At 41.2% G+C, this 144,179-nt stretch overlaps 4 protein-coding genes across 8 annotated transcripts in view; 1 reads left to right on the top strand and 3 right to left on the bottom strand.

Moving 5' to 3' along the window:
* baz1b (bromodomain adjacent to zinc finger domain, 1B) overlaps positions 1–7,352 on the bottom strand; it is an 18,384-nt gene extending 11,032 nt beyond the window's left edge. Inside the window, exons 1-9 of one of the 2 annotated variants that reach the window (XM_047391834.1) lie at positions 7,112–7,352; positions 5,263–5,379; positions 4,498–4,642; positions 3,938–4,130; positions 3,747–3,868; positions 3,380–3,577; positions 2,577–2,765; positions 633–1,947; positions 385–546 (exon numbers count right to left, since the gene is read on the bottom strand). In XM_047391834.1, the coding sequence (XP_047247790.1) occupies positions 385–546; positions 633–1,947; positions 2,577–2,765; positions 3,380–3,577; positions 3,747–3,868; positions 3,938–4,130; positions 4,498–4,642; positions 5,263–5,379; positions 7,112–7,230 (2,560 nt within the window). In that variant the 5' untranslated portion in view covers positions 7,231–7,352. Of the gene's footprint in view, positions 1–384; positions 547–632; positions 1,948–2,576; positions 2,766–3,379; positions 3,578–3,746; positions 3,869–3,937; positions 4,131–4,497; positions 4,643–5,262; positions 5,391–6,701; positions 6,750–7,111 lie in introns of those variants that run through there. The other variant, XM_047391835.1, reaches the window with a different exon arrangement.
* Positions 7,353–9,159: 1,807 nt separating this feature from the next.
* On the bottom strand, positions 9,160–14,380 carry bcl7bb (BAF chromatin remodeling complex subunit BCL7B b). 2 transcript variants are annotated; one of them, XM_047392049.1, is made up of 6 exons: positions 14,216–14,380; positions 13,675–13,750; positions 10,477–10,564; positions 10,195–10,353; positions 9,980–10,094; positions 9,160–9,855 (listed from the first exon to the last, which is right to left on the bottom strand). In XM_047392049.1, the coding sequence occupies exons 1-6, from the start codon at positions 14,326–14,328 to the stop codon at positions 9,822–9,824; spliced, it is 585 nt and encodes a 194-aa protein (XP_047248005.1). In that variant the 5' UTR covers positions 14,329–14,380; the 3' UTR covers positions 9,160–9,821. The 2 variants fall into 2 exon arrangements, with proteins under 2 accessions (XP_047248005.1, XP_047248004.1); XM_047392048.1 differs by having other exon boundaries at positions 9,991–10,094; positions 14,216–14,378.
* A 10,274-nt stretch (positions 14,381–24,654) lies between these two features.
* Positions 24,655–93,271, top strand: hip1 (huntingtin interacting protein 1). The gene is made up of 31 exons (XM_047390708.1): positions 24,655–24,997; positions 58,028–58,091; positions 59,973–60,115; positions 60,240–60,296; positions 61,683–61,763; positions 63,050–63,126; positions 64,847–64,908; positions 66,147–66,287; positions 70,612–70,669; positions 70,749–70,824; positions 71,068–71,211; positions 71,426–71,523; positions 73,377–73,449; positions 73,532–73,715; positions 75,212–75,300; positions 75,394–75,510; positions 75,632–75,733; positions 77,540–77,734; positions 77,833–77,980; positions 78,080–78,166; positions 78,662–78,769; positions 86,221–86,357; positions 86,456–86,566; positions 86,697–86,755; positions 88,338–88,431; positions 89,277–89,377; positions 89,630–89,735; positions 89,857–89,980; positions 90,130–90,191; positions 91,033–91,150; positions 91,255–93,271. The coding sequence occupies exons 1-31, from the start codon at positions 24,866–24,868 to the stop codon at positions 91,263–91,265; spliced, it is 3,159 nt and encodes a 1,052-aa protein (XP_047246664.1). The 5' UTR covers positions 24,655–24,865; the 3' UTR covers positions 91,266–93,271.
* A 45,801-nt stretch (positions 93,272–139,072) lies between these two features.
* gdpd1 (glycerophosphodiester phosphodiesterase domain containing 1) overlaps positions 139,073–144,179 on the bottom strand; it is a 14,978-nt gene continuing 9,871 nt past the window's right edge. For 2 of the 3 annotated variants that reach the window (XM_047391806.1, XM_047391804.1), the window contains exons 10-11: positions 142,541–142,592; positions 139,073–142,100 (exon numbers count right to left, since the gene is read on the bottom strand). In XM_047391806.1, coding sequence (XP_047247762.1) covers positions 141,966–142,100; positions 142,541–142,592 — 187 coding nt within the window. In that variant the 3' untranslated portion in view covers positions 139,073–141,965. Of the gene's footprint in view, positions 142,101–142,540; positions 142,634–144,179 lie in introns of all 3 variants that reach the window. The other variant, XM_047391805.1, reaches the window with a different exon arrangement.

Consider the following 144,179-nt stretch of genomic DNA (forward strand, 5'->3'; position numbering starts at 1 on the left):
TAAAAAAAACAAAAAAAACTGGGGTTGGGGTTTTCTTATTTGTATGTTCTGTAAACTTGGAAGCAACAAATCAGAGGTTTGGCAAAAGGCTCCATTTTATGCAGTTATTGCTACACTAAAGACACATTTTTATAGCAGTTTGTAATAGTTGGTCACATAGATAAAACAGACCCTCAATATATTCAAATTTCTGCACCTGTCTTGTTTTTAAAAATTGAATTTGAAAAAAATTAAAATAAGAACAGTTCAATATTTTATTTGAAAGTCAAAAATGAACCACCTCCATGCCCACGGCGGGCGCATCTAAACCTTTCATCTGCACCTAAACCAAACTTCTTTATTTTTTTTAGAGAAGACAAATGAATGAAGAGTTGCCAAGTTCACCTTTGTTCTGTCTGTCCAACTCCTCCTTCTCCTTCTTAGCCTGCATGGCCATCAGCCGCCGGCTCTTCACTAAGCTGATCAAGTCCTCAGGTTCTGGCTCAGGCTCCACCTTCACTTCTTTCTTGCTCTCCTTTTTAACACCCCCTTCTTTTTTCTTCTCACCTTTAAAGCAGGAAAATGTGAAATCTGGTAAATATCTGAAGTCGATGTGTCAGATGTTAACACGATCCAACCCGTCAAGAGCCTACCTTTGCTCTCCATCTCCTTTCGCATCTTTTTCTCAGCCTTCTTGCGGTCGTTGACCTCCTTCAGCATTGCCAGACGCTCCTTCCAGAGCTCTGCAGACCGCTGCTGCATTGCATCGACATGGTCCTCCACCGAGTAAGTCATAAGGATGCGATGACACAGAGCTACCAACAAGTCCACTTTCTCCTCAGGGCTAAGCTCAAACACCTCCACCGTTTCAAGCTTCTCCAGGAACTCGCTGCTCACCACGTCGTCGTAGCCGCCCATGGCACCGGAATCCTCCGATCCCTGGCCGCTCTCCTCGTGAGCGTCGCACGGCCTCAGGCACAGCCGCGTGAGCTCTGACGCAGAGTGCATGGTGAGGGGGATCTCAGACAAGGACATGTCCAGCTCGCTGTAGCCCTCGGCCAGCTCGTCCTGCAGCAACGTCTGCAGCAGGACCACCAGCACGCGGTTCAGGTAGTGGAACCCGGACCGATCCCCAGCCAGTGCTTCCATAAGAGCCACTGCTGTGATTGGATACTGATCATCTGGCATTAGCAGCCCTGCGTAGCAGTGGAGGAAGTCCACAACCATGGCTACGCTGCCAAACAGGGTGTTGGGCAAGCCTTCGGGCATGTCCACGAGTTTGAACGTCGGCAGCGCTTTGCCGTCTTCAATCTCCTGGTCCTCGTATCTCCGCGATTGTTCTTGGCGGACCAACATCTCCTGCTTGCGTTTCTCCTTGGCCTTCTCTCTTAGTTTCTCTTTAAGTTCTGCACGCCTCCTCTTCATCTCCTCGTTCCTCTCTTCTTCACTCATGGCAGCCCATCTCTTTTTCTGCTCCAGCAGCTCCCAGCGCTTTTGTACGAGCTCCTTCAGTTCGTCCGGTAGACGCCCACGGTCTTCGGCAGTCAACGTCTTTGCAGCTTTAGATACGAGGGAGGAGAGGGATGTCTTTTTATCCTCTTTTCCCTTGTGCTCCTTGTAGTAACGAATGAGGTGCAAAGCCATGGGGTGCAGCGGCTTCCCAAGTTTAGGAGTACCCAAGCTGGTGCTACGCGCTCTCTTCTTAGGACTCCCTGAAGGGGTTCCTTTAGCCAGCTGTAACAGAGTCATCTGCTTCATTTTTGGTGTCTTGTCACCAGCTTTCCCGTCTTTTTTAGAAGATTTCAGAACATTGTGCTTCTTATCTCCACTCTTTCCGCTTTTCTTGCCATCTTTTTTGTCTCCCGTCTTCTTGCCAGACTTTGGAGTTGAGGGAACCGAGCCTTTTCCGTCTCCTTTCTTAGGAGTTCCAGAGCTTTTTACCTTGAGGGGGGAACCATTCATTTTCATCTGACAAAAAAAATAAATAAAAATAAATTTAAATAATAGTTTAGAAAAGCTTTTATACAAATTTAAAATGACACCTGAACACAAGCCGGAAGCATCAGAACAGATCTGTGGATTTTCGCCAAATGCAGTTATCCAATTGTGCCAGCAGGTGGCACAATTGGAAGAAACTAATATACCGGTACATAAAATGTTCACTGTGTACAAATATTAGCTTAGCATTTCTCACCAGAGATCCATCTCCAGGTAATATCTTCTAGCCATGTTTCTTACGGTGACGAGATTATGGGGCATAAATACGTTTTTCAACCTCAAAAAAAATTTTTTATGTTTCACACGTGCACGATTTTTCCACCACAAATGGTGCTGAAATACAACGGTAAAAGAAGAACTACCAAAGCACCGCAGAACGATAACGGTTATGGGAGACAAGAGGCAGTGGTATTTGAATTCATCTTTTATTTTGTAGCGTAGCCGCTCCTGAATAGTACAGGTTCAAATAGGACCATTGCCTCGGAGTGTTGGCCGAGGACCAGACACAGCTGGTGTGCGTTGCCCTTAAGAGTAACAAGATAAGATCCTTTAAAAAAAATGCAGTTAACGCTTTATAATGTGGAAACCCATCAACTAACCTGCATGTGACCCCATATGGTGGGACTGAGGGGTAAACCTTGAGAATCTTTCTTCTTTTTCTTTTTCTTCTCTCCCTTCTCATTTCCTGAATCCTCTCCAGGAGTGTCATCGGTCTTAACCTTCTTGCTAGGTTTGCCTTCGGAAGAGGTCAAGCTTTTTCGCTTTGTGGAGGGGTTTTCCGCTAGAAACTGTCGACAAAGAAAAGGAGTGAGGAAACTGGAAAAGCAACTCTAATGGTATCAAAATGCAGCGCTTTGAAAACGTATTCGTACACCTTGAGCTTTTCTTTCCATTTTTCTGTCACGTTTCAGCCACAAGCTTCAATGAAGCTCTGGAGGATTGTATGTGACTGATCAACAAAAAGTGGCTCAGAATTGTAAAGTGAAAGGAAATGATACATGAGTTTGCAACTCATAGTCGTCCTCTCAGCAGATTTAAACGTCTCCTCGACTTTCTCCCTGACCTGCCTGCTGTGTTCCTTGGTCTACATGATGCCGTTGGTTCACCAATGTTCTCCAACAACCCTCTGAGGCCTTCACAGAACATCTGGATTTGTACTGAGATTAATTACTAATTAGCTGACCTGTTGAGACAATTGCTTGGCATTTTGTAAAGTTTTAGTTAATAAAAAAAAAAGTCTAAACCATGTATCCATTTCCTTCCACTTTCTGATAATACAGAACTCTGCAGGTCTGCCACATAAAATCTCAGTAAAATTAGTTTCAGTTTTTGGTTATGGTGTGAAAAAATACTACGAATACTTAAGCAAAGCATTGTGAACAAGAGAAGGTGTATTTATTACCTTTTGCGGATCAAGAAGGAAGTCGCTGAATTTACTGGGCAGGTTGTATTTTTTCACCAGATCGTCTTCAACCACCCAGGGGGCGCTTTCTCCTTTCCCCAGCCTCAGAGCATAGTGTCTGATGAAGTAGCGCATGATCTCCTTGGTTGGAGGTCGCTCTGTTCTATAAAGACTGTCTGCTGGGACATTGCTGATCACCTGTTATAGAAGATTATGGGAAAGCAGAGTCAGTTTCAGCAAGAACTACGTAAAATAACTCAAAAAAACTTTGACCACTGATGACTGCATCTAATCTGGAAAAATAAACACAGGACCAAAAGCTGCACAGCAAATTATTACATTCATTTATCACTCATGGTCTACAAACCTTATCCTCATTGATGAGCTTCACGTCGTACTTATGAGGAAGAAATTTGGGCATGACCCATCTCTTCTTCTCCTCTTTTGTGGCAGTGGCAGATTTCCTCGGAGAGCGCCGCGCTCTGTCACCTAAAAGCACACACAACATCTTAGCAAACAGGGTGAGGCCTTAAAATACAGCGCTGGTAGAAGACGTACTCAGACTCTCCCTCCTGTTTTCCTCCTCTCGAGATGGAAGCTCCTTCCTCTGGTTCTCCTGGCTTGTGTTCTCCTTATCGCTGGATGGTGAGTCGCAGGCCCCTTCAAGCTTCTTCTCACCCGACTCACCCTCAGGGGTTTCCAAGGGATGAATCTTGATCACTTTTACTCGTAAACTTTGGTCTTTTCCCACCTAGAATTAGAAGAAAAACACAAAAACGCTTGAACGTCAAACTACATGAGATCTACATTCAGACATGTAGAAGTGATGAGGATGGTGTTTTATAGACCGTTAAGCAACTTATTACAACTTAAAAGTTTAATCATCATGCCTCTAATACATAATAAAATACAATCTCTTAACTTAAGTGACCCTTATTTTTCCATCAAGGATAAAACATCAATGCGTTGACAAAAGTAAATGAAAATTAATAAAAATATGTTGGATCTGTTGACAGAAGCCAAAGGGATTTGAATCAAATACGGCCAGAACAAAAATACCATTGTGAGAATAAAATCTGTGTAATACAACAAACAAGCTTTTAGAGGTCAAAACTAACCAGGAAGTCACACTCTTCATCCACAGCATACTTGGTGAGTATTTCCACCCAGGCCATCTCGACCAGTTTGTCTAAGGAGACAGTGTTGTGGTGGACCATCTCAAGGACTGGCTTCTCAAACCACAGCGGATACTCCTCCTGAAGCCTAAAAACAAACAACATGCTTAGTGTCACACTGAAAATATACAAATCCTTTTAACACTGTATTTTTTACTAATATAATGTAATTCACATGTTCTTAATGGTGTCTGAATATTTGTGGGGATGCTGAAAAAACCCCAACAGTGACCAGTAGGGGGAGTAAACCCTCAGGTGATATAATTAGAGTTTAAATACAGCTTATGGCCCTGAGGGATCTGAGCACCTCTTGATCTGGTCTGTAATACCACATCTTCCTAAGGTCGTGTCATTAGAAAGACGAGGATAAGGGAACCGTCATCATACTGTAATAGATTAAAGAATAACGAATGAAGACATTGAATAAGTAGAATTAGACGAGGCACTCGATATTTATCCAACTGTCACAAATTAGTAAACCGTGTGACCTTCGCTGGGACAAAAAATATCCCTATCACACATTTCAGCTACCACATAAATGGCAGAGTGCATCTAAATGGTTTGCAATTATTTATAAAACCAGATCCATGAGAAATTTAAAATTTTCTCTAGATGCCACGATAAAGTAGACAAAAAACATTTTCCTCTTATCATCACAAACCAGTTGCTGCAGTCAGCTAAGATTAGATTAAAGCTTCTTGCACTTACAGCTCTGTGACTTCTTGTTCTTCCTCCCAGGCCTCTTTGTGAGTAAGCTGGAGGCTTCCTGTGCTCTTGCATGTCCAGATGCGTTCATTGTACCTTTGCAGGCGTGCCTCATACTCCCTGTACACACTCTGTCAAGGACAATGCGATATTTAAACGTGGAGTCATCGGCTTTCTATCGAAAAGCCAGATGCAAACCTGTCAGTGATAATTACAATGCACTCCTCAACGCGATGGCTGAGGAGTGACTGTGTGGATGAGAAAACAAATAAAGCCTTTAGAACAGCTATCAACGTCTGCCATGAAAATGCGAATCTCAGAGGAAGTTTGTGATAAGCGAAAAAAAAGCTATGAGCAGAAACGTTGGCCTTTTAATACTCTTCATCATTTGAGGTCCCTGTCGAGAGACATTACATACAGACCATGCGTGACTATCAAACTTGAACATAGACACTAAACTCGCACTTTACCATTAGATGATTTAACTTCTGATCAATTTTCTGTGTTCTGCTTATGGTCCATTGTAAGGAAACATGCTTATGTAACTGCAATAATCAGCATCTACCAGCAGGAGGTCACTTCAGACTTATTATGGTTTGCTCATATGATCTCAGTAAGTAGACCGACCCAAACGGGAATCAGAATATCTCTGAAATATTCCTGCAATATTTCACAAATTATTTATGTTCCGATTATCCATCGATCCATTGTCTACACTGGTGCGCTTTTCCAGTGGTAAATGGGCAAGAGGTGGCGTTCTTCCTGATCATATGGACTCTGAAATCACATGAATATTTCTAAAGATGCACCAATCAATTGTCTTAAGGTGGCAATCACCCAGCTTTTCTTTAATCGTTTCTAAGCAGTGATCAGCAGGTCAAGAGCTGAAAAACAAACATCTGAATGTGATTTCGTCCTTTTCATTAAATGCATCACCGCTCCCACAACTCCGTCTTTGAATGCCTCAAACACCAGCAGGTTACTGTGGCACACTTTGTTCGACTTAACTGAAGTAGGAAAACAGAAGAGGCAGAGAGTGGGTATGACCTGACCCGATGCCTTTTCTTTTGGCAGACCAGAAACTATTTACAGCAGCTGAACATCACAGCAGTGTAAATGTTCAAAACAGACCTCTACTTATAACAATGAATGTTGGGGAAGATTCCCTTTACCCCAAGCTGACAACGAGCTACGTAACCTAACTGCCAGTTAAGCGCTAATTTAACACAAACAAGATGCTACAGCTGCACCACCAATAACCCAAAGAGCAAATATAACGTCGAGTCCGTTTGTTCCAGCGCACCGCTGTCCTTCCAACACATACTGAGGTGTTATAAGGTTGTTATGCGCTAACAGGACCGGCTAACCCCTGCCAGCAGAGCCGCTGCTGCTTTGCCCCACGGAGGCAGGCCAGCAGCGCTGTGACATAATAGGATACCTACCGTTAGCAGCGAGCTAACTAGCCCTGCTAGCATCGACAGTCGTCAGCAGACCCGTGGAAGCTGAAAGTGAAAGACTCTCGTCCGCATTTCACGAAGCATTAAAGCTAACCGTAGCTCCGTATTTTCATGCCAACTTGTTTCAACAGCTAACGAATAGCTGCAATGTATCAGTTAGAGCATGTGGGATGTGGTTGGCTAGGAAGCATTTCATCCAGTCTAAATCGTGTACATGTAATTGAGACAGTGAGGGATAGAAAGGGCAGGTAATGTCAAATTCATTAAACACCTTATCAGGCCTGCGAATAAAAAATGATGGAAGCATCCATTTGGCTAACCAGACAAATAAAAGACAGACCACCAACACACGATTGGCTTGATTGATCGATTCAGAGCATGATGTGAAAGGATACTCTTTGTTCCTGAAGGCCTCCTTGGTATGCTCGATGATGTAGACCTCTTCTCCCGGGCCTGATGGCTCGGCTAACGGCTTAGCCAGCGGGTACGGTTTCCGGCCCAGAAGCGGTGCCATGGCAGATCCAAAGACGGCCAGAGGTTTAACTTGACTTTCTGGCAACAAACTAGCACAATATCACCCCGTGGTCGTTCTTACCATGTATCCAGGCGTCCGTAGTATCTGTACTGAGCGATTACTGCCGGCAGGCCCCGGCTCTCAGCGTGCGGGAGCTAGCTGATCAGCTAGCAGCTTGAATCGCTATCTCGTTGCAAAACAATAACAGTGCGCTTCTCACCACTGGCCTCATCGCAACATTCTCCGCTTCTGTAGCAGCGGAGACACGCTGGCTTCAATAAGGGGTCCGCGGTGTAAAGACGTTACAGCTTTGCCCCGACAGATTAGTTAGTAAACTTTTCGTTCCTTCAGATGAAGACGAAAGGATGAGAGCCACACCGAAATCAAACCCGCGGCAACAGCCAGAGTTCAATTAGACTGCAGATCAATGTAGCTTTACAGTCCCAATAAAGTACTTTTAAACTAGATCTGATCTGTTTTCGCTGATGAGCCGTGCTGTCGAAGTTTCGTTTTATCTGAAAATAAGAACCGCAAGTGTCACAGGAAAGTATCCCCAATCAAACAAGAGGTTAATTCCCTGACGAAATGGCGGGAGTTTCTAGTCCACCGGCAAGAGAACCCTCAACCCGTTTCCCCGGCAGCAAGCGGCGCCGCGCCTACAGACCCGCCTCCTCTCAAAGTTCATTGGCTGCCTATGCTTAGCGTCCTAATTGAATTGCTAAAGTAAGCTCTCATTGGCTAATAGAGCCTGTCTGTCCATCGTCTGTCAGTAGCAATCTTTAATAAACCGCGCTTATATTGAACATAAATGTCAAGCATGAAGATAACATTTCAAACAAAACACAACAAAAAAGCAAATTTAAAACAAATGTGGAGTACATCCACGATTATTTCTTTCAACAAAATTATGAATTTGTCTGTGATCCGTTTTAATCAGACCTTTCAGTGCCAGTGGCAGTTTTTATATTTCACTACAATATGTATACATAATTATAATGTATGCCATATTGGATATCTGACTCAGTTCAGTATGTTTATATAACCGAATATCACAATACAATCCAGTAATAAAGATATGTGCAAATTCAGCTTCATAATCCAATCTTAGTTAAAACAATGCCTTCAAATATGGTTTACAATTTCAATTGGGAAAACTTTCTTTAAGAAATCGTAGCCAATTACATTGGGTCAGAGACTTTTTAGCAATTCTTCATCCCGTGCAAGCTTGTGCCCACAGTGGAAATAAAAATCTCTTTTTACAGGAATAAACTGTCAGCAGAACCAGGATCAAAATGAGAAGCCATCTGCCATGATCGCTTTAAGCTTGAAAAGAAGAGACAGGAACAAACAAATGCAGTGGTTCAGGAGTACTTTCTACGATACAGAAACATTTCTTTTACTGAGACTTTGACGCTGCCGTCTGGGGTTCAATTTCCATCTATGGGAATTTCTTTACCTGCCTCTTTCCTGTCTGGTTACTGTGACTAAAGGCCGGCAGTGTAACAAAATCTAAAATCTTAACAGAGGTAATCCCAACTGACAAAAGAACAGAAATTTCAATTTTTTTTTTGAAAAAACTAGAATACTCCTTTTTGTTGCATTTTTTTTTTGATTTTCCAAAAAATGTTTATTCAGTTAAAGCTGTTTTAAAGAATCTGTAATCAATGTCGTACAACAGTCCTGATATGACCAGTCTTAATATTGCAATTTCCAAGTTTTTCTGAATCTAAGGTTCACCTGATGCCATACAAATGATGCCATGTTCTTTTTGTCTTATATAAATTATATAAATAAAAGTTTCATGAATCTCAAACTGTATTTAAAAAAAATCTCAGTTCAGTGTGGAATAATCCAGTTTAAGTTTTATCCGTCTAAGTATTTTACATTTTGAACTAGAGATGGAAAAAAAAAAGACTCCAGAAGCCTAGAAAAATAGCGAAATCGTCTTTTAGTTTATCATCATGCTTAGGGTCATCGACTTTATCTACCACCTACTGGATATGCATATAACAAATTGAAAAAACTTACAAGTGAGATGTGTTTTTTTTTTTTTTCTTTTGGAGCGCCAGTGGCGCCCACAAAGGAATTAAACATTTTTTTAAAAAGCACTTTATTTAAGCCATTTATCACAGGAAATATCAAATTAAAAACAAAAAGTAACATCTAAACATCAATCTGCATAAAGCTACACATGAAAAACATTTTTTTTAAGATGGCCAGTATGTTCATAAAAATAGCTATAGACACATGCAAAAGTCTAACTAAAGTAGAACTTAGAAAATTTTATGTTGAGAGCATCTGAAATGAAATGCCTAAAGAGCCTTGTACATATAAAATTTAGAAAACGGTCTTCGGTCTATTAAAAACAAATCACCTCAAGCAACAAAACACTAAAGACTAAAACAGAAAGAAGGCTAAAACATTTTTCCCTATTAGCTGAAATGTAATATCTGCTTTTAAAGAGAACCAGAATTATTCGGAAAGCTTTGCTATTCTTACAACAACCAAGAACAGGTAATTTGTGCATTTGGATAGAACAGGTTGGAAAAAAAGCTATCTCAAGGCAGTATTTTCCCCTGTGCAAATCTTCTTTAAAGGTGGCGCTCCCGATTCATCAAATTCATCCTGTTAAGAGAAAAAGGATCAGGTTACAACAAATGTTTTAAATTTACATCACGCAGCTGACACTTGATATGTAAAATGTATTTAATTAGGAGCAATATTTGCAATCTCTCTAGAAATAGTTTACATGTAGGAAACCTGAGTGTCTGAGGTTCTCCGTTTGGCAGTTCCTGATGAAAGCGGGTCCTCTTTGATGAGCGTTGGCGGCTCGTCTGCACCCTCCCGACCTGAATGTACTGGTTCTGGAGTATTTTGTTTGCAACATAAATGCAGGGATTGTTAAAAGTGACGGGTGTACTGTTTGAAAATGAGCGCCTGTTGATCAAACAGAAACCTGCATACCGTCTACGCTCTCCTGTCCTAGCATTGGTGGCTGAGAGTCTTCAGCCCGCAGACTGTAGGTGTGGGGTGGGCTGACCTGCTGCGAGCTGGACGTGCTGCTGCTGTTGTCAAGTTTTGGCTGATAAACGTCTGACAGAAAGCTCTGGTTGCTGTTTTCATCTAATAACACATCACATGACTTCTTCAACTCTTGCAACAAGCTTATTTTTGTGGAAAAATCATATTCCAGTTATAAGAAAATGACTTTATTATTACCCTCATTAGGCCCAGCACAAAACCTACCAGTGAAATCCAGCATTGAATTAGTGTTTTCAATGACCACATCTTTAAGGCCCCTGACCTCTCCACCATTGGATTTGGTGCGGAATATCTAATAGAAGAAAGTAGAACAAAATCATTGGATGGAGACAAGTATACATGACCTATGGCAAAACTATTCTCATATGACACCAGGTATATCTTATTGAATTAAACATTTTTCTGATGGTCAAATTACTTCATTTTGTAAGCTTTCAACTCCTGAAATCTAACAGTTCATTATAACAATCTAGAATATAGATGATGAGAAAAGTGACCTTAGCCTGTGGAGGATTGGTGCTTAAGAAAACCTTAATTCTGGGTAAAAGTAAAACACTTGAAAGATCTTTGATTAATCTTTGATTAGGACAAGTTAGTTGTGGATTCTCACTAAACTTTTCCTCACTAATCCATTTGATGTCATACAGTGCCTTGCGAAAGTACTCGGCCCCCTTGAACAGATCAACCTCTTGCCACATTTCAGGCTTCAAACATAAAGATATAAAATTCAAATTTTTTGTAAAGAATCAACAACAAGTGGGACACAATCGTGAAGTGGAATGAAATTTGTTGGATGTGTCAAACTTTTTTAACAAATAAAAAACTGAAAAGTGGGGCCTGTAATATTATTTGGCCCCTTTACGTTCAGTGCAGCAAACTCACTCCAGAAGTTCAGTGAGGATCTCTGAATGATCCAATGTTGTCCCAAATGACTGATGATGATAAATAGAATCCACCTGTGTGTAATCAAGTCTCCGTATTAATGCACCTGCTCTGTGATAGTCTCAGGGTTCTGTTCAAAGCGTAGAAAGCATCATGAAGACCAAGGAACACACCAGGCAGGTCCAAGATAATGTTGTGGAGAAGTTTAAAGCCGGATTTGGATACAAAAAGATTTCCCAAGCTTTAAACATCCCAAGGAGAACTGTGCAAGCAATCATATTGAAATGGAAGGAGTATCAGACCACTGCAAATCTACCAAGACCCGGCCGTCCCTCTAAACTTTCATCCCGAACAAGGAGAAGACTGATCAGAGATGCAGCCAAGAGGCCCATGATCACTCTGGATGAACTGCAGAGATCTACAGCTGATGTGGGAGAGTCTGTCCATAGGACAACAATCCGTCGTACACTGCACAAATCTGGCCTTTATGGAAGAATGGCAAGAAGAAAGCCATTTCTCAAAGATATCCATAAAAAGTCTCCTTTAAAGTTTGCCACAAGCCACCTGGGAGACACACCAAACATGTGGAAGAAGGTGCTCTGGTCAGATGAAACCAAAATCCAACTGTTTGGCCACAATGCAAAACGATATGTTTGGCGTAAAAGCAACACAGCTCATCACCCTGAACACACCATCCCCACTGTCAAACATGGTGGTGGCAGCATCATGGTTTGGGCCTGCTTTTCTTCAGCAGGGACAGGGAAGATGGTTCAAATTGATGGGAAGATGGATGGGGCCAAATACAGGACCATTCTGGAAGAAAACCTGATGGAGTCTGCAAGAGACCTGAGACTGGGACGGAGATTTATCTTCCAACAAGACAATGATCCAAAACATAAAGCCAAGTCTACAATGGAATAGTTCACAAATAAACGTATCCAGGTGTTGGAATGGCCAAGTCAAAGTCCAGACCTGAATCCAATCGAGAATCTGTGGAAAGAGCTGAAGACTGCTGTTCACGAACGCTCTCCATCCAACCTCACTGAGCTCCAGCTGTTTTGCAAGGAAGGATGGGCAAGAATTTAAATCTCTCGATGTGCAAAACTGATAGAGACAAACCCCAAGAGACTTGCAGCTGTAATTGCAGCAAAGGGTGGCGCTACAAAGTATTAACGCAAGGGGGCCGAATAATATTGCACGCCCCACTTTTCAGTTTTTTATTTGTTAAAAAAGTTTGACACATCCAATAAATTTCACTCCACTTCACGATTGTGTCCCACTTGTTGTTGATTCTTCACAAAAAATAAAAATTTTATATCTTCATGTTTGAAGCCTGAAATGTGGCAAGAGGTTGACCAGTTCAAGGGGGAAGAGTAGTTTCGCAAGGCACTGTACATACAATCATTTTTTTTAATACAATCTTAGTTGTGGATAGCCTGAAACATTAAAATATCCTTTCTAGTTCTGCAAAAGTAAACTATTTTACTTCATCTTCAAACAGAATAGTATATACCAATCAAGTATAGCATTATGCCTAATATTGGACTACATTAGACCACTGCAAGTGTGCTCTGGTATCTGGCACCAAGATCTTAGCAAGAGAACATTTTAGTCCTATAGATAAGAAGCTGGGGTCTTCGTGGATTGGACTTGTTTTATTCCAGTGCATCCCACAGATGCTCGATTGGGTTGAGATCTGGAGAATTAGAAGGCCAACCCAACACCTTAAGTTATTTATTGTGCCCCTCAAAACATTCCTGACCCGTCTTTGCTTAGTGGCTGGAGGCAGTATTCCAGTGAAAGGTGCCAGAGCCATCATGAAATACAGTTTCTATGAATGGGAGTACACAGTCTGCAACCATGCTTAGCCAGGTGGTACTTCTCAAACTAACACCTAGATGGATGGCAGTAACCAAGGTGTACAAGCAGAACATTCCTCAAACCATCAAAAGTGCCTCCATCAGCTCGCCTTCTTCCCACAGTGCATCCTGGTGTGTGTCCAGGCTATCCATGTGACTGTAAAAGAAAACTTGATTCCTGAGACCAAGCCAGCTTCTTCCATTGCTCTGCAGTCCATTCTGATCCTGGCGTCTCCATTGTTGGCACTTCTGTCAGTGGACAGGTTTCAGCACGAGTACACTGACTGATCTGCGGCTACAGTATGTAGTCCACGACATCCCCACAAGAGCTGCAGTTTGGCAGATGCTATGACCAAGTTATCTTGCCATCACAGTCTTTCTCAAACCCAAATCCCTACATTTGAAAATGTTTCCTGATTTTGTTCTTTTATGTTCTTTTGCTAACAAACATATCCCACCCACCAACAGATGTCATTAATGAAGATATAATCAGTGTTGATCACATTACCGGCCATGCATCAAAATGCTGTCACTGTAACTATGGGCGCTGCCATTTCTGACATCTAAAGTGATCAGGACAAGGTCTGTGGGTTCACTATATGTAATGACAGCTTGCCATACCCCATTCGGAGCGGTAACTGTTTATCACGGAGGCCCACACCTGCTTTGTCTCCGTCACTGGAACCCACTTGAATATGCGTAAGGACGTGTCTCCAACTGTCACCCATTTCTTCTCCCTGTGGATGAAATTAATTTGATTATTATCAGATCAGGGTTCAGTATGCGTCCAGCCTTCGTGACTGCTCGACGGATCTCAATCTGTGATAACATATTCTGAGCTCGTCCTCTCTGTCCATATCAGATATAACAGAACCTAATATGCTTACTAACAGTATTAGCTACAGGTCACAATTCGTCATCTTTTCGGTGGTGTTTATTATTGGCATTATTCTGAGACTAACGGGGCAGTTAGATGGATTAAATCCCGCCGCATGTGAAGCCGCTGGAGCCATATTGACAGCTCTCAGCGGAAAAACTCAACAGGCCCCGCCTCCCCTGCCAACCAGAGGCGCTGATTGGCCTGAAGCCCCATCAGTCATCTAACTTTTCCGACTGAAGTTTGTTGAGCGACGCAGCAAGATAGCAGGCTGCGGTCCACTAAAACATTCCCCTCCATATTGTCCTTTACATAGCCCACATACCATTTGCGCACTTTCTCGATGGCTGCCAGGACCTTTTTAATGTCGTCTTTAGCCCGACTTCGGGTCTCAGCTCGGCCTGATCGTCCCGACATCTTGGTGCTGTTATGATTCATCTACAGATGCATCTGAAAACTTCAAGACCAAACCCCAGTCTTCTGTAATATTGGTAATCTCGCGAGACTTAATTAAAAGAGTTTCACCCTCTCTCCTTTTATGGCTGTGCCTATAAATCAATAAACTGTAATGACAGGGCAGACTTTTTTGCTATTTAACCAGGATTTATTTATTTATTGCAGACTACTAAAAGGAAAATGCAAAAAAACTAAATTATTGCAATACCCTGACTAATATGTATAATCAATAAATATTCAGTTGTGTCATGTTATGGTTTCATAATATAAATTTTAATATGTGATGAATTTTCAAAACATAAATTTTGCATTAAATACAACAAAAAATTTATGTTTTTTATGTGTTAAATGTTGATACATCACAAAGGTCAAATGAAAAGTATTTAGAATATTTCTATTTTTTAACAAAAAAACACCATCGGATTTTTTTCAAGAAGGGTTATTCCCTGTATTAATATAAATCGGTGAATGTCTCAAAAATGTCTTACACGAACAAAGTAAATGTCTTCCAAAAATATTCACACCCCTTGTATTTTTGTCATGTTACAACGACAAACCCCAGTGTGAAGTGACAGGATGGGGATATATGGTTTTAGAAATTTAAAATCTTGGTGTAAATTTAAAAATTTTATTTTACACTGATACTACAAAATAAAATCAAGTGTAACTAATTACCTTCAAAGGGTCACCCTAATTTGTAACTATAGTCCACCTGTAAGTAATTAATTGTCAGTAACAATCCAGGTGTTCTGTAAAGGCCTCAGAGGTTTATTAGTGAACATTAGTGAACAAACAGCACCATGAACCAAGTAACACAGCAGACAAGTCAAGGTTTAAGCTGTGGAGACATTTAAAGCTAAGACGTAATAAAACAAAATCGAAAGCTTTAAGTATCTCACTGAGGACTGTTCAATCTATTGTCCAAAAATGGAAATAGTGTGGCGCAACTGCAAACCCACCAAGATAAGGCAGTCTACCTGAAGTAACAGGTCAGGCAAGTAAGAGAAGCAGCAAAGGAGACCCACAGTAACTGTTGAGGACTTGCAGAGATCCACCGGTCAGCTAGGAGAATCTAACCATGCATTCTAGGAAGCTGACCTTTACAGGAAAAGCTGTTGTTGAAAAGTCAGAAGAAGTCCTGTTGGCAGTTTGCTACAATCTATGTAGGTGACCAGATCTGATCTTCTTGGAAACTCCCCTCATTAAAGTCCCGACGTAAATCCAGCTAAGAATCTGTTTTGTGACCAGAAAGATGATGTTCATAGATTCTCTCCATCAATCTGACTGAGCTTGAGCTATTTTGCAAAGACAAAATGAACCAAAGACTCACTCTATAGATTTGCCAAAGCTGGTTGAGACAGCAGAAGGTGGTTCTTCAAAGTATTTACTTGGGGGAGCTGAACATAAATACATGTCACATGTTTTACTTCCACTTCACAATTATGAGCTACTTTTTGTTGCCCTGTGACGTAAAATCACAATAAAATGGAGTTTATTGGAGTAAAATAACAATATGTGAAAAATTTCAAGATGTTGGAATATCTGTTTTTTTGGCAAGGCACTGCAAACAGTATGAAATACTTCAGTATGATATTATATATATTGTAAAAATATGTTGTGTTTTACTATATATTTTTACACCTGCGGCTCTTGTACATTAAAGTTCATCCTACAACCTTTTTATGTCTTTGATTTTTAGAAGCAACTAAACAGTTTTTCCCTTGATAATAAAAACAAATTAACTTTATTGCTATTTCTGATTTTGACCAGCAGAGGACAGCATTCAGTCAAGGAAACCAAGCATGCTTTTGTTTGGTACCAATCGGAGACTGAGAACAAAGGTTGACAAAATACTTGCCACTCCTGCCATGCCACAAAAATTAAGACTTTGTGGAAATGTTTAGATTAATAACTTTTTGTTGTATACCCAAACTGTTTTTGGCATTACCTTTGGTGAATTGCTGTGACACTTTGCGAAACCCTAAAAAACAAGTAATTAAGTTTTGAAACTTTTGAAATTTTTGGAAAGAGCTGGTGTATATTCACACCCTTTATTCAAGTTAAAACATAAATACTACAGTATAATGTTACAATATTTCTGAAATTCAAGTATTTAAGTTCTGCCTTAGAAAGATAAAGCATTCACAACATCCTCCCTGCAAAATATACAAGTGCTCCCTCTTTAGCTGTTACACGATGATTAAATGATCTTTATCACTGCCACAAATTACATATGGAGCCCAAACAGGTAAGAAATGGGCAAGAAAACAGGCCAAGGACGAGACTGTCCACAGGTTACAAGAAAGCCTGCACTATTTGGATGCAGAACAACTCTAAAACGAGGGACAATGGGATCTTGGATTTGATGCACCATTTGAAATAATTTGATGCACCATTTGAAATAATTTCCATAATTTGCAAATGAGACCCAGGACCTACAAAGATCGCCCAGCTGGTTTAGCAGGTATAGGTTGTATTTAGTCAACCCAGGTGGATTCCACACAAATACCAATTATTAGCCCTGACTCAACCTACTGGGAAAATCCATATGGGGCCCACATTTATCCAGTTCTGTAGTGTTGGAATGGGTGGAGGGGAATCTCATAACTGACTTTGTGATGAAGTTTGAGCACTATATAGCAAGAACCACATCAACACCAGTCCTGTCTAATATGCAGCTGAGCTGAATTCTCTAGAGCACAGTGCTCTATGGCAAAGTGAAGGAACTTTGTTTGGAATTTTTCACACAGCCTATTTTTTAAAGCAGCTCAGCAATTACGTCCTCAAGATTTTTGGGTTTGTATGTATAGGTAGAGATAGTCTCAGTAAGTAGACATAGTCTCAGTAGATTTTGACTTGCATTTAACTCAAGACTCTGGTTGGGCCACTTGAGAAGATTCATAGACTGCTCCTTAAACCACTCACTTTTTATCTTAGCCGAGTTGTGGCCTTATTTTGAGGTCTAGAGCACCCTGTAGCAGGTTTTCTAGGAGAATCTCTCTACAGTTGGTTACCATCATCTCACCTACTATGCTGACTAGCTGCCAGGTTCTGCAGACATCCCCACAACATGATGCTACCACCACCATTCATAGGTGAGATGGTGAGATGAGGTTATGAGCCATGCCTGTTTTTCTCCAACAAGTTCTAGCGGGGTTTCATAAGAGTTGATCATTTAGTTTATCCTGGTCTGACAATCTCTAAGATGCTTTTTGTAAAAATTCTACTTCTTTTGGCTGCCTTGTCCATCTGGGTACTCTACCATAACAGCCTGATTGGTGGATGCATTAGCAATTATTGGTCTTGAGGGTGGTTCCCCTTATCTCCACAAGGCAAAATTGGAGATCCAGCTTAGTAACTAGTGGGTTCATGGTCACCTAAAATACAAAGGTTGTTCTCCTATCACTCTTTCAAAGTGCTGCCAGAACTCAAAAGGGTCCTGGTGGTTCCAAACCTTCACCATTTCCAAATAATGTTAACCATGATTTTCAATGATGTTCAACACTGATGCTTTTATCCTGCATTCTTCCCCACATTTATGTTTCGACACACTGTAGTCTCAGAGGCCTACTGACAATTCCCTTAACTTCTTTGCCTGCTCTGTTATGGACTGTCAACTGTGGGAGATTAAACAGATAACTGTGTTCATTACCAAATCATGTTCAGTCAATTACTATAACCAAAGGTAGACAGCTGCTGACAGGAGAGCCAGGTCTGTTGTCCCGGGGCTCAGGCAAGGCTATCAGCTGTCAAATCAAATCAAGCTGGGCAGAAGAAACAAGATGCACCTGAACTCAATTCTGAGCATCATGAGAAAGGATGAGAATATTTACACATTTGTTTATTCTTCTGTCCTTCTATAAATTTGCAAATATCTCAAGCAAATATTTTCATGTTTCATGTTATGTAGTATTTTATTTAGTTTTTAAGGGACAAATACAATCCATTTTTGAACAAAAATGTAACCAAAAATGTAGAAAAGGTGAAGCCTGGTGAATACCTTGCAGATACACTGCTGTACAACTCAGATGCTGCATATGCTTTGAAAATGTAGCAGATGGAAGAGTAGAAAGTATGGACAGAAACAATTTGGAGCAAGAAACATTTAAGAGCTTATTCAGTCTTTTTAGGACTGGTAACCTTACAAATGGGTGAAGTCTTTACTGATAAGCAAAAATTGATATCAACAGATTCACTGAAGTTGACCAGACAAAACATGAAGAAAAACAAAATCTGGCCAAATATGAGAGGCACTGTGACTTTCCCCTGTAATGTTATTTGCTTCACTTCTTCTGATTTGTAGTGATATGTTTTTCTACAGGATGCTCTGGGTCAAACAAATTTTTCAGAAGACATGTCAGATAATTAAAAAAATATTTGTCCAGCAGAGCAAAAAAAGTCAAATGACAGCGTTCTACATTACATGGAATAAAGAAACTCGCTAAGTCAGTAAGGTAGTACTTACAGGTTCATGAACCCTAAAAATGATACACAACCTAAAACCATTCATTTTTAAAAGAACATCTGTAAAATAAAGATAGATCACCAAATTACGTAAACAAGACAAATGTTGTATTTATTTGTGATAAGTGAAAATTTCAAGCTGCGGAAACATCTATGCATCTAGAGTCCAGTTAGTTAATTTCTCTCCTTTTTTTATCTGTATTTAGTAAAACAACAATTTTTCTAAGGGTGAAGTGTTGCTTGACAGGAACAAACCGTGACACTGTCTACACCAAGTCTCACATATGTGCTTTCTGATTAAATATAATGTTTTACCTCATATAGAAACAAGGCCTTTCTATTTCTAAATCAAACTAATTAAATAGCCCTGCTCTCAAAACTTTAAGAAAGGTTTTGTCTGTCTTAGTGTCTGATTTGATTCAAATAATATACTGTCAGGTGTTTTCCCCCCAGCTCTTAAAAACAAGAATTATCAAACCAATGTTAAAAAATTATAACTTGGACAAGTTGCTATTGCAAAATTACGGGCCCATCCCAAATCTCCCATTTAACAGTAAGGTTATTGAAAAAGCTGAGTTTCAGCAGTTAAATACCCTCCTAACAATGACCTTTGAGGTCTTCCAGTGAGGTTTCTGTACTCACCTCAATACCAAGACTGCTCTTATCAAGGTGTTCAATGACATCTGCATAAAGTGCTGGTATTATTGGACCTCGGTGCAGCATTCGACACTGTTGATCATGGTATATTACTAGAGCAACTGGAGAACTGGGTCGGCCTCTCTGGTACAGCACTTGGGTGGTATGAGTCTTATTTGAAGGACAGGTACATTTTTGCGTCAATGGGCGACTTTACATTGGAGCTGAGAAAAAAATCACAAACAGGGTTCCCCAAGGTTCCATCCTGGGACCCCTCCTATTCAATATCTACATGCCTCCCCTAGCCGAGATCATAATAATCAACAAGATAAGTTACCATAACTGTGCAGATGAAACACAGCTCTACATTACAATGTCAGCAGGGGACTATGAACCTATTCAAGCACTGGCTAGATGCATGGAAAAAATGAATGCGTGGATGTGCTACAAAGTTCTTGAGTTGAATGAAAACAAAACTGAAGTAATTCATTTTGGACCAAGGTCATCAAAAGTCAGCACCAAGCTTTAGTTACTACAGCTATGAACCACTGATCAGGCCCAAAATTTAGTGATGGACTCAGACCTCAGCCTTTAGAGGCACAGAGGCAATCACAAAGTCAGCCCTCTATCACCTGAAGAACATTTCCAGAATTAAAGAGACTAATGTCCCAGCAAGATCTTTAAAAACTCATCCATGTGCTTACTTTTATTCAAATTAATTACAACAGTGTCTTTACAGGTCTGCCTAAAAAGTCGATCAGACAGCTGCAGCTGATCCAGAATGCTACTGCCCATGTCCTCACTAAAACTAAGAAAGTAGATCACATAACCCGAGCTCCTAATCTGGCTCCCTGCATATCAGATAATAGACTTTAAAATATTCCTGTTAGTTTATGTGTCACTGAATGCCTCAGCACCAAATACATTAAAGATTTGCTGTCATTGTATGAACCACTCAGACCACTCAAGTCTTCAGGTTCAAGTCTACTCTGCATCCCCAGAATCAGAACCAAACATGGAGAAGCAGCATTTGGTTCTTATGCTCTAATAATCTGAAACAAACTTCCAGAAAATAGAAAAAAAGAAAAAGCTGAAACCCTGAGTTATTTTAAATCGAGGTTAAAAACACATATTTACCTGTCTTTGCTATGTCACTGCAATCTATTTTTTTCTTTTTACTTTTCTTATGTTTTATTCATGTAAAGCACTTTGAATTGTCTTGCTGAAATGTTATACAAATAAATTGCCTTGCCTCAAACCTAAACAGCCTCTTAATTAAAAACGCACCAAAACTATTAAACAACCTGTTAACTTTTGAGGTTCGTGTAAAGTTTTGCTATTTGTCTCTTTTCCTAATGCAAATGTAATCTAGCTGTTTTCATTTTTTGTCTACAGTATTTCTCAATTTTCCTTAAATCTGATATCTCCATTGGTACCTGAACTCAACATTGGTTAGGGTCTGCCTTGTATTTGAGCTCCTAATTAAATAAAACATGTTCTAGATGATAATTCTGCAGTGTGAGCAAATGTTTAAACCAAAATCCCAGAGTAGCTTCGCAGTAGAAATGTTGCCTCTAAACCATATTACACTCTGAATTATTGTACTTAATGTTTACTACGTTACTGAAAAAATGTTTTCATGATCAGCTTCCTGGCAGTGTGTTTTGTCCAGGTTGGAGTTTCTCTGATGCTGTGGGCGGATCCTGCTGGGGCTGCAGCCACTGGCTGGAAACTCTGGGAGGAGTCAGTAACCGTTGCCAGAGAAAATATCCAAATAAGAGCGACGCTCATTCCTCATGCTGCTGGGAGATGTCAGGGCACCTTCACTGCTGGCCTGCTGGTTCCTGTGAGGAATCTGTGCCTAAAAGGTGATATCTCAGAAACTTTTACTTCAAAGATATGAAACATAAAATCTGTCCAGGACAGGGTGTACCCCTGTCACCCTGCAAGCAGGGAGAGAAAACTAATGAAAAAAATAATAATATAAAAATAATATAAATGCATTTTTACCGAGGGTGTTGAAAGGTTTAACAGAGGTTTTGTCATTATTTAACAGCCTAATTGGATGAGGGCATAGAGACTGGCTAAGATGTTTTCATCTCCTGTAATATACAGTGTCTTTGAAAAGTAATCACTCCTCTTAAACTTTTTCATATCAGCACCACAAACCTTAATAGCTTATTGCTATTTCATGTGACAGAGCAACATAAAGTCATGCATCAGTGTAAAGTGGACGTTAAAGTAGACTTTTTTTAGTTTTTGTAAATAATTCAGTTGTATTCAGCCGCCATTACAGGGATACCTCTAAATAAAAAACTAGTCCCACAAATTTTCTTCAGAGGTCATCAGCAGTAAATAGAGTTTGCCTGTGTGTAATTTATAACATTATGAATCTAGAACATTAGTGAACATTAGTGAATAAATATGAAGAGCTAGACAAATCATGAAGACCAAACAACAGAACAAATAGGTCAGTGATAAAATTGTGAAAATAATTAAAGCCATGTCCATGCTGAAACATGATAGTGGCAGCATCATACTGTGGGGACATTTTCCTTCAGCAGGGACAAGAAAGTTGGTCAGAGTTGATGGGAAGACTGATGGAGCTAAATACAGGGCAATTCTGAGAAGAAGTCCATCAGAGGCTATAACAGAGTTTGACCATAGGGCAGAGATTGAACATATCTACAAGGAATGGTTTAGATCAAAGCATTTTCATGTGTTAGACATGGACAGTCAAAGTCCAGGCCTAAAAAGGAATGAAAGTCCATGTCAAGGCGTAAGGCTTGATTCACTGATTCATTCAATCTGACTGAGTTTGAGCTACTTCACTGATATGAATCAGTTGTGGAAAGCTGCCAGAGACATATCTGAAAAGAGCTGTAGCAAAAGATGGTTCTATGAAGTATTGACTCAGGGAGGCTGAATATAAATGTATGTTACATTTTCAGATATTCATTTGTAAAAAAATGTAAAACAATATATTGTGTCCTTTTCACCTGCCAGTTATGTGCTACTTTGTGTTAGGGCATCACTGAATACCTCAGTAAAATATATCAAAATGTGGGCCCGTAATGTTTCACAATATAGGAAATGCAAAACAATACATTTGCTTTGGCAATAGTTTTTAAATTTAATTTGATTAATCACAGCCTAGTGTTGCAGCGAAGAACATCTCATGCAAGACCATGTCAATACTGAGACCAGACAAGACCAGTACTTTGACACTAACTTAACTCACATTCTGTCATTTCCTTGTGTGTGTTTTACAGTCAGACTTGCACTGATGTTTCTCCCTCTTGTTTTACTCATCTTCTCATCCTCTGCATGTAGGGACACAGACGGAGCGTGGGAATTCTCAAAGTCAGATCAAGATCAAGACTTTGAAAATGTGGTCTCCAAACTGGCCTTGGGGCAGGAACCATTACTGGTTGAGTACTACAACACTATCAAGTCCCAAATAAGAGTCTGTTAAAGCTACCTCTGTTAAAAATTAAAAAACATATTTTTCTGTCATATTTATTTTTAAATATTTATTTAGATATTTTAAAGTCTACTCATAATACACTGCTCAAAAAAATAAAGGGAGCACTTTATAACACAATATAACTCCAAGTAAATCAAACTTCTGTGAAATCAAACTGTCCACTTAGGAAGCAACACTGATTGACAATCAATTTCACTGCTGTTGTTCAATTAGAATAGACAACAGGGGGAAATCTTTGGTGATTAGCAAGACACTCAATAAAGGAGTGGTTCTGCAGGTGGGGACCACAGACCACTTCTCAGTACCGATGCTTTCTGGCTGATGTTTTGGTCACTTTTGAATGTTGGTGGTGCTTTCACACTCATGGTAGCATGAGATGGACTCTACAACCCACACAAGTGGCTCAGGTAGTGCAGCTCATCCAGGATGGCACATCAATGCGAGCTGTGGCAAGAAGGTTTGCTGTGTCTGTCAGCGTAGTGTCCAGAGCCTGGAGGCGCTACCAGGAGACAGGCCAGTAGACCAGGAGACGTGGAGGGGGTCGTAGGAACAACCCAGCAGCAGGACCGCTACCTCCACCTTTGTGGAAGGAGGAACAGGAGGAGCACTGCCAGAGCCCTGCAAAATGACCTCCAGCAGGCCACAAATGTGCATGTGTCTGCACAAACGGTTAGAAACCGACTCCATGAGGATGGTATGAGGGCCCGACGTCCACAAATGGGGGTTGTGCTCACAGCCCAACACCGTGCAGGACGCTTGGCATTTGCCAGAGAACACCAGGATTGGCAAATTTGCCACTGGCGCCCTGAGCTCTTCACAGATGAAAGCAGGTTCACACTGAGCACATGTGACAGACGTGACAGAGTCTGGAGACACCGTGGAGAACAATCTGCTGCCTGCGACATCCTTCAGCATGACCGGTTTGGCAGTGGGTCAGTAATGGTGTGGGGTGGGATTACTTTGGAGGGGCGCATGGCGTGACTGCTATTAGATACCGAGATGAGATCCTCAGACCCCTTGTGAGACCATATGCTGGTGCGGTTGGCCCTGAGTTCCTCCTGATGCAGGATAATGTTAGACCTCATGTGGCTGGAGTGTGTCAGCAGTTCCTGCAAGATGAAGACATTGAAGCTATGGACTGGCCCGCCCGTTCCCCAGACCTGAATCCAATGGAGCACATCTGGGACATCATGTCTCGATCCATCCACCAACATCACGTTGCACCACAGACTGTCCAGGAGTTGGTGGATGCTTTAGTCCAGGTCTGGGAGGAGATCCCTCAGGAGACCATCCACTGTCTCATCAGGAGCATGTCCAGGCGTTGTAGGGAGGTCATACAGACACATGGAGGTCACACACAATACTGAGCCTCATTTTGACTTGTTTTAAGGACATTACATCAAAGTTGGATCAGCCTGTAGTGTATTTTTCCACTTTAATTTTGAATGTGACTCCAAATCCAGGCCTCCATTGATTAATAAATTTGATTTTCATTGATGATTTATGTGTGAGTTTGTTGTCAGAACAAAGTATTCAATGAGAATATTTCATTCATTCAGATCTAGGATGTGTTATTTGAGTGTTCCCTTTATTTTTTTTGAGCAGTGTCTTTAATTCCTTGATTTAAGGAATTGATTTAATTCCTTTGTTTGGGTTAGTTTGGGTTCTTATTTTGAAATATAAAAACCGGAAGCAGCGTCCCGCTGCAAGCCCGGACGCTTTGCTGTGCTGCGGGCCTCGGTGCTGCTGTCATTGACTGAAAGGCAGAAAGTGGTCCAGTGAAAACGGGACGGGGAGTCCTCCACAGCGGCATGGACGGCTGCCCGCCATAGTTGCTGCTGCTCGGGTTGTAGTTCACCCATCTTGGACCGTTAGTCGGCGGAGAGTTTTATTTTATTTTTCCGCTTTTCAACCTGTGCGTGCGTGTTTTTCATGTTGCAACCCGCAATGGATCGAGTGAAAAGCTCCATGCAGCAAGTCCCTAACGCTATCCCCAAAGTGATCCGACGGACCGGAGGGGCCAACAGCCTGGAGCTGGAGAGAGAAAACTTTGAGAGAGGGCAGGTAGGAGGAAGCACAGACACGGGGGTGGGAAGTGGAGCTGAACGCGTGGGAAGCGTGGATGGATGCATGGAGCAGATCCCATCTGGGAGCCGCTTTATGTGTGCTGTTCCTGGGAGGAGGGTTAATTATAACAGTCATGTCGCGCTGTCAGCGTAGTAAATAAACCTGGCTGAAATGGTGAAAAGAAAAATTACTCCCACTCGTGTTGAGTCCGTTGACCACACCGTCTGTGTTTGAGTCTTCGTTGTTTTTCCCAACTGAGTGTGTGTGAGTGTGTGTTTTTTAAGGCAGACCCAAATGGATGCACTGTACAACAAAAGAGCTGTTGAAATGTGGGTCAAATGGCCTTTTGAATTCAGATAACGGTACTTTGGAGCTTATCTGGTGTTTTTAGTAGGAACAGGAAGGCGAGGTGGTAATACGTTTGATAGGCCTAGCAATCAAGGAAGGACCTCTGATGTTCATGCTACAGTGAGAAATGTGAGCATTGCTGCATTGCTTTAAAGCAAATCAGAATGAATTAAAGACTACTTTTGTTTATTTTGATTTCATGAGATCTACTTTGCCTGAACTGCTCTCCAAGGGAGCTGTGAAAACTCCCTCAGATTATTTCTGCAATTGCACCAAAAACAACCAGAGCAGTCTCTAAAGGGTGATATCATTCATTAAGAAAAAAAGATTATAAATAAAACTCATCACTGCAGCTCCATCACTGCATACAGTCGAAGCACAACGAACACAGAAACTGCTCTTAAAATAATACACACAGACTTCTTGAGCACACCAGTTACATAAAGTAGTGCAATTGTACCATTCTTCAGCAAATAATATTTAAATCGAAGCTTATTTTCAAATAGTAACAATCCCAACCATACAGTTTGTTTTACCGGCTTTGCAAACGACCTCATTAGTGTTAATTAAGATAAATCACAATTCTTTTCACAGTAACATTTTTTTAATTGCCGTCCCTATTTCATGTTTTCTCACTCTATAGATAATAGCTATCAATGTGTTTTGCTCGAGTCCCAAAAGCCTTAGAAGTGGCTTAGTAACCCTGATGCCAATGACTTTGTTTTTCATCTTTAGTTTCTTCAGATCAGGCCATGATGTTACTTTCTGAGATCTTTTAGCTTACTTCATGTTGTCACGGAGGTTCTGTTCAAGTGATTTCTTGATTCTCCAAGTCTTTCAGTAATCAGGCATGCCGCAATTTACCTCAGCTTTCCAAAAAAATGTGGGTAACACAAAAATGAATCCCTGATTATCGAGTGGGTGTAGTTACCTTTTCAGACGGGGCCAAGTTGGCTTAGACACCTTTGTTCACTTAATGGATGAAATAATCATTGTAAAACCGTTTTACAAGGTAATCCTTGTCTGATATTTATCTAAAACTGGTAATCTAACACAAAAAGCAAAAAACAAGAAATCTATAGGGGGGGCGGGTGCGCAATTACTTTTTTACAGCACTGTGTATGCAAGGCCTCCCCTTCCTCTCTCCAGACTAGGCGTCTTGGTTGGGGAGAAAGTAGGTCAGATGAATCCATGGAGCCAAACTGCAATACCAGTGCTGCAACATGCTTCTCCTACCCAGTCCTGTCAGAGCTTCCTGAATGTGTTTCAGCAGGTATTTATTTTGGCAACCGCAGACATGTATGATTGCAATCGATTTGCAACGCCAGCCCTCTCCTAAAAGTTCGTCTCCTGTCCCCGCACCCGATGTGATGGAAGCTGCATGGATTACAAGTGAGGAGGGAGAGCAGGCTTGGCTTTAAGTGTCCTGAGCAAAGCTTGTGTCAGTAGGTCACTTGCTAAGCTCCTGAGATCACACTGTGTGGATGTGTGATGAGCTCATCAACTTTTTTCTAGCATGTTGAACATATTCTGGCCAGAGAGCCAAACCAGATCTCCTGAAAGTTGGTTATTTCTCACATTTTATTCCTTTTTATTTATTTATTGTTAGACTAATGGTCTTAGTTTTCTCCTCTCCAAGTCTTTAAAAGTTAGGATTTGTATTCTCTTGTATGCCTCTTAAAGAGGAACTTTGTTTGTGGTTAATATCTAACTGAGGATCCACAGCAGTGCTAGGAGGTGGAGGAATCAATGAATCTGCTGTTTGCTCTAGCGTGGATCAGTGAGACATAATCTCATGTGATCTGTTGTGCTCCAAAGCTGCCTAAATCTGCTGGGAGGCTGGCTTTCATCTACATTACACAGAGCCTTTTACACCTATCCACACCCTTCAACTGTTTGACTTTTTGTCACGTCACAATTACAACCTTCAATCTGATGTATTAAGATTAAGAGAAGCAGCTGACGTTTTCTGGTGGAAATGGAAAAGGTTGCAGATGCGTTTCTACTGTTTGAAAAAAAAAACAAAAAAACGCACAAAAGCCCAAAGTATAAACAATAACAATGGTAGATTGCAGAGTCCTTTCTTGTCCTGCTGACTCTTTTGAAGCTAATGACGGTTCTCCAGCCAAGTGCTCATTTTCTACCTCATTTTGTAAGCAGGATTTGTTTGAGCATGTTGTTGAGTTTCAAAGAACATACCGCCAACTAGTGTTGTGGCGGGGGATTTACGCCATCTTCACGTCTGCACTGTTGCCGTGTGAACAGCGGTTGTAGTTAAACTGTTGTTGTGCGTTTAAAGAAATGCATAAAAACAAATCTGTTTTCAGTGGATAGTTGTCATGTAAACAGGGTCTAAAATGAGTAAATTGTCCTGAAAACATTATTCTTAAGGTGAAATATGGTGTTGGCAACATCATGGTGTGGGGCTGTATTTCTTCAGCAGGAACAGTGACGTGATGGTAAGATGGCTGGAGCCAGAAACACTTGTGAAAAGGAAACCTGGTTGAAAAGACAGAAGTTCGTTTTTAAATCGAGGGGGATGAGTACATATAAAAGACACACTTTTCAGATTTATTCTTCTTAAAAAAAAAGTATAGAAATTTAAAAGTCATGCCTTCTTTTACTACTCTACTTTGTCCTAATAAAATAAATGAAAATTTCTGACCGTAATGTAACAAAAATGAACGGCTGATGCCTTTTGTGAAGCACTGTGAAAAAAATGCCTTGCAGGTTTTCCTATCATCACCTCTGGTTAATTAAGTAATAATATGGATCTTTTTGTATCTGTTATACAACTCATGTTTCTGTCTGTAAAATAGTTGAATATGAAGTGAAAGAAGACAGTGAACCCTGACTAGCCTTTAAACCCATAGCTGTGTAAAACACCCATTCTGAGAAATGCACGCCTATCTCTCAGCAGAGTTGGGTAAACAACCATGGCGTGTCTGAAATCCTCTTTGTCCTTGAGTCCACGCCGGGTTATAAAAAGCAGGAACCAGGGAAGCCAGATAGCACTCACTTGCTTTTAATGATAGGTTTAGCCCAGTAATAGCAGCTGCCTCTCTAATTTACAAGTTTAAAGGATATTTAATGTTTAATGTCATTGCATGTTTTGATTTTGCTTCAGATTTTATTCCCCCGGAGAAGCACAAATGACAAGCTGGTCCTGGTTTTTATTTTACAACCTTTATCTCTCAGCTACAGAACGTGAGGGACGCCAGCTCCCAGACTGCCTGCAAGTTGTTAGGAGGCTTTTCATTGGAAAGCCTGGGTAGGCGGTAATCTCTGGAATGATACGAACCATAATTAGTGCTTGTGGGAAAACTTCTGGGGCACCATTTAGGCTATGGAGTGTGAGCCGCTGAGTGACACCATATTGTGTGTTACGTAATTAAGGCTTTAAATTTAGATTTTCTTCCCATAATGGCTAGCCGTACTGAGGGCACACATCCCGCTTTAGAGTCTAGTGTGTTTGTTTGTGTACAGATAAGTCTCCTGATTTCATTAAATTGCCAACAATCTGTTTCATTTACACTTTCTGTCGTGTTTTCTGTCACAAGTACATGGAATATCTGAAACAGAAAATTTCAGCTGTTTATCACCAAGTTAACTTTTTAACCTGTTATCCAACTGTTCTGCAATCTGATTAAGTTCTGTTTGGTCATCTAGCAGCATTGTTATCCATGTAAGGAGCACTTCCACAGGATCCAGATGCAATCTGCACTGAGACTTGTGTTTTTTTTAATCACCCTGTCCCCTCCACCTCAACTCCCATCTATGTCCCTCATTGTCTCGAATCCTCTTCGCATCCTTCTCCACATCCTGCAATTCACAACACCGGGAGGCTATGGAGGAATTTCCGCATACGCGAGGCGCACGCTCGGACAAACGTGAGAGGGGACCTGAAAAGCGAGGCCTCTAAAAGCACTGAGGCAGCACAAACAGCAGGTGGTTGGTTTGTGGCCTCCCGGTGCTGGCTGTGTGTGAAATGATTAAGCTGGACGTGAGTGACAGGTTCGTAAGCGGAACAAAGTGCGTCGATGAGTCCCCAGCAGCACAAACAATGGCTTTGATTAACAAATTAATTATTTTTGGGCTCCTCTGTTGTTTTTTTTACTGCACCGTAAAGCGGAAAAGGAGCAAGACAGTGATGGAGTGTGATTCTATTGTTAGGCTTGTAGCGCTGGTCAAACATTAGACTCAGACCTTCTTATTGTGTGTAAGCATGTGGTATGCAAATCAGTTGGCTTCAACTCAAATGGCCTCATTATAAACAATATAACATGGCTTTTAGCTGAGAGAATCAATGAATTCAGCCTTCAGAAAAGAGTCTGGGTGTGGAGAGTTTCATGGAAAAAAATCAAAATGATGGAATGTGAAGAGTTTGCTCTGCATAGCATATACTAAATATGGTACGATTTGTTTAACAGTAAATAGTAAATTGCCACAGTTTATATTGTTGCCTAATCTACAGCACCTCAGATTGAAAACGAAAGCTTGTTTATGACTTAAATAAGGCAAAGGTCTTCTGAAAATGTGTGGTCTGCCCGATGTTTGTGCTGGCTTCATAGAGCATACTTCCTTTACAGCTATATATATATATATATATATAGGAACTTTAATATTGCATCAGTCATTAAGCATTACCTTCGGTATCCGCGTACATGTTCATTCATGTGTTTTTTATATGTGCTGTTCCCTCTCAGCCAAATGCTTACACACAGCAAACTCAAACAAAATGGTAAACCAATGGGTTGATTGAGTTTGGATGCGACACAATTGTCAATTGATTTAAACCATTTTTTCAGATGTTTTTAGTCAACCAACCAGCCATCCGATTCCAACAAACCGTCCGACTATTTAATTCCAACCCACCAACCATTTATCCACTTCCAAGAAACCAATCAATCATCCACATCAAACCAGTCATTCATCTGTCTCTCCAATTCCAACCAACTAATCATCCATCCAATTAACCGACTATTTATCCACTTGTAACTAACTAACTAGCTAACCCAGTTTCGACCAACTGAACATCCAACAAATTCACCCACGAATTATCCTGCACTGGGTTTTTACCTTCCTCCAGCAGTCAATAGGCAAGAGACAGGCTCCAACCTGGACAGGCTGCTGGTCCATTGCAGGGGCGACCCTTGAGAAAACCCGTGCATACACAAGAAGAATTAGCAAAGTACACAAAGAACAGTTAATGATCTCAAGTGAGATTTGATTTAATTTATTTCCTACTGTGGGGCAACAGCAAAACCTAGAGCAACAATGCTCTTTTAGGTGAATGTTGCATTCTGAGACCTGAGGAAAGTGTGACAAATGGTAAATAAAACCATAGGTGTCTGAAAATGTCCTGGGTTTACTGAAAATACAACACTAGCTTATTGTCATGAGCTTTATTTAAAAAAAATGTAGGATAAAGTAGATACTGGATAGTAACTACACTATGTCTTATATGATCTATTGTATTTTGACAACAATGACACAACACTTGGTCTTACTGGGTTGAGCTTTTACTTTACTGTAAATAGTTAAGGTTAGGTTAAGTAATTTTTGTGTAAAATAAGCTCTTGTAGCCATGGTATACATTTGTTTGTATAACTTTTAGTTTTTTCTTCTTCACTAAAACGAGAAAAGTACTTTACAGTTGAAGACATGTTTGAGGACCAAACATAGTAAGACATTAGCCTGAGGTTTGTTCCAGGCGGGTGAGAAGGACTGAGAATGAGAAGCCAGACAGAGTGGGACAGCTGTATGTGAGAAATGCTCAGCAGTCGGTGAAGGGCCCACGTCGTACCAGGAAGTGAGGAGACTCGGCAGAAAATAGTTGGCATTGTTTGGAAGCACACTGCTGAGAGGCCACGGGGTATAATGTGTAGCCCCAGCAGCCTAATGAGAAACCCATTGATTATGGTGGCTGGCCTGGGCTCAGATGGTCAGTTGTTGTTTGGTGATTACACGGAAGAGGCAGGTCCTGTTTTTAAAAATGGATCTCAGTGGCTTATTGTTTTTTGGCTTTAAGCTGCCTCAGCGTCTTCTGTCTGTCTGTGTAATCCAAGAACCCCAGACTTGGTGAGGTCAGAGCTCTGTGGATGCCAGACCAAAGTGATGCGCATGATAATGGATATTTAGAATGATGTAATTAAATTAGATCTTGTTGATTTCCTCCTAAATATCAGAATGTTTCCCTTATGTTTTGCCCTCTAATGTTAAAGTAGCAACAAAATAGTCAACCCCAAATACCATTTGTACTGGATTGCATTAGATTTTGCAGGTCAAGTGATATAATCAATTTCTGTCAAAAAGTCTATTTTATTGTAATGAGCTTAATTTATTGGTGTAGATTGCAAAATGCAGCTAGATTTTGGTTTCACATACAAAACTATTTAGAATTTGAAAAAGATACACATACTTAAGATCAACATAAGACAACACAGAACAAGTTCAAACCTGAAATATTAGAAAACTGTTGGCCAAGAGAACACAGCAATAATATAAGTAGATATATATATATGTGAACTAAAGTAATGTCTTGACATGTTGTGGAAAATACCTTCTCCTTCTCCGTGCTTCTTTTGAGTTACTTTTTCAAAACCTCGCTGAAACTGAAAATAGCTAAAGAGTTTTGTTGTCAGCACAGCCTGGTAGTGTTTAGGTACGGTGCATTCCCTTATCAGAAAGAGATCAGATTATTATCTGTCGACGTTAAAAACAGCTTTTTCTGGGCACCAGCTAATTTCTCAGTCCATCTCTATCGAGGTGTCTTTCAAACCAACTTAACCCACTCAAGACTGTGGAGATGATGTTGGGCTTTCTGAAAACACCATCCTCAACAACACTGTCTGCTGTAGACCACTTCTGGTTCCTAGAAACCAAAGAGGTTCCTAGAGGCCTGAGATGTTCCTCACACATAGACAATGTTCAGAGGAAGGCCCAGCAGAGACTGTACTTCCTGAGGCAACTCAAGAAGTTCAACCTTCCAAAGGAGCTGCTGGTCATCTTCTACACTTCTATGCCATAATTAAGTCTTTCCTGTCTTTGTCCATCTCAGTGTGGTTTGGCTCATCCACAAAACAGGGCAGGTCCAGACTGCAACGAATAATCAGGTCTGGAAAGAGAATCATCAGGGCTGAATTTCCCTCTATCCAGGACTTATACAAGTCTAAGGTCAGGAAAAGGGCAGCTAAAATCTCTGCAGACCCCACACACCCTGCACATAATCTGTTTAGGCTTTTATCTTCAGGTGGCGCTACAGAGCACTGTCTGCTAAAACCAGTCGCCACAGAGACCGTTTTTCCCCGGGCTGTTTCTCTGATGAACACTTGGCAGTCAGAGTTCCAGAACAACACCATGCATACTTGGACTGATCTCATATTATATTCTACTGTAAAGTCACTTGTGTATATATGTACATCTAAAAGATATTTATTTCCATTTATATTAAAAAATCTTAACTGAGAGCAAAGTGTACCAGAGTCAAATTCCTAGTTTGTGTCACAAACTTGGCAATAAAGCTGATTCTGATTCTGAAACTGTGCAAAACTGTCTGTGTTGGGGAAATGTGTTAAATGCACTCAATGCAAATCTACACCTAAACTTAGTGGTAATATATGACTGGTAATATATGACTAATGAATGAAATTGTTCTCAAAATAAAAATGATTCTATTTTCCTATTTTTCTGGGGTTTGCAGGAGTACTGTAAGTAATACTGGGCTTTCCCAGCTCAGTAACAGTCCCTGCAGACTAATCCTGCTATTAAAGGGTGTTTAACAAGGGCCGACGTTATCAGCTTTGTTCAGAATTAAGTAAAACCGAGCAAAGTGCCTGTGAGCTAACATACTGAGCTTATCCATGATAAATTATTATGTACTTGATCTCATGTTCTACTGTGTTGTCCAGCTTTTTGTTTGACCTTTTCCTCCAACTCTATTTATTGAACATTTTTTATGGACATACAGTAGTTGTAGAGCACAGAAAAGAAGGGAGCATGTTAGGGAAAAACACTATTGTATGCAAACTTCCCGGATCACCCACCCCGCCTCCCTAACAAGCCACCCTGTCCAAATGGACCGGCATGGTCAATTCCACACAACCACCCAAAAGCCCATACACACAAAATAAAGTTAGATTTTTAAAAAAGTGGTCTGGAAATGAGTAAATGAAATAGAAGAAATTAAAAAGAGAGGGAGAAGGAAACTCTCTACTTGTCGATACCCCCTATCAGAGGAATAGACAAGACACTGTGCCTGCCTTAGGAAGGGGTCCTACATGGTGTTGAATGATTCCACTGTGCCACTGAGGCAGAATCTAAGCTTCTTAAGCTTGAGATTGTAGAGCACTTCCCAGACCAACCGGAAGTATGAATGGGGACATGCCTGCTTCCAATTAAGCAGAATTAACCTGCGGCCATCGGGGTTGTAAAAGAAATCACATGTTTTAATGTCTTGGGCAAGTCTGTTTTGGGGGGTGTGCAGATGTAGGTAGAAACGCTCTGAAACAGGTGGACACAAATATTTGGGGACACAGTAAAGTTACATTGCCTGCTGATTAATCAGCCCAAATAAGGCTGGAGCTTATCAACGTTTTCACTATCCAATGCACCGATATTTTCAGTCAAAGAAAATTTGCCATGACAAACTTTGCAAACTTAAAAAGAATGTTAGACTGATTAAACCACGAACAAATATGCTTTTGTTAAAAGATCCACAGTATTGATTAAAAAATATATAAAATAGGAAATTTGCAGACAGACATTTGGCATGCAACACAATAATAATGAAACATGACAGATCTAGTTCTTCATTAACGTCAATCCTGAATGCCTCTCTACGATATAAGACGATGTTGATGTCGCCTTTTGAAGAGGTGGCCGGGAGTTTTCTACTCTTTATCCTCCAACGTGCTGCAAAACTATGGTTCCCCTGTAGTGAATGCTGAGCAATCGCACAGTCCATATTTAGTGTAGGACAGTCTGACACTGAGTTATCAGACAGGCTTTTTGTGCGTCGTACTTAAACTAGGCCTTTCGGTCATTTTAGTGTATATATGTACTGCTCCTGCAAATTGATGAGTGACCCTGCATCTATTTGTTGATGGGCCTTTAAAAAATCGTAATAAACCTCTTTGTGTCTAAAGTCAAACAATTAAAGTAAGCACATGTAATTAAAGACTGCTTGATGCTGATGTAGTTCAAAGATAGACGGCTCTTGAGGAGTTGTCTTTGTTTTAAAATAATGGCCTTTATCTGTGAATAGTGAAACTTCTATAGGAAAAAATATTGTGAGCAGAAGCAGTTTTCCAAGTTTTTATAAGGTGTGATTCTTTCTCTGGATGCAAAGCTCTCTGATATTCAGGGTTACGACAGATGCTGGATAACATCTGCCAATACCACTCAGAAAGTGGAACAGTGCTGCCATTTCTGCTCTTTAAGTTGTGACCATCTCAGTTTGACCAGATGGGGGCATCACTTACCCAGAATCGCTCTCTTGGTGCAAGTTGAGCTTTACCCTCTGTTGTTTTTTTGTTTTTTTTTGTGTGTTTGTGTGTTTGTTTTCACCTTTGACAGTTGCTCTTTTAAAGCCCTATTATCTCTGGTTTACATCATGAGTGGGCAAAAAGTTTTTCCAAAGGTCTGCATGGGTTTTAACGATTGTTGTTACGGGCCAAATCATTGGCTAAAGTCAGTTATTCCAAAATATATATTTAATAATCTCCAAATATGATTTTTATCTGCTGCTGATGACAAATAATTCAAACTGAATATCGTCATACTGACAACTGAAATTATCATTTAGAAAAAAAACTGTCAAACTTTCCCTCAATGTTCATTCTAATAATGTTAATTCAAGCCGTGATCACTGAGAAAAGAGGTTTGCCCTCCACAAACAGAGCTACTTTACCTTTGACTTCAGGAAATAAATGCTTAAGAATAGGGCTGCACAATACTGGCACATTGGACTGTGATATTATTGCTTCCAATAATCTCTATGACCTTATCATCTTGATCACTGCACCCAGTGTCAGGTTGGAACCTCTGCTGCAGTGAAACTCCATCCAAGGGGCTGAATATCATAGAGGCATGCAAATACAAGTAACAACCATCAAAGTATTCCGAAAAGCAATATTATTATTAGTCCACGCACTGATTTTATAATGATAGTGAGTCTTAAAGAGTACATACCGGGGTTGTCTATGTAAAAAAAAAAACAATAAATGAATGGGAACATTTCAAAGCTTTTTTCCATCTTTAATGCGACGTTTATCGTTCACAATTAAACTGAACAACACATTTGTTACGGTGAATAATTTAACAAACAGAAAAGCTTGGATGCATAACTGTATGCACCCTTAAACTAATATTTCAGTTCAGACCAACACTTTATTTTCATCCGCCTAAAACCAGTCTGTTGTTAATGTGGACTCGGTGTGATGCTGAAGAATAAAGCTAATTGACACCTGAGGGTTTTCTACCAAAACTGATTTATATTTAACACTGTTCATGATGCCATCCACCTTCACTAAAATTGTATTCATCTGAAGACAGTAACCCCACTGCATGATCCTGCCACCACCATGTTGTGCTGTGGGTATGGTGTTCTTTAGGTGATGTACAGTGTTTTTTTTCTATTAAACATACAGTTTAGAACTGTGGCCAAAACGTTATATTTGGGTTTCATCGGGGCAGGCCTGGTTGTTTTCTTTGGAGGAAAAAGCTTTGGCTTGCAGGCCTATAGCAATATTCTAGAAATGTGGAGAATATGTAGTACACAACCAGCACTTGTTGGATGTGTGTAAAGCTCTTTCAGTGTTGTTGTCCTCTGGGTAACCTCGCTCTCCCGTTTCAGTCTTGTCTCTTCATCGGTTTTGGAGAAACGCTCTGTTTTATCAGTGGAATATTGTTGGACCCTCTTTCTGACTGATACCTTGTAAGATGGGATTCTTTTGCAAACTCTTTGCAAACTAGCTTTAGCCAAAGGACGCAAATGCCAGAAAAATTCAAATTCACTGAATTGTTGCCAGGGGTTAGCTCATGAAGTCTTAAATATCAATGCTTTAATGTTTTAGCTTAACATTGTGCACACTCATTCAACCAGGTTATTGCAGCTTAATTTTTTTCTGCTTTGTTTTTTTATTTTTTATTTCCACACTAACTGATTTACTTGTTATTCAGAGGAATGGCCTCATTTCTTTACACTACAAAAACCTGACATTTTAATAGGATCCACTGGTTTAACGTGTATCCCTGAAAAGTCAATTTATTGGTTAAAACTATTTCTTTTAGCATATGGTCAGCAAACAGAGAAACGCATTGCAGCCCCATTCAAAATAAAAGTGGCCTTTTCAAAATGAATGCAGCCTCTTTAGTTTTGTCTGAAACTTAGCACCTGATGCATGTTTAAATGTGGAAGTTCTGTTGAGCACCGTGGACCAGTCCAGGACATATAAGGTCTCTGTTTTTCTTTTATAGATTTTAGGAAAAGGCTTCAGTGTCGGACATAATCATCCCTATGAGGGTGATGATTGTTTTTAACTTCAGTGGAAGATGATCATGCTGTTTTGCTCCAGAGTTAGGTATGATTACACAGCACTGTGTGGAGCTTGGGCTCATTTCCTGAACTCTAACTCCACCCATCCTCCCCCTTCCTTAAGCCGTACCCCCTCGGTGGTCCCCGGACCCCATCTTGGGAACCCTCCAGGACTGGGCCATCCCACTCCACAGGCTCCATGCTACTATAGTCTCATCAGAAAGCGGGCTATTTGCAAAATAAAAGCAGCCTCCTGTCTCGGTGTTGGCCGATCCCCGGTGAGCCGCTGCCGGGTTTTACTGTGAGGCAGAGCGGACAGCATCAGCGACAGTCCTCCGCTGGTTCCTCCCACCCCCCGCACAGCCTCGGCTTCTCGGCGGTCGGATGCTGGAAGTCTTCGCCGACCAGGGAGCGCGTCTGGCCCGGAGAGAGAGGGGAGAAGGGACGCGGAAGAGAAAGGGGTGGGAGGGAGCACAGGATACAGGGACATTTTTTTAAATACCAAATCAGGACACATGTTGAGCTAACTGCCCGCTCCACCTCCCTCTTCTCCTCCCAAAAGCATTTGCTTGCCTCAGTCGCTTTCCCGTTACTAATTACTCCGGATTTTAAAACGAGAAGAAAAGGGAAGCCAGCGGGTCTCCTTACTCGGCTTCAAAGATCCCGGCTCACCGCTTGGTCGGACTACCATGGATCTGAGCAAAATAGTAAGTTCTCAATGAGAAGGGTTTTATTTAAAGGGAAACAGCCCTGTGATGATTTAAAAAAATGTATGTTGTTTTTTTTTTGTTTTTTTCCTCGGGGTGAGGAGGTGGTATCCAAGAAAGAAGTCCTGCTGCACACATGGACGATCAGGGCTGGTTGCATGCGAGAGTTCGGTCTCTCTGCAAGCTGGGGCTTGTTCTCTGCTGATGATTTGTAGCTGAATGTGGCCGTGGGAAGTTTGGCTTTTTTGTTGTGTAGGACAAATGCTTTGAACCCATATAGGGTCTATGGTAAAAGGTGGGAGTGTTGACTTTAATCGAAAGGTGGAGGGTGGTGGTGGTGACTTGAATCACAAGCTTCTTATTACAGGGTGTAGAAGCTTTAAATCTGCGCCTTTTTAAATGTGCTGCTTAATACAATTAAGATTTTTCTTGTTGCGCTGAACTCTAGCTTCTGTACTTAATAAATGCAGTCCGCTACGTTTATTACACATCAACATTAAAAGTAAAGTTATCTACTGGATTTTTACAGAAATTCTGAATGTTCTGTTAATATTAAGTCCTTTCTTGTTCCACATTTAAGCAACCTGAATGCTGCAGAAGATGCAGTCTCTTGGAAAAGTATTCATACCCTGTGATTTTCAGATTTGGTCACATTGTAACCACAAACCTCACTGTATGTATTTATAATATGAATTTATTATCTTTGTTATACACCAAAACAAAGCAACACATAATAGGGGAGTAGAAGGAAAATTAGAGATGGTTTTTAAAAATGTTTTCAATGGGAAAAAAATTGAAAAGTGTGGTGTGCATTTGAATTTAGTGCCCCTGAGTCTGTAGTTTGAAGAACCACGATTCTCCACCAGTGTTGGACATCTAGAGACTGACATTTTTGCCCGTTTTCCTTTGCAATAGTTGAAACTCAAGTCTTGTCGCAGCTCCTAAATGGGTTTGGACTTTCCCTGGGCCATTCTAGCTCATAAATATACTTTGATGTAAACCATTGTAGCTCTGGCTGCATGTTTAGGGTAGTTGTTCTGCTGGAAGGTGAACCTCTGCCCCAGACTCTAGTCTCTAGTAACCTCCAACATGTTTTTTTTTTTTACAGGATTGTCCTGTCTTTATCACCATCCACCGTCCCTCTAACTCTGACCAGTTTCCTTTATCCTCCTGATGAAAATCATCCCCCTAGCATGATGCTGCCACCACCATTTTATCCCAAGGGGATAGTATCTTCATGGTCATATCCAATGTTAACCTTTGTTCACACACAGTGATTTGCATGTAGGCCCAAAAAAATAAATTTTCTTCCACCTGTTTGTTGTGTCCCTACATGGCTTGCTGCAAACTGAAAACTAGACCTCTTGTGGTTTGATGTCAATAATAGCTTTTTTTTCTTATCACTCTCTCGTAAAGGCCACATTTGTGAAATGCATGACTTTTAGTAGTCTTGTCAACAGACATTCCCTGCGATGTATCTCTTTGAAGCTCCCCCCGAGTTACCAAGGACCTCTCTGCTGCTTCTATTCAATGTTCTTTCTGTCAGTTTCTGTAGTCAGCAATGTGGGTTTCAGTTTAGGCATATGTCTTTCCATTTTCAGATAATGGATTGAACCGTATTATTTTAGGAAATCATGTTATAACCGAACCCTGCTTCACAACTTTTTAGGCTCTTTTTACTAATTAGGCAACTTCTAAGGGACTTGTTTTATTTAGGGGTTTCAGAGTACAATTGTGTTTGTCTGTCATATAAAATAAACTGAAGCTTGTGGTTGGATACATTTGCAAGTTGCTGAAGACTGGCCAAATGCTAAGAGCGCATAGCTGGAGCAGGTGCACGCAAGCCCAAGGCAACAAGACGGGCCTTTCACTGCCCAACATGGATGGATGGGTTTTCTTTTAGCCCTCGTGTAGATGTGGGATGAGGTTAAAAGCAAAGTCACCCACCTGTAGGCCTGTAATTCCCAACCGGGGGGAAGCACAGAAGAGATCTTAAAAGAAACGGCACACTCAAATGAAGTTGGACTCGGAAAAATGGTTCTCTTGGCTGTGAGTTGAAACTAAGCTGCCCACATGAAAAAGCCAGGACATGTAGCTCAGACATGACGTAGGTGTAGAGATGGTGTCTCGTTTAGTAAATCTCCATTCAGATACAGTCGGCCTGCTGGGCTCAGATAAAATTCTCTATCAGAGAAAAGCAGTTCAGCTGTGCGAGTCTATCAGCTTTGCCAAGGCTGTCCTGTGAGCTCTACTGCTCCTTTTTTTTTTTTCTGCCAGTGTTTTGACTTTTTTTGCATGTGGTGAGACGCAGTGGTATGGAACGGCTCACATTCCTATAATGCATTTAGGTTGTTAAATCAGCGTGGGATTACAACCTGGGAAAGGTTGTGAGGGACGTTTTGGCTGCTGGACTGATGCAAATGATGCCAGTGTTCAGGAAAACTTCAACATGAGGAGATGCACACATTTTTATAGAGGTGAATGAACGTTCGTTCACATTTCTGACATTTAGAAGATTATTCGGAGACATGTATGAATGAAATATATCCTTCCTCTGTGGCAGAGGCCTGGAACCTGGTGGTTTTCATTTTGTTTCAGAGTGTTAACGCTTGTGTTCCTTACCAAAGGAGCTCTGTCTGCTTTTCGAGCTTTAAAAGTAGAAAAACAGAAAGTCTGCATCTTCAAAACGCCCTTAAGGTTTGTTAGAATAAAACCTTTCCATGGACTTTTTAGTGATTTAAGTTTTAAAGCGTAGCCACTGGTTTAATGCTGTCTCGACGGGAATCTCTCTCTCACGCACACTTAATTGGCCTGAACAATACGTTGATCAACGCAGCTGCTGTGGGTTGAGTTACCTGCTCGGCTTCTGTGGGTCTGATTTACATGTATGACCTTGTTTTAACCACCACAGTGGAAACACACAGGAAGTGGTTGGGTAAATTTATGACGTTTTCAGGTAAAACGTTTCCAGGTGATAATGTTCTAGTTCTCATAATGGAAAAGCACCTTTAGGTAAACTATGCTATCACATAATGTTAAATGCTTTAAGCTTAACATCTTGTTGCATCAATGTTAGAGACTCTTATTTTGAAGTTGGAAAGGAAGCGGTCCTTGAGTTGTTGCTTGAGGATTTTATGTTGGACTGATGATGCTCCGTCACATAAGTGACACTTTGAAACTGTTTGCATTTTTGATTAGTGTCTACAAAAAACACTTAGTGGCGAACAGGATTCACGCAGTTTGTAAACCAGAACTGGCTGTCCAATGATGCTAAACTTAGCATCTGCTGCCCAAATCAAGTTTATTTGTTGTGTTAACGATAAAAGTCAAGTTAAAAACTGCTCCAAAACTCATCAGCCGATTTGTTGACACCCCTGTCATAGTCAGAGCCCCATAAGCACCAATACAACTATAAAAATAAAACTTACACCATCATATAGGGTAGGCTTTGCAACTGTTTCAGCACACAGTAGTCATACTCAGTCATATTTCCAAATATATATCAATGCTGCAATCTCAATTATACATTCCCATATTTGGTGTTAAAACAAAATCAGTTAGTTTTTCTTTAACATGATAAATCTGTTGGTCTGATTGTGATTATCAGTTTTTTGCCGATAACGTTAAACAGTATGATGATTGCCAATCCCTGGACTGAATTATTTTACATTGTTTGAAGCATATACACATGATATCAAAAATAGATTTCCCCAAAATATTCTTAAATGTTTTTCTCATAAACCAAATTTTTTGCCATTACGGTAACATTTTCTAAGAGTATAAGATGAAAGTATTTGGAAAATGAACTTAATGTTTAAAGAAATACTTACTCTTCTGGATCAGCTATTTTTTAAGACGTTGTGGATTCATATAGGGCCAAGGAAGATTTTCTCACCTTCACATATCTTCAAGAAAAGTCCTGAAGAAGAGATGCATCAAAACATTTCTTGAACAGACCTAACAAACTGGGCTGGCAGTTCTCAGCCTGGTTTTGCCTAAATAACAGTCAGTCTGCTCCAGAAATGTTTTTAATGGTTGTCAGACCAATTCACAGGTTTTTTTGGGCTCTGCAGGAGAATTTGGACTCCAACACACACAGATGAACCCTGTGATGTTTTTAGCAATGAGGAAGTTGTGGACTGAGTAAATCTTCACAGATGTCCCCTTTATGATGTTTCTTTATGTCCCCCGTCCTGCAGAAGATGGAACTTTGTAGCTACACTCTTTCCGTCTCCTTCACACTCGCCTGCAGAGAGCTGTCCTGTTAGAAAAGGCATGTAAACTGCCACGGTGGGGGGCTGAGCCCCTACTTTAGCATATGGCTGTGTGTCTTTGACCAGCTGTGGCCCTCCACCTCTGCCCTTAGCAACAGCAGCCCAGTGCGCTGAGGTTACACCCACCAAACAGCCTGGGGTTCTGTCCTTTCAAGCTTTTCTTACTAGGCTCTTAGCAGACGTCATTATCCCACTGGGCTTATCTAAATCACAGAACGCTGATATTAATGGGCCAGAGGATGCTCGATGGAAAGCAAGGAGCTCCTTTTGTTGGGCTCAGAAGCTAGGCAGCTGAATATTTCCGGAGTGACTGGTGGTTTTAACATCCTGAAAGGATGGCAAAACTAAATGCATCCCAATTTGTGTTGATGATGATATTAAACACACAGACTTGGACATTTTCTGAATTTACTCCCTTGCCAAGATGATCCTCGAAAGTATTTACATTTTTACCCCCAGGTGTGGTCTGTCCTTGTCCATGTGAGCACACAGGGAAAATGGTACTATAGGAAAATATGAAAGACGCAACTTTTCAGGAAAGTGATCTTTGTCAGATGCAACATGTAGAATTTTTCTTTACAGAGCTGCACAATATATCGTCATTGCATTATCAATCTGCGTACAATCACAAGGGACTGCTTGATGCAGTGAAATATTTGGTGAGATTGTGGCTAAAATATTTTGGGTGCCATTTATTAGAACTGCTGGTAGAGAAATTGAAGGGTAATCACAGTCGATATATCATCATGTTGATGTTAAACAATATGACAATCACAACTTCTTGCGGCCCTAGTAGTTAATAAGCGAAATACCTGTACTAAGACATCAGATCTCGGTAAAAAAGTTTCTATTTATACATTTTTTTGTATCGGGCTTCAGGCTTTTTTCGTGTGTTGTATCCTGTTTTGATGAGGGCTCTGTGTTTGTGTGCAGAGTTTCACTGTGTGGTGATTATTTTTGGCTGTGTGATCAACTGTGTCGGCGTCGCTGGTATGTTTTCATAGAAATGAATGTGTATTTGTAGGCAATGAAATCTCCTATTATGCCGGTGGTTCTCAGACTTTTAAAATGGGCTATGCCCACCTTCAGATGAAGGAAATGAATAATGGCAATAAACTGCATAAGAACAATCGCAGGTCTTTGGTAGGAATATACAGAACAACTGTTGCCAACTGAGCCGGTGTCCTGCATGTTTTAGATGTACCTCTGGTTCAACACTCCTGAGTCTAATGAATGGTTCATTATGAAGCCTCTGCAGAACCTGACGACACAGTGAGGAGGTAATTCAGCTGTGTTTGAGCTGGTAAAACATGCAAAACACGGACCCCTGGTCTGCCCTGAGCTACAACCTTGCTCTGAGCATTCTAATTTCTAATGTTTAATTATCTCTCTATGCCATGAAGGCTCTTTATCACTTCAGCATGAGCCAGTCACCTGAATTAAAGTTGTAAAGGTTAAGGTTTCTACAGCTTGGAGTCCCTTTTCATGAGATGCCAGAGAAAGTGCTGAAGGGGAAGAAGTTGTATGGATAGCAATGCAGCCCTGATCCTCCCCCACCTGTTGCTGCACACAGCGGTTCAGCAGGCTGAAAGGAATATACTATACTTTTCCCTTGCTTTTTTAGCAGTTTGAAAATATTCACAATCTCAAAAACCACAGACAGTCAAGGTGAGGGCATGGAAAGCCAAGGTTCGCCACCTATCACTCCAATTAAGGTGACGTTGTTTTAAAACTAAAGTTGACAGGTTATGACTGGAAGAGTCGAACATGAAATGTGACAGAGTGAAGGGTTCGGTCTCAGCTGCTGCCTGTCGGGATTGACTGAGCAAGCCTTTTAGCAAAGGGGGGTTAACGGGTTAGTGCGGCGTTGCATTGACGTTTTCAGCAGGCAGAAAATTGGCAGTGCAGGGTGTGCCAAGACAGGAAGCCTGATTGAGTACTTGTACCTTCCTTTCACAATCCACCTTCAGCCACTCCACCCCTCTGAGACTTCGTCACATTGACCATGCCTCAGTATTACAGTGCTGCTGCATTCACACATCGCCTCATGTTTCCTGTTTTCCTTCCTCCCAGCCTCCTTTTACTTGTCACCTTGCACAGGGCAGCAGCTGGTTAGATCTCACTGAGAGCTTCTCCCCTCTGCCATGCAGCACCCGAAAGAGAAGCTGGATTTATTCTTTAACAGATGTGACATTTAGGAGAAAATCCCACCTATTCTTAAACCCTGCTAGGATTGGTCAGTTTGCAAAATCATCAGTAAGAAGGGAGTAGGGCTGCATCGCTGTTGAATAGTATGATAATGATATTGGTTGTGATTAACCCTTATTTTCCTCTCTTTCTGTTTTCTGTCTTATGATGTCCAAACTGCTCTCTATAAGCTAGGGCTCCCACCAAAATCTAGATCTTGTGTGGGTTTCAAGGACTGTGTAAATCCATTTTTGAAATACCCGTGTGTTTTGCATCCAAGCAGTTCTTTTGGACTGTAAGAAAAAAAGTATTTGGAAGGATAACAGGCAGTGAAATCAGTGAACTGGATGTACATTTATACAGTCCAGGTTCTCTGCGTGATAGAGGAACATTGAGAAGTGGAGGGGACTGTCCCACCCTACAAATGCAGATTTATTGGAAACACACTTTAAACAAGTGAAGCATGGATGAGATGCACCCGACAAGAAACTCACAAATCAAAGTATTTTCTGAGTTGGTAATATTTCACAACAGGAAAGAAACCTAGAAAGCCTTATCAGTCATTTGTGTTAGGTTTGGTACAGTTGTCAGTACTTATTGACAGTCATAAAAATACGTATGATTGGTATCCGTGGCAATACCAGCTAACAGTGCCAAAGCTAGGCATCGGGCAATAGGAGATTTTTATGGTATGTTGACCAAAAACGTATACCCTGCTCTGATTGATGCTATTTATAACAGGAAAGCAATAATTACACAACTGCTGTAAAAATAAAATAACCTGTCGAATATTACAGTAATAATATATACCCTTTTCTTATTTGTTTTATGCACAGACTTAAGCAAAATTAGGGTTGGGAATCGTTTGAATTTAAGCAACTCCAGTTTCGAGTCTTAATTTTTTTCTCGATTCCGATTCTTTTAAGAGGCGGCATCAAAAAAGTTTACAAGGATTAAATGAGCTAGTTAACCAGGGTTCTTTACCTTGATTCTATGGTATCGCAGAGTCTGGTTAACTGCCTTGTTAATGTTAGCAACTTCCGGTTGTTTGTCTATGAAAAAACACATGGGCCAACATTAGCTGGGTATTTGAGTTGACCCACTGTTTTAGGTCAATTATAACTTATTTGCTGCTTCAATGCTGTTATAAAATGCATTTTATTGATTTACGTAGCTGATTCTGGCTGCAGTGCTAAGCTGAGTGTCCGAGCCGCAGGAAGGCTGGCGCAGCGTATTAAAGACAAGGCTCTTTCCTATTTCTACGGCATGAACCCAGACGTGTTTAATCATGTTGGTCGTGTACCCAGTGCCGCATAGATAGAGAGTGACAACACTCTTTGAACTAGCCAACCCGCGGTCACGTGGTTCATGTAGCCTTCAATAGTTCCAAACATCTCAGCGCTGTCAGAAAGTTTGAGCTGATTCCGGCGAGACAGAACGCAAAAAAAAAAAGCAGTATTTTCATTTCCCCTGTGATTCTTGGTAATTATTGATCAATAATGTACACTGATGATCTTACTGACTATGCATTTTTATCAAATAATTTTATGAAGAGTGGCAGCGAAATGTATCGCTGTTCTAAATTTTAGAGGGAAACGAGATTGCACACAGATCATAGAAAACATTTAGGCAACAGATATTTATTGAGTTATATAAGTGTTTATACAATATTCTGACCAGTATAAGCATGTCCTTATAATAATGTTATGCATATAAAGTAAACCAAACAGGAGTAATACTATCCATTTTGAAGGTCTTTCTGATGTTCTCTGAATGCTAGCATGGGAACACTATACCTTGTCCTCCTATACCCTTAAAGATGCCCTGTGGTTAAGAGCTGTGCTCCAGCTTACCTTCAGATCTACATTATCTGACAAAGCCTGCGATATTATTGTTTCCAGGTTTACTCGTATATTCCCAAACCACCCCATGTGTAGATGTCATTCAATCGCTTCTCGCTGACGGGTATCAGATGGAAAATGAGCTGAATGGCAGAGCTGATTGAAATTATTTTAAAGTTTTAAATGACTTGGAGGAAATATGTATCTATAACCCAGCTGATTGTGCATCTAGCCTGACAACTATTGTAAATTGATTGATTGATAATTGATTAAAATGTTGATTTAAATAGAATTGTTTCTGGTTAAATCCATGACAAAATAAGTGTGTGTCAAATGTGCAAAAAAACCCAAACATTTTATTATGCAATATTATGTAAAATGTAAACAAGCTTTAATAAAGAAGTACTTTTACTACAATTTATACTGTTTAGTCGTTATATCCACGCCAATATCTGATCAAATTTGGACAACGTGCTGAAGTCCTAATGAGGGTTCATCCTCGGCATCATTGACAGCAGTAACCACCACATTTGTTGACCTCCCTGAAAACCACAAAAGCACCAGTTCAGATGCCTCAGAAACAATCTGTCACAGCTGCAGTACTGAATACTGAAAAAAGTGATAAAATGTAAATAAAAAGGAAATAATAGAAAGAAAATTAAAAATGCTAATTAAGATGTTGAGGGTATAACAAGAGAAAGTTTTACAGTGTAATTATACATATCAATATATTTTTGGTTTTATACAAGTTTTTATATGTTTAAAAATGTATTTTTAAATAAACCCTTTATAGGTATTTGGATTCATCAATCGGTCTGAGAAATGGATCAGAATGTATGGCTTCCCTAAAAAACTAAACTGTGGCAGGCTTTTGGAGTGGGCCACAACAAAACATATGTCCATCCCCAGTAAGACCAGACAAAAGGCTGTACTTGATGCCAGATGTCTCACATCTGGTGAAGAATTTGAAGAGTGCCCTTGTTCGTGGACAGACATGTACAATTTCATCTGAGATAGTAGAAAAAGAGAAACTCCCACACAATGAAGTTTCAAGTGGTCCCTTGAAAGATTTGGTAGATTTTTAAGGAAGGACTGCCATTAAAAATTGCTCCAAACCTGCCACAAAAAAACCCTTCAGCTCAGTCATTTTGACAAAATGAAGGTGGGGCCCGCAATGAATGTTTTTAGCAAGTCAGCAAGTGCAGGTTTGAAATACATGGAGCAGCGACCTACCTCTAACCTGACAACAGCCTGGTTTCTGGAGCAGGTGGACCACTGGTTCGATCTCATATCATCTCGCCACCCTGTGATGCCACTAAGCAGGCACAAGATGGAAGAGTACAGCAAAGCCATTCAATTAATCTAAGACATGATTACACTCTTCTGTGGACTTAAGATAGGTCAAACAGGTAGCTGGAAACCATTGCCTGCAGTGTTACCTCTAATAGTTGAATGATTATTGTTGCTGACATTATATTGTTAATAATACTTCTTTTCTGGTTCTGTCTTGATATAGAGATTCTAATTTCAACTTGACTGCATGATTACAAATGCTAAATGAATGATATAAAACAAATACAAGCCGTCATGTAGTAAACACCAGCTTTGTGAAGGTTATAGTTCTTATGCTCTACTTATTATTTTTTGCAGGACCTGAAAATGCCATCTTGTTTCCTTGTGTATGAAACATGCTTCAGCAGTTCAGTGAAATAGCACTGTTGCCTTGCAGCAAGAAGGTCCTGGGTTCGATTCCCAGCCGGGGGTCTTTCTGCATGGAGTTTGCATGTTCTCCCCGTGCATGCGTGGGTTCTCACTGGGTACTCCGGCTTCCTCCCACAGTTCAAAGACATGCCTGTTTGGTTAATTGGTCAATCTAAATTGCCCTTAGGTGTATGAATGAGTGTATGCATGGTTGTTTGTGTTGCCCCGCAATGGACTGGCGACCTGTCCAGGTTGTACCCTGCCTCTCACCCATAGACTGCTGGAGATAGGTACCAGCTCCCCCGCGACCCACTATGGAATAAGCGGTAGAAAATGACTGACTGACTGACTATTTCAAACAGTGCTGAATATTTTAAAAAGCTGAATTAGACAGTCTGAAATAGACCTGTTTAAACCCGTCAAGACCCATCATGCTATTAAGCTAGGTGCAGTTAAAATAAAACTAGCTAGTTAACACGATTAATTAACTAAAACTGGCTCTATGAAACATCACTGTTAAATTATTTGGTTCGGAGTCAGCTAACACTTCACAATGGCAAAAAATGCTTAATCAACTTACCCGAGAAAATAATTCAGAAACACAGAGAATGATTTGCGTTCAATGATTGAACTGCTGTGGCACTGTTTGGAACCATCTGCAGCTGCATGACCCACGTGACTTCCACATCCCATTCTTTCTATAGAAGTCTATGGGAGTGTCGCCACTCTCTATTGTAACACTCTTAGTGCACCCTCCTTTGCATATTATTTATTTGCAAGTGTATCAAAAAAAAAGGAATCAAAAATTGTCTCGAGAATCGATGCCCAATCCTAAGCAAAACTGAATTAACTCCTGCTAATTTGAGACATTTTCAAGTACTTTTATCTTTTTGCCTTCCTGCTCCTTGTAGAGTAACACAAGTACTTTAGGAAAGTTTATTTTATTACAGCAAATAACTGTGTGGTTTGTTAGAGCCTGCAGTCTGCAGCTTAAGACATTGCTGCTTGTATATATTTATGTCAGCAGAAGAAGAGAGGTTTACAGGAAGTACAGTCGTAAGAAACACAAACAAATATAGCATGTAACTAATTACATGCAGCCAATGTTAAATTTGCTGTGGTTTTTAATAGCATATCTTTTTTTTGGATATCCGTGTACACCCAAGGACTTAAAATCAGTGGCAAAGTTGATGCAATTAATCTCTAAGACTCTGGGAAATGGCAGTTCTGCTCTGAATCCTCCATCTGTTGAAGAAGATATGTCATATCAGTACATTTAAAGCAAGCTGTAATTTGACCGAAGTTAGTGAACCTAATGACTGTGGACACCATAAGGACTGAGTCGCCTCTTTGTCATGCATTATTAAGGATCTTGAGACTAACACTTTGACATCTCCAACCTTAGTATTACAATTGGACTCAAATTACGACATTTAGTAAGAATGAACTAACTGCACTATCCATTATTAGTGCGAAACTCTTTACTCAGCGCTTCTCACTGATGATCAGAGTTCTATTTTTACGATGTTTCACTTCCCTACAACAGAACATTATCCGGATCTCTCAGGAGGCCGCCCCCACCCCTTTGTGAATTGAAATCTATGCAAATGTGTGTCAGTGTTGGCTCTTCCTTTTCTCGTTTCTATCTATGAAGTATTTTCTCCTGATTGGGACATTAGGGGTCACTCCTTATTGTTGAAATAAACTGTGCCACAGCAGTGTCAGAAAGATAACTGGACCTTAGCATGATGTATATTTACAGTAATGGAACAGATTACTTTCTGTTTTTGCTTTTTTGTCTCATTTTAAAATCAGAAAAAAATAACCTGTTTTAAATAAATAAAAAATGCAGTTTTTCATATGAGGATTTCAGTTTGTAAGGAGAAAAGCTATTCAAACCAACCTGGTTCTATGTGGAAAACTAATTGTCCCCTCACACCTAATAACTGGCCACCCATGGTGCCAACAACTGTCATGAAGTGATTGCAATAACTTATATAGCTTTGCAGAATTGTTTTAGTTCAGGTAAAGTTTTTAGAGCACCTCCTGGTGGACTGTTCTCCTGCTACATAACTCAAATGTGCCTCTGAATGGCTCAGAAAAACGACAGGAAGGTTTTGGAGTGGTCTAGTCAAAGTGCAGAAAAAAATCCAACTAAGATCTCACTAAAGCCTTCATTTAGTGTTTTTGGGACATTCTTCCTAACTCAAAGGCACTTGAGCATCAGGTCAGAAACTGATGGCTGGATTTTCAGCTTCAGGATTTTCTGGCAGAGAGAAAAATGTAGTGTTCAATCAATTACAGCAAGTCATTCAGGTCCTGAAGTAGCAAAGCTGCCCCATCACACTACCACCACTATGTTTGACCATCCATAAGATCTTCTTTTTCTGAAATACTATTTTAGATACACCAGATGCACACCTTTTGAAAGAGTTTCCCTTTTTGTCTTCTTAGTTGTCAGAATATGTTCCCAAAAGTCTTGGAAATCCACAATATCAAGTTGTTTTTTAACTGGTGAGAAGTGGGCCTTATTGTTCGTTTTGATCAGCTGTGCTTTTTCGCTAAAAGCTCTCCCATGGACGCCATTTTTGCCCTGTCTGTCTCTTATTAAATTATTAACACTGAGCTTAACTGAACCAAGTGAGGTCTGCAGCACTTTAGATGTTGTCCTGGGTTCCTTTGTGACCTCCTGGATGAGTTTTTGATGCACTCTTAAAGTAATTTTGGTAAGCCAGCCCTTCCCTAGAAGGTTCACCGCGGTTCCATGTTTTCTGCATTTATAGATAAAGGCTCTTATTGTGGTTAATTGTAGCCCAGAGGCCTTAGTGAATTTGTCACCCTTTAAAAACTGATAGACATCAAAAAGTTTGTTTCTCTTTTCTTAAATTTCTACAGACTGGGACTTGATGTGTTGCTCTTTGCGTTCTTTTAGCCAACTTCATGCTGTCAGATGGGCGCTATTTATTTGCTTTTGTGATTCTATAGGTATGAATGTAGTCAGGCCTGGGAGTGGCTAGTGAAATGAATTATCCCCTGCTTTAACAATAGCTTCTTCTCATTGGGCCAGGTTGGTTTGGATAGCTTTTCCACTTTTAATAAATGCAATTATTGTTAAAAACTACATTTTGTATTTTCTCAGATTATCTTTATCTGGTAATATAAACTGATCATCTGAAACATTTAAGTGTGACAAAAAAAAAGCCAAAGCAGAAGAATTCTGAAATGGGGAAAATGCTTTTTAACTGTGCTGTATGTAGGACTAACGTGGAAAATCACATTTCCACAAAGGAATGCTTTTGTCGATAGAGCGAAGCGGTGGATGGGGACGTGAGTCAACAAGTGAAGGCTGTTTGATTTTGCAGGCAAAGGATGCTTCCTCTTTCCTCTGAGCGCGGGCCTTTCAGTGGACACGGTCAGGCTGCGATCAACATATCAATGCAGGCTCTTTTTTTCTGATCCAATAGAGGGCTCGGGCAAACTTAACATGCTTTCAGCACTGTATCAATAACACTTTGTTGGAGAGCAAAGCTGTGTCAAAAGATGTTTCTAGATACTGAGAGGCAACAAGGTTTTCTGTGCTCAGCTGGCGAGGAATGGATTGAAAGCTGATTAGAAATGCAGAGGTAAATAAAGAGGTGTAAAGGGAAGAAACATCCTTCTTGTGGATACGATGACGTAGATACAGGTCCACAGTTATCTTCTTATAGACCCTACAAATCGAACCTCTGGTTTAATTTCACATCATTGAACCTAATCGGCTGCTGTGTGCGGCTGCACCACTGGTAGCTTAGAGGCCATTGATGCCAGGGAGTCAGCTCATCCAACGCCAGGAGTCTCGAGCAGCTGGCACTCCCATTCAACCCAAACACCAAGTACAGAGTCTCACTGTGGGCTAATTGGGTCATTCTCTTGTGGGAACGATTTGCACTGGTGTTTGCTCAATCATCCCTTGGTTTGTTTGGTGTGTGGGTGACAGAAGGAACAAATGGAAGAAAAGTGAATTTATTAAAGCAGCATCAAAAAATATAAATGTAGACATTTATTCTGGAATGTGAGCCGCTTGAAAGTAGAAAATTCAGGCTCAACATTATTGACCCCCTTCAGTACAGTGACCGTTGTACAAGTGACAGCATAAAATATGGTCCCTCTTTACAGGAAATGACATACAACTAACTTCCTTCATTGAGAGAGCAAAGGAAATGTGGCCACAGTGTGAATGAAACGACAGGTCTTCATGCCAATGTGCAAAATAAAGAGAACCAGTCATGGTTTTAAAACTAATAATATGTAAGATGTTTAAATAGAGATGAATAAGTTGGTTTTCTTGGCAAATTTCAATTTCTTATCACACATGACAATTAAAATGCATACATTGTACTGACAAGTGCTGCAAAACTGCATTGTCAAGCATAATAAATAAAAAATAGAAAGAAAACATCACAGGGAAGGACTGCCTTTTATTTTGCTAGTTTGGGGTAAGGATAGAACTAGGACTGGTTATGTTGATGCCCTATGTTTTACTTTTGGCTTTATTTTTCATATCTTATGACATGTAACAGCCAATGCTCTTCGCTCAGTCAAAACTTCTGCACTGAAGATGAGCTATTAGTAGCAGCTTTTCTGTTGTGTGCATTCATACAAACGTGGTAGTCACATAGGTCAGTCTCTGGTCATGCTGTTGAATATTGCCTGGTTTTAGCCACCTGGGGCCTCTCGTATGAAAGAGTGCTCAGTGTTCATAATAAAAGTTGGTGGTAGGGAGAAATTCTGAAACTTGTTTCGCACAAAACAAAAATTCAGATGTACAAAACACTTGAACCGCCCAGTGTCCACCAATAAATACATATTCAAAGTAGTATATATAGCTGGAAGGGACCTACCACGTGCCCAAATAACCATGGCAACGGGGGCTGTCAGTAAGGCAAGAAAGAGGAGATTCACTGAATATGAAGTATAGATCTCAGTGTCCGAGATGGAGGCAAAAAGTTCAAATTCATTTGGCAGTATTTCCCCCAGTATAAGTAATACCGGGAGGGTAGGCATTAAGGAAAAAGTTATATTAATTAACTACATTACTGTCATTCAAATGCAACATATGTTGGCTCCAAGTTCCTAGAAAGCATGTGCAAGAGGTACACTGGTTGATCCGGCCGGAGCAAGACGGACCGGAATGGAACAGAAAATTGGAGTTGTTCTGTAATTTGACGGAGAACGACGGAGAGTGGGTCTGTCGACGGTGACGTTCGGAGTAGTCACAGAGAAACCAGCAAATTGCAATATGTTTACCATTTTAGCCGCAATTTAAAGGAATTTAATATATATCTGAGCAACATACGGATGAGGCTAATAATGATATGGCTGGCATGGCACGGCTCAGAGATGACTGGTCAATACCCAAACTCTCTGTCAGCTCCCTCTGGAAAGCTCCAGTAAAGGACTGCAGCGTAGTGAGAACTTGAACTGGCACCTGCAACGCACAATTCCTCCTGGTCTCCCTCTGTAACACTGAGGCCAGCTTCGTGCAGAGCTCAAAGATAATTGCCCTGGGCAGATTAAACCGGCTGATGAGCATGTATCATCATGTACCAGCAGATCAGTACAATCTCTGAATAAAACGCTCCCTCAGACTTCTTCCATTGGAGATGTCCTCTGGCTGTGCAAAAGCTGCCATTGTTCCACATTTCCGCCGAAGTTTATGCATCTATTTATGGACGTGTGATTGTCTCCAGCTTGTCCACCTCAGGAATCTTCAAACCTGACTTGTTAGGAATTAATCTGCTGATCTGACACAGTTTTCTTTTTCAGTTGGAATGAAAGTGCCCCTTAGATGATTCACATGCATTTTATGCTCCTTAGCACACAGACCGATGAGCATTTCCATCTACAGGTGACAGAAACAGAGGGAGTTTTACAGTTTACATCTGACTAAGGGTGTGGAGTCATATTTCAGTGTATTTAGGGGAGTTGTAGTTTAGTTTGTTATTGTCGATTGTAAGAGTTTGCTTGGCCTCTGCACATTTTCACGGCAGGTCAAAAGTTTGCGTGGATTTCCACACACTTTTGCGCAACGTTAATTTTTGTACATGCTGCGTTGTATTGTGCTGTAAGGTTTTTGTGCGTAAGCACACTTGTACATGAGGCCCCTGATGAGTAAATATCACCTCCCCGGTTTTGACAAGTTTTTCTCTTATAAGGTATGGGATTTGAAGTTCCAGATCTGGGTAAAAATTGAAAAAAAATGTTTTCTTTATTTTGTTATGCATCCTGCTATCTAAAAAGGTCCATCTGTCCCTTTTGTCCGTCCTTCTTTCTTTCAGTCTGGGGTTCTTTAAAGGTTTCATATTTAAAGCCTGAGAAGTGCAAAAATATCTGCTTTTCAGTCAGTCGAGTTTTGTATTTATGCTTAAAATATTTGCCTTAAAAATGACAAAGAACTTTAGAAACCGTAGAAGGGAAAAGGATGAAATTTTGACAGTTGCTCTAGCAGGAAGGTGGTTAAGGTAAAAACTTGGAGTGCCAGTCTATCACAGGACAATACAGAAAAATACAGGACAAACAATCTGTACTGTAGGGACAGAGATGTGTGTAAGACAAGCGACTTATCTTTGGGATGGCTTTGTTAAAAGATTTTTGTAACGAAACAATAAGTAGTTGTTTTCATAACCCAGTTGGCTTAATTCAACTTTATGTGACCTTTCTCTTTGTGGTTTTACTTAGAGGAAACGCTCTGAAGGTTTCTAACCAGCCTTCTTTCTTCTGCACGCCCTGGAACAGGAAGTTGCTAATACTGTTGGTTTTCAGCCTGCACTGCACTGACTAACACACAGACCTGCAGCAGGACAGCTGCTCATGTTTGAACACCAACCATGTCTAAGGATTGATGTGCTCGGTCATCTGGGTGGTGTGAAGTTCAGAGTGGGGTAGGTGTGGGCAACACCAGCTTGGTCCTGAATTCCTCCGCTCCTCGCGCTGCATCTGCACCAGTGAATCACGCCTGTGACTTATTCTGAATTTCACTTAAATTAGATTTGCTTGAGGATGTGTTGGTCAGTCGTAGAGTGTGTTGAAGGTGTAACCTATTGTTGGTTTGCTAGGACAGGAGCTGTTGATGATAAAGCTTTTTTAATTGAAGTTGTGTAAATAAAGCACATTTTAGCTGTTTATTTTTCCCTTCAACATTTTACTGGGTTTTGTTTGACTTATTTTGAGAAACACCAAGCACCCCATGCTTCCATGCTCTTCCTGCTTTCCTCTTCCCTTCGTCTCTGGCTCTTTCCCATCCCTCCCCTCCTCTTCCTTCTCAGTGACTCCTCAACAGTGAACTTCCAGTCCTAACAGCTCGCATACTGGAAGAGGAGGAGCAGACTCTGTGGGAAGGAAGGTTATGAAACAGGATCTTACATTCTGTTGAACCCGAACCGACCCACTCGTAGTACACAGCACCATGCCAGTGACACGGTATATGTTTGGCTTTATTTTAGCAGACACTAGAATTTGGTGGTTTGACTCAGATGAGATTGAAGGACCGGTTGAGTGTTTTTTTTTTTTCCTGTCATCTGTGAAGTAAAATGTCAACCAGATGCTGCTGGAATACACCTTGTTCTGAAGCAATAGTCCAAAACTGTCAAACAGCACAGACATTTAACTTTACAAAACCTTTTAGGGCTTGTTTAGGTCTTCATATCATCTTTTTTGCTTGTCTAAGGCATCCCTAAGTGGGAATATTGAGATAAATCTCGATGAGTTGTTAAATTTAAGCCATTGATGGTGTTTTATCTAAGGAAGTGTTAGGATGTATGGAGCCTGAGCATGTCCATCTATTTTTAGGCGATTGATGCAGTTTGATATTATTACAGTCGGTTATAAAATAGTAAATCACTTGGGTGTATATGGTTCACTTCTTTAGAAGTGGGTCATGTGACATCCCACGCAAATCCCAGCTCAACACATCCATATTATGTTTGTGGTCCACATTTACAGACCTGGTCAGAGATTTATGTACACTCATCATGGGCCTTATTAACTTTGAGCTTTTGGGGACGAAGCGATTATACAACATAGAACTGCATTGATCTTTTAAAACCAAGAATTCAGTGCATCTTTGAATTTATTATGGATTTTCTCTAATCCAAACAGGTTCAAAAATATACGTACAACATTACTGATCTGTTTTGAAATGCCCAATGTTAAGCTGCAGAGAAACTGCATGTTTTGTAGCCATTAACAAGCTCCTGGTATTATTCTAGCTGGATGTTTAAACAATCTTCCTCAGCTCATTTAAATCGGTTGGTTTCTAGGCACCGACTGGGCTTTTAAGCTTAGTGCACACATCTTCCAGAATCTTCATGGAGGCCTGCTTGGTCCATTACAAAACTAGCTCAGATGTGTGTTTGGGATCATTGTCCTGGGGGAGCTCCCAGTTCAACCATGTGGCTGTTGACTTGAGGTGAAGTTACAGAATCTGAAGGTATTTTCACTCAAAGCAAGATGCTACCATCACCGGTGCTCTGAGAAAGCCTAACCGTTACCAAACAGTTCAATCTTTGTCTCGTCTGTTACTTTGTCCAGAAGACATTAGGACAGCTACAAATTACGGTCCAGCTTGAAATTGTTATTTTAGAAGCAGAGGCTTGTTTTGAGGTCAGCACCCTTTCAGTCCAGATTACATCATCTTTTGGCCCCTGCGATCAACCTAGATTGATATTTTCTGAACAGGAAGATTTGCTTAAGTTACAGTCCATTAATACAGCAAAAGAAGCCATTAGCATCAGATTTAGATTGGGGATGGAATGTAAAATAAAATGCAATACAATCATGGCCAAGAAAAACAGGACATGTAGATTAATTCATGGCTTTTAACTGTTTAGTTGGTTTGGGCCGTTTATCCCATCTTTTTGTTATATTGAACTCGGACTGTTTCTTCCTAACCTCGACATTAGAGCACAACATGGCTGCCTTGTGCTAAAGAAGTGATGATAGCAACTATCTATTTGGACTTTGACTATTGTATTACATCATTTTCACAGATAGTGCGGTACAACCTCTAATAAGAATATGCAAAATATGAATGTAAGACGTTCCTATTGGCTTGTATTTCTAATCATATTTGTTTGACTTTAAAGTTACCTTTAATTGATTATCTAAGCATCTAAGAAAGATGTCTTATCGATTAGCTTTGTACCATTGCACTATGTCTCAGGGGAGTGATGAATCCTACCATGTCTACACCAGTTTCTGGCCAGTACCAGTTTCTGGTTTGCTTTTAGAGGTTTGACCTGCCGTTTTGATTTTGGTTTTTTTCTTCTTCTTTTTTTCAAAGAACTATAACACATAAGATCATTTAAAACATGTTCTGCAAGTTTTTTGATAAAGTTTAAATCCAACAGAAATTAGAGAATCAACAGATCATCCCCGTTTATGTTTCATAGCATGGGTTCATAACCTCTGTCTGATTTTTTTTTGTTTTTTTTGTTTTCACTTAATGATTATGCTGTTTTTAGAATAAAAATAGTGGGAATTTTTATATTTGATCCATTTAATGATTTGTACAAAACATTTAATGACTTGGACAAAAGGGACAGATGGACATGTATTTGACATGCGGATCATCAGTCAGAGCCAATCAATGAAAGATTGGCCAATTGATTGGTGTCTCTCTGCCTTTAAAATCTACTGGTAGCTCTGTTTTTGTCTGTCATCATGAAAGACTTGCAGCCGATGTCCGAGGCTTCAGCATGACACAGACTATAGTTTGGTATCAGTCATAACTATGTTTGTCTGTCAGAGTTGGGAGGAAACCTGAACTCTGGACACAGTTCTTCTCCCAAATTAGGTGGATGAGGTTTAAATTTCAACTGAACTAGGAGAGGCTTCTTGTTTGAGACCTAGCTAGTAGATTTCACAGCGCGGAGATGCTCATTCACACATGGTTCACTGTTGTTGACATCTCATTAAGTCTGCCTGCTTACAAGTAAGCTGTTTCCTAAAGAGTTGCACACAGGAAATGTTGCTGGCAGCATCTTTCCTTTGTTTGTTTGCTGTTGTCAAATCCTATAATTGGCAAACAAAAAGATTAGAAGACACATTCAATGTTGTGACCTTATGCAGATCCTCTGTCACGTCTCCATAATTTAATTTAGAGACTGTTTCTGCATGGTTTGACAGATTAGGGTAGATGTGAAGGCGCAGTTTTCTTTAGTCTGTGAAGCTACTTCAAATCAGCGTGAAGCTGAGGCTTCAGAGCTGCTGCCTTGAATACTAACGCTGCAGAAAATGGGTCAATCAGCCTTTTTTGAAAAATCTCTACTGCCTCCTATTCCCAAAGCATTTCTAGAAAAGTGTTCTTTAAAAGCTGTTTTTCGTTGTGGAAGGACGTCAACTTTTCTCAGTGAAAAATCTGTCGGCTGATTTCCTTTTGTCTCCTTTCTTTGCAGGCTGTCAGCATCAACAAGGCCATCAACACACAGGAGGTTGCTGTCAAAGAGAAGCATGCTAGGAATATCCTCATATTGTTTGTGTATGAAGAGAAGAGCTGTGTTTATTTTGACATGTGTGCAGAGGGTTACATTAGTGCAAAACAACAAACTCTGTGTGACCCCATCTAGTTCATGTGGCTCTGCTGCACAGATGATTCAGTCATAAAAGACACAAAAGGTACATTTAGCAAATGGAGCTTACTGACATGTTAAAGATCCAGTTCATATTCAGTTCTACAGAATTCAGTCCTGTCCAAATTCAGTTCAGATCAATCCAGTTCATTCAGTAAACTCCAATCCTATTGACAGAAAATTAGATGCCATCCAATTTATTTCAAAATGCACTAAAATACAATCAGATTGATTTGATCATAAAATGCAAACTGGTGAATCTGTCTATAGCAGACGTGTGCAGCATTTACAATGCAAAGATCCATTATCACCAGCTAAATAAAATGTGTTTAGGGTTGCAAATTTTTCACGACCTTTTGAAAAAAGACACCGTATAATTTTTGATAAATATCTACTATGGGATTTTTTGTATTTTTTAACTAACACCACTTGTTTCTATTTTTAGGTTTTAATATAACAAAGAAATATTTTTTATTTGCAAAGAAAGGATGAAAAAAGTTATATTTGAGGAAAATGATGTAAAAAGTAAAAGCACATGGTTTTTGACCTAATGACAAAGAAGTGATCTAAAATCTATTACTGGTTAGTGTCATTCGGTTGTGAAAATTCATTGCAGTTATTCACAAAAAAAAAAAGAAAAACAGATAAAACCTGTATTTGTTAATATATATCAATTGAAAAACATTAGTTGGTTCCTTATCTGTTTAAGCCAAAGTTATTAAGAGCCATTGTGGAAGGTGTAAAGAATCTTTTGTGGCTCCGGAGCCTTAGGTCGCAGATCATTGGTCTAAGGGAACCTGGCTGATTGCAATCGGTAGTTCACCTCCCGGCAATTCCTCCTCCTGGGCAAGCATGCGGCAACAGTCGAAAGGAACACCTCCATTTTAAGATGAAGAAACCTTCAGCAGAGCCCGGGTTAGTATAAGCAGCCATCACCTGTGTCTGGCTTGGGGTTGATAGAACATGCCGGGGACACAGAAACAACGCAAGACTGAGCCAGGTGTACCTTCTATGGGTAAGAAAATTGAGGGTCCTCTTCGACCCTCCAGTGTTTTTTTTGTGTGTTTTTTTTATCAATTTGGTGTCATATATCTGCATCTTGATGCTTCAACAAATTAATTTTATAACCACACCACTAACAGTACTTTCCATGTAAAAGAAAACTAAAGACTAAGTCTAGTCATCACCTTGATTTAAACAACTAAAAGATCCTGTCAATGACGGTGTCCAGGAAAGAAATGAATAAAAACGCAAGCTCTGAGCTAGGAATACTTTCTTGATGGCTATTGGTCAGTTATTGAATCTGTCCAGGAAAGGAATGGTTAACAGAGGTGATAAATCGGTACTTTCAGTGGGAAGTATCACATAACGTTAATTACAGCAGGTGATTACTCTGTCAAAGAATAGCAATTAAACAGAGAATTGCTTAGCCAGGTGTACCATCTATGAAAAGAAGGTATACCTAGTTTAGAGTTAAAATAAACTTCATAACAGAATACCAAATTTATTGTTTGATTTGTGAACAAAGTCTAATCACCTAATCGAAACTGTCAGTATCTTGCTATTGGGTACAAAAGACAAAGGACTAGACTTACATTGATAATGAAGCTTTTTTTATTACCTTAAACTGCCTTCAGAGGAGTAGATGGTAGGACAAGTCAAAACAAAGAAAATATCCTGATCAAATGTAACATTTATTATGAGTCAAACTAGCACTAATAGAATAACCACCATATCAAGTGACCCAGCGCTCCTTAACCTGTGCTCCTACCCTGCATCTTGGGGACCCATCATGAGAAGGGCGCCCACACTTTCTGGGCTGCCGTCAACCGGCTTCCTCTCTCCAGCAACGCGGTGCTCTGCTGGAAGTTCTGCCACGTCTTCCACAAGCTGCTGCGGGACGGACACCCCAACGTAAGTAAAGATGGCCCTCAGACGTCATGGAGAACATCGGTGGTTTCTGTCTTTTGACTGTTTTTAAAGCAACGACTGGTTCTTTCAAATCTGTCTGACCTCCTGTCTTCGTTTCCACCCGCAGGTGATAAAGGACTCCATGAGGAACAAGGCAGATCTGGCTGATATGAGCAGGATGTGGGTAAGTAAGAACACTGACGATGGTATTTAATCATGTCTGCTGAGTATTTTTCATCTTTAAAAAACACGCTTAGTGATTGGACCCAGAAATATACATTTCAATCCTCCTAATCATAAAAGAAGAAATGTATTTCTCTGTTCCTGGTCTTAAGCAGAGCAACTAAAAAGCTCGAGAGTTTATTTTACTTTTGACCTCTATTTGCCCGTTTTCTTTACACTGTACATTTTTGTAAAGAGAGGCCGCAGCAAAGAAATTCATTTGCCTAAATGTTTCAGACACTATTTAAAATAATGTACTTAGTCACCAGCTGCTTGTAGGGAACTGAAACATTTCTTGCTTTTAATACAGAAAAACAGCAGCCAGTAACTAGAGCAAAATTAAGATTTCTGGCCTATTTGCGAAATGCTGTGTGTGGCAGAAAACATTACACTGCTCATCACCCTGAACACAACATTCCCACTGTAAAACATAGAGGAGGTAGCATCCTGCTGTGGGATGTAGGTCTTTAGCAGGGAAGCTGCTCAGAGTTGATGGGAAGATGAACATACATGAACATCTAAACAACTCCATAGAGCTGGAGTTGTTTAGATCAAAGCATAGTCATATGTTAGGATGGCCCAGTCAAAGTCCAGATCTAAACCCAAAGGAAAATCTGCTGCAACAGTTGTGTTCACAGACTCTCTTTATTCTATCTGACTGAGCCTGACCTAATTATAATGATCAGAGCACCCTCATGTTGTGGTTAACACGCTGACATTTACAGATGCCTGGAGAGCTGCATCTTCAGCAGTTAACCCTTTTGTAAGCCATCAGAGCTAAAGCATTAAACATTATTGCAGGAGTGCCGTTATTTAGATGACATTCTCTAATAATAACATTTGCATTGATCTAAGAGTGAGAGTCAGTTCAGAGCATCGACCACGACACCTCTGATTAAATTGTTAGTTGATTGTGTAAACTTGTTTGAAGTGAAATCCTTTTGGCCGCAAATTGTCCCTCCTCACTTACAGAGCAATGTTGAGAACCAGCAAACTGGGTGGAGGCCTTGACATTCAGTACTGGCTCAGTTTCTGCTGATGTCACCAGGCAGGAGGTTACAGGAAGTTTGGTTGCAGCATCATGTTTCCGGTTGTTTCACTCTCACACTCTCCCAGGCAGAAAGGAAAAAAAGGAAGTGACGAGCCACATAGTTGAGGATACTTAGCTGTTGCTCCCGGGCTTTCCAGTTATGGCAAAATATACATCCACATTGTTTAAATAGTTCATATAAAATATATATATATATATATGTATTTTTTAGTGTCCAGCTAACTCCTTAGTGCACTAGATGAAATGGTTACTTCTGCCTTTGATTATTTCTCTTTCTTTGTCGTCTCTCCCCCTCAGGGCCATCTGAGTGAAGGATATGGAAAGCTGTGCAGCATCTACCTCAAACTGCTCATCACCAAAATGGAGTTCCACATTAAAGTGAGTCCTCCTGGCCTAAAAAACCAAGCAGCAGCCTCCCTCTTCGCTTGTTATCTTTGTTCCAGACCCTCCTACTTTTTTGACTCCAGGGCTGAGGAAATTCTAGCTTGCTCGTTAATAGGTTTTGAAAAACCTGTAATGTAGCACTTTGATGACGGCTGAGGTGGCAAGAGAAGTGGCTTCTGCAGGTTTCTTTCCTGATGAAGACTGGAAGTTGATTTTTAGCCATGGTTAAGGGCAGTAATATGACTCTCTGCCATCCAAACTGCTTAATTCCCATTTCTGTCGGCAGGTTTTTATAAATGTTGTCATATATCTCTATGCCATCATGCATGTTGAGCCATGGGCTTTTGATGCATTGTCCAGCTGCATCTTTGTGGGCTGAAAAACGTAACCTGACACTCCTATTGCCATGACTAAATAAATTGACAAAGGGCTCTTAAGCATTCTGATAAATTCATCATTATGCATCATCAATAGAAATAATGCTTATGAGGTCATTGTTTCATAAACTGAAGCTGGTGGCTTTAAATATTCCAAATGTCTGTGGGGTCCCTTTGGTCCTTGTTGGTCTTTTCACCGCCGTTGTCCAGAGGCTTCCATTCAGCCTTCCTGTTATCTGCTAAAAGTCGTGCTCTCTTGCAGCCTGGATGACTTGCAGATACAATATGTCTCCACATGAAAATGGTTTTCTTCTAAATAGTTTTTTACATCCCTGTGATTATATGCCGTCAATTTTAAACACCTCACTCTTACGAAAAATACCCTTTGAGTCTTCTTCATTCAGTAACGACGCCCACAGCGAAGAGTGGTGTGTTTAGTGTATTCACAGACTGGAAAAAGACTGTTTTGAAACAGCCCTTATAACATTTCTCCATTTCCAGTGCTGGTGTATCTCTGCTTTTTATAATTTATATTTTAGGAACTTCTTGTTCTTTGGCTTGTAGCTAAAATGTTTTTCTGTTTTTGAACAATTTTTTTTCCCCCTAATCTTTAGTTTTTTTTTATTCTACTGGTGTTTTCAAATATGACGTTATTGTATTAAGAACAATTTCTATTTCTAACAATTTACTATTAAAAAATTTTGTTTTTAATCAAAACTTTTGCATGAGTTCAGAACAGAAGTTGTGCAGAAGCAGCACGGAGGACTTTATCACATGTGTAGAAAGAGACAATTTAACCCTTTAACAAAAACATTTATAGGCAAAGGTATCGGATTCTGATGCCAGGATATCTGAAGTTTGTGGTTTGAGTTTAAAGCTCGGTTCCGTCCTGTTCTGTTTCAGAACCCTCGTTTCCCCGGCAACCTGCAGATGTCGAACAGGCAGCTCGATGAGGCGGGAGAGAATGACGTCAACAATTTGTGAGTGCAGGGTGCTGCTTCTGCTCCTGTCCCTCTAATATACAACCAAAAAACTGGAATAAAACTTCTGATTTAGTTCTTATTCAGATCTGGATTACAGCGCTAAACCTTTTGGATTTTAACAAAAGGCAGTGTGTCTGCTTTAATAGTTGAATTTCCTAATATTCCCAGAGGATTCCTGGGAAAAGGAAAGCACTTGTCAGCAGTTTTGGGAAAGTGATTTGGTTCTACATCTGAGTTAAATCTGTTGTTCCACTTCTACACCATGTTCCACTCATTTTACCTCAACTGTTTTTGCACGCAGCAACAGCAACATAAATCTATCCCTGCTCAGGCCCCAGCAGAACTAAAGCTAATTATTTTACATAATACACTGATAGCAGCGAGAAAAGAAAATATTAAGATTCATAAATGTAGCAGTTGATCAGTAAACCCATGGTTTCAGTGGCACTTTAACATGTATTTATAAATGACCTTGCCTCATTAGACCTAAGGTCAGATGCGACAGTTTTAAATAAATCTATAAATGGGTAAGAATAAATATTATGATTATCAAGATGCGAGGTGTGCACAGACACTAATTACTAATTATGCACAAGAAAAAAATCCCACCCTATTAACTCCAAAAGAGAGGGTTGTTACTTTATGCAAATTAACATTAACGTTTTTTTTCTGACTGGTGGCTGGATGTCACCTGGTGAACCCTGAGTTTAAGGTTCAAATTTTTTTTTAACTGAGATTGACCTGGGAATCAAATATGATAGATGATATGATATTTGTTGAACACATAAAGAACATACAGAAATTAACTTCAGTAGCTCGTAAAGAAATTAAAGACCCAAATCTGATGACAGAAGCATACATGTATTATAATTACTACATTTATTAGTTACTTTGTTACAGCCATTTAACCATAAATGGCTGCACCTTTTTTTATAAACAAAATGAAAAGCAAAAATAACATCAAAATTGTTTCATTAATTGAATTATACATCAATTTGGGACAGATTCTGTCTCCATGACAATAATAATCAAACCTTAATTTGTTGTACATTTAGATTAAAACTCACTTCGTTAACAAGACCCTTATTTTCACATCAGTTATTCCTCATGTTTTTACCCTGTAACAAATTATTTAATTTTTTATATAGTTTGAAAGAAGATTATTGTTATCATTGCAGTATTTATAAGAGATCAGCGCTGGCTTATAAAGAAGATGTACTGTAATTATTTTTCTCCAGTAAGTTGTAGTGCTTTAGTTTTAGGTTTCCAGTGAAAAATGGGGAACCCTCAAAGATATGAAAATCCAAACAAATCGATACATTTTAATTTAGCCAGAAATGAATGAATAATCTATGTTTTATTTTATTTTCATATGTTTCTTTTTTAACATGTCCTGTCCTACAGAGTAGCACTCAGAATTGTTGTCTGAGCGCCGTTTTATGGTTTCAGTCGTGGCTCTGAAATCTGAATCAGGGGGGTCAGTTGTTTGCAAAAATTGTTAGCTGGAATCGGTAAAGAAGAAATTGTTTTATTCAGGAACAAAAGTGAATTACTCTGCTTATTTAAAGATGACTGAACCAGTTAATTGGCAGAATGTAAGTCAGCTTTGTTATTTTTAATAAAATGTGTAAATCAGAGACAAGGAACTTGTCAGTTGTAATGTTATGTGTATTAAAGCAGTGCAATTGGCATAAATTTCAACCTTTTTCTTCTCCAGCTTCCAGCTCACAGTGGAGATGTTCGACTACCTGGAGTGTGAGCTCAACCTCTTCCTTGGTGGTGAGTTATTCTGCTCTCTATAGACCCAGCTGTGCCTGTCTTGGGTACGCTCACACACACTGTGTGTGAGCGTCCTCTGACAGACAGGAAGTACAGAGTCTGGCTGATACGTGTACTGTACACAGTGGTGAACGGAAATAGACAAATGTGGAACTTTGAAATCACCTCCGAGCTGGGCTGCGGCCCTTTTGTTGTCTGGCTGAGTCACCTGAGGTTAATGTCTGCAAAACCAGTTAAAAATGGACTGCAAGGATGTAACCAGGAGCTCAGGAGAAATTTAGCCTCCAGCCATAAAAGATGAGGAGGAAATTACATTCTGCTTTCTATTTATCAAGCTGCTTATTACTTGTCCTCATGATATTATGGAGCAGCCTTCTCCTCCACCTTTCTAAGCAAACTGATTAGCTGCAAAAGCTTACACTGGTCATTCTTCTCGTTTGGCTTTGATTTGGCTTTTTTAGAGGGATTTATTTCTTCCATGATCAAATAAAGTATCTCTGGAAAAGTCTGGAATTTCATGAGTGTTTTCCATATCTGGATGAGGATGCCCTTCGTTCATCCATCCCTCGATCCATCCATCCATCCATCCATCCACCTGTCTATGCATTAGTATGTCCATTTTTATGTCCATCTATCCATCTGTTCGTTTGTCCTGCCAGCAGCCAGTCAACCATCTTTGTCTTTCCATGTATCCATCCATCATCCTCTGATTTTTGCAGATCCATATCTAACACCACTGTAAACATTTCTGCCATGAATCCATTTTAAAAATGTCCCAAAAAAGGACTAAGAACCTTGGAAATCAGAGTTTTGACCTGAAAACTGTGCAGGAACCCTGTACTAATAATAACTACACACATTCATTGTTAATACATTACAGTGTATTTCTGTTATGTTTTTTTTAAGTATAATGTCATGTGAAAAGTGTGTGTGTTGTGCAGCAGTCAGGAAACCACACCTGCATTGCTCTGAGGCTCTCAAGGCCCAACGTAAGGAATGAAAGGAGGCTGTAATGATGGAGGCAGAGACTGAGCCAGACAAGCCTGACAGTGTTCAGGTTGCTGCTCCCTCTCTGCTCCATTTAAAGTTCCTTTCCTGTTTTGCCTTTTTGAAACAACACTGAACGCTGTTTTCAAACAGGGTTGAGGCGACGGCCGAGCTGACTGACTGTTGAATTGTTCATGAATATTTGTTTTCGCCTCGTGTTTATTGATCATTATTTGTCCTCGCCTCTTTAGTGTTCAACTCTCTGGACATGTCTCGGTCTATATCGGTGACGGCGGCCGGTCAGTGTCGTTTGGCTCCCCTCATCCAAGTCATCCTGGACTGCAGCCACCTGTACGACTACACCGTCAAGCTGCTGTTCAAGCTGCACTCCTGTGAGTCACACACGTCTGCTGGTCTAACTGCGCAAGCATCAATATATCTTTGACTTTTTATTTACGGACAGGAGCCACAAGTCTGACCTGAGATGATTGCAGCATGTTATCCCTGCTTTTCTGGTCTGGAAGGAGAAAGAATGAGTGTACTGCCATAAATAGCTTTAATTGACTAAGTTGTTGATTGATTATTTTATTTTAGGAATGATTACAGGGCAGTAAAGGAAAGTTATCTCGCATATTTCTATGCTCCTACCAACTACACTGCTCAAAAAAATAAAGGGGACACTCAAATAACATCCTAGATCTGAATGAATTAAATATTCTCATTGAATACTTTGTTCTGTACAAAGTTGAATGTGCTGACAACAAACTCACACATAAATCATCAATGGAAATCAAATGTATTAACCAATGGAGGCCTGGATTTGGAGTCACATTCAAAATTAAAGTGGAAAAACACTCTACAGGCTGATCCAACTTTGATGTAATGTCCTTAAAACAAGTCAAAATGAGGCTCAGTATTGTGTGTGGCCTCCACGTGCCTGTATGACCTCCCTACAACGCCTGGACATGCTCCTGATGAGACGGTGGATGGTCTCCTGAGGGATCTCCTCCCAGACCTGGACTAAAGCATCCGCCAACTCCTGGACAGTCTGTGGTGCAACGTGACGTTGGTGGATGGAGTGAGACATGATGTCCCAGATGTGCTCCATTGAATTCAGGTCTGGGGAACGGGCGGGCCAGTCCATAGCTTCAATGTCTTCATCTTGCAGGAACTGCTGACACACTGCAGCCACATGAGGTCTAGCATTGTCCTGCATTAGGAGGAACCCAGGGCCAACCGCACCAGCATATTCAGTTCAATTCAGTTTTATTTATATAGCGCCAATTCACAACACATGTCGTCTCAAGGCACTTCACAGAGGGTTTGGAATGGCATAGGGTTGTTGGGGAGGTTAGATTAAACTACTGAGTGTTAGAGTTTGGCTATTTTAGAGTGGGTTATGTGTAGGGGTACTAAGTTAAATAATACACTAATAAAGTGTGTCCATGTTTAGCCCACTGGTGGCCATTGTTATACTAAAAACCACAAGGAGTGGGGGTAACTCTTTCTGTCAGACTGATTATAACCATTGGAAAAGAAAAGGGGTGGCACAGGTAGCAGAAATGGAGGTGTGTTTGCACCTCAACCATAACTGAGCCAGTTTAGGCTAAACCTGACTCCCCCTTACTCCATCCAACAGGGAGGGAAGAAGACGGAGGTAAGAATAATTGGAGAATGTTGTTTCCTGTTGCGTTGTGTGAAAGGTGGATAAATTTAAAATGGGCTAAGTCAATTCAATCGAATCATATAGATTTCAAGTCAGGTGCATACATTCCAATTAATAACTAACCATTGAACAGTACAGTCAGATTCAGTTATTTATTCAAATTGAATAAAACGTTTTTCTATCTATATGGTCTCACAAGGGGTCTGAGGATCTTATCTCGGTACCTAATGGCAGTCAGGCTACCTCTGGCGAGCACATGGAGGACCATGTGGCCCTCCAAAGAAATGCCACCCCACACCATTACTGACCCACTGCCAAACCGGTCATGCTGAAGGATGTTGCAGGCAGCAGATCTCTCTCCACGGTGTCTCCAGACTCTGTCACGTCTGTCACATGTGCTCAGTGTGAACCTGCTTTCATCTGTGAAGAGCACAGGGTTCCAGTGGCAAATTTGCCAATCCTGGTGTTCTCTGGCAAATGCCAAGCGTTCTGCACGGTGTTGGGCTGTGAGCACAACCCCCATTTGTGGACGTCGGGCCCTCATACCATCCTCATGGAGTCGGTTTCTAACCGTTTGTGCAGACACATGCACATTTGTGGCCTGCTGGAGGTCATTTTGCAGGGCTCTGCCAGTGCTCCTCCTGTTCCTCCTTCCACAAAGGTGGAGGTAGCGGTCCTGCTGCTGGGTTGTTGCCCTCCTACGGCCTCCTCCACGTCTCCTGGTGTACTGGCCTGTCTCCTGGTAGCGCCTCCAGGCTCTGGACACTACGCTGACAGACACAGCAAACCTTCTTGCCACAGCTCGCATTGATGTGCCATCCTGGATGAGCTGCACTACCTGAACCACTTGTGTGGGTTGTAGAGTCCGTCTCATGCTACCACGAGTGTGAAAGCACCACCAACATTCAAAAGTGACCAAAACATCAGCCAGAAAGCATAGGTACTGAGAAGTGGTCTGTGGTCCCCACCTGCAGAACCACTCCTTTATTGAGTGTTTTGCTAATCACCAAAGATTTCCCCCTGTTGTCTATTCTAATTGAACAACAGCATGAGAAATTAATTGTCAATCAGTGTTGCTTCCTAAGTGGACAGTTTGATTTCACAGAAGTTTGATTTACTTGTGGAGTTATATTGTGTTGTTTAAGTGTTTCCTTTATTTTTTTCAGCATTGTATATCTTTAATATTTGACTGCTTTAGTCCTCAGAATTTACTTAATTTGAACTATTCTGTTTCCTGGTCCCAGCTTTTAAGCATCGTCCACAGATATTTTTGTTATAGGGTTGAGGATGGTGCTTTGAGGAGGGCATTGTGGAAGCTAGCTTCCAGACGCTGGGTTTGATGTATTTGGGATTATGGTCCCATTGGCTCTCCATCGTGTTTAGGTTTCAAACATCTCACCTTTGCATTAAAGTGAAGTTAAAGAAGCTGGAGCTAGTCCTCCTTTGTCATTATTCCATCTACTTTGTACATTGCACCGATACCACTAAAAACATCACCGTATCGAAGCATGATGCTTCCACCACCATGCTTGACAGCTGTAATTGTTCTTATACTTCAAACACCACAATTCTGATACGTACTGAAGTTGTTCAGGATCTACTTTTACTCAGATTTTGCTTCGGACTTAATTTTTCATTCAGCATCCTTCTCAGATATCTTAAAGATCAGCAGGATCATCTAAAGCTGCCTTAATTTTCCAAATATGTTACGATTTGTCACGTGTGTGGGTGTGTGTGGGGGTGTTCAAGATAATCTGCTGACCTTGAAGTAGCATTTCTTCTCAATATTTTGACACAGGTATTTTATCAATACAAAAAACTAGGCATCCCTCATTAAACCTGAATTACAATACAATCATCCCTACCTTTACCAAAGGTCAGTCAGACTTTTCCTTTATTTTTCAAAGTGCAAGATCACATCTGCAGCAGGAAATCCCACATTATAGAATACATGTTTTCTTTTTCACTTTATTATTTTAGCAGAGTTGCAGTTAAAATGGGATTATAACTCAGGACCTTTCTGCTGCAAGCCAACAGTGCTACCACCCGTCCTACTGTTATGTGCTTTAGATTACATAAAACAGCTTATAGTCACCTTAACAAGGCTTCTTATTGTAGAGGGAGTTTTTACTTGGCTGGTTAATAGAAATTGCATGTACTGTATTTATGAAGTTTCGGGGAAAAAAACATTGGGTCAGGAAACTGACTGGGTTGGTTGTGGGACAAAATCACAGAAAACAAGTTTTAGAAGTTAAGCTTTGTCAGGAACTACGTCCTGTGATGCTGTATGTCCTATTGGAAAGGGACAACCCTTGTGAAAACAGAAAGGGGGTATTCATAGTTCCTACAGTCTGGAAAAGTGTTTTCCCGGTATGAATCCATATGGAAAGATGATTGTATTTCCAGACTTTTTTGCCTAATCTTCATAGTTTTTAGTTTTGGCTGGGATGTAAAGCCCGACCACTCTAGAAGAATCTTAAAGTACAGACATAAAATTAGGCTAAAAAACTGAGAACTCCTGCAGTGTTTAAAGAAGTCGAACCTGGACTGAATTACTTTGTGCTGATTAAAAATCCTGGAATGAAAGCTTTGCTTTATTGACGAACACTAAACAAATGTTTATGGGTTTCCTGAAAAATGTTGTGAAAATCTTGTCTTGGAACCAACATTGCTTTGATTCTTGAGCTGAGTGTATCTTTACACTGTTAGTGGTAAACATCAGATCTGCTGAGACAGACTTTAGTGCCTCCGTACACCCAAAGAATGCACCAGATCTTCGCTTTTTGAAAATACGTGTGTGTCACAAAGTCTCCGGAGCTGCTTCTAGATGTCCTTCAAGTTGTGTTTGAATACAGATTTATTTTATCACCCAGGATTGTATTTTTATCCTTCGCTCTCAGATCTAAACAGACCTAAACAGATCTACATTTAACAGTTTTTTTCTCAGCTGCTGCTGAACATGTTTATACAGTCGGATGATTTTATGGTGCAGCTAAATATTTTTCCACACTGAGCTTAGACGTGTTTGTGTTTTGTGCGTGTGTTTGCAGGCCTTCCAGCCGACACTCTCCAGGGCCACAGAGATCGGTTCCAGGAGCAGTTTAAGAAGTACGACGTTACCTCACCGTCGCATAAAAACTGTTTCTCAAAGTATTCCCCTGTGTTAACTCATCTTCTCTTGTTTCAGGCTAAAGAGTCTCTTCTATCGCTCCAGTAACCTGCAGTATTTTAAGAGGCTGATTCAGATCCCACAGTTGCCTGAGGTGAGGACGACTCCCACCGTGTCTTATGTCTAATTCCTCGCCTACGCCAAAAAGAGCTGCTGATTCATTTTTGTGTTGCCCAACTAATTGAGCGACAGCACCACGTGTACATCTTGTGTGTAAATGTTGTCATCATTCCTGTCCAGGACAGGCTGATCATGTAAAACTCAGCCTAAATGCTGAATAATTGTGTGCGCGCAGCTTTTTAATGTGATTTCCTGATCAGGTTTGTGATTCCTGCAGAATCCTCCCAACTTCCTGCGTGCGTCGGCTCTGTCGGAGCACATCAGCCCCGTGGTGGTGATTCCCGCCGAGTCGTCGTCCCCCGAGTCGGAACACGTGGTGGAAACGGACGACCTGGTGGACACGGACGTCCCCTCCCTGCCGGTGAATTCATCTGCAATCCAGGATTTAATTATTGTTGTTTGGTGCCTTAAATCAATAGGAAATTGGAGCCGTTTCACATAGCAAAAGCTCTAAAACCAAATCTGTTCACTAAAGTTTATAAAGCAAATATTTTCTGCAGTTGCCTTGTTAAGATTTCCCTAAATGTTATTACACTTTTTCTACAGTTAAAACTTGGTTTATTTTTGCTTCCCAGGCTCCCTCAGAGGTCAAGTTTGACGACCTGTTTGGCACCTCTGCTGCTATCGATCCGTTCAACTTCAACAGCCAGAACGGCATGCGCAAAGATGACAAGTAAGTTTCATCATAGACGTTACGCTAGAAATTAAGTCTCTGTAATGTCAGAATATCACCAAAACCATCTACTGCCTCACTTACTGAACTATCAGGGTCTATTTTCTAACCATGACCTCTTGTTTTCTACTTGTCATATGTTTAAAATGACATGTTAATCACAGCAATCTGCCTGTGTTTTGGTTTAGGTTCTTTCAGTCACTTAGAAAAGTATTGATAACCCTTGAACTTTTGTCACTTTACAACCACAGTCCTCAGTGGGTGTGATTTAGATTTGATGTGGAATAGAAGGAATAAAATAATAAAATAAAACTGTTTTTGTCCATCTGAGTGGAAAATTGCCTCTGCCTCACCAACATAAATGACACAATAACGAAAAGGCCGAGCAAAAAAAACCCCAGGTTAAAATCGAGACAAATTAAGAGAAGCATAAATAATTGTGAAACAAAAATGTTACACGTTTTACAAATTTCTTTACAAGTAAGAATGTGATAAGTGTGGTGTGCATTTCTGTTCAGTCTGTGTGAGTCAAGACTTGCAGAACTTAACACAGAACCTCCTCTTGCTTCGCACATCCGAAATTCTTCTTTGCTTGACAGCGGAAGCTCAGTCAGATCAGACGAAGAGCATCTGTAAATATGAATTTCAACTTCTCAACTTTGATTGGACCATTCCAACACATGGCTTGATGTAAATGACCAAAATGTAAAGCTTTGGTCTAGGTGGACCTCCAGTCTGCATTCCAACCCCCAAATTAGTTAGTGTCCGTCTCCACTATGGTACAAACGCTGGAGTAATGGTCAATGAGAGTATTTTCTTTGCCTCCGCAGGGCAGCGGATTAACAGATTACACATTAATTTAGGTAATCAAAACTTAAATGCATAAATACGGTATAAGCAAAAAATATAGCTTCTCTTTACTCACCCATTGTAGAATAAAACTTTATCTGGAAGCAAAAAAAACAAAAAGTGAAACAGTTTTTAATGTCTGAATCTTTTAACGTCCATAGAATGAGTTGTTTTGGTCTGACTTCCACATTTATTACTGGCTTTTATTGCGTGATCCGTCCATGCTTCTCGGAGTCCCTCTGGTTCTGATGTAAATGTTGCCGAAGGGCAGGGCGGAGATGGGCTCTGTAGACGTCCGGGGTAATAGATTTGGTCTTTGTCGGGTAAACCCTGTATTTATCTCCACCCATGTTCCAAATGTCCCCTCTATGGATCGTGGCAAACCTTAAATGACTAGCAGCTTTTTATCAAAACTGGTTAATTTCTTGCCACTCTTCCAAAGGTTAGATCGGTGTAGTGCATGACTAATAGTTGTCCTGTCAGCAGATTTCCCTGCCTAAATGCTGGATATCTGCAGCTCCTCCAGAGTTACCATAGGCCTCTTGGCTGTTTCTCTTACCTGGCTTTTTTGGTTTAGATGGTCAGTCATGTCTTGGTAGGGTTGCACATGTGCTATACTCCTTCTGTTTTCAGGTGATGGATTGAACATTGCCCTGTGAGATATTCATAGCTTTGGATATAGTTTCACAACCTAACTCTGATTTAAACTGGTGATAGATAACTAGTTGCATTGGATAGAAATGTATGGCACATTTTCAGATTTTTTTATTTGTAAAGATATCAAAAAACATGAATTATTTTCCTTTCACAGTTATTCGGTACTTTGTGTTGGTCTATAACATAAAAGCCAATAAACGGATTTATGTGAGAATGTAATAACACTTTGAATATTGAAGTTTTGCAAGGCACTGCACCTGAGGCCAGTTATGCTTCTGTTGAGAGGTTTGTTATTATCATCTGTTAAAGTTGTGTTTCTAATGTGTTCATCCGTTTGTGTTCATCAGAGACCGTCTGATCGAGCAGCTGACGAGGGAGATCCAGGCTCTCAAGGAGGAGCTGGAGTCTTTCAGACTGGAGGTACAGATAAGAGTATTTGAAGAAAACTATTGCTATGCTCCATCTTGTTTTGTACCCTGCCTGTTGTCTCTTCTGTCACCAGAGTGGCCGGCTGTGTCAGGCTCTGAGGGGGCGAGTCAACGAGCTGGAAGCGGAGCTCGCTGAACAGAGCCACCTGAGGCTGCAGGCCGCAGGAGAGAGCGAGTTCCTGAGGGTGGAGCTGGATGACCTGCGGAGGGCCAGGGAGGACACGGAGAAGGAGCAGCGGAGCCTGACGGAGATCGAGAGTGAGGCGGTGTTTATTTATATACACCAGAGCACAGACACAGTGTCCAAGCAGAATCACCTCACATCTGTTAGCTCGTTTTTGATGCTTCTGTTAGCCTTTGGTTTTATTTTGGACTCTTCTGTCCGTCATTTTTTCGTGTTTTGGTGTGAAGGTAAGGGGTTTTCTTTCATATGTCTAATTCGTTTGTCTCATGCGTTCTGTAAAAGTCCTTTCTGTGGATCTTTAAAGTAGTTTTTGTCCTTTTAAAGATTTATTTTTCAGTTCTCACTAGATGTTCAACTGAAGCATATTTACTCTCAGGTCCATCATTTCTGTTCTTTTTTTATTTTTTAAGACTTCTTTTTTTTAAGTTTGGCCTTAGAGTTATTAGTTTCTGCTCAGCTTATACACCTTTAGTATATTTTAACATATTTCAAACAGTGCTAAAATATTTTTTCTGCCTGTACCGTGCCTTGCTTTGTCACATTACACACATCAATGTAGATTTTATGTGACAGATCAAAATAAAGAACAGAGAAGTGGAAGGAAAATGATCTAAGATTTTCAGGGATTTTACTCTAATGATCTGAAAATTGTGTATTCAGCCCCTCTTTACTCTGAAACTCATAAATGAAATTAAGGCCAACTAGTTGCCCTCAGAAATTACCAAATCCATAAATAAACTCCTCGTGTGTCTGATTTAGTATAGGCCCAGCTGTTCTGTGAAATCCTCTGAGGTTTGTTTGAGAACATTAGTGAGCAAACGGCAGCATGAAGACCAAGGAACACAGCAGACAGATCAGAAAGAAAGTTGTAGAGAAGTTTAGAGCAGGGCTAGGTTATAAAAAAAAAAACATCCCAAGCTTTGAACATTTCACAGAGAACATCACCTTACAAAGAAGGAAATAATGTTCCACAACTGCAGACTTACCATGACATGGCTGTCCAGCTAAGGCATAAATTCAACATTCTGGCCTAAATGCAAAATGTTGTTTGTTGGAAAACTAACACTGCACATTGCCATGAAAACACCCTCTCTATAAACACATCTTTAAACACGTCCCCTCTATAAAACAAGGTGGTGGGAGCATCATGCTATGGGAAATTGTTTTATTTCAGTAGGGCCAGGGAAGCTGGTCAGAGTTGATGGGAGGACCTGATGGAGCTAAATACAGGGCAGTCCTTGAGGAAATCCTGTTGGAGGCTACAAACAACTTGAGACTGACCCTAAGCATACAGTTGGAGCTTCAATTGTTTACATAAAACTATATTCATTTATTCAAATGGCCTAGTCAAAGTCCAGACCCACATCCAATTGGAAATAGACAAAAATTTCAATCTTTAGATGTGCAAAGCTGTTCTTACACCACAGACGTATTGACTAAGGGCTGAAAACTAATGCATGAAACTTCTTGTCAGAATTTTATTTATAAATAAAAATTACAACAGAAAGGAATTAAATGGTGCTCCTGCTAATATTTTGTAAGCCTTTTGGTGTGTTTCTCTCTTTCCCAGAAAAAGCTCAGGCCAACGAGCAGCGTTACACCAAGCTGAAGGAGAAATACACAGAACTGGTTCAGAGTCACGCAGACCTGCTGAGGAAGGTGAGCTGGACGCGTCGAGCCGCTTCACAGCCCTCTGTGTCCTTGCTGCAGTTTTATGAAGCTTCAGAGTTTGATCCCATGCTGTTTGTGCAGAACGCAGAGGTGACCCGGCAGGTGACCGTTGCTCGGGCAGCTCACGATGAGGTGGAGGCAGTCAGGAGGGAGATGCAGGAGAAGGTGAAGAGTGCACAGGAGGCTGCGGACAAACAGGTGAAGACAAGAGAAATGTTTAATATCTGAGTTTTTTATGACTACTTTCTAGTCATCTGGCTTCTAAGTCACCAAACAACAAAGTTTTACATTTTGAAGCGTCATGACTTCTCTTGTTTAGGAGAGGGATCAGGTCAAACAACTTCAGGAGCTACAGAGAGAGCTGGTTTCCACCCAGGCAGAACTGGACTCCCTGAAGACCACCATGGTCTCGTCTCAGCAGGTCAGCCTTAGCAGGTTCTTCCTTCCTCAGCCATGCCTTGGATCAGACTGATTTGTTTTATCTAAGGTTGTAAGCATGAAGGTGTAAGCATGGGCTGATATGAGATTCCTGAGATAAAATAACCTCGAGGAAAAAATGGCACAGTTCCTCATTATCACAACCAAAACTTAGAACAGCTTCTATTTTAAGCAGAAAAGCAACCAAAGAAAATCTAACATATTATTACCATTATTATTATTATTATTATTATTATATTATATTAAAAATATTATATAATATTATGTTGATATGTAATTCTTAGCAAAATTGTATAATAAACGTTCACAAACTTTAATAGGAGATGAAGTAATAATTTGTGTTGTGCAGAATAGTCTATTTTATAAAAGTATAAATTTAGCTTTTTTAACTTTTACAAAAAAACTCCATGAATACCAGATAAAAAAATAAAACTTGAGGAAAAATGTGACTGGAAATATTTCTAAACAGCAAGAATCTATCTTTCTTGTAAGTGAAGGAAACATTTCGTAGCCTTTTTTTAAGCCAGCTGAGCAGCTTGTGCAGCAACAGGAGTAGCAGCACTGCATTATTTTGTGCTGGACAAAACTCCAGTTTGCTCTATTGAAACAGTGCTTTTTAAAAACCTTTGGTATACCTTGGTACCATTAAACAGTCCATGTCTAATAGGACTGTCAGACCTGGCAGGGTGATTAAATCCTGACTAAAAGTGATAACAATGACTATTAATGGGAGATCGTCACTGCTGTTAAACTTTTGTTTGAAGGAAAAACGGCACCATTAACCCTTTAAATCTTCATTCTGATGTCACTTCCTTTAAGTTTTTTTTTGTTTTTTGTTTTTTCAGGCTTAAATTCAGTCTTAGTGACTTTGTAACCATTTTAAGGGATCAAACGTCATTTTAGAGCTTTATATTTCAGTATTTAACATTTTGAATCTGAATGTTTTTGTTGTTGCTCTAAAAGTGAGTTGAAGGAAGCAGATGTTTGTAATAGCTTGGTGGTAGAAAAGAAGCGATGAAATGTCCAAACTGCTGCAGTGAGGCATTTGATTTCCAGAGCTGACATGTAGCTAATAATAATGATGGGGTGGGTGTATCGTCACTGAATTACTGTATGAAATGAAGTGTTTTTTGTGGTCTCCACCTCCAGTTCTTTCCAGATAGTTTCTCAAACAGTCACCTTGTTTCTCCCAGCCTCCCATTCGTGATGTCCTAGCTTTGTAGTCCTGTCTTATCAGCGCTGCCACTCTTCCTGTCTGCATCGAATCCCCACAGTCTGTTTCTAACACCGCCCACGTCTTACCACCCCTGTCATTCGCCTCTAGCGCCTTCTCTCATTTTTATAAAAGTGCTATTCTTAACTTTGCTGTTTCTTGTTCCTTCCCCGTTTTCTATCGGACCTACTGACACTCAGAGCGTAAGTCTTTTTTCTTTTGACTTTCACTTCATTTACGTTCATTTAAAGCTCTAAGGCTTCAGTGCAGAAGATCGGATGTCGCTACAATGTTAACAGTCGATGATCACTGGTTTCACAACCCCAGCTTCCCAGTTTTTCTTTGACCTCTACCCAAACCTCTCTGGAGTCTCCATGGTTCTCCAGAACCACAAATAAAGACAGTATCACTCCAACCAGTGGCTAAAGATAAAGTGTGTTTTCATTATGAGGTCAGACCACATCCTGGTGTGCTCTGACAGCTATATATTTTCTGTCCTCTTGCCTCTTTAGCGTGCCTGAAAATCACCCTTCTGTTCCTTTCTTTTCCTTTATGATCTCATGTTCCTGGATGCAGTCGAGCGAAGTGCTCAGCACACAGCTGGTCGCCCTGGAGTCTGAGAAAGCAGAGCTGGTGCAGATGTTGTCAAAGGTGGAAGCGGAGCTCGCGGTTCAGGGGGAGGAGCTCCAGCGAGTCCAAAGCTCTCTCGCCACTGAAAGGGAAAGCGGAGTAAAGATGGCCGAGGCCCTCCAGAATCAGCTCAATGAGAAGGTTTAGAAAGTTTCCTAATGAGCTGGATGTGTCACGTTGCAAATGCATTGTTACTGAGCAGGAGGTTCAAGTCAAACATTTAACTCTGCTAACCACAGGAGAGCAGGGAGCAGGTGTTGGAGAGCCAGCTGGTGGCTGCTCGCTGGTCCAGCCTGCAGGGAGCGGTGGAGGAGGCAGAAAAGATCATTCAGGAATCATTAGCTCAGATAGATGACCCAGCACACATGAGCTGCACCAGCTCTGCAGGTCAGTACAATGCAAAGCTCAGCATCTAGCTTGGTCACTTATTGTCTCTGTGTGTAATGTTTGTGGTTATGCTCTCATTGTCTCTGTCCATCTTTGCAGATTATCTTGCATCTAGATGCCAAGCCTCTTTGGACTCTATGGACCGGCTAAAGAGCGCTAGAGAGACCTTCTTGGCTGACAACACAGGTGAGAAACTAAAACTACTAAATGCTTTTTATTGGAGTTGATTTCAGCTTCTGAAAGCTGGGTATAATTTTCCAGGTCATAAGAGTAGAACATGAAAATAGGTTATGAAAAGATTTGAGAATTGCAATAATAATTTTTTTTTTCCCCCATGTCCTATTCCGTACCAGTCTATTAATGTCTCAGGCCCTCCATCCATCCATCCATCCGTACAATGATAAATTCATTCATTCATCTGTTCACCATCCATACATTGTTTCTCCTATCATTCATCTATCCATCAATGACATCATTTCATAATGGAAAATAGAGCTGCACTTCACATTGAATCACATTGCAGCTACATGTTTTTCTGATATCCTGCAGTCCTAATGTTGCACAAATGTGAATTTTGACATGAAAAGGTTTATGAAACCTGTAAATGTAAATATCAGCTTTTTTTGTGTAGCATTGAGAAATGCAACCTGCGTTTTCCATCTGCTTACATGTTTGGTGCAGCTGTGTTGGAGCTGGTGCGAGTGGTGACCCAGTGTGGCCACCTGGTGGGCGACACCATCGTTCAGGGCAGCGCCACCTCCCACATGGTGCCTGTGGAGCAAGCCGACGGTAAGTGTGTGTTTGTCTTGCAGATGTGAGAGATGAACGGTGTCTCCTGATGTTAATCTGTGGGTGAGAGGCAGATGTGTACATGTCCTGACATGTCTGTGAGCTGCTTTCTTCACCCATTACATGAGTTCGTTAAGGCCGAGCCCTGCAAGTCAGAAGTGTTTCCGCAAGAACAGTTTATGAAATTAAATCTAAAATAAATTGACTGACTTACTTTCCAGGTCTGGATAAGTATGTAAAAAGAAAACAAGACTTTTTTCCCTATCCTGTTGTATCCATCCATCCGTTTTTAGCATGGCCACTGCCTGTAGTAAACCTATAGGGAAGCTTTGGATGTATATTTTAGAAACAGACCCAGAACTCTGCTAATTTAAGTCTAGGAAAGTAATGAATTTGACCCTGATAGTGTAATGAAAAAAGATACTGTTTAATGTTTGAAATGAGCTAATCTGTGTCATGCTGTATCTGAAAGAGGCAAATGCTGCAAGGACACATTTCATGGTGCAAATGGGTAACACAGGGTGAGGCAGGATGTGACTGTCTGAGCAGCTCCACCAACTGCATTGTCAAGCCATTAAATAAAAACAAGTGCAGTGATTCATGTTATCTGCTAGTTTGGAAACCTTCCCAGCAACTAATTATCTTTTAGACATTAATTATCCCTATATTGTTGCTGTCATTCAACTGATAACTACTCCGGTAAAATCTGTGATTCCTGTGCTTCATGCTTCCTAACTCTATTTTTTCTAAACTTTCTTTCTGAGGTTTTGTTACATTTCTTCTCTACTACACGTTCTGCTGTCAACAGTTAGTGTTATTATAACAACAAGGAGGGGACTGGGAACAACTCAGCCAGGAAGTGGTATGCCACAGAAAACCACAGAGTGGGTTCAGAGGCTGCTGAGGTGCTGAGGGCTCAGGGGACAACAGCACTTACCTGGCTGCATTATTTGAAGTTTAGAGTTTGATGCAGAGCGGTTTATCATGTAGGTCTGTTTTTCAGGAGTTGGACTCAGCCCTAGTTCCAGTTGAAGGAACTCTGAATGCTTTAGGATACAATGATATTTTGAACAATTTCCTGCTCCCAACTTTGTGGGAAATGTTTAGAGATGGCCTCTTCCTGTTCCAACATGACCAAATCAAACTCACTCCTCCTTGTCTTTATGGAACTTGCTTTTGAGGAACCTGACTGGCCTGCACAGAGTCATTACCTCAACCCTTTGGGAGGAATTGGCCTTCCTGTCCAACATCAGTGTCTGACCTCACAAATGTGCTTCTGGAAGAATGGTCAAATATTCCCCTCAACACGCTTCTTAACCTTGTAGACATACTTTCCATTGGAGTTGTACCTATAATATCTGCAGGGGGGGGGGGTGACAACATCATCTTAATGGTTTAGTAGTGAGATGTCCATCAAGTTCATGTGAAGGAAGAGAAGGAAATAATTTTGGCAACATAGTGTGTTTGCCTGTATTTTTTCTGCATTGTGTCCCAGGGCAGAGTGTAAGCTACAAAAACAAATCTTCTTTTATGACATTCTCTGTGAAGGTCAGACAGGTTCCTGTCTGCAGAACAGAAAACTGGCTGATTAAAAACCCAGTAGAAGTTGACATGTTGACTAAATAGTTTGTCCTTGAATGAGGTCTTTTCGATGCATTTTAATGTATGAGGTAATACTTTCAATCTAATATAATAATAAAAGTCAGAGAAAGCATTAAGAAATTATCATCTTTTTATTGCTTTATTTGTTCATCTAAATGTTTCTGCAGCGCGTTTCACATTGTAGTCAGAAATAGCCTTTGGACGTGGTTCAGTCAAAACAGTCAAGTTCTTGACATCATGAGTAATGTTTTTTTTTCTCTCTTTAGACAGCAAGTCTAAACATGCCCAAATATCAGAATCAGCTTTATTGCCAAGTTCGTACATACAAACAAGGAATTTGACTCCGGTACACTTTGATCTCTGGTTTCTTTTTTTTGTTTAATGCATTATAAGATATATTTATGTCTTTAAATATACATACAGGTCCTTCTCAAAATATTAGCATATTGTGATAAAGTTCATTATTTTCCATAATTTCATGATGAAAATTTAACATTCATATATTTTAGATTCATTGCACACTAACTGAAATATTTCAGGTCTTTTATTGTCTTAATACGGATGATTTTGGCATACAGCTCATGAAAACCTAAAATTCCTATCTCACAAAATTAGCATATTTCATCCGACCAATAAAAGAAAAGTGTTTTTAATACAAAAAACGTCAACCTTCAAATAATCATGTACAGTTATGCACTCAATACTTGGTCAGGAATCCTTTTGCAGAAATGACTGCTTCAATGCGGCGTGGCATGGAGGCAATCAGCCTGTGGCACTGCTGAGGTCTTATGGAGGCCCAGGATGCTTCGATAGCGGCCTTTAGCTCATCCAGAGTGTTGGGTCTTGAGTCTCTCAACGTTCTCTTCCCAATATCCCACAGATTCTCTATGGGGTTCAGGTCAGGAGAGTTGGCAGGCCAATTGAGCACAGTGATACCATGGTCAGTAAACCATTTACCAGTGGTTTTGGCACTGTGAGCAGGTGCCAGGTCGTGCTGAAAAATGAAATCTTCATCTCCATAAAGCTTTTCAGCAGATGGAAGCATGAAGTGCTCCAAAATCTCCTGATAGCTAGCTGCATTGACCCTGCCCTTGATAAAACACAGTGGACCAACACCAGCAGCTGACACGGCACCCCAGACTATCACTGACTGTGGGTACTTGACACTGGACTTCTGGCATTTTGGCATTTCCTTCTCCCCAGTCTTCCTCCAGACTCTGGCACCTTGATTTCCGAATGACATGCAGAATTTGCTTTCATCCGAAAAAAGTACTTTGGACCACTGAGCAACAGTCCAGTGCTGCTTCTCTGTAGCCCAGGTCAGGCGCTTCTGCCGCTGTTTCTGGTTCAAAAGTGGCTTGACCCGGGGAATGCGGCACCTGTAGTCCATTTCCTGCACACGCCTGTGCACGGTGGCTCTGGATGTTTCTACTCCAGACTCAGTCTACTGCTTCCGCAGGTCCCCCAAAGGTCTGGAATCGGCCCTTCTCCACAATCTTCCTCAGGGTCCGCTCACCTCTTTTCGTTGTGCAGCGTTTTCTGCCACACTTTTTCCTTCCCACAGACTTCCCACTGAGGTGCCTTGATACAGCACTCTGGGAACAGCCTATTCGTTCAGAAATTTCTTTCTGTGTCTTACCCTCTTGCTTGAGGGTGTCAATAGTGGCCTTCTGGACAGCAGTCAGGTCGGCAGTCTTACCCATGATTGGGGTTTTGAGTGATGAACCAGGCTGGGAGTTTTAAAGGCCTCAGGAATCTTTTGCAGGTGTTTAGAGTTAACTCGTTGATTCAGATGATTAGGTTCATAGCTCGTTTAGAGACCCTTTTAATGATATGCTGATTCTGTGAGATAGGACTTTTGGGTTTTCATGAGCTGTATGCCAAAATCATCCGTATTAAGACAATAAAAGACCTGAAATATTTCAGCTAGTGTGCAATGAATCTAAAATATATGAATGTTAAATTTTCATCATGACATTATGGAAAATAATTAACTTTATCACAATATGCTAATATTTTGAGAAGGACCTGTATATACAAAGGTGCATTTGCAACTTCTGTATGCTGTTGTTTGGTACTCTGTTAAATGTTCATCAGAGAAACTGTCTCTGTGGCGGCTGGTTTTAGTGAACAGTGCTCTGTAGCGGCGGCCTGAAGGTAAAACTCTAAACAGTTTATGTGCAGGGTATGTGGGGTCGGCAGAGATTTTAGCAGCTCTTTTCCTGACCCTAGACCTGCATAAGTCCTGGATGGAGGGAAGGTCAGCCCTGATTATTCTCTCTGCAGACTTGATTATTCGTTGTAGTCTGGACCTGTCCTGTTTTGTGGATGAGCCAAACCACACTGAGATGGATGAAGACAGGACAGATTGAATGATGGCAGTGTAGAAGATAACCAGCAGCTCCTGTGGAAGGTTGAACTTCTTGAGTTGCCTCAGGAAGTACAGTCTCTGCTGGGCCTTCTTTCGAACAGTGTCTATGTGTGAAGACCATCTCAGGTCCTCAGAGATGGTGGTTCCTAAGAACCTGAAGTGGTCCACGGCTGATACAGTGTTGTTGAGGATGGTGAGGGGGGTGTATGAGGGTGGTGTTCTCCGAAAGTCCACCACCATTTCCACAGTCTTGAGTGGGTTCAGTTCAAGGTAGTTCTGACAACACCAGTGTACCAGCCAATCCACCTGCTGTCTGTATGCAGACTCATCACCGTCCTGGATCAGTCCAATGACAGTGGTGTCGTCTGCAAACTTAAGGAGTTTCACGGACGAGTCCGATGAGGTGCAGTCATTTGTGTACAGAGAGAAGAGGAGTGTGGATAAAACACACCCTGGGAGGCACCAGTACTTATTGATCTGGATCGGGAGAAGATGCTCCCCAGTCTCACCTGCTGCTGTCGGTCCGTCAGGAAGCTGTTGATCCACTGACAGGTGGAGGCTGGGACGTTGAACTGGGTGAGCTTCTGTTGGAGGATGTCTGGTATGATGGTGTTGAAGGCTGAGCTGAAGTCTACAAACAGGATCCTGGCGTACGTCCCTGGGTGGTCGAGGTGTTGCAGGATGAAGTGTAGACCTAAGTTAACAGCATCATCTAAATGGGATGTAGAGGAGATGATTTGAGGTGTGAATGGCTTCCTGTCATGTCTGCAGTAGAAGCCATTCAGACGGTTGGCCAGGAGGCGACTCTGTTCAGGATGGGTGGGGGGGCTCTTGTAGGCAGTCAGGTTTCTCAGACCAGTCCATACAGCTGAAGTGTCACCAGTAGAAAGGTTGTTCTTAAGTTTCTCACTGTAGCTTCTCTTAGCTGCTTTGATCTCTTTTGTTAGTCTGTTCCTGGCCTGCCTGTACCGCGCCCAATCTCCACTGCTGTGAGCTTCTTCCTTTTCCCAGCGCAGATTCCTGAGGTGTGGAGTAAACCATGGCTTATTGTTCGCAAAGGTGCAGAAGGTCTTGGTCTGCACACACATGTCCTCACAGAAACTGATGTATGATGTCACCACATCAGTTAGTTGGTTTAAGTCAGTGGCTGAGGTTTCAAAAACAGTCCAGTCTGTGCATTAAAAGCAGGCCTGTAGCATCTGCTTTGATTCCTCAGTCCACTTCTTAACAGTGTGAACCTTGGGTTTGGAAGCTCTTAGTCTCTGTCTGTAGGTTGGGATGAGGTGGATTAGATAGTGATCCGAAAAACCCAGAGCAGCCCTGGTAACAGCATGATATGAGTCCTTTAAAGCTGTGTAATAATGGTCCAGTGTGTTTTTGTCTCTGGTGGGACACTTAATATGCTGCCTGTATTTGGGGAGTTCATTGGAGAGGTTTGCTCTGTTAAAATCTCCCAGTATTATGATGAAAGAGTCAGGGTATCTTTTCTCCATGTCTGTAATCAGCTCAGCGAGATTTTTTTCAGCGGCAGAAGTACAGCCATGCGGTGGAAAATATGAGCCAATTATTATAAATGAGGAAAACTCTCGGTGAATAAAACGGTTTAAAGTTTATGGAAGATGACTCCAGATTAGGACTACATGTTTTCCCCAGCACTTTTACGTCTCTGCACCAAACTTCAATTATAATAGATATAATAGATCCGTGGTCAGCAGCCATGAGTTCACACTAAAAACCAAACAATGCGAACTGAAACTGGGCTGAGCAGCTCTCAGACTGGGAATCAACACAAAGCATTGCACTTTTGAAAATCCCATTGAAGGTAGCTTGTCTGGCTATGTTGTGCCACACATCATCTGCATCTGAACAGGGTGTGAGCTGTTGCACTTCCTCCCAACAGAGAGGCTATTTTATTTTTTAGAGGTCTGTTGTATTAACATTGCAACACTTGTTTATACTGGCACTTTACCTATAGATGCACCGATCAGGCTTTTACTGGCCAATAGCGCATTACAGTTTTCTCTGAGGTTTGACTCGCTGAGTCCAGTTTTTATGTGAGGTTAATGAAGCCCAGGTTGCTTTTATACCGATCTTAAGCTTGTTTGCATTGTTGGGTCTGGTTCCTCTCATTTTCCTCTTGACAATGCCTCATAGATTTTCTATGGGTTCATGTCAGGCCAGTTTGCTGGCCAATCAAGCACAGGAACACTATGGTCATTGAACCAGCTTTTAGTACCTTTGTCAGTGTGGGCAGGTGCCAAGACCTGCTGGAAAATGAAATCAGCATCTCCATAAAGGAAGCATTAGGTCCCCAAAAAAGTGCTCTAAAATTTCCTGCTAAATGTCTGCACTGACTGTGGGCTTCAGAAAACCTAGTGGACCAACAACTGCAGATCACGACTCCTTGAATTGTTACTAACTGTGGAAACTTCACCCTGGACTTCATGCAACTTGGACTCTGTGTCTCTCCAGTCGTCCACCAGACACCAGGACCTTTATTCCCAAATAAAATGCAAAATCTACTTTCATCTGAAAACAGGTTTGACCACTGAGCAACAGTCTAGTCCCATTTCTCCTTAGTACTAGGATAAGAGGTTTCTAACTTTGTCTCTGCTTCAGGAGTAGATGTGACACAAGCAACGCCAATGTCTTGGACATGTCTGTGTAGAAGCTCTGACTCTAGCTGCAGTCTACACCTTGTGAATCACCACCTAACTCTTGAATGGGATTTTCTTCACAATCCTCTTCAAGGCTGTAGTTATTCCTGTCACTTTTGCACCTTTTTCAACCACACTTTTTCCGTCCACTCAACTTTCTATTAATATTATTTGATAGAGCAATGTGAATAGCCACCTTCTTTAGCAATGTGGCTTTTGTTCCTTCTTGTGCAGGATGTTGACTGTTGCTGGACAACTGTCAACATCCTGGCCATTACATAACATTTCTTTACCATAATTCTTCCTGAAAATAGAGGGAGACATTTGCTGTGATGTATTTAATTGGGTAAAAATTTTTATTTTTATTTATATTTTTTGCAGCACTAGAGGCCTTTGTTTTTCATTTTTCGACACTAGGTAGACAGGAAAGAGGGCAAAGAGAGGGGGAGACATTTGGCAAAGATTGCCGGGTCTGGGACAGGAACCCGGGACGGCCGCATCGAGGATTATAGCCTCTGCACATGGTCGCGCGCTTGAACCCCTCCACCACCAGCACCGCACCCAAAAAATTTCTTTATTTTTATTTTTATATTTGACGTGCCGACCACGAGTCCGAGCCTGGCCGACAGATTGACACACCTAACTATAGCACTAAGCAGAGAATTAAACAATATTTTCAGAGATGCCACGATGTGAATGTCCTCCACTTTACATCTATTATTGCAGGATTTCTGCTGTCTTTTCTCTACTTTCCTGAATTTACTGCCTGCTATTTAGGTGACATTGACCCATCCATCCTGCATGTTCTGTTCTTGTTTCAGCGCTGTCAAAGAGCGTGAAGGCATGCGGATCGGAAGCTCTGGCTCTGCTGGGACAGATGAAGCAGCGGGACAGCCTGGCTACAGCCAACGACAACAAGCTGAGAGCGGCTCTGGAGACCATTCTGACCACCGCGGAGGTCTGTTTAATTCAGATTTATTAAAAAGTGCGATGTTTGACCTGTTCTCTATGTGTTGTAAATAAAAAAAAACGGGCTCTCGCTCTTTATTGTTCCAGAAACTGCGCCCGCGGGGTTTGGAGCTGCAGCAAGGGGAGCTGGGGGATCTGGTGGAGCAGGAAATGGCTGCCACTTCCGCCGCTGTAGAGTCCGCAGCTGCCAGGATAGAGGTGAATATCTCTGCCTCTTCAGCTCAAAGGGAATTCACTGCATCCCCCCGTATCCCCTATTCATTTCCCAGCAGTATTAACTTGAAAATGTCCCTGTTTTTCCCTCCCCTGTGCCTCTGTGTCCCGACAGGAAATGCTGAACAAGTCCCGAGCAGTTGATACAGGAGTCAAGATGGAGGTCAACGAGAGGTAAATCTCAGATCAGAGGAAGATTTTCGACCTGCTGGGAGTTAATTTTTCTTTGTAACATCTCTTTATGTAAACTGCTGGCCCAGAGACATGACTGAATACAGCATTCACCATGAGCTGGGAATGAAAGTTATTCATTAAGGCCTCCAGTCTGAAACATTTTAAGTCATGTTTTACTGAGTTTACTGTTTGAATCATGAGCAGGTTAGACTTTAGCTGCCTGCAGGGTCCCTGTTTTGTAAACTATGGGCTGCATCTGTGCTTAAATCATTGCTCAGAATGTAACTGTGCATACGAAAGCACCTGCTGTACGAGTTATTGTGAGACATCTTTGTGCCAGGTCCATAAAATGGATTATTAACTTTTAGTTTAACTGTAACTCACTAAAGCCATAACAGCAAAGGCAGAATAACTGCTTGGCGACTGTGACAAATTCCACATAAACAAAAATATGTGAAAACTTGCATCTGTTTGGGCTGATGGGACCAGCAGCACTTAAACTAGTCAAGCTGATCAAGACTGGTCTCATTACATGACAGGAATAAGAATCAGATTTAAACATAAATATAATAAAGTGCAAACAAGCTGATATCTCTGGCTTTGTCTCTCCACCCTAAAGCAATTTGCTACTTCCTAAACGGTGCATGAAGACGAGAAAGAATAATTACCTCACAGACAAAGTTAGTAAATACAGTCTACTTGTGTGTAATTTAATCTCAGTATAAATCCAGCTGTTCTGTAAAGACCTCAGGGGTTTGTTATAGAGAACATTAGTGAGCAAACAGCATCATGAAGACCGAGAACATAGCAGACGCGTCTGGGATAAAGTTGTGGAGGGTTAGGTTGTTAAAAATCTACCAAGACATGGCCGTCCATATTAAAATGACAGGCCAAGTAAGAAGAGCATTTAACAGAGAAGAGGCCCATGGTAACTCAGGAGGAGCTGCAGAGGTCCACAACTCAGGTGGGAAAATCTGTCGACAGCAAACGTTTGAGTTGCTGCCTTTATGGAGGAGCGGCGGTAAAACGTCCTGTTTACAGTTAGTCACAAACCATGTAAGGGAGGAGTAATTATTTTGAGGAACCTACTCTGGTCAGATGAGGCCAAAACTAAACTTTCTGACACACATCAAGGATGCTTTTATTCAGCAGGGACAGGGAAGCTGGTCAGAGTTGATGGGAAGATAGATGGAGCTAAATACAGAAAAATCCTGGGAGAAAACCTGTTAGGCTGGAAATAAACTAATGAAGTCATTAATGTAGACCAAAACTTTTTTTTGTCGATGTCAGATGCTCTGCAGCTTTAATGAATAATTAGAAATAAAACTACAGCAGCTACAAAATCGGCACTCAGAAATTCGGTCAGTGCATCACTAATGCCTTAACACAACACTGTGGGGGAACTGACGGCTTTCTCTTACCGTCTCTCTTCCTTCAAAACAAGTGTGCGTTTCTTCTGCAACCCTCACAAGTGCTTTTTTCTGAAGAATGTTTGTAAGGCTTTGATTGGAATGAAATGAGAGATTAGCTGCACAGCTCCAGCATGTCACCATTCATGTTCTGTGCTCTGTCGCCCCTGCAGGATCCTGGCCTCCTGCACGGAGCTGATGCAGGCAATCAAGGAGCTCATTCTGTCTTCGAAAGATCTGCAGAGGGATATCGTGGAAAGCGGAAGGGTGGGTTTTACAGGGTGCAGTGTGGAAATTTGGAATCTGATTCTATCATTTTTCAAGCATGGATTCATTTGTAAAAAAACAAAAAAAGAAAGACAATTTACTATGGAAAAATGATTGAGCTTCCACACCTAATTTCCTATTAAGGAGGAATCTGAATTTCTAACAGAGTTTTTTTTATATTGATTTATATTTATATGACATCATTTATATTAAAGATATCATAACTTCAGATTTGGTCCAACTTGCTGACTGCCTTGGGTTTTGAACCATTGAAAGAACCCATTTTTAAATTAACACTTGGTGAAACGTTTTAAAAGCTGCAATTTCTCAGCTTTGTTTCCCTAGGCCCTCTCAGATCAGATTGTTAGTTGGACTCGTGGTTCTGAAACTGTTGAGCATTAACAATTTAGTTGTTCTGAACCTTCCCAAATAAAATAAAAGTCTCACAGATTACCCACTGTGCTTTAAAAGAAATCTGTATTGAGTGTTGATTTACCTAGCCCTAGATTTTAAAATATTAGTGATTACTGGGCGCAGCGTGCTGTAGCCGATGTATATATTTTGCTAAACTACTGGAAACCTAGAAATTAGTCTGGAAAAGTATGAGTCCAGAGTTGGGAAATTAGTAGGAACCCTGGTTTTAATAAATATCTATTAAAAGTGCAATCAAAGATGGCAGCGACTCCCATTTCCGACTCTTATTTCATTCAACTCCTTTACATATAATTCGATTATTTATATAAAGTTATATGGCAAATAAATCCTTATCGTTGTTCCCTTACCTGAGAGTAAATTTAGTAGTAAATGTTTTACTGTATATCTGCATTTGCTTTTCTGTCCACCAGGGGGCAGCCTCCATGAAGGAATTTTATGCCAAGAACTCCCGCTGGACCGAGGGCCTGATCTCTGCCTCGAAAGCAGTTGGATGGGGCGCCACGGTCATGGTGTAAGTATGAAAAGACTTCTGTCTGTTCAGTCAGCAGTGGGAGCAGGCAGTGTGGGGCACTGGGCCCGCTTTGTCACTCCTAAATATGCAGAAGACCATGTAATATATAATGGAACACAAAAGTATTTAAATAATTTACAAGTAAGTTCAATAATTGGCCTCATGTCTCTCACTGTGGTATCACCAAAGTGGTCTTAAAGCATAATCTGGATGCTTTAGAGTTTATTTTTCACGCTGTTGTTTGGTTCTCAGGGATGCTGCCGACATGGTGGTGCAGGGAAAAGGGAAGTTTGAGGAGCTGATGGTGTGCTCACGTGAAATAGCGGCTAGCACGGCACAGCTGGTGGCTGCTTCGAAGGTAAGCGATGAATAGGCTTTTTTCTTTCTGGCATCTGTATATGTGTTACTCTTTCATTAGGAACGTGTCCATATTTGGATCCTTGTTGTTTGTTCTCATTGTTTATGTTCCTTTCCTTTAGGTAAAAGCAGATAAGGACAGCGCTAACCTGCACCGTCTGCAGCAGGCGTCCCGCGGCGTCACCCAGGCAACCGCCACTGTTGTGGCCTCCACCAAGTCTGGGAAATCCCAGATTGAAGATACAGGTGATGAGCATAGCATCCTTTTAATGATGCTGTGGTTTACTCACCTGTTTCTTGGACTTGTTTTTAACCACAGCTTTATTTATTGCTTCATTTTGGTAATGAATCTCACAAAGTGGTGAAAACGTTTACATTTATTTATGTGTGACTAGAAACGATGGACTTCTCCAGCATGACTCTGACCCAGATCAAGCGACAAGAGATGGATGCACAGGTAAACCACAGAAACAAGATGAGGACTTCATGATAACCTTGAATAAAAATCCTGGGCTTTCACAGTATCAAAGAAATTACACAGAAAATCAAAACAGAAAAAATTAAGATCTGATTGCTTTTATTCAAAACAGAAAAACAACTTTTCTTCTTCTTGCTAAAATAACATTTTTAATTATTACAGTTATTAATGTTATCATTTACATGGGTTTTGAGCATAAATATGGAATAAATATGCTCTAAATTTAGTGGTAGTTTCAAATAATGAATGATTGAATATATGATTTATAGTGCTGTGAGTAAGTATTTATCCCCTTACAGATTGTTTCTATTTCAGACCAAACAAATGTTAATATCAAGCAAAAAATAACCAAAGTCATTACACAATGCAGTTTTCAAATTATTTCATTTATCAAGAGGCAAAATCTATCCAAACCAATTTGGGTTATGTTGCAGACAATGATCTGAGAGGCTTGTGAGGAAATTCACCTCTGAACAATTAAAAAAAAACAACTAACAAAATTAAAGTTTTGGAGTGGCCTAGTCAAAGTCTGGACTGAAAACTGATTTGAGATGCTGACCCTAAACAGGCTATTCATGCCCGAAAACCCTCCATTGTGGCTGAAATAAAACTTCATGGCTAGTTGTTGGCACCAAGGGTGGCAACCCCCGTTGCTAAGTTTAGGGTCATGTTGGTTAGGATAGCGTTTTTCCTCTTCATCTGAAAATTGTCTTTTGTATTTAAATGTGTATGGGAGCAAACACTTGTTCATAGCAAAGTAGTTTGTGCTAATTGCTAAAAACCCAGTGCTGGAATATAAAAAAAATATGTTTTTATTCAGGTTACGGTTCTGGAGCTGGAGACCCGTCTTCAGAAGGAACGGGAGCGTCTTGGCGAGCTGAGGAAGAAGCATTACGAGCTGGCCGGTGTAGCAGAGGGCTGGGGCGAGGAAGAGGAAGGTGATGATAAAAAAAATAAACACATGTGGAACCACATTCCAGAGAGGATTGCTTGAAGTAATGTGGCTGAAATGTTTGGAATTTCTCCTCTTCTTCCTCTGCAGGCACGGGATGAAAGCCTCCTCCACCCATAGACCTGCTTTTCTCTGCCTCCTTTTATTTATAGAAACCCGTTTCTGTCTTTTTCGCCCTTTTCTCACATTTATCTACTTGTTATATCCAAGCCAAATGAAAAGGTGCTTCTTTTTTCGAATCCCCTCGCTTCTCTGTACATGCCGGCACATTTTCCACGTCAAGCCCTACAGCAGAGGTCGTGCAGCAGCAAGTGGGGTCAGGATGGATGAGCGCCTCACATCTCCGCTGCTCCATCCTGCATCTGGACCACTACTGAGAGAAGCTGCTGCAGCAGCAATGTGTTTTTCCTGTCCTTGTTTTAATGACCGCGCCCCATCGAGGATATAATACGAGCACAAGGGGCCCAAACTCTTTGCGAGTGGGACCGGATCAGTGGTTACTCCTCTCCAAACTTGGCCTCTCCGTGTAACCCAGCTGCTGCACCTGTTCTTCTGTCCGTCGTTGTCTGATTTGTCCTACAGCTAATTCAGCTTAGGGAGCTGCATCCACACAGTTCCTCTCTGGTTTCTTCCTATTCTGCCCTCACTGTGAGTTATCACCTTTTTAAGTCCGTACGGCTTCCACGGCGGAGGCCTGTTATCCGGACTTTCTGCCTTTCACGTCCTCACCATTGTAACGACCGTGACTGTTAACCGGAACAACCGTCAGCCCTCCACTTTATTTCTTATGTCCTTTTACTGTACCAGATAAGAAAAAGTCAGCATTATGAGGGTCTGGTTGGTCTGTGTGAACTCCATGCGCGTCATGAGAGCTCAGAGGTAGTGGTTGCTGCACAAAACACTAACAACACACGAGCATATGTTCCTTTTTTCTTATTTTTATTTTTTCAATTTATTTATAAAGCAGAGTGATAAAAAGTTTGATATTTCACTGACATCTAACGCTTTGGTTTAGATCTGTCTTGATAAGACGAAGCTTGTCTGCAGGAATTTTCTGGTCATTCTGCACAAGAAGCAAGCGTCTGATTTAAATTTTTTATTACTGTCTCAGAATTGAAGGCACCTCCACAGCACAAAAGCTCTTCACACAACCTTTTGGACGATTCCAGTTGATTCATGGATTCCTTGAGGCCATGTACCCTTGTGCATAAACTATAATCTATCTTTTGTTGCAAAGAACTGTTGTTTTTTTTTTTTGTTGTTGCATCTTTTCACGTAAAGATTCGGTGCACCTGAACGCCACACGCCTCCTGCAGAGGCTTTTATTCCCATGCATCTCCCTGCTCAGACGAATGAAGGGACTCTGAGTTGGTTGCTGGTGAACTCTCCGAGATGTGCGGGCTTTTTTTTTTTTTTTTTTTTGTGCGTCTTTCTCTTTTCTAGCCAACGCCTTTTTACCTTCTGCCTGCGTGTTCATGGTGACGATTCTGTCTTAACGCTCCTCCTCACTTGTGTTGTTGATGCTGTTTTTTTTTTGTTCTCTTTAACGGACGCTGCTCGGTTAGAATTAGCTCATTTCTCCTCCAGGTAATGAGGAAGCGACGAAGTATTTGGAAGAAATTTTTGTTCCCGTCTGCTGCTCTGACCAGATTTAAGCAAGCATCATTCGCTGTACTGTTACTTCCAGGTTGTTGTATGTAATCACAATTTTAGCTGATTCACCTGGAAGAACTGATAGCTGACTATAATTTAAAACCCTATAGTCCATAAAAGAGGCAGAAATCTCCTTACAGTGGTATCTTAAGTGTCTTGAAAGGCGAAGTGCACACAACTTGAGTGATGTTTTGATTTTCTCTCTTTATTTCTTTGCTCAGATGCTTTTTATTAACCTGTTTTATTTTATTCCTTTGGTCCTATTCTCTTCTGGGTTTGTGTCTGTAGTTCCACCAGCTCAGCCAGCCTTTTCAAACTGCCTCATACTGTAGTCAGAGACAGATACTCACATAGCAACATTGAAATATGTCTTTGTATGATATTATACTAAACCAATGTTGGTGGGTGTGTTTTTATTTTTCCAGTTTTTGAAATAAATACTTTGATTCATTAATACAGACTGATAAATGAATGCGGTTTATGTATTTGTGCTCAAATAAGTGTCGTTGTATTAATAAGGAGTGAGGTGAGAAATTGTTTATTTTCTGCCACTAGATAAAATTTAATGAAAACCCTAAATTCATTTTCTCAGAAAGACTAAGACGGCAAAAAGAGCTATTTGGAAAAGCGTCTGAGCTGCAGCTTGGGACCACCACTACTTGTCCAGGTTATCGTGAATCCAATCCTGAACCAAAGGAAACATCAGAAGTGTCTTATCTGGGATCATGAGAAAAAATACTGGGTTGTTTCTCAGTGATTTAAATACCTGTTCTTAAATAAAAGAAAGTCTTGTGTTTTCCTTACAAATTAAGGTCCCAAAATCTTGGGAAGATTAGATAGGCATTAAATCCAAGTTCCTTGTGTAAAGGAGCAACGTTATCTTCTGGTGTTGGTCTACTGTGTTTTTTGTCCAAACTGTGCAGTTGCCCAGCAGGAACCTTAAAACACTTCATGCTTCCTTCTGCTGACAAACCTTATGGAGATGCTGATTTCATTTTTCAACTGAACTTGGCACCTGTTTACTTCCAAATGTACCAAAAGCTGGATCGATGACCAGATTGTTACTGTTATTCACCAGCCTGGCTAAATTAAACCTTATAGATGAGTACAGTACAGACCAAAAGTTTGGACACACCTTCTCATTCAAAGAGTTTTCTTTATTTTCCTGACTATGAATATTGTAGCTTCACACTGAAGGCATCAAAACTATGAATTAACACATGTGGAATTATATACTGAACAAAAAAGTGTGAAACAACTGAAAATATGTCTTATATTCTAGGTTCTTCAAAGTAGCCACCTTTTGCTTTGATTACTGCTCCACACACTCTTGGCATTCTGTTGATGAGCTTCAAGAGGTAGTCACCTGAAATAGTTTTCCAACAGTCTTGAATGAGTTCCCAGAGATGCTTAGCACTTGTTGGCCCTTTTGCCTTCACTCTGCGGTCCAGTTCACCCCAAACCATCTCGATTGGGTTCAGGTCCAGTGACTGTGGAGGCCAGGTCATCTGGCACAGCACCCCATCACTCTCCTTCTTGGTCAAATAGCCCTTACACAGCCTGGAGGTGTGTTTGGGGTCATTGTCCTGTTGAAAAATAAATGATGGTCCAACTAAATGCAAACCGAATGGAATAGCATGCCGCTGCAAGATGCTGTGGTAGCCATGCTGGTTCAGTATGCCTTCAATTTTGAATAAATCCCCAACAGTGTCACCAGCAAAGCAACCCCACACCATCACACCTCCTCCTCCATGCTTCACGGTGGGAACCAGGCATATAGAGTCCATCCGTTCACCTCTTCTGCGCCGCACAAAGACACGGTGGTTGGAACCAAAGATCTCAAACTTGGACTCATCAGACCAAAGCACAGATTTCCACTGGTCTAATGTCCATTCCTTGTGTTCTTTAGCCCAAACAAATCTCTTCTGCTTGTTGCCTGTCCTCAGCAGTGGTTTCCTAGCAGCTATTTTACCATGAAGGACTGATTCACACAGTCTCCTCTTAACAGTTGTTCTAGAGATGTGTCTGCTGCTAGAACTCTGTGTGGCAATGACCTGTTCTCTAATCTGAGCTGCTGTTAACCTGCGATTTCTGAGGCTGGTGACTTGGATGAACTTATCGTCCGCAGCAGAGGTGACTCTTGGTCTTTCTTTCCTGGGGCGGTCCTCATGTGAGCCAGTTTCTTTGTAGCAGTTGATGGTTTTTGCGACTGCACTTGGGGACACTTTCAAAGTTTTCCCAATTGTTCAAACTGACTGACCTTCATTTCTTAAAGTAATGATAGCCACTCGTTTTTCTTTACTTAGCTGCTTTTTACTTGCCATAATACAAATTCTAACAGTCTATTCAGTAGGACTATCAGCTGTGTACTGTATCCACCTCCTGCACGACACAACTGATGGTCCCAACCCCATTTATAAGGCTTGAAATCCCACTTATTAAACCTGACAGGGCACACCTGTGAAGTGAAAACCATTTCAGGTGACTACCTCTTGAAGCTCATCAGCAGAATGCCAAGAGTGTGTGGAGCAGTAATCAAAGCAAAAGGTGGCTACTTTGAAGAACCTAGAATATAAGACATATTTTCAGTTGTTTCACACTTTTTTGTTCAGTATATAATTCCACATGTATTAATTCATAGTTTTGATGCCTTCAGTGTGAAGCTACAATATTCATAATCATGAAAATAAAGAAAACTCTTTGACTGAGAAGGTGTGTCCAAACCTTTGGTCTGTGCTGTATGTGAAGTAAAAAACTTCATTAGAACAGAGCTGCAAACAGAAAAGCTCTGTGACTATTTTGTGTTATTGTCATTCTAATCAAGCCAATCAGCTGCTGCTTGTAATTAGAATTAAAGAATCTAATTTTGCTAAATAGTACAGAACTGATCTCATTATTTTCCTGTTTTCTTTCGGTTATATTGAAAGTGTACATATACTTTTGGGATTTAGGCTGGAACTGTGTGGTCCGACAAGTTTTAGCTGTACACTCCAGTGTACCATGAAGGATGGTGTTAAAAATCACCTCATACTTTAAGTATGGTGGAGGAGCTGTGATCCTGTGGGCCTGTGTCTCTTCTAGAGGCCCTTGAAACATTGACATCATGAACTATTTGAAACACCAGGAGATTTGAAACTCGGCTGGACCCTGCTGGGATAACTGAAAATGGGTTTTCATTGGGTCTTTTGATAGAATAATGATCCAAAATGTGGCCAAAGCAACACAGAAATGGTTCAAATGGACAACTCAATCCTCCCAACTAAATTCTGTCCAAATCTTTTGTTTAATTAGTCTTAATTAGATTGTGCTACAACAACTGTAGGTAATGAATCTTTGTGGAGGTTTTGTGCCGTCAGCATCTTACCTATATAGCTTTTTAAGCTGAGGGATACAAAGTCTGCTCCAATGTGTAATTTACTCAAGACCGTGTAGCTTACTTTAATTCAAGGAACAGGTGGTGGATTCTGTTTCAGTAATTGCAAATAATCTTAAAAGTACTTGGTTGAACAGTACCAACAACATGAGTTAAATCAATAAATTCTTCCAGTTTGTCAATATGTCCTTCAGTTTCTGCAGTTTACTATTGAAAAGAGAGTTTAATTGATTTTCTGAGTGGCAACAAAGTAAATCAGTAAATTAAATGACAACTGTCTTACTGATTTCTTAACTGTTTAATATATATGGGCATACTGACATCACACGTGTTTGTGTACAAGAATTGGAGACAAGCGACGAAAGCTATGCTTCCTATAGTAATCTCTTTGGGCAGTGAAATATGTCAGAAACTACTTGCATTAGGTGCCCCAAGGACAGCAGGATGGGTTAGCGTGGGCATGAGAGAATAGGTAAAACGAGGAAAATTAGGTTTGGCTTTGAATGAGCGAAGCAGTTTTCAAAACCTTTTAGCAAATTAAGAATTGCTCAACATCATTCTGTCTTACCATCTAATATATGGAGTGCTTTCTTCAAATTAACACAATGTTTCTCTGAGATCAATGTCAAGAACCTTTGCTGTCTGTAAAGAGGTACAGTGTGCAGAGTGGAGCAGTGACGTTTCCCTCTGTGCTGCTGTCCTGTTGCCGGCATAATATGTTGGGTGTTGCCTGAGAGGAAGGCAAGCTCAACTATTTATAGCCTCTGCAGTCCAGAGTTGGGCATCCTTACAGCAGGTCTCCTGGCAGCAGCCACAGCAAGAGAATCTACAGAGACTCAATGAAGAATGCTTAAAGTATTCAAATCTCTTGGACATTTTCACATTACGTCACAATACAACCACAGGCTTCAATGTATTTTGTTGAGATTTTATTTGACAGACCAACACATGGTTTTAAAAAAAATGTTTGCCTTCAAAGGTCACGCCTCAGTGGTTTGTTAGACAACATCAGGGAACAAACAGCATCATGAAGATGAAGGAACACAGCAGACAGATCAGGGGGAACGTTGTGGTGGTGTTTAAAGGAGGTCTCACAGAGACCTGTTCAATCCCTGGTTACTCAGGTGGCGCTGCAGATGAAGTGGCAAAAAAATAATCCCTTTTGAAAGAAAACGACAAGAAAACCTGTCTGCAGTTTGTCAGGAGCCATGTAGTGACACAGCAAACCTGTGGAACAAGATGTTTTGTTCAAATGAGAGCACAATGTTACATTTGGTCCTACATGTAAAATTCTGTGTGTGTCCATGAACTAAATCCTCCCCACTGTGAAACATGGTGGTGGCAGCATCATGGTGTGTAGAGAATCTCTCTACTTCATATTGTAACTACAGGGGTTGGACAATGAAACTGAAACACCTGCTTTTAGACCACAATCATTTATTAGTATGGTGTAGGGCCTCCTTTTGCGGCCAATACAGCATCAATTTGTCTTGTGAATGACATATACAAGTCCTGCACAGTGGTCAGAGGGATTTTAAGCCATTCTTCTTGCAGGATAGTGGACAGGTCACTACGTGATACTGGTGGAGGAAAACGTTTCCTGACTCGCTCCACCAAAACACCCCGAAGTGGCTCAATAATATTTAGATCTGGTGACTGTGCAGACCATGGGAGATGTTCAACTTCACTTTCATGTTCATCAAACCAATCTTTCACCAGTCTTGCTGTGTGTATTGGTGCATTGTCATCCTGATACACGGCACCGCCTTCAGGATACAATGTTTGAACCATTGGATGCACATGGTCCTCAAGAATGGTTCGGTAGTCCTTGGCAGTGACGCGCCCATCTAGCACAAGTATTGGGCCAAGGGAATGCCATGATATGGCAGCCCAAACCATCACTGATCCACCACCCATGCTTCACTCTGGGCATGCAACAGTCTGGGTGGTACGCTTCTTTGGGGCTTCTCCACACCGTAACTCTCCCGGATGTGGGGAAAACAGTAAAGGTGGACTCATCAGAGAACAATACATGTTTCACATTGTCCACAGCCCAAGATTTGCACTCCTTGCACCATTGAGACCGACGTTTGGCATTGGCATGAGTGACCAAAGGTTTTGCTATAGCAGCCCGGCCGTGTATATTGACCCTGTGGAGCTCCTGACGGACAGTTCTGGTGGAAACAGGAGAGTTGAGGTGCACATTTAATTCTGCTGTGATTTGGGCAGCCGTGGTTTTATGTTTTTTGGATACAATCCGGGTTAGCACCCAAACATCCCTTTCAGACAGCTTCCTCTTGCGTCCACAGTTAATCCTGTTGGATGTGGTTTGTCCTTCTTGGTGGTATGCTGACATTACCCTGGATACCGTGGCTCTTGATGCATCACAAAGACTTGCTGTCTTGGTCACAGATGTGCCAGCAAGACGTGCACCAACAATTTGTCCTCTTTTGAACTCTGGTATGTCACCCATAATGTTGTGTGCATTTCAATATTTTGAGCAAAACTCTGCTCTTACCCTGCTAATTGAACCTTCACACTCTGCTCTTACTGGTGCAATGTGCAATCAATGAAGACTGGCTACCAGGCTGGTCCAATTTAGCCATGAAGCCTCCCACACTAAAATGACAGGTGTTTCAGTTTCATTGTCCAACCCCTGTAGTTCAAGTTAAGGCAAAGTGTAATCCAGGTTCAAGTTTTGATCCAGAGCTAATTTGTGCCTTTCTGCCTCCAAGTGGCCAGACGTTTTTGCTGGTCTCAACGAATAGTCGTGCTTACTGGAAAATGTGGCTTCTTGGAAAAAATAATAAGAAGGAATCATTTTTTTTAGCACTCCACTGTACATCATAGTAGTGTTTTTACAACCATCCTTTCACTGTGTAGGCTATACAACAGATGAAAACAATAAAACATGTTATTCTTCTAACTAGCTGGGTTTGGCAATGTAAAAATATCTTTAAAATAATTATGTGATCCATTTGAACCAAACCTACCTACCTTGTGGTGTGCTGCAAGGTTCTGTTTTAGGACCTTTCATGTTTCTGGTACATCTGCTTCCACTTCGGCACATTTGGATCATGTTTAGGGAAGTTTCTAATCACTGCAATGCAGGTGTTACTCAGTTTTATATCTCTTTTGTAGAAAAGCAAGAAGACATTGATTTTCATTTGATTTGTAAGGGATGTAATATATCCTATAAAGGTTGGAAGATTCTGAATGTGTTCAGGCTTATTTAGTTTCTCTCTGTCTTCTCACTCACTCCACAGAGCTGAAACTCGCTGGACTTTTAACTATATCTCACAGCTGATTATAAGCTGTGATGCATTTAAACAGCAGAAAAACAGCTGAGTCACAGAGGACTGAGGGAGTATTTGCATGAGAACCAACAAGCAAATCTTCACTGCAGCATGCAGTGGGGGACCCAGTGTTCCGATGTGTTTATTAGAGAAGAAAACCTTTCATTGCATGATCCAATTCACAAGAAAGCAGAAAAACCTCCTGACAGCAGAGCAGTACCATTCCAATATGATTGGCAACCAGCTGAATGAATTTAGGATATAAGTGTCTGAACGGTCCTGCTGTTTGGTGTGTTTGTCCCGACCAGACAGCCGGCTCTTTGAACAGCAAGTGTCATCATTCAGGCCAGCCTCACTGTAGCTCTTTGAACAACGTTTTTGTGCCGACCTCGCTCATTGTACTCTGGCCAGGCCCTCCTATTGAATGGCTGACACAGATATGAGGTCACAGCATGAAGAGGAAAAGAAAGCAACATTCTCTCTTCACTGAAGTCTGTGGGCACTTCTGGTCTAGTAAACAAAAACAGCAGGTAGTCACCCCTCAAAAGAAAAACGATAAACATGACCCATCATTGATTTACAACATTTGCTGCAACCTAGACATCTTTACTGTAGTTTGCAGACTAAATTCAAATAAACGTTGCTCTCAATTGAGAAGATCTCAGTTGGGAGGCAATTTTTTTGTGTTCTTGCTAGCAGTAAATGTACCTCAAGGAAAACAATGGGCCCTGTTTGCACAATGCAGCTGGAAAAGTTAATTAAAGCAATTAATCAGGGGCAGGGGCATCATAACAGGGCCAGTAGCTGCTGTAGTTTGTATTATGCGTTTCTCCTCAGCAGCACCATAAAGTGTCAGTCTATGATTTTTATGAAGGTTTCCATGATGGATGATCACTCTGTCAGTTATCAGGGTCTTTAAGGGTTTCTGTGGCATGCTGCTGACAATTAGTTGCATTTTCAGAGACCAAGCAAGAACACAACAGTAAATAAAATAATAGTAATAATACAACAGTTATTTCTGAGTCCAGTGTTGCCATTGCTGTTTTACAAACTGACATGCTCCTAGCTATCTTTTTTGAATTATTAATTTGGAGTGATCATAGTCTAAAACTATGTTTTAGCTAATGATGCCATAACGGCTTAATGATTTGAATCAGGATAGGTGCTAGAATATATTCGTATTTCAACTTGTATAAGGCACTTGTCCCCAAAAATGCTGTTTCAAGCCAAGTTTACTCTGATCTGTGGCTAAATCTGTTATTTCTTCTTGTAAAAAACCTTCAAAAGAAACTTTTAAAGAAATGAGAACTCTTAAAAAAATTACAGCATCTTTGGAATTGCAAATCAATGCAGCGTACTTATTAGCGTGCTAGCTTTCACACATTACATAAAGATACATTATCATAAAGAGTATTTTTCTTATTCTGATCATAACAAAGTGGTATTTTTTCCTAATCCTTACAAAAAGAAAAGAAATAGGTTTTTTAAGATCAACAGTGTCCAAAGAGCAGGCCGTAGCCTATTTAAGGCCCTGGAAGTTATTCTGTGTGCCCCGCAATCATAATTCAAGAATGTTACAAATCTGGCCCTACAACAAAGGAGGGTGATATAGATGATTTTTTTTTTTTTTTTATTTGGCCAAAATTATCATGATGCAGATAAATAAAAAAATTTTAATAGAAAATGATGGCTCCAACAAAGAGCATTTTTCTTTTGTTAACAGTGTTTTGTTATTTCATTTAAAATTTATAGTAAATAGGACCAAAGACTCAAAAGCAGACTTGGGCGTACCCTGTCCATTACCTTGGCTAAATAAAACACATTTTCAGAGAAAGAGTGACCCATATCCAGTTATTGACGCTGAGAAAAGACAAAAAACATATCAGTCAGTCATTTTCTACCGCTTCTTCCTCCTCCAGCAGTCTATGGGTTGGAGGCGGGGTACACCCTGGACAGATCGCCAGTCCGTCGCAGACACACAAAAAAATGTCCCAGGCTAAAAAAAATTGAACAATTGACCCTAAAAATGTAGAACATTATATGACTTTTTTCCAAAAGGCAAGATTCTTTTTTATATTTCAGATCTAAGATGAGACTACTTTGTTCATTTAATTAAAATGTTGAATGTTTAGATTATTCTTGAGCAGGCAAACAGTAACGAGATTTTTTCAAAACCTAATTTCTTTTGTCCTTAGAGTACTTTCAACTTGATGATTCTAGCAAATAATTTGGACGTTGATGTTCTAGACCCTTCCACCCATAACAAGTATTTCTGAGACCTTTACCTACCTGTCCTCTTCTCTCTGGTAGAAGATCCAACTGCAAGAGTTTTCTTAGGAATACAAAGTTATTCTTTTGAAATGGTTACATTACAAAAGATATAATATTTTTTAACAAATTCTGTGGCGATACAACCAGTAGCACTCCTAACAATTTCTATTAAAAAAGCATCTGAACCTGTTTTTTAATTATAAAAAACCACTGTTATTTTAATATTTTGTGGCACTAGTGGCCTTTATTAACAGTGATCAGACAGGAAATGAGCACAAAGAGAAACATGCAGTAAACGCCTCAAAGACAACAAAGACTAATGGTGTCCACTTAACCGCTATGTGCCACACCATTGCTTTACTCATTAAAGTTCAGAACTTCCTGTTTTTTCCCTGGGATATGACGCCATGCAGAAGTTCATTGCGCTTAGCCTCTCCTCAAAATGAGAATAACAAGAGAACATGCCATATGTGTAAAGGAGATGTGTATTGATCTTCAGTCAGAAAATAGCTACAAGAAAAATTCTACTTATCTGAACTTGCCCACATCTACAGTGAAAGGATCAAATAAAGAATTTAAAGCCACCAAAACTATAACAAGCTCTTGATGTTAAAGGAGGGTATATATCCTAACCATGGTAAAAATCTGACTATATGATAGAGCGATGCATGTTGATGCTTTGCATTGAGACACTCAAACTGTAGTCAGTTTTAAACATCTTAAGAATTAGGTCATGGGATGATAAAGAAAATGCTTATTGTGTCCTGTCACCAGTGAGAGAGCTGTCACATGATCCAGATATTATTTTGTTTTTTGTTTTGTTTTTTGCTGCCTTCACAATATATGTGAACATCTGTGAAATCTAGGTTACAAATTACAAATAGCCAATGGGGAAAAGGTGGTCATATTCCCTGCTGCCCTGCATCAAATGTAATCATTGCACATGTTCAGTAATCCAGGCGGCCAGCCGTTGCCCTACTTTTGACATCAAAGAAGGACAGACATTAAAATAGACATCAGCAATGCGAGGCAGTGGGTCAATCACAGACAGACCCAGACAGTGCATGACACTGGCTCCTCCACTGTTCTGGTTTTGGGAAGAGAAATAAAGAGAGACGGTGTTGCTAAGAGACATGGCCCAGTCCAAACATGGCACCATCTGCTGCAGTGAGATTTTGTAATGGGTTATTCAAGTTGGAGAGAGAGAAAAAGAAAAATCGGATCAGGAGGTTCACTGAAAACCAATCTGTGAAGAAAAACAAGAAGAGGAAGGTAAGCACGCTAATAATGAAAGATTAAAGGAAAAAGAGGTATAAAAGGAGAGGGTAATGAGAGGTGGAAGCAAGAAAATGAAGGGAGGAAATGTAAGTAAGCGCAACAGGGAGCTTGATTAGTACATGACTAACAGGTGTGACACTTTAGGCACACAGTCAGCCTCCCCCACACACACGCATGATCGAATTCTCACAAAAAACCCACACACATCATTCCCCTGATGGTTTTGGTGTTAAAAACACGAACAATTATGACGATAAAAACGCTGCTGTACTCCAGTCCAAAAATAGTAACAGATTATGAATATGGCGCCATGAAAATAACAATATTAACTTAGCAGGAAAAGTTAATATTTGGGAATAAAAGGAAATAAAAAGGAGAAGACTGTTTATTTCCCCTGAAATTGTTCCACATATGTGTGGAAAATAAATTTGTGGGAAATGCTAAACCAGCCCAAAAGCTTTTGCTGGAGACAGGGGGGTGGTGTGAGGCAGCATCTCCCTAGAAAAACAAGGCTTGGAGGTAATGAGAGATATCAACTGACGATGCTTGCCAATACAGGGCAGGGTTTATTAGTGACTACCTTCTGTGGATGGCTGATAGATCTAGTTGTGCACACAATGTAAAAGAAAACGTGATTCATCAGAACAGGCCACTTTCTTTCATTGCTCCATGGACCAGTTCTAATGCTCCTTTTCAAGGGACAGCTCTCCAAATACATGAGACATGGTTACCAGTGACCATGTTGCTGGTTCATCCCTGTTCCATCCATGGACCACATTTCATAGCTGTTGACCACTACAGACCAGGAACACACCACAAAAGTTGCAGGTGTGAAGATGTTCTGACCCAGCAGTCTAACCATCAGTGTTTAGCCCTTGTCAATCTTGCTGAAATCCTTTTGCTGCCCATTTGTCCTGCTTTCTAACACATGAGCTTCGTGTGAACCAGGTGAAGCAAGACAGATTAACTAGGTGCAGGTGAACCGAATAAAGTTGATTAACAGAGAACACAATGTGACAGGAGCAAAACATGGCTTGAACAGAACGCAAATCCAAGGAAACAAACTAATAGAACTATAACTAGAAAAACATGAAAGAAAAACATAAACAGGAAAATAATAAACAGAAGCATCAAAACTTGAGCTGTGAAGAACATAAAGAAAAAACCAAACAACCCCAAATCATAACAGATGTAACACCTTCATGTTAAAAAAATGTGATGAAATAAACTGCTTCCCAGACTTTGCCAAGAACAAAACAAGCAATAGCGACCTAAACAATAACTAAGATGTATTTATGTCTCAATCTTAACAATTTTTTCAAATGTGGTTCCCACGAGTTAAATTTGCATTTGAAACAAGCCTCATTAATCATAAAAACTGTTTTTTTTTTAGATAGGCTAGCTATTATGCACATTAGCTTTTGCTAAAGTTAATTTGGTTACTTTGTTTTGTTTACAATTATTTGAAAAGGGTTTGGGTGTTACCGGTAAATACATAGTTAAAGCCATAACAGTACAAAAATAATATGGTTTAGTGACTGAAATATTTGGTATATCATATTCATGATAACTAGCCTAGCTTAGGCTTTAACTTTTACGCTGGTCAGTTACTGACAGTTTTATCGATCCTTTTATTGATCCTTCTTGAACTTGTTCTCTTCATAAGCTACGCCTCTGATAAAACTACCCACAGCTGAAGATTATCCTGCTGTCTGCCTCCTGTCTGCATTTGGGTCTTCCTCAACAACAAACCGTGTTAGAAGAAATTGTGAAGAAACACTGTATTCCATACAGATATTAAGGTGCATTTTATTAGATGAAGATCCAATGATATAGTCAACATCAGCATCCTCCTTTTACAAAAGGCATTTTAATTTAAACATTTCCAGTAAAAAAGTAGTATTGTACAGCCAATGTGGGGTACCAGAGAGAAAGCATGATGTGACCTAAATCATATTCATTCATCATCATATGGATCATAGATTAAACACAACACATTAACACTATTTACAATCTGTAACACAGAGGTTGACATAAACGGTAATCCTCATGATGAATAGAGTAAATACAATATATATATATTAGGATCTTTTACAAAATCAAAATGCATTATATGGATCAATAGAGAAAGGCTATCCACAAACTTGCCTTTTAACTAAATACACACCCTCTTGTTTTGCAACATATTGTCCAAGCAAAACTAAATCTTTTGTTTGGTTAATTTGTTGATGGGTGGGTTCTTTGGTTGTGCTGGATTTAATGTTGCAGCCTCCAGTAAGACCCTCAGCTGCTGCGAGTTATTGAAGAGTCAAAAGTTTGGGTTTGGTTGGAACCGGAGAGAGCTCACTAGTTGCAGAGCAATTTCTGGAGCAATGTCCACAGGATTCATGCTTGTGACAAACACATGAAGTAATTTTACTTTTCTAAACCAGGATTTTATCTGTACTTTTCTGCTGCTGCAAATCGATTTCATAGCTCAAATGGACGAAATGAAACTGATTAGATTTTTCGTTACAGCACAAGGTTTCACTGCAACACACAAAGTTCTTTTCATAAGAAATGTGATGAGGTCACAAAACAATCAGTTTTATATCATGCATGTGGTGATGTTGTATTTGCATTGAATAGATCCAGCTTTCATAAATGATCTCCCTTTCTGTCAGAAAAAAACCATATACATCACATTTAGTAGGATCCTGTCCTTAGCAAAGAAAAGTTAGAATTAGTGTACCTAGAGATAGAACCTCATATATTACCAAGTCAAGTCTCCAAACAGATGTGATAGCAGAACAGAACCACAGTGGATCTTAGAAATTGTACACATTCCTGTCAAATAGCCAGGGTTTAGGAAAAATATCAGATCAAAATAAATGATAACAAAATTTTTTCCACACTTAATGTGGCTCTTATCATGTGCAATTCAACTGAGAAACAAACAAATCTATTTGGGGGGGAAATGTGAAAAACTTACATAAACTTAAATAATAATTGGGTTGTTTTATGCACCTTTTTTATCAAGTTTCATCCATTAATCCTCTGAATTTGATTAATCTGAAATAAAATGCAGCTTCCTAGTAGGGTTTTCCTGATACTTATTCATTTTCATCCTTTAGCTAAACCACTGTTTACAGAGATCTTGCAAAGGACCAAAAGAACCTCATGGGATCAGAAAAAGGTACAAAAAAATACACATAAAAATTTAGATGGAACCTGCTAAGAGGCAGATTTTTAAAGAAACCATATTTTAAAACCTTATGGTCGGATGAAACCAAAACATAACTTTTGGTTATAATTCCAACAAGACAACACTGCATCACCAAAAGAATAAAAACCAATAGTGAAACATGGTGGTGGCAGCATTATAATCTGAGGTTGATTTTCTGCATATGGAATTGAGATTTTTGTCAAGCTGTATTAGGTCATAAACATGTCAAAATATCAGTAAATTCTGACCTAAATTATTCATCTCTTTGCTAGAAATATGAAGATAAAGAGAGGTTTTATTTTTCTGCATCATAGTGAGTCCAAAGAGGCACCCAGATCAACACAAGAATGACCGCTGAAGAAAGAAATTAATGTTTTGGAATGGCTGTGCTGAGTCCAGATATAAATCTGTGGGCTCAGCTAAAGAGAGCTGTGGGCAAGAGATGTCCTCACACTCTTGATAGATTTGGGAAATGTTTACAAGGCAGAGAGGGCAAATATTACTAAAACAAGATGTTTGGTGCTAAAAGACCCCTACCAAAAAAGACTGAATGCTAAAATTGAATCAAAAGATGCTTCAACAAAGTTTAAGCTTCAACAATATTTTAAACTTGGTGTATGAACCATGTGAGTGGATTATTTTTATATTTTTGTCCCTAATACATTTGTTTGTTTTTCAGTTTAATTGTTCTGGATATATTTCACATCAAAGGTGGAACATTTTAAGATAAAAACCTGGCATTTTAAGAGGCATGTGTAATCTTTTGAGGGCCTCTGTATAAGTGAGTCAAGTAAATTGCATGTTGCCCCGTGTCTTTGTAAGGACAGCTACCAAAGATCAGAGTAACAGCAGTTTCACAGCAATGATCGCAGACTCAAAAATCCCAAGATCAGTAGGTTTTGCACAGAGATCTACAGTACATGCCTTAGTGGTCATGTACCATTTAATTACAAATAACAACTTTTCCTTTTAAGTTAGTCATGCATTAGTGACTTACTTGTTGTTTGCATGACAGCAAGGGGGCATATCTATGACAGATCACCAGAGCTGCTCTGCTCAAAAAGCCTGTAAAGCCTCGTCACCTTTGCTCTTTGCCCTACAACGGCAGAGAGATGCTCACAGTGTTCAAGAACCTTTGGGAATCCCAGGTTAATTTGCTGTCCTGAGATATGCTCACATTACGTAATTCTATATGGCCCAGGGACTACGGTAGATGCAGCAATGCATCCGCAGATGCAAGACATCAAATATGGGCAGATCAGCAGATCGCTTTACACCACATGCTGTTTTTTGGAGCAAGAATAAAACCCAGAGGAGCTGCTTTTGTTGCTCACATTTGTGTGAGCTTTCAGAACAAGCTGGTGGCTGTCTATCTGCATCATTTTGTCTTCTTGCCCCGCCCTGCTCATCCTTCGCTGCATTGCTGGCAAGGCATTGAAGGAGTCAGAAGCCAGTAAAGCAGCTACATAACTGGATCTAGATCTTCCATTACCTTTTAAAGGAGCCGCCCAGTGGGTGGCAATCTCTGCACACAGAACCATTTTACAGCCCAAGTGTTCTCTCAGAGCCAGACCTCGACAGACCCAGATGGCATTGCCCTAATCAGTTGAATTTGCTATAATCATCTTAAGTCACATCTCTTTCATGTTGGGGACCCATTAATCAGCTCTTTAACCCAGACCAGTAAGTAAGCTGCCAGCCTGAGCACACTGGACATCTTGGAGCTGCTGTTGATATTATTTTCAGACAAGGTAGAATAATCAACACAGCAGTGAGAACATTTCAAGGAGCTGGTTTTCAGAGCTTGTGTTTTATAAAACTAAACCCAAAACGTAACATCTTGTCTCGGGAACTATTGCTGGCCAGTCACCTAGGTGGGTGCTAGCTGGGTACAAGCTAGTCTGTCCTCCTGTCAAACTGGGATGTCTGGGACCTCGGTGTGTGTTACCACACGTGACATGTGTGTGTACATCAAGAGGTGTGTGTTTAGGGAGGGATGGGCAGTAAGTTACAGAGGTTAATGGTAAATCAGCCAAACCAAAGTCACACACTCACCCATCGCACACAATCACCCCCTCCACCCCATGCCTCCCCTCCGATGTGGTCGTCCCTCGGCTGCTCGCCCCTCAATCCCAGCCATTGTCCTTGATCATGTGGGCCAACTCGATGATGAACTTGCCCTCTTTATACTTCTGACTGCTCTCGAAAGCGTGTTCCTGGAGGGAGTGGCAGAGGAAAGGAGACACATTGACTTATTCAGAGGGTAGAATCACATCAGTTGACATGGAAACAGCATGAAAACTTTTTATTCCAGCTGTAATTAAAACCCCTTGACTCTTTCTTGGCTTCACCCTCTTTTTGGTTGTGTGGGAGATGCCAACATAAAAACAACCAATATTCAACACTGGGGACTTGCTATTACAACACTCTGACTGAAAAGGATCATCATGCATCACATTGACAGTAGGGTGTTTTTAACTGCGAATAATCTGCCATAACTAAAGGCCTGCAGGTTTGAAAATCATCACTGCAAAGGCTGCTGTGGGTCTGCAGGCTGAAACATGCTCTTCTCTCAGGAGAGTAGCTCAAAGTTCTTCTAGAAATGCAGCGCCTTGCAGGAATATTCATAGCCCATCAACTCTCCAATAGTTTGCCGCATTATTTGGAATTTCAATAAATTTTATTGTAAATTTATGTGACAGACCACCAAAAAGTGGTGCATGGTTTTGACATTTTCTTCAAAATAAAACATTGAATGCAGCCCCTCCTGAATTAGTACATTGTATAACTACATTTTGCAGCAATTACAGCTTCAAATCGTTTGGGGTATGTCTACATCATCATTGCACATCAACAGACTGATGTTTTTCCCATACTCCTTTTCAAAATAGTTCAAGCTTAGTCAGATCAGATGCAGAACATGAGTGAACAGCAGTTTTAAAGTATTGCCACTAACTCTCAGTTGAGTTTAGGTGTGGACTTTGACTGGACCACTCCAACATATGAATCTGCTTTGATCTAAACCATCCCATTTCCCATCTGGCTGTATGTTTAGGGTCGTTTCCTCCACCGGTCTAAAGTCTTTTGCAGCTTCCAACAGGTTTGCTTACAGGATTGCCGTGTATCTATCTCCCCATAACCTCTGACCAGGTTACCTGTCTCAGCTGAAGAAAACCATCCCCACAGTATGATGCTCCCACCGTAATGTTTCACTATGGAGATGGTGAGTTTAGGGTAATTAGCAGTGTTAGTTCTCCTCCACAAAAAGCATTTTGCATACAGGTAACAAAGTTTAAATTGAGCTTCATCATGTATTTGGTAAGTTACCTTGTGACAAACTGCAAACAAAAATTCTTATACATTTCTTTTAATAATGGATTTCTACTTCCCAATCTTCAATAAAGGGCAGATTTGTGGAGCACACAACTAGCAGTTGTCCTGTCAACAAATTTTCCACCTGAACTGTGGATCTCTGCAGCTCCTCCAGAATTAAAATGGACTTCTTGGCTTCTTCTCTCATTAAAGCACTCCTTGCACAACCTTACATTTTGGGTATATATCATCTGAAGTTACCAGGACATGGTATCTTCAGATGATAGATTGAACAGAGCTTATGAGGGGTTCAGAGTTTGAGATATTGTTTTGTAACCTAACTCTGCTTTAACATTCACCAAAACCTTCACCCTGACCATTCTTCTGTGTCCATAGGTCCTAGGATGTTGTTTGTTCTCTAATGTTTTCAACCAAACCTCTGAGGCCTTCAGAGAACCGTTGCATTTATACTGAAATTAAATTACACACAGGTGGACCCTACTTACTCAAGACAATTGGTTGCATTGACTTTTATTTAGCAGTATTACATCAAAGAGGGGCTGGGTACAAATGGTAGGCGGTGTGGGTTAATTCTAGAACTTGTATTTTGTTGGAGAAAAAATACAAATATCAAAACAGAGCACTTAGGATGTTGCCTTAAATTATAAGAGAGCTTGACTAGTTTGGTTTTTTGCTGCAAAGACATACTCTCAGATTTCTTCTTGCTAGAGTGCAGTGAGTCAAACCTCAGAGCCTCTCTCGACTGCTGCAGCCACACATTTAGACTGTGGGACTTCGGTGGGTTCTGACAGGAATAGAAACTTCTGAGAAGGAGAGCCACTTTTAACGTTGGTTCACCCAGTGTTTAACAGGCACATAAGGAAAATGTTTCATTTTAGACCCTCAGAAAGTTGAAATGAGTTTAGACTTGTAGCTATGACTGTTATAGTAGGAGGTTAGTATGTGACTAATGGAGCCTTCTCAGCAGTCGAACAACGAGGACGCTGTGTGTTTTAACCCTTTAAGGAAACGGTCTGTGTGCTATAGTCTAAACTCTCCCTTGCATGTTAAAAAGATGTGCTGCTGACAGCTGCACATATTTAGCTCTGCTGACATATGAAAAAGAACCACATTAGTGAATCCGGTTCAGCTCAATTACATGAGACATAAATAACTACTGCACTCGATGAATAGATGTTTCGACATCACAATTTAACACAAACTTTACTCTGAATTCAGATGCAAAGTTCAGTGTCTGATATTATGTAACTAAGAAGCTGCTGCATTGCGTAGTCCGTTTATTATTTGGTTTTATATCATAATGTAGTTTGCCTGTTAAGTTGTGTTATATTTTAATATTATCAAGCTTCACTAAAACTGAATCTGTTTCTTGTTATTAACTGAATTACCTGCACCTGATTATTAATGAGCCAGACTATTTTAATTGAAACTGGTCTTTGATGATTGGTTTTGGTGATTATTGAGAGGAGTAGCTGTGTTTGTGTTCATTTATCATTGCATCGTTAGTAGACTGCCTGGACTGATAGCTGCTCTTGTTTTTTTTAGCAATTATATCCCAACGATTATTTATTAAGAAACAACAGTTGGTAAAATAGTGTACTGGTCCTTTAATAGACAAAATTACTGGCCTTTAAGTAAGTAAGTAAAAGTTTTCTCTCATTTTTTATGCTTTGCTTCTAGGAAGCCAAACTTTCTTGTTATTCGAATCTTTTGGAGTGTCCTTTTTTAGAGACCTTTTAAAGTTTTTCTTTGGATTTTGGTTGCTTTGTCACACATTTTCTGTCCGTCCTTGTACCTGACTGCGACATGATGTTCGGTATGTGCTTCAACTGAGGAAAGTGCATTGTCCCACCTGGTGAGAGGACCTGTCGACAGCACAACTAATATTTAAACACTCCTCAGATATGCTCTTTATGGAAGAGGGGCAAGAAGAAAACTGTTGCTGACATCACAGTTAGCCTCATTTTCAGTTTGCCACCAATTATGCAGGGGACACAGCAAATATGTGGATGGAGGTGTTCTGGTCAGATTCAAATCAATTCAGTTTCAATTCAATTCAGTTTATTTATATTCACAACACATGTTGTCTCAAGGCACTTCACAAAAGTCAGGTACATACATTCCAATTAGTCCTAATCATTGAACAGTGCAGTCAGTTAGTTATTTATTCAAATTGGATAAAACGTTTTTCTGTCTAAGGAAACCCAGCAGATTGCATCCAGTCAGTGACTTGCAGCATTCACTCCTCCCGGATGAGCATGTAGAGACAGTGGACAGTCACTGGCGTTGACTTTGCAGCAATCCCTCATACTGAGCATGCATGTAGCGACAGTGGAGAGGAAAAACTCCCTTTTAACAGGAAGAAACCTCCAGCAGAACCAGGCTCAGTGTGAGCGGCCATCTGCTACGACCGACTGGGGGTTAGAGAGAACAGAGCAGAGACACAAAGAGAACAAAGAAGCACTGATCCAGGTGTACTTTCTATGGGAAGGAAAAGTAAATGTTAATGGATGTAGCTCCTTTAGTCGTTTCATCTAGAAAGAAAGAACAGATAAACTCTGAGGCAGTTTTCAAGGTTAGAGTCTAAAAGAGAGCACATATAATTAGTTACAGTAAAAGCTCAGTCAATTGCTATATCTAGGAGAGAGAAAGGGTTAAACACTGAAAGACAGGGCCATGTGGATCATTGGTAGAGGGTGAGCATTAAGTTGTTGCCAGCAGAAGCTTGGACTATGCCCCCCTCCAGAAAGGTGTCACAGGTAGACACAGAGCCAGGCCAGATGTAGCTTCTAGGAAGAGAAAAGAGAGAACAAAGTTAAAAGCTGAAATAACAGCAAATAATGCAGAATTAGAGAGTAGTGTGAGAATGTAGCGAAGAGGGTGAAAGTGGTCATTATGTCCTCCAGCAGCTTAAGCCTATAGCAGCATAACTACAGAGATAACTCAGGATAACCTAAGCCACTCTAACTATAAGCTTTATCAAAAAGGAAAGTTTTAAGCCTAACCTTAAAAGGAGACAGTTTGTCCATCTAGAGCCCACTGATGCCCATTGTTATACTAAAAACCACAACGATTGGGATACCTCTCTCTGTCAGATTGACCATAACCATTGGAAAAGAGAGGAGAGATGAGAGATGAGAACAAAATTAAACGTTTTAGTCTACATGCAAAGCAGTATGAGTGGAAAACACTGCACATTAAACAAACAATCCCCAAAGTAAAACATGCTGGTGGCAGCATCATGCTGCGGGGGGAGGGGGCTTTTCATCAGTAGAGAAGGCGAAGCTGCAAAAGACTAGAGACTGGGTCAAGATTCACCTTTCAGCACTATGCCAACCCTTAACATTCACCCAGAGCTACAGTGGTTTAATCAAAGTATATTGATGAGCTAGAATGGCCCAGTCAAAGACCTAGATCCATTTCAGAATCTGTGGCAAGACTTGAAAATCAATGCCCATAGATGTTCTCCATTCAATCTGACAAAGCTTGAGCTATTTTCCAAAAAATAATAGACAGAGCTTTCAGTTTCTATATGTGGAAACATACCCAAAATTACAGTGAAAAAGTGGTTGTACAAAGAATTGACAAAAAAAAAAAAACAATCTGGAGTTCTCAGGAACTGGACTGAAACGGAGGGAAAAATACATGCAAACTCCAAAGAAAACTTGGAAAGACCTAAAGCTTTATTAATCAAGACCACTTTATGTGCTTCTTTGATCTAGAACATAAACCAAGACAAAAACCAGGCTGTAAACCATTAGTCTTTAGTAACAAAATGAATAAAACTCCCCTTACTGAACCAACTTAATCCAGAAACAATATACAAAATATTCCCAAGGCACCTAGAAGAAACATCTGACCTCCATCCATCAGTTTGCAGCTGAGCTACTGCAGTGACCCTCAGAGAAGAGCAGTCCAAAAATATTTAAGGTCCAAATAAAAGCAGGTTATGCTTTAAGAACAACTTTCCCTGTTTATCTCCTCTAAACTTAGACTTTGAATCAGCCAAGGACACTCACGTATTTCCAGCCCAGAGTAGTCTTGCAGTTCTCACAGTAGATATCCGCTACGGCGTGCAGGCCTGTCAGCAGAACTCGCTCCTCTGCAGGGCCACACCCAACGTTCACCCTGAGAGGCAGACACAAGCAGAGGCAGAGCAGAACCAGTTTTTAAAATATGATCTCTCCCTCCAACAAAGCTGTGCTGATTATTCACTAATATCTAATGGGGAGGTTTATGTATTCAGAATCAGAATCAGAAAAGCTTTATTGCCAAGTAAGTTTTTGGACATACAAGGAATTTGTTTTGGCGTAGTCGGTGCAATACAATACAAATTGCAAACCTTTATTATCAACCTAATCAGAGCGCATAAGTCATCTATCTTAACTCCAGCAAGCACAAGAGGTTCTCAGAAATCATTTTACCAAACGGATGTTCTGAAATGAGATTTTAGATCACTACTCACACTGAGTTGAACAGGTAGGCTCTGCCCTGGCTGCCCTGGAACGACTGCAGAGAAAATAGTTGACAAGATGAGACAAACCTGTTCTTAAATTTAAAAAATACTACTTAAATATTTGAAATTTGCTGAAAAATCTTAAATCAAACATTAGCATTAGCAAAGTTTTCACTCTGGCCTTATGTTTACTGCAAAACCAAAGGTTAAACTACTGTATTTAGTGAAGCCTTTAAACACGGGTGAGCGTGTCTTCATAATGGCATTTGAAAAGCATGATAGTGCAGCCATGATCCAATTCACTCTCAAGTTTATAGCATAGTCCATCCACATGCAGCGGTGCGGTGGTGGATAACACAGGCCTACAGATGGATAAACCTGCTGTTTATTTTATTAATTCCTCATTTGCTTTAAGTCTCTGCTTTTAAAAACTAAAATGATTCTGTGGTTTAGAGACAGGAATGGTTTACAAGATGAACCAAATTAAAAAAATATCAGTGTTGCCCCCGCTTACCTTTGAGATGAGCTCGTCGTGGTTGGCCAGGTGAGCTCGGCAGTGGATGCAGCTGTAGGTTCGGTGGCAGCTCGGCAGGTATGCCTGGAACGTCTTGGAGCGTGTCATCCTGACCATGGGCGGTGTTGGCGGGCGGTGCAAAAACGGACTGCCGGCCCAGGTCGGCTCACAGGGGAAGCACCGCAACACACAGGTGAGGGCCGTGGTGGGCGGTGGGTCGGGAGGTAAACACCTGAACATGAGGTAGGGTTAGGGTTAGGGTGAGATAGATGGATGTTTTGGGTTTTTTTTGCTTTGTGCTTAGTTTCATAAAATTTCCACAAAGGCTCAGTAAAAATAGGACATGCATCATTTTAATAACAGTAAAACAAATTGTTTCTGTCGAATGTTATTTCATTCTGAGTTTTATTGCTTGGTTTTGATGAGTTCTTCACCTTCACAGCATGCTGTACCACTCTGTCTCCTCTCCCTCATATCTGCATTTGCAGAAGCATCTGGAAAAGCTCATAAAATACTGATTGGGAGCCAAAGGCCTCAGTGAGCACAGGACAAACAAGAAAGCGGGGGCCCGGACTGCAGCATGATTGTTTTTAGAGTCTGATGAAGGCTGATAAAGGCTATGAGGCTGATGGGAAGGACTGCTGCAGATAAATAAATAAAGCACTGAGACATGCCCTTGTTTTCTCTCCTCTGACTCCGTGCCAGCAGCGTGGGATCAGGGCACAAAGACACATTACAGTTGTCAGAGCTGACCCTCCTGATGTTTAACCAAGAGCATGCTTTATCCTTTCAGTCATTTCAGGACAATTGTAAGCTTCAAGTTCTCTGAGATCAACACACTGTCACGTACACTAAGTTATATAATGTGTTAAATGTAAAAAAAAAGTTTCCTATGCTAAACTGCATAAAACAAATCCAGATATTTTCATAGATTTCAATTTGGGCTATGAGAGAGTCTGCGTAGGTGTGATGGAGACTCTCAGTGACTTTAAGAATAAAGAACCTTTGCACAAAGTAGATGAGCAGTGCCCCTAATCTACCAGTGTTTCAGTCATAGGTTTTTAGTTAAACTGAATTTAATCTTCTTTTCAGCTTCTCCATCAGCTTTGCTATGAAACACTGCAGTTAAAAGCATTATCTAAGAGTAAAAAAATGTATTCGATCAAAAGAAGTAAGTCAAATTAATTTCTAACCCTTGAAATGTTTCATATTTTGTCATGATACAACCACGAACTTTTAACCTTTTAATTTTTAAGCTACATGCAGAATATTGCCAATCACCCTGGACACTATCCTCACAGTGAAACACGGTGTTGGCAGCATTATGCCTTGGGAATTCCTTTGTTTAGCAGGGAAAAGGAAGCTGATCTCGGTCCGGCTGTTTGGTCAGGACCAGGGTTCGCTTGAGTGTATTCACACCTGCACAAAATGTCCGGACCAAGGAGGGAAACAAAGTCTGGTCCGTGTGAAGCGGACCAAAAGTGACAGGTGTGAAAAAACCCTAGAACATAAATAGACTGAATTTCTCTGGTGCTTTTCTACTCATAATTATCACTCAAAGAGCTTTACACTAGAGCCACATTCACCCAATCACAGTCATGAATAAAATGCATTACAGCTTCAAACATGAAAACATTTATTAATAAACAATACCATATGGATCCGTCACAACTGAGATGATGCTACAGTTGGTAACTGTGAGTATGTTGACTTCCAGTGCATCATAATAGTGTAATGTTCCCTTGTGGGACAATATTAACCAGCATTACAGCATTATTGTGCTGCATATCGCATATCCTCCAGAGGCTCATGCAAATGTGTAAATACGCTGGAGTTTTAAACGAAAAATTGCTTCCTGTTAGCCGTAGTCAAGTGTTAGCGTATGTCAGCAGGTTTGGATGAAACCTTATAGTCTCTCTGAATGTATACATATGAAGTTATAGCAAGTGAGTAAGCCTGTCAGAAAGGTGTGTCTTTGGGGTTTTAACTTCAGTAAACAAAATTCATTTAACAACAGGATGTAAGTTATGTAGACACTAGGATATTAAATTAATTCATAATATGTTCTAAGCGAACTGTCTTCTCTACATAGATTTTTATATTCTTGTCAGGATCTGAGCTGCTGATCATGCCAGTAACCAGTTTCCTCACTAGGTGTCGCAGGAGTCCTGAGATCTGGAGGCTGACAGGTGCAGCCTATCTGGTCATCAGCCACCGTGCAATAAAAGGGAGGACTGCCAGCGTATCAGCGGCTGACTGTTTTGCCCCAGTGGTATTACAACCGGCTCTCCTCGAATCTCACGTTTTAAAGTGTTCTTGTCAAGCCAAGCTCTCAGTAACCTTTGCCTCTCTTACGCAGGTAATGCTCTTTGCTTCGCTACTTTGGTTTAGAAGAATCTCTGGAATTCCCACCGTGAACTTCACCGGACATCTTGGCTGGCAGTCCGAATGGATCAGTGTACCGCTCCAGCCGCAAATCCTGTCCACACCTCCTCAAAGGATTATTTCCCTGGCTCCTGCCGACATCGTTCTCTGGATCAGCTCTCAGTCCTGACGCGTCCTCTCCCTGGCGGATACCAACGCCCCATCAGAAACCATTACCTGCACCTAGTCTATTCGTTCCAAGTTACTATTACTTACCTCCATTCCTTCCCATCACAGCCCAGCCCGGCCTTCATGGTTGCCAGATCATGGCAACGGCCTTCATGGTTGCCAGAGTTTCTCTGGCGAGTTAGGACATTGTGGTGGTTTCCTTTTACAGTGTGCTTTGGTGTTTAACCGTTCCCCTCATGCCTTTCCCCATGATGATGCTAGGATTTCATTTGTTTTAGGGCTTTTGACCGGTAAAGCGCTCCGTTGGGCGGAGTCGTGCTTCACCAACCGCACATGTTTGCCCGCCGATTGTGGGTCATGAAACAACGTAACCGACCCCTGGCTGAGTTTACTATAAATTTTCGCACTGCAGTGGCAGCCTCTAGCTGGAATGAGAGCTAATTAAAGACAGCCTTTTTCCATGCTCTGGATGAGACTTTAAAAGATGAGTTGGCCTTAGTAGATGAGCCGGAGGAGCTCAACAAATATATAGCCTTGGCGATCCGTTTGGACACCAGGATGAGAGAGAGGAGGTGTACCCGTGTAGAGTGGGTCGTACAAAGAACCATGCAATCATCCCCACCACGCTCCTCCGCTGTTCCCACAGCCACTAACTATACTGACCCTGAGTTCATGCAGTTGGGTAGGGCGCAGCTGTCTCCTGACGAACGGCAGCGCCGTCGTGAGGCTCACCAGTGGTTTTACTGTGGTTCTTCCACTCATGTGGTCTCAGTTTGTCCTGCTCGGCCAATACACGGGGGCTGCCGGTTATAGGGGGGCAACCGGCGGGCCAGAACTTAGATCTTAAGGCCCCTAGATTTACGTTAACTGCCAAGCTAATATTAGATCAGGACTGTGCCTTTTACGGCCTTGTTGGATTCAGGCAGTGATTTGAACCTGATAGATCAGACCTTAGTTACCCAGATTCACTTAGAAGTAGAGCAGTTGCCCACGCCACGCATGGTCCTGGTTCTGGACGGGCAGGCATTGCACAGAATCACCCACTGTACTAAGCCTTTAGAGTTAGTTTTATCTGGAAACCATAGAGAACTCAGCTCCCTACACGTGTTCCCGGTCTCACAAAGCGCCCTGGTCTTGGGTTTCCCCTGGTTGCGGAAACACAATCCCCATCTAAACTGGACTGAACTCAGGGTAGACGCCTGGTCCACCCGTTGCCTGTCAACCTGTTAAAGATCAGCTGTTACCCCTAGAACTAACCCTGCAGAGACCGTAGCTATTGAACCAGCAGATTTAGCCCGGGTTCCACCCAAATACCATGACCTTCGACAGGTTTTTAGTAAGACCCGAGCATTATCATTGCCTAGTCACTGCCCTTACGACTGTGCTATTGAGCCCCATTACCCACTAGTCGTTTATTTATAATCTCTCAGCCTGAACGATTAGTTGTGGAAAAATACATAGCTGACTCCCTAGCTACCGGAATCATTCGCCCCTCGTCTTCACTACTGGGGGCAGGGTTCTTCTTTGTAGGGAAAAAGGACGGCAGTCTCCAGCCGTGTATTGATTATCGAGGCCTAAATGCCATAACAGTTAAAAACAAATACCCATTACCGTTACTCTCGTCAGCCTTCGAACCTGTACAGGATGCCACCATCATCACCAAACTAGATCTTAGAAACACCTATCACCTTGGACATATCCACCAGGGAGACGAGTGGAAGACCACCTTCAAGACGCCAGTGGGACACTTTGAGGACCTGGTTATGCCATTCAGCTTATGCAATGCCCCAGCGGTCTTCCAGGCCCTGGTGAATGACGTTTTAAAAGACTATTTGAACACCTATGTTTTCGTTTATTTGGATGACATTTTAATTTACTCCAGGAACCTGGCTGATCACCGCCGGCATGTCCACCTGGTTCTCCAACGTCTGCTGGAGAATCAACTTTTCGTGAAGGCTGAGAAGTGTTACTTTCATCAGGCATCCATCAGCTTCTTGGGGCTAATTCTCGAGGGTGGACAGGTTTGCACTGATCCGGAGAAGATCAGCGCCGTCTTGGACTGGCCTAGACCTGATTCAACTGCAGCGATTCCTCGGCTTTTCTAACTTCTACCGACGCTTCATACGGAACTACAGCCAGGTGGCCAGACCTTTACCGCCCTCACTTCGTCCAAGGTACCGTACATCTGGACCACTGAGGCTGACGCAGCCTTCTCCAGACTCAAGAACCGATTCTCCCAGGCCCCCCGTGCTCATCCACCCGGACACCAGTAAGCAGTTCGTTGTGGAGGTGGACGCCTCGGACACCGGAGCAGGGGCGGTACTCTCCCAGCGCTCGGACCTGGATGGGAGACTCCACCCTTGTGTCTTTTTCTCCCACCGCCTGTTTGCGGCTGAACAGAACTACGACGTGGGCAACAGAGAGTTGTTGGCCATCAAGCTGGCGCTGGAGGAATGGCATCACTGGCTGGAGGGCGCTGAACATCCCGTACTGGTATGGACAGACCACAAAAACTTGTCTAACATCCAGTCTGCCAAACGTCTTAACTCACATCAGTCACAATGGTCATTGTTTTTCTCCCGTTTTAATTTATCTATTTCTTTTAGGTCCAGATCTAAGAACACAGAGCCTGACGCGCTCTGACGTCAGTTCAGTCATGATGATTCAGAGAAAGAAATACTTCCTATTCTACCCCCCAGCTGCACTGTCGGTGCATTAACCTGGGAGATAGAGGAGAGCGTGCGGCTAGCCCTTTCTGATGACCAGGGCCTGATAACGGACCAGTGGGCCGCCTCTATGTTCCTGTTTCCGTACGATCCTGTCTGATTGGCTGGTTCCATTCAGCCAGATTCGCCACTCATCCCGGGGCCAGTCGAACTATAGCATCGATCACCAGGAGGTACTGGTGGCCTACCTTGCACCGAGACGTGAGGGACTACATTGCTGCTTATTGCTCCAGCGGGCTTATTACAGCCGCTGAGTATCCCTTCACGGCCCTGGTCCCACATTGCCATAGATTTTGTGACAGGCCTACCATGTTCCGGTGGCATGACCGCCATTCTTACCATCATTGATCGCTTCTCAAAGGCTTGTCACCTCATCCCGCTACGAAAGCTGTCTTCTGCCCTCCAAACGGCAAAACTGCTGGTCAAGCACGTGTTTCGGCTCCACAGCATCCCTCAAGAGATCTTATCTGACCGAGGTCCCCAGTTCACCGCCCGGGTTCGGACAGAGATTGTGCCGCCCTTGAGGCAAAGGTCTCGCTGACCTCCGGCTACCATCCCCAGTCTAATGGTCAGGTGGAGCGGTTGAATCAGGAACTTAAGGTGCGTCACGTCATCAGACCCCACTGAGTGGAGCACCTTTCTACCGTGGGTGGAGTACTCCCACAACTCTCACATCTCGGCTGCTACAGGCTGTACCCCTTTTGAAGCCTCCTTGGAGTACCAGCCACCCTTGTTTCCTGCCGACAACGAAGAGGCGACCGTACCTGCAGTCCAGCACCACATCCGCACATGCAAGCATATGTGGTCCTCCACTACCGGGGCACTCCAGAGGTCTGCCGCCCTCAATAAACACTATGCTGATCGGTGACGTGTGCCGGCTCCCACCTACCCCCTGGGTCAGAAGGTTTGGCTCTCCGCACGTGACGTCCCACTCAGGTCTATGTCAAATAAACTGTCTCCCAGGTTTATAGGTCCTTATGTCATCCATTCTGTTATCAGTCCCTCCACTGTTCGTCTCCGCCTGCCTTCCAGTTTCCGCATTCACCCTGTATTCCATGTCTCTCTGATTAAGCCTGTCCATGCCAGTATGCTCTGCCCTCCAGCCGAGCCCCCTCCACCCGCCCGGGACTTCCAGGGCCACCCTGTTTATTCGGTTCGCTGGATCCTGGCCTCCCATCGACGAGATCCTGGGTTGCAGTACTTCATCGACTGGGAGGGGTACGGTCCGGAGGAACGCTCCTGGGTGCCGGGTTCCTTCATATTGGACCCTGCCCTCATCCGGGACTTCCTTGACTCCCAGCTTGTTCCGCATGTGCGCCGGGTGGCGGCCGTTGAGGGAGAGGTCGTGTCAGGATCTGAACTGCTGATCATGCCAGTAACCAGTTTCCTCACTAGGTGTCGCAGGAGTCCTGAGATCTGGAGGCTGACAGGTGCAGCCTATCTGGTCATCAGCCACGGTGCAATAAAAGGGAGGACTGCCAGCATATCAGTGGCTAACTGTTTTGCCCCAGTGGTATTACAGTCGGCTCTCCTCGAATCTCATGTTTTAAAGTGTTCTTGTCAAGCCAAGCTCTCAGTAACTTTTGCCTCTCTTTTGCAGGTATTGCTCTATGCTTCGCTACTTTGGTTTAGAAGAATCTCTGGGATTCCCACGGACCGTGAACTTCACCGGACATCTTACCTGGCTGGCAGTCCGAACGGATCAGTGTACCGCTCCAGCCATAAATCCTGTCCACCCCTCCTCAAAGGATTATTTCCCTGGCTCCTGCCGACATTGTTCTCTGGATCAGCTCTCAGTCCTGACACGTCCTCTCCCTGGCGGATACCGACGCCCCATCAGTAAGCATTACCTGCACCTAGTCTATTCGTTCCAAGTTACTATTACTTACCTCCGTTCCTTCCCATCACAGCCCAGCCCGGCCTTCATGGTTGCCAGATCCTCGTTCCTGTCTTTAAATAAAATAATTAAAATGTTCTTTGTTCCTGAGTGTTCTCTGCATGTGGGTCAAGTCGGCAATCAAAACTATGACAATTCTATCCATCTGATACGCAGTTTACTAGTGCAACTTAATAAATGAAAATATCAGAAAGTGTGTATTTCTGATCATTTTTGATGATTCTGGCATACAGCTATACAAGAAAAATTAGAATTTTACATCATCCTGTCATTACCATTAGAAGCTGGTAGTTCACAGAGGGCTGTATCCAAGCATATTCATAAAAAGTTGAGTGGAAGGAAGATGTTTGGTAGGAAAAGTTGCACAAGTACCAAGGGTAACCACAGCCTTGAGAGGGTTGTGAGGAATGTGTCATGACAGATGTCTCCTTTTCATACCTGAAAAAGTTGGAAACACTTAAGAATTTACAAATATATTGTTTTTGTATTCAGTACATAAAGATAGTCAGTTCTAGGGAGTGTAAACAGGCCCAAACCATGATACTTTCACCACACTGAGTCACAAAGGCAGTAAGATTTTCATGATACATTTTTCCTTGATTTGAATTTTATCTTATGTTAACATATTTTAAATGTCTGGCTTGTTCATAAGATATTTCGCAAAATAAAGCAGCATTTCTTTTTGTGTTTGTTGTTGCTCAGTCACCCTGAAGCTGGAATCATAAAAGGCCTTCAGTTTACATCAAGCAACCCCCAGACTCCATTGTTAACTCACAGAACCCTCCGCAACTCAGAGAGTAATCTATGTTGATCGACCACTCTCAAGGGCAAGAGTGGTTTTGATTTTTCACCACTCGAAGACTGTGACTGACAGCAGATTGGGGAAGTCCTGTTTTTAAAGAAATGGTTTTGTAATTTCTTCCAGCCTGATCAGCATCAACAATTCTTTCTATGAGGCCTTTTAGACTTTTCATGCCTTCACAAATGTTCTAAAAATGTTCTTTAAATAAAACACGGCACCTCATCACATCAAGTATGAGAGTTTTATGTTATGATAGGAACTTTGCGTTTCATATCTATTTTAAGAAAATATCCAAACAATTTCTTGTAGAAATACATTCAGAAAGTTGGGGTCGTGGCCCCACTGTAGTCTCGAGATCCTCTTCAGATATCAAACTACACAAGTAAAATTATGATGTTATAAATGTTGGAGAAGATTAAAAAAAAAACCAGTAATTTCAAATCTATAAAAGCAATTTATTGATTTTTGATGCTTCAGTGTTTTTTTGTGCCTTGTTTATTTTATTTCAGTTGAATACTCACCAGATTAGGGTCAGGGTAGCAGGTACTTCTGTTACAGGAAAGACAAATTGGGCTGTCGGAAATATTTCTGGTCAAATAAAGCAGGTCTGTCTTATTAAGGTAACGCTCTTTTTAAGCTACAGTTGACAAGCAAGAAGTGTCATGTCTGTTAAGCAGCCCACTGTTACATTTAAGTATAAATACTCTGATACAGTGAAACTAAAGTATAAAGCCACGAGAAGCCATGAGAAGCTCTTACAGACTAATTATGAGGCTCGTTCTCTGTTATTTAGTGGGTTGGAAACTAAAAAGTTGAGAAACCACCCCTTGTATACTGTATATTTGCAACCACTAGTTGCATTTTAGTTAAATGGATTCAGTAAGCTCAGATAATCATGGCTAACCTAAAGTTGTATAAGGCCCTGAGCGGGATTCTCTCTATTTAAAACAGATCGCTAGCAATTATTACTACTGGTGCAAGCATAATACAAAATACTGTCATGATCCTCTCTGCACTTCCTTGTTTAGGTGCTGTTATTTTTATTAAAATAGGTTTATGGTTCATTCTTGAGCTTGTTACTTCTCTGTATTCCTGCACATCTGTGTTAATTAGCCTACCTCCTTCAGTTGCTTCGCATTTTTCTCCCACCAGCTGCTCCACATTCCCCAATTAGCTCTTTGTCATAGTGTTAGTCACCGATTTGACGCACATGCAGTAACACTCAGAAACAGAGAGCAGTTTCGTCAGGTTTATTTAGAATCAGGAGCGGAACAGGCAAAACATAGGATCCGCAGCTGGGCAACTGTACGGGAGAAGAAGGGTGAGTACACTGACTGAACATGACTGTAACCTGATGATCGGTAAGCTTACTTTGTCAGGGGTAAGATACCCGCCAGGGAGAGGGAGCGTGTAGAGCCTGGAGCATGGGTTGGTTGGTAGGACTTGCTGGAGCTCGGGTAGTCGCTGATGCTGTGAGCCCCCGGAGGGTGGACAGGGTTTCGCGGATCGCACTGTGCACAAGTCGCTGCAGACAGCTGCCAGCTGAGCAAAGGTTCAGGTAGTAATCTCTGTGCGTGGTTGTCTTGTGGATCTCCTGACTTGAAGACAAGCAAGAGCAGGAAGCAACACCTACACAGAGCAGGACAAGGCAATTAGTTCAGGTTTTCAAGGCAATAGAATGATTCTTAACGTTCACACAGAAAGTCAGGAATCAGGCTGGATTGAAATACCGCTAGTGGCAAAACACTCAGCCGCTGAGGTACTGGCAGTCCTCTTATAGTGCACAGGCTGATGGAGGAACGAGCTGCACCTGTCACCCTCCGGGTTTCCACGGGCTCCAGCTGCATCTAATGGTGGAAAGGGGTTAGCATCTATCATGAGCACCCAGGCTCTGACACCACCTCCCCCTCAACGGGCGCCACCCGGCGGCCCAGGAAGAGCAGGCCGGGAGGCCAGGAAGTCACTAATCAAGGAGGGTTCCACAATGAACAAACGAGGCACCCAAGAACGGTCCTCCGGACCGTAACCAGCCCAATTGACGACGTACTGCCAACCACGACCCCGTCGACGGGAGGCCACTATCAGGTGGACCGTGTAAACAGGAGGCCCCTGGAACTCCCGGGCGGGCGGAGGGGGCACGGCAAGAGGGCAAAGCATACGGGCATGGACAGGCTTATGCTGGGAGACATGGAATACTGGGTGGATGTGGAAACTGGGTGGCAGGCGGAGACGGACTGTGGCAGGACTGATGATGGACTCAATGACATAAGGTCCAATAAACCTGGGAGATAGCTTACGGGACAAAGATTTGAGCGGGACATTGCGAGCAGCAAGCCAGACCCTTTGGCCTGGGCAGTAGGGCAGAGCCTGGGAACGCAGTCTGTTGGTGTAACATTTGTTAAGGGCGGCGGACCTCTGAAGGGCCTTGGAGGCGGCATCCCAGATGCGTTGACATCTGCGGACATGGTGCCGAACCGACATCACAACTATCTCTTTTTCAGGGAACAGGGGCGGCTGGTACCCCATCGAGGCCTCGAACTTTGTACAACCAGTGGCTGCAGAGAGGTGAGAATTGTATGAGTACTCCATCCATGGCAGGTAAGCGCTCCACTCCATGGGATCACCTCCAGTGCGTGGTTTAAATGCTCAGCCTGGCCTTTGGTCTGGGTGGTCAGCCACACCTTGGCACCTAGGGCAGCCCAGAACTCCTTCCAGACTCGAGCGGTAAACTGCGGCCCTCGGTCCGATAGGATCTCCTGGGGTATCCAATGTAGTCAGAAAACGTGCTGAACCAGTAACTTAGCTGTTTGCAAGGCGGAAGACAGCTTCCTGAGCGGGACGAGGTCGCAGGCTTTCGAGAACCGATCCACTATGGTCACTTTGGTGGTCATGCCGTGAGAGCATGGCAACCCGGTCACAAAGTCTATGGCGATGTGAGACCAGGGCCATCGTGGAATGTCGAGAGGCTGTAACAAGCCCGCTGGGGGTCGATTGGATGGTTTGTTTCTAGCACACGTTGCGCAGGCGCTGATGTACTCCTTGACATCCTGGTGTAAAGTGGGCCACCAGAAGCTCCTGGCGATTGATGCAATGGTCCTGCTGCTGCCTGGATGGGTGGCCAGTCTGGTGGAGTGGAAGCAGCCGATCAGTCGGGATCCTACGGGAGCGGGAACGTAGAGGCGGTCAGCCGGTCCATTACCTGGCCCCGGATCAGCAAGAAGGGCCCACCGCACGATGTCCTCTATCTCCCAGGTTAGAGCGCCAACAGTACAACTGGGTGGCAGAATGGGCGCTACCTGTTCCTCAGAGTCATCAGTGGCGAATTGACGTGAGAGTGCATCCGGTTGGATGTTCTTGGTACCGGGTCTGAAAGAAATGGACAAATTAAAACGAGAAAAAAACAAAGACCAACGTGACTGGTGTGAGTTCAGGCGCTTAGCAGACTGGATGTATGATAAGTTCTTGTGGTCTGTCCATACCAGCACAGGGTGTTCAGCGCCCTCCAGCCAATGCCGCCACTCCTCCAATGCATACTTGATCGCCAGTAGCTCCCTGTCACCCACATCATAATTCCGCTCAGCTGCGGATAGGCGGCGGGAGAAGAAGACGCACGGGTGGAGCCGTCCGTCTTGGTCCGAATGCTGAGGGAGAACGGTCCCCATTCCCGTGTCGGAGGCATCCAGTTCGAGAACGAACTGCTTAGCTGAGTCAGGGTGTATAAGAACTGGTGCTCGGGAAAACCTCTTTTTTATCTCGGTAAAGGCTGCTTCGGCCTCTGGAGTCCAAGTATAGGTAACCTTACAGGATGTGAGGGAAGTCAAGGGGCTGGCAGTCTGGTTGTAGTTGCGGACAAATTGTCTGTAGAAATTGGCGAAGCCAAGGAAACGTAGTAGCTGCTTCCGCGACTCGGGCACCAGCCAGTCCTGCACGTTCTTGATCTTCTCAGGATTGGCGCGAACCTGTCCACCCTCGATAATCAGACCCAGAAAACTGATGGACGGCTGGTGGAAGTCATACTTCTCGGCCTTCACAAAAAGCTGGTTCTCTAATAGCCGTTGAAGAACCAGGCGGACATGGCGACAGTGCTCAGACAGGGTCCTGGAATAGATGAGGATGTCATCGAGATATACAAAGACAAAAGTGTTAAGATAATCTCTCAGCACATCATTGACCAGAGCCTGAAAGACCGCTGGGGGATTGCACAGGCCGAATGGCATTACCAAATATTCAAAATGTCCCAGGGGAGTCTTGAAGGCATTCTTCCACTCGTCCAACTGGCGGATACGAACAAGGTGGTAAGCATTCCTGAGGTCCAGCTTGCTGTAGATGATGGCGTTCTGGACAGGTTCAAACACTGACGAGAGCAGCGGCAACGGGTATTTATTCTTTACTGTGATGGAGTTCAGCCCTCTATAGTCAATGCATGGGCAGAGAGTGCCATCCTTCTTACCCACAAAAAAAAACCCCGCCCCGAGTGGTGATGAAGAGGGGCAAATGATACCAGCAGCCAGCGACTCAGATATATACTTCTCCATGACCAGTCGCTCGGGCTGCGAGATCCTGAATAACCTACTGGTAGGTAGCGGGGCCCCAGGTAGGAGCTCAATGGCACAGTCATAAGGACTGTGTAGGTAGTGACAAAGCTTGGGACTTACTAAAAACCAGCCTAAGATCGTATTATTCAGTGGGGACCTGGGTCAGGTCCACACGCTCGACTCCCTAGGCCTCCTCGAGAGGGTGGTCTAGGTGAGACAGCAGACTGCAGACAAGTAGACAGACAATTAGCTGACCAGGCGTCAACCCTGAGCTCGGACCAGTTCAGGTGGGGATTATGGTCCTGCAGCCACGGAAACCCTAAAACTAGGGAGCTCTGGGAAATAGGAAACACGTACAAAGAGATACGTTCTCGGTGGTTCCAGCAGCTTAGTTTGGTGGGTAATTGTCTGCAGTGACTGGCCATCGAAGGCCAGTACCTGATGTAGGGTAGGAAGTTGCTCAGTCTTTATACGCCGTTGTGTCACCAGGGCCTGGTCGATAAGACTTAATTCACAACCTGAATCTATGAGTGCAGTGAGGGGCACTGCGACGTGATCAATACACAGCATGGCGGGCAATGTAAACCTAGGGACCTTAAGATTAGAGGTTGCCCCTTCACAATCGGCGGACCCCCCTTTTGGCTGAGCAGGGCAAGCCGAGTTAAAGTGGTTGGAGGAGCCACAATAAAAACATTGATTGGCCTCCCGCCGGCGTTGCCGCTTGTCCGGGGACAACTTCTCTCTGCCTAGCTACATGGGCTCAGGCTCATGGTGACTGGCGGCAGCTGCGGATGGTGCTGGAGAGCGGGGTGGTAAAGTCAGCTGGGGTCTAGGAACGCCTCATTCTAAGCGAGTACGTCTCCTCTCCCTCATCCTGCTGTCTAACCTAACTGCCAGGGCAATGTACTTATTGAGCTCATCGGGCTTGTCCACTAAGGCTAATTCATCCTTAAGCGCGTCGTTAAGAGTGTGAAAAAAGGTTGATTTCAAGGCGCACGCATTTCAGCCCGAGGCAGCTGCTGCTGTGCAAAAATCAATAGTGAATTCCGCTAGAGGACGATTACATTGCTTCATGGCCCATAAACGGCAAGCAAAAGCGGTCTGATGGATGGCTATATCAAAACTCTGCACAGTTGCTAAACCGGGCCTCCGCCCAGCGGAGTGCTTTCCCAGTCAATAGGCCTAAAATGAGATGAGATTTTGGCGTCATCATGAGGGAAAGCCTGTGGTGACCGACTAAACACCAATGAACACTGCAATGAAAAACCGCCACAACTCCCAACCTCCCCAGAAAAGTGTTGGACCGATTGGACCTACATGCAGTAACATGCTGTAACACTCAGAAACAGAGAGCAGTTTCGTCAGGTTTATTTAGAATCAAGAGCCGAACAGGCAAAACACAGGATCCGCAGCCGGGCAACTGTATGGGAGAAGAAGGGTGAGTACACTGGCTGAACAGGACTGTAACCTGATTATCGGTAAGCTTACTTTGTCAGGGGTAAGATACCCGCCAGGGAGAGGGAGCGTGTAGAGCCTGGAGCACGGGTCGGTTGGTAGGACTTGCTGGAGCTCGGGTAGTCACTGGTGCTGTGAGCCCCCGGAGGGTGGAAAGGGTTTCGCGGATCGCACTGTGCACAAGTCGCTGCAGACAGCTGCCAGCTGAGCAAAGGTTCAGGTAGTAATCTCTGTCCGTGGTTGTCTTGTGGATCTCCTGACTTGAAGACAAGCAAGAGCAGGAAGCAACACCTACACAGAGCAGGACAAGGCAATTAGTTCAGGTTTTCAAGGCAATAGAATGATTCTTAACGTTCACACAGAAAGTCAGGAATCGGGCTGGATTGAAATACCGCTAGTAGCAAAACACTCAGCCGCTGAGGTAGTGGCAGTCCTCCCTCTTATAGTGCACAGGCTGATGGAGGAACGGGCTGCACCTGTCACCCTCCGGGTTTCCACGGGCTCCAGCTGCATCTAATGGTGGAAAGGGGTTAGCACCTATCATGATCACCCAGACTCTTCTAATTCATAGGTCTATTCTCCACCCTGCCTATATATTTATACTCTATGGTTTTCAATGCTCGCCACTGGATCCTCCTGTTCACTACCTGCTCTAAGTCTGTATACCTGCATGTGTTCCATATCCTGTCATTACGTGTAAGCCACCAGATTTATTTATTATTAAAATACTGCAATTTACCATGCTGCTCCAATGCTCTGATCTCCATGCTAGTCCTACCAAACCTCAGCACATATGACACATAAAGGTAAAATAGTGTTCTAAAACATTTTTTGAAAGTTTTTTTTTTGAAACCAGAAATATTTCTGCACTTTGCCTTTCTTGTAAACGGAGGAAAAGTCTAATCTTTCAGCCAGCTGACTGGCGGTGTTTAGCTACAGGTGGGGGAGGCGTAGTCATTTTGATTGACTTAAGACACAAGCGAAATTTTTGAATATATACCTGCTATGTTTAGAGGTCGTTTTCAAAGTCTTCTTGTACAAAATAAATTTTTTTGAACAATATCTTTTTTGAACCTTTTGTTTTAAAGCTGCAGTAGGGAGTTTGGAGAAAACTGTGGATTTAGCTTGAAAATTAGAACAAGCACACCTTACAGATCCCTCCCCCTTGCTCTCTGCTGTGCTACAGCCCTCCCTCTACAGCTCCTCCCCCACAGCGGAGCCTCCCATGAACTTGCAGCTTGCTTTTCGTCATCAGCCTTCTTCTGTTTACCTGTCTTTGTTATCTGAGCAGATGCCACTCGAGAAATTAGCAGTTTTCTTGTAACATTTTTTTCTCAATCGATAGAACAGCGGCAATCTTGAGCTTGAACAATGGTATGCGCTGGGCTGGGGTGTGTGCGGGGGTGAGCAGCGTGTACACGAGTGTGATTGACACTGCTAAGACATTCCTCCTGGCTCTGATTGGTTGTTTCTGACAGGGAGTGGCATATTTCTGAAAATGGCAGTAGGAGCAGTGGGAGGAGCCAGCGGAGCTTAATTTTTTTCGCAGATAAAATGTCATATTCACAACATAATGACAGTTTTAACAAATATATAAAGAATATTTTTTACAAGTTATCTACTGCAGCTTTAAGAACAGTTAACAAAAACAACAAAACAGGCACAAAGTCATTGTAAACCCCTCCCTTCCATCCTTTTAAATAACAGAAGATTGTCCCTTCAATTTTTTTTAACTCTTCCTTCATATCACTTCGTGAGGTTTACAATCGTTTATTCCACCTCTTCGCCATCCACTGTTAAATCTACAGATACAAAATACTTTTTTATGGTTTGGGTCTTTATGGACACGTTTGGTTTATTGAGTTGATATTTGCAGATTAATAAGTCAGGTTGTTTGCTCAGGAAGAGTCTATACTCGGCTGCTCAAGTGACCAGACGCTCCTAGCTTGCCGAGTGAAGTTTTTTCTCTGTGTTATAGTGATTAGGACAAAAAAAACCAAAATCAGTCACAATAGTAATCAGCAGGTCTAAAAGTAGAAATCGTGATCAGCCAAGAAAAGCCTGATCGCTGCATCTCTTTTAAAAACATTTACAGTGTGCACATTAGCCCAGCTGCAATACAAACTAGAGAAATTATTTAATTAGCTCTAGAACACGGCTCTGTTAACATATTTTCAAATGGTTGTTTTTCCTTAGTATGTATACGACTGGTGCTTTTGTAAACATGACATATCTGAACTAAACTCCTCTTGGGGCCTTAAGCAGTTGCAGGGTGTAATTCAACCTCAGACGGCTCTGATGATTATAGTTTTTCATTTTACAGATCTCTATATGACTGGTTTATGATGTGAAATGACTTTCACAAATAAAGCATGTTAAATATTACAAGTACAAACCCTTAAAGAAACAATGGAACCAGACCGAACAGAAAACAAAGTCTTCAACCAGTTTTATCTGGAATAAAATGCTGTTTCGACCTTTTCAGATAAACTTGATTAGTATCCAAGAAACAGAGAATACCCAAATATTTTAGGTGAGTTGAAATGGGTAAAGAATATTTTGCAAAGCATCACTGTTTGTTGGAGGAGACCATGCCGATGCTGTACAAAATGCCTATGCAAAGAGCCGCTCTGAACTATACAGCAAAAACAAACTGGCAGAAAAACAAATTGCATAAATGATCAGATGACTTGCAGGGATCCACGGAGTGTGAAAAAATCAAGATATTCAAAACAGTTTTATTCTGTGCAATCTTTTGCATCACTTTCAGTCTGCATGCCTCTGTCTTTACTTCATCTGTCTCTGTGCCTTTCAGCCTATCTGTCCATTCATCTGTCCTGCGGCAGGTTGTTTGAGGTCAGCGAGCTGCCTGTTCTGGTCATTTCTGGGTGTCATCACAAAAAGGGCTATGTGCCATGAGTCCCACTAACCAAAAAAGAACCCCTACACACCAACAACAACGGCAACAAAAAAGGTTACGTAATGCACAGATGATGCAGATGCTGATTTTGAAAATGATCACAAACAGAAGAAAAAGACTTAGGGCAATTCTGCTGAGTCCTCTATGAGCTGCATGTCCTACGCTGTTCTGACACAAATTGTCCACATAATGGTGACCGTTACAGCTAGACCAGCAGCATACAGCAGCATGACATCACTGACTCCACTCCCAAACTCACTGATGAAGGGATGCTCCCGTTTCTGCCCCTACCATGCCTCATTTTGTTGTGTGATGCTTGCTTAACTTTTTGAAATGACTTGTGTTTGTATCATCTGAAAGCATTTTGGGAGTGGCTGAGTGGTAGATGTGTTAGACGCAGACTTGTGCAACCTTTGTTTGTGCATACAAGCCCTGTCTGCAAGAGATCACCTTTCAGGGCTTGCAGCTCATCTTCGATCACCTAAAATCGACCCCTCGCTCACATGATTGCTGGCTATCTGCCTACATGCTCTGCAATGAAAATAGATCACAAAGAGTAGAAAGCTGCTGACTGTCTAAATCCACTTCACAGGACTTTATTTAAGTTCACTTAGCTTCTTAAAAACATCTCACCATACCTAAATGTGCTTCACTTTTTATTTTTTTTACAGAGCAGTGGTTCTCAGAGTTATTATAAGAAGTAAATAGTACATTTTCCATGCTTTTAGACGTTTTAAAACAGTAGTAAAACTGGACTTGGTTATTATGTCACAAAAAAACTGAAAAAAGAAAAGAAGAACAAAAACTACTATTTCATTGGCAAAAATGAACAGAAAAGTCTTCCTGCAGGTAGAATTCAGAGTAGGAAAGTGATGGTTTCTCACCAACCATTTAAACAAAATCCAATGTGTCCTTTTTTCCTAAGACTTTTACAAGATAACCGCAGTAAAAATAAAAAAATCTGCCTCACATAGGGTACTTCACAACCTCCTTTATATGTTGATAGAAGTTTCGAAAGTACATAATGATTATTAAATATTAATTAATATACATTTTGGCTTTAACTTTGCCCATAATGATGGTATGAATTTTGTTGTGGGTTTTTGTACAGGAAAAGTTGGATTTAAATAAATTCTGAGACTGCTAAACACCAGAACATTGTTACTGTGTCCTAAGACTTAAAACCTTCCAACTGAAAGAGGATGTACTTTTTTGTGTATTGTGTGAATGGTTTCATAAAATTATATTGTGTGTATATATTTATGTACCTGCTCTTGATTTACAAATATAATATAATATAATATAATATACAGCGTTTTCTTAGGCATCTAAGAAATATGAGGTAAATATAAGGTATTTCTACATTGTAAGCTACAGCCAAAGAATTCAGAAAGTTAAAGTAACTATGTACTGCAAGGGAAGTAATGTCGATTATTTTAGTCAGTTAACAACACAATCATTCTAGTAGAAAAGTAATGAAATCTTGTCTTTAAACCCATATTTTTGCTTCTTTGTGTAAAATGCATGTCTGCATTGCTTTTACTATATAAATGGAAAATGTTTGAATTACATGTGGAGCTAACCAAATCTATGATATAGGGGTTAAAATGAAACATGCCCCCCTTGATGTGTGTGCTGTGAGATAATGTGAGAGAGAAGCAGCATCTCATGGAGCCACACATGGATTAAAGACGCGCACCCTGGTTCGTTTACAGTATAAATGTGTAACTACTGGTGTGAAACAGGCCACAGGAAGTGGCGCACTTTATCTGGGGCAGAACTTCAGCCACCACAGATGGCGGGGATGCCTCACCTCACACTCACACACACACACACACACACACACACACACACACAGACACACACACACACACACACACACACACACACACACACACACACACTGCTGCCTCTGAAAACAATCCGCAGTGATTTTGACAGGTGACTGCCGTCAGATATCACATGACCTGATTATACGATCACACGCATCGATCCCGGTGACGTTCGGCGTTTATTGCCAGAATGGTGCATACGTGCAGGGTTGCCAGCATGCGTTTTCCTTAGAAAAAAATAAACAAATACAGGAGCTCCAAGGCAGAGAATAATATGTCAGCATCCCCTCCATGATGAAACTCCATCGGCTTTGATATTAGGCTGCTCACACTTATGCAATATGCGAAACTTGACTTGAAACGTTGTAGCAAATCTTGTTTAAAGTAGAAAATACCTTAATTAAGAAAAATGTAGCTGGCATGATCACTTCCTGAATAAGCCTAAAGCAGAGATACGAAAACAGTGCGTAACAAACAAAAACGCACCACCACAGTGAAAAAATGACACATACCTTTGAGGGAAGTAAAAACACGTCTCTCCTCGTAGCCTAAAGAAAATGTCACACTTCTATGTTTTCTGGTGGCAGTGCCAATCCTAAAATCTCTTTTGCATTCCTACCCCGGGCAAATTTCCTCCGCTCTCCGGCCCTGGTAAGTCCTGCAGAGACGCAATGTTTTGACGCGCAGCGGTGCCCAGCAGAGTTTACTGAGAGACGGACAGAGAGTGGTGAGACGTACAGCCGGAGCAAGATGTCTCACTCCGAACAAATTCTGCGATTTGTAGTTTTAGTTTAAACCTTTTCTAATAATTGGTTTCAGACGAAGACTAAATGGTTAAATGCGTGCACTACAGCACAGTAGTTTAACTGTATTTTAGTACCAGGTTATTGAATTCATTGAAATAGATTTTTTTTTTTATTCCCTTTTGAGGAAAAGTTAAAACGTCAAGTCATTTTCTTTGTTGAACAATATTGGGGAAAATATTTAATCTTGCTTCTCTAAACCATTTAAACCACCTCTCTTCTAGTTTCTTAAGCGACTGAAACAGAAAACAGATCAGTTACGTAAATGTTATAAACTCAGTCAGTCATTTTCTACCGCTTATTCCATAGTGGGTCGTGGGGGAGCTGGTGCCTATCTCCAGCAGTCTATGGGGGAGAGGCAGGGTACACCCTGGACAGGTCGCCAGTCCATCGCAGGGCAACACACGAACAACCATACACAAACTCATTCATACACCTAAGGGCAATTTAGAGTGACCAATTAACCTAACTGGCATGCCTTTGGACTGTGGGAGGAAGCTGGAGTCCCCGGTGAGAACCCACGCATGCACGGGGAGAACATGCAAACTCCATGCAGAAAGACCCCCGGCCAGGAATCGAACACAGAACCTTCTTGCTGCAAGGCAACAGTGCTACCGTGCAGCCCATGTTATAAACTATAAAACATTATTAAAAAGCTAACGTTTTCCAAATAACAGTAATAAGACATTTTTTTTCAAAGAAACGCCACATTTTTGTTTAGCATAAAGACATTATAGTTTACTATTGCAACATGCCTGCTTTCACCGTAGCCATTCATGCACTCTGTTCCTAAAATACTTAATATTGCATGAGGAGAGAAGACATTCAACATTCAACTGTTTTAACAGATGCACTTTTCTGGACATTATTCGATTGTATTTTATATGATATTAATAATTTTATTAATGTATTTTCCTAGAGCATAAACAACTGACGTTTTTCTACAGTAAGCACCAGTCGTGGTTTGGTCGAATCTGAATGATTTCACAGTAATGTCAAAATCCGAAAAATGTTTATGTCGCTTCAACTTTTGTCATGAAATACACTGCTCAAAGAAATAAAGGGAACACTTAAACAACACAATATAATTCCAGGTGAATCAAACTTCTGTGAAATCAAACTGTCCACTTAGGAAGCAACACTGATTGACAATCAATTTCACCTGATGTTGTGCAATTAGAATAGACAACAGGGGGAAATCTTTGGTGATTAGCAAGACACACTCAATAAAGGAGTGTTTCTGCAGGTGGGGACCACAGACCACTTCTCAGTACCTTTGCTTTCTGGCTGATGTTTTGGTCACTTTTGATTGTTGGTGGTGCTTTCACACTCGTGGTAGCATGAGACGGACTCTACAACCCACACAAGTGGCTCAGGTAGTGCAGCACATCAAAGCGAGCTGTGGCAAGAAGGTTTGCTGTGTCTGTCAGCGTAGTGTCCAGAGCCTGGAGGTGCTACCAGGAGACAGGCCAGTACACCAGCAGACGTGGAGGAGGTCGCAGGAGGGCAACCACCCAGCAGCAGGACCGCTACCTCCACCTTTGAGCAAGGAGGAACAGGAGGAGCACTGCCAGAGCTCTGCAAAATGACCTCCAGCAGGCCACAAATGTGCATGTGTCTGCACAAACGGTTAGAAACCGACTCCATGAGGATGGTATGAGGGCCCGGCGTCCACAAATGGGGGTTGTGCTCACAGCCCAACACCGTGCAGGAAGCTTGGCATTTGCCAGAGAACACCAGGATTGGCAAATTCGCCACTGGCGCCCTGTGCTCTTCACAGATGAAAGCAGGGTCACACTGAGCACATGTGACAGACGTGACAGAGTCTGGAGACACCGTGGAGAACAATCTGCTGCCTGCAACATCCTTCAGCATGACCGGTTTGGCAGTGGGTCAGTAATGGTGTGGGGTGGCATTTCTTTGGAGGATCGCATGGTCCTCCATGTGCTCACCAGAGGTAGCCTGACTGCCATTAGGTACCGAGATGAGATCCTCAGACCCCTTGTGAGACCATATGCTGGTGCGGTTGGCCCTGAGTTCCTCCTAATGCAGGACAATGCTAGACCTCATGTGGCTGGAGTGTGTCAGCAGTTCCTGCAAGACGAAGACATTGAAGCTATGGACTGGCCCGCCCGTTCCCCAGACCTGAATCCGATTGAGCACATCTGGGACATCATGTCTCACTCCATCCACCAACGTCACGTTGCACCACAGACTGTCCAGGAGTTGGTGGATGCTTTAGTCCAGGTCTGGGTGGAGATCCCTCAGGAGACCATCCACCGTCTCATCAGGAGCATGTCCAGGCGTTGTAGGGAGGTCATACAGGCACGTGGAGGTCATACACAATACTGAGCCTCATTTTGACTTGTTTTAAGGACATTACATCAAAGTTGGATCAGCCTGTAGTGTGTATTTCCACCTTAATTTTGTGTGTGACTCCAAATCCAGGCCTCCATTGGTTAATAAATTTGATTTCCATTGATGATTTTTGTGTGATTTTGTTGTCAGCACATTCAACTTTGTACAGAACAAAGTATTCAATGAAAATATTTCATTCATTCAGATATAGGATGTGTTATTTGAGTGTTCCCTTTAATTTTTTGAGCCAGTGTAGTATCCCATTTCAACGTTTTTTTATTTTGTTCCGAACATTTTTACAAAAATAACCGAAAGTCTTTCTCCTTTAAATTTTATTGACGTTGATACTATTTTTGCAGCTATTTTTTAATAACATGTCATTTTAATCTAACAAAACACAGAGCACCAAGTTTTTCATTCAATTTTAATTTATGATTTATTAGGTTTGTTTTTTAAAGGTCGCTCGAAGCGTTAACTATCTTGGGTCGACGCTCTTTGTCAAACCAAGCTTTTTTTTGTAGTGATTTTTGTAGTGACAAGCATATCATCCAATCTGGGAATCGCTACGGCATAGCAACACGGCTCCTATTGGCTGAGGGCAGAGGAGGGCAGCCAATAACCTTCTTAGAACGTTGAATTTCTCCAAAAAGTCTTTAAGCACAGTGGGTCTATGTAGTTTAGCAAAATTATATTATAGTTAAAGTAATAAAGCACATGTATGACTGGTTCTCATAGTACAGATTTAAAATTTCTCCTAAATGATTTCCATAAAAATAATAATCTCATCATTAATTTTTTCTCTTCGTTTTGTTACTCGTTTAACAGCCAACAGCGCCCCCTCCTGTCGGTTTACCAGATGCCTTCCATTTACATGGTGACCAACATACAGGTCCTTCTCAAAAAATTAGCATATTGTGATAAAGTTCATTATTTTCTATAATGTAATGATGAAAATTTAATATTCATATATTTTAGATTCATTGCACACTAACTGAAATATTTCAGGTCCTTTATTGTCTTAATACGGATGATTTTGGCATACAGCTCATGAAAACCCAAAATTCCTATCTCACAAAATTAGCATATTTCATCCGACCAATAAAAGAAAAGTGTTTTTAATACAAAAAACGTCAACCTTCAAATAATCATGTACAGTTATGCACTCAATACTTGGTCGGGAATCCTTTTGCAGAAATGACTGCTTCAATGCGGCATGGCATGGAGGCAATCAGCCTGTGGCACTGCTGAGGTCTTATGGAGGCCCAGGATGCTTCGATAGCGGCCTTTAGCTCATCCAGAGTGTTGGGTCTTGAGTCTCTCAACGTTCTCTTCACAATATCCCACAGATTCTCTATGGGGTTCAGGTCAGGAGAGTTGGCAGGCCAATTGAGCACAGTGATACCATGGTCAGTAAACCATTTACCAGTGGTTTTACCACTGTGAGCAGGCGTCAGGCCGTGCTGAAAAATGAAATCTTCATCTCCATAAAGCTTTTCAGCAGATGGAAGCATGAAGTGCTCCAAAATCTCCTGATAGCTAGCTGCATTGACCCTGCCCTTGATAAAACACAGTGGACCAACACCAGCAGCTGACACGGTACCCCAGACCATCACTGACTGTGGGTACTTGACACTGGACTTCTGGCATTTTGGCATTTCCTTCTCCCCAGTCTTCCTCCAGACTCTGGCACCTTGATTTCCGAATGACATGCAGAATTTGCTTTCATCCGAAAAAAGTACTTTGGACCACTGAGCAACAGTCCAGTGCTGCTTCTCTGTAACCCAGGTCTGGGGAATGCGGCACCTGTAGCCCATTTCCTGCACACGCCTGTGCACGGTGGCTCTGGATGTTTCTACTCCAGACTCAGTCTACTGCTTCCGCAGGTCCCCCAAGGTCTGGAATCGGCCCTTCTCCACAATCTTCCTCAGGGTCCGGTCACCTCTTCTCGTTGTGCAGCGTTTTCTGCCACACTTTTTCCTTCCCACAGACTTCCCACTGAGGTGCCTTGATACAGCACTCTGGGAACAGCCTATTCGTTCAGAAATGTCTTTCTGTGTCTTACCCTCTTGCTTGAGGGTGTCAATAGTGGCCTTCTGGACAGCAGTCAGGTCGGCAGTCTTACCCATGATTGGGGTTTTGAGTGATGAACCAGGCTGGGAGTTTTAAAGGCCTCAGGAATCTTTTGCAGGTGTTTAGAGTTAACTCGTTGATTCAGATGATTAGGTTCATAGCTCGTTTAGAGACCCTTTTAATGATATGCTAATTTTGTGAGATAGGAATTTTGGGTTTTCATGAGCTGTATGCCAAAATCATCCGTATTAAGACAATGAAAGACCTGAAATATTTCAGTTAGTGTGCAATGAATCTAAAATATATGAATGTTAAATTTTCATTATGACATTATGGAAAATAATGAACTTTATCACAATATGCTAATTTTTTGAGAAGGACCTGTACAATTAAAACACGTAATGAATGCTTTAACAGCACAAATGCAGTAAGAAATACAGGCTGTAATTGATTTAAATGAAAATGTAAATTTTTAGTATTTCTAATCAATTAAATGCTATATAGAATGTGGAATAAAGGCTTTGGAAAATCCAAGCAGAGCATCTTGTTTAAAGTATGCAGAACAAAAGAACACAGGGTACAGCACAATAACGTCATTTTAATAGGACTGGTGGTTCAAGTTTAGTAAAAAAAAAACTGCAACAGTGGATGAACAGATCAGACACTGTGAAAGTAATTCAATCAAAGCAGCAAATGACATAGAAACACAGCAAAATACCAAACATTTTATGGTACATTCAATCAACACTACGTTCATTACAGACCACCAACATATGGTCACATGTATGGATAAAAATATTAGTGGTATATGTGTTTAAAAACCCTGTTACACCCTCTTTGTGGTACCTGGGCATAATTGTCTTGCAGTTTTTATTACATTTCAGTTTCAAATAACAGCAGGAAATACAATATCAGCATCCATCATTTAGCTCAATTGGGCTAAAATATCATCTAAAGATTGAAAACCAATATCTGCTTTCAATATGTCTACTGTCACAAGAGAAGATAATGATTCTTAAACTGTGCAAAACTCTTCTCTCGAATCACAGATGAGCAACATATTCACTCACGGAAAAAAAAAACTGAATAGACATTTCTACTTATAAAAATACAAGAAAACCAAAAGATTGTGATTACAGTACACTGAGCAATAAAAAAAAAAAGGGTTTGCCTCTTTCAAGTTTAGTAGCACAGTGGGACTTTTAAGAGGGGAACCTCTGATTTTTTTTAATTTTTTTTTTTAGAACTAGCAGGTAAGTTTTGACATAGAAATATGCCTTTCAGCTGTTGACAAACCTTTTATTGCAAAGGCCAATTGATTGCCCGACTCCAGACAAAAAATGGACAGCATTAAATAACGAGCAAGGTATTACAGCCTTACAAACCACTGCTACCCCTACTGTTCAATAATTGAAGAGTGACAACACCCGATGAGTTGTAGGAAAAATACATTTTCACACAATAAAGGTAATTTTTCCTAGATGAAATTCTTATCTGATAAAACTAGCAGAATATGTTAGTGGTCATTTCAGTCCCATTGTCTTCAACATCTAACACTGTTTAGCCAATGTTTAATGCTAGGGGGAAAAAAACACAAAAATAAACCATAGCCCAAAGAAAATAATACACAGCAGGTGTAATACAAGTAGTTTAGACATTATCATGTAAACTAGGATTTTCCACCTTCAATATGTGGATTTTTATCTTAGTTGTAATTCAAAGTCATTTTAGGGGAAGAAAAAAAGTTCTTGTACTCCTAAATTCTGAGACCAAGTTTATGAGTTTCATAAAAACACTTTAAAGGTTTTATTTCTCTCTAATTATAATACTAATGCCAGACACTGTGTTTGACAGATTTGGATATTTTGAATGGCTTAGAAAGTAATAAATGGGTGCATCTCAGTGAATTACAATATCATCAAAACATAAGTCGTGTTAAAAGCTAACTTAATTTATCACATAAAGAGCAATATATTATGGCACTTGTTTCTGTTCATTTTAACGACCCGGGTTTACAGCTAATTAAAACTCAAAACTAAATTTCTGAGAAAACTTAAATATTCTAAGTTCAACAGTAAACAAAATGAATTTATATAGGAGATCTTGGAGTTATAGTTCATTCACACACTGATACACCAATGTGCGGATTGGTTTACAACTTAGGGTTAGGGGTCTTGCCCAGGGGCTCATCGACATGTGACAGGGGGAGGAAGCCTAAACTTTCCACTTACAAGACAACTACTTTTCCCTGTGAGCCATAGAGAACAGAAATGTTATGTTATTGGGAAAAGGAAGATGAGGGACACCAGAGCCAATGATGCAAATAAGCCGCTGGTCGCTTTGAAATCAGCCTGATCTTAACACCTCTGTAATGCCAGAGGCTAATCACCTCAATGCCATGCAGCACTGATACAGCGATTTATGCAAAAGCAGCCCCAATCAAGTGTTGAATGCATATACTTTACTGCACATGGATATCCTTTGCTGAAGCCTGACATTTCTGTGTTAAAATATTTTTGTAATTAGATTTATGCAATATTCTAATTTTCTGATAAACTGGATAATGGAGTTTTAATTAACTTTATCAAACAGAAATAAAGACCTTAAACATATCACTCTGTAATGAGTCTCGCTGAATTAAACTAATGAAAAAAATTAACTTTTCAAAGATAATCTAACTTACTGAAATGCACCTGTAAACAAAATATGTTTCATAACTTTTTAAGACAAACTTAATAGGCAATATATGCAGATATTTTCAAAAATAAAAATACAATTCCTTACAAAATTATATTTTTGCGGCTTTTAATGCCATTTGTGCTACAAGTTCTCTAGATTTTTTGTGCAAATTGTTCAACTTGGTGCCATTTTAACCATCTGTTGCAGCCTGACAAACCAAATCTCTTGAATTTTTACGGTGCAATGGCTTTTTAAAATTGTCAACAAGTCCCTCGCAGCTCATGACAGTGTTTGCATCTAAATGCAGATAACAATGTTAAAAATGTCACAATTTAGTCAAATTAACTGGAATCTTGTGTATGAACATCATAACTGGAAATAGAGCTATACAACAATTCTAGGTAGGCTTTTGTATCCATAAACATGCTTAATAACATAGGTTTAATAGTAAATCTCTAACATGGCTGTTGCTACATGACAAATTTATGCATGGCTCTAATATTTGGGACCTTTCATCAAAAGTTTAAGATGAGGAATTAGAGAAAAATAAAGGTCAGGCTTAAGTAAAACAAATAAAATCTCTTTGGGATTTTTCTATTGCAACAACTATAAAAGTACACATCTCCAATACAAGGGGATTCACTGGAGCCTCATACTTGTGTAACACAATGCAGGAGTAGAGCTGCAAGAACGCATGCAGTAAAAGTGGGTGAATGTGAGTAGCTTGTTTGGAAGGTCAGCTAGCTTGAAGGATAATGACCACGGTGACGGGCAGAGGTAGGAGTCGGCGGGTCACTGGGACTTAGAAATGCCATTCCTATCCATAAACTCTTTGAGCCTGGTGGGAAAATCTGTCATTACTCCCGTGGCTCCCAAGTCAAATGCCCTTTGGAAATCCTCCTCGTCATTCAGCACCCAAATGTACACCTGAAACCAGACGCAGGAGTCGTACAGTTAATCCACACACAGACAATGAAAGGAGTCATCACCTGCATGAGTTTATATTTAAAACATGTGGGTCACTCGGACATTTTCCAGGTAACTGCTCTTAAATATACTGTAACATTTCCAAACCAGTAACTCAAAAAACAAGCAAGCCAGGATATGTTTTTCCTGTTATTTATGGAACTGAAGACATAGAAATCAACTGAAAGGAAACGGTGAAAGAAAAAAAACAAACTTTAATTTAAAGTCATCAATTAGGAGCTCTATGAATGTGCTAAAATAGAAGAAAAATAAATAAACCTAATGGTTGTATTGTAGTTTATTGATTTTTGTAACTCAAACTGTGTCATACATCTATATATCCTTTTTTTCCTTTATGATGGTTTCTACATAGGATGAATAAGCAGCTTCAGCAACATTACCTGTATTCCCCTGGAAGTTAAATGCTGGAAAAGAGCTTTCCTCATCAGCAAACTGCAACATACAAATGAATATCCTTTTGGAAATGATAGCAGCTGGTAAAATGCAGGGAGAAAGACAACTGACCTTAGATTTAAATGTCTTCATTTTGATCTAATCAAAATGTCATTTATTTCTCCTGGCATTCAATGTTAAAATACAGGTTTCAACAAACAGAAAATAAAAGTTAATCTCAGGAGACCATTGTGGGACTTGTTTTGTTATTGTCTGGCAGGCATGTTTTTGTGATTTTATGTCTTTACTTGTATCTCTTTTTTTCCGGGGGGCCACAAGGTTCAATTCTAGGTTATAGTCTTATTTCCATGCCTTTATTCTTCCTTTGGGTTCCACCCTTCGGAAACAAGAAATGGCCTTCCAGTATTATACAGATGATGGTCAGATTTATATCCCATTAAAACAAACCCAGCTGCCATGCCTTCCAACCACTTCTGGAATGCCTTGATGAGATCCAATTCGTTAAACTTTCTGACCTTTGATAAAAAAATACCAAACGGAGGTGATTCAATTTCGACAAGTAAATGCAGGAGCATCAGAGGTGGTGCTTAGACCATTCCTGCTTTACATAAAAAGCACCATCGCAAACCTGGGAATGATTATGGACAAGGATTTTAAATCCAAGATGCAAATCAGTGTCGCTTGTTCAGATAGATTTGTTCCCCCTGAGGCAGAGAGCAAAGCCAAAGTATTTATTGTAGTTTGTTTGAACTACTATACTGCTCTCTATGAATGATGCTGCTCACCTTTTAAGCCAAGCACACAGACATGATCATGTTAACCAATTCTGTCTGCTCATCACATGCTCCCTTTGAGCTACAGAATAGATTTTAAAGTCCAATCTGCTTCCTCCTCATGTTCCATCTGGACCCTGAAGTTCAGCAGATCAACTGACCTTGTTTGTGGTGAAAACTAAGCTAAAGCTCAAAGGGGGACAGTACATTTGCTGTCAAGGCACCCAAACTGTGGAACAAGATAAAAGACATGATACCTTTCTCCCTGTTTTTAAATCTCTTTTAAAATCTGATTTGCTTTTTCTGCCTTTTAAGACTTTTGTCAAACTTTCCAATTGCTGTTATTACTGGTTATTTTACTGATGTCTTATGCTTGATGTCTGTATTTTTATCCACATTTATATTTCTTGTAACACACTTTCATTTAGCTTTGTTGTTTTTAAATGTTTTATAAATAAAGTAAAACTGAATTTGAATAGTTACTGTTCTCCAAAAAAAAAAAAAAACTTGAAACAAAATAAGAATTATTTTATTGTTTTCCTTTCATTAGAGGAGAATTAAACAGCAAAAACAATCATTCCTGGCAATTCATAAAATTCTTAACCCCATTTTATCTGCCACTGGTGCACGAAAGCAGAAATATAAAAACACCGCATCACACTTCAGATGTGAGGTTGGGCAGTAATGAACAAGTCATGGTGACACTGGTGAGTAGAGATGTAAAATGAGTTTCAACAGAGCAGGATCTTAACTTCATAACTGTGATTATTGCATAACTGACAACAAAACACAGAATGCAATTAAGTTTTCAGACTAATATATAAAAGGTTCATCTACATTTTAAATGTAGATG

This window comes from Girardinichthys multiradiatus, chromosome 18 (genome assembly GCF_021462225.1).
Source record: "Girardinichthys multiradiatus isolate DD_20200921_A chromosome 18, DD_fGirMul_XY1, whole genome shotgun sequence".
NCBI lineage: Eukaryota > Metazoa > Chordata > Actinopteri > Cyprinodontiformes > Goodeidae > Girardinichthys > Girardinichthys multiradiatus.

Coding starts and splice junctions, on each gene's coding strand:
- bcl7bb (XM_047392048.1), bottom strand. CDS start 14,328: ATGAATCATAACAGCACCAAGATGTCGGGACGATCAGGCCGAGCTGAG. Junction 10,565..13,674: donor CAGTGACGGAGACAAAGCAG/GTGTGGGCCTCC, acceptor TTCTTCTATTAG/ATATTCCGCACCAAATCCAA. Junction 10,095..10,194: donor AGGACAGGAGAGCGTAGACG/GTATGCAGGTTT, acceptor AAAATACTCCAG/AACCAGTACATTCAGGTCGG.
- hip1 (XM_047390708.1), top strand. CDS start 24,866: ATGTTGCAACCCGCAATGGATCGAGTGAAAAGCTCCATGCAGCAAGTC. Junction 24,998..58,027: donor AAAACTTTGAGAGAGGGCAG/GTAGGAGGAAGC, acceptor CTTTCTTTGCAG/GCTGTCAGCATCAACAAGGC. Junction 70,825..71,067: donor AGATCCCACAGTTGCCTGAG/GTGAGGACGACT, acceptor TGATTCCTGCAG/AATCCTCCCAACTTCCTGCG.